We start from the raw sequence: 113,217 nt of genomic DNA on the forward strand, positions 1-113,217 counted from the left end.
TTTAGCTACAAATGGAGTATTTTCTAAAGCTTTTATTCCATTCCTGGTTGCAGTTCCTAATAAAGCATCTTTTATTTGGAAATAACTTACTATTTCAGTTACAAAGCACATACACTGGAGACTTTCAAATGTCTGCTCTACAAGGCAGCATTGCAGCACAGCTGAAAGAAAGGAATTTCCTTTCTTTTTTACAGAATAGAAGGAATTCTGTACAAAAGAAACAAAAAAGGTTAGTTTTGTGTCTGCACAAGTGGTTTTGATCAGCAAAACACAAAATGTTTTGGTCCAGGTTCTTTCCCTTAATTGCTCCATGTCACCTATCCTAGACAGCCCAGCTCCTGTGACACAGCAATAATACCTCCTTAGTCCTCCCTTCACCCATGGAATTAACCCTGCTAAGAAGCTGGAAATCTACCTGCCATGCAATTAGCTTGGGAAAGAGAGTGAAACGTGAGCATCTGGTGAGGGTGGTTGTACAAATGCTTGTTGTCAAGGTGTTACACTCATAAAAAGAGATCAGCTGAGGGAAACACTGTGAAAACATGGAACTTGATGGAAACAACCTCAAAACTAAAGGCAATCCAATCAAAGCATGTCAGCTGTAGCCAATGAAATCCAGCAACACTGACAAAAAGAACATTATATGGAGATGGTGCTGAGGTCATTACTATTATTTGACAGAAAATACACAAATTGCAATTAGTTGCAGTACATCATTGCCCACTATCGCAATCATATGCAATTTATAATTATGATAAGTCAAAATATTATATATCCAAATACATATGTATCAGTATGTATATGTAATATAATATTTATTAATATGCATTGATAAGAATCTATATAAATATGTATTAATATGCATAAAAGTTAAATGATCAATATGTATTAATATGTACATACATAATTCAAACAAATGCATAGTACTTCAGCCCATACTCCAAGTTTTGAGCTCACCCATCAAAATACATCTAGAAACCTGCTAGCATATTAACTGTGGAGCTAAATGATAATACTGAATGCTATACTTCCAAGACATGGATGTTCACTGTTATGTATGGTATTTGTAGACTTAATATTGTGAAGCAGTATTACAGAATGGTTACAGAGTGTTCCTAGACAGGACTACACAAACAGCCAAAACAGTTGGACTGCTATTGACATGCTTCTTGGCACAGTTAAATTCTGCCTCATGGACCAAATTCAATACCTACATAGTGTTATACCTCTTCTCTAGAATATGTCCCTTAAAAATTATTTGACTTTGGAAAAATGCAGACCAATGACTTCTATATGCTATCATTTACATGGATAACCTGTTAGACTGCCAATTCCAACATGAAATCAAATATCACAGTGAAGTACCTTTTATATGCTTCCTGTATTAAAAACACAGCAGTTGCATATGACTATTAAATAACTTTCATATCAGCTGTTGTATTTATTTAGTGTGCCAATAGTTCACCCAACTTCATTTATGATAGGCATACCCTAAAGAAGATCTTTGCCTCCAAAAGCCTGAATAAAATAATTTCTATCAGAACACAAAATTACCAATCAATAGAAATCACTCTAAAGTGCTTAAGCTTTAATATTAGTATTGAATTGGTTTCATTTTCTGGATCATCCAGATGAACACTAGGCAATATTGTGTTGTTTTTAAAAAGAACATACATAAGGATTGGATATATTCTTCTTTTAAATATATCAAAGTCTAGTAGGCTTTTAACCTACTGCCTCTTAATTTTTCCCCTCCTATTCCTTTACAGACAGTATGCTTAACTTCATTAGTTTTATACAACAATCACACTCAATCTTAGTGCAGGGGTTTTGCCTTTGAAACAGCAATAACTGTGTGTGTTATGTGTACAAATATATATGAATTTTAAAATCCGACTTTGGTCACAGAAAATGTTTGATGTCTTAATCACTAAAGTATAACATCAATGTAGCACTGGAATGAACTGCCATCACAATTATAGTCCATATTATGAAGTCGTGACTTTATAAGGTACTGGAATGATGAAGTATAATTCAGATCTCAGAAATTACACACACATTTACCAATTCATCTGCTATGCAGTCAAAATGGGCCTCTTAATCAGGTAAAACTTTCAGATATAAATTGTGTGTTTATGATGAATAAAAATTTTAAACTATCAGATTTACCAGAATGATCATAACAAACCTTTAAACATTCTCATCAGGTTAAAGTTAAGACTGTACTTTTAACTGTAGTTTTGTGCAGTGTGGAAAGATGTGTAATGCAGTACAGCACACATGTGGTAAGTACTAATTCAATAGCATAGCTTCCTCACAGAGACTCTTCTCCAGAATGCTATCCTTACTGGGAAACATTTCTTCAGACCAATGCAAATAGTCTAAATTTTTGCACTGAATTTTTTAAATATTATTCTTCATAAAAAGTGAAAAGCACACGTCTGTTAGGAGAAAGAGTCTAGCACTCCATCAGTCTTTGGAATAAAATTATTAATACAAGTTTCTCTAATAAAAGGAGAAACAAGTGTTAAAAGGTCCATCACACTTCTTGTTTAATTATTCACATAATATTATGTAAATATTATTATTGGACTTCATAATCTGATCAATGTGGCCAATCAAAGTAATACCAAATTAAGCAGAAATTACTACACACGCTATAAAAAAAATTTCTTTAATATGGCCATAAACATTTCAAAGTGATACTGAAGGAAAATAACCACACATTTCAATGGCAGAGTTCTTAACTTATGCCAAGAAATAGTAAGAGAAAAAAAAAAGTAAAAAAAAATAAAATAAAATAATCTGACTTTGCATTTTTGACGTCATCTTTCTTGGAACTGTTTTAAATCCAGTCAGATAACTGTGGTTTTGGTTGCCATTCAATTTGATTTAATTATCCATAGCTATCAAGTAAAATGTATTAATACTACTCAGAGAGATTTGTTTTAAAACTGTTTTATACACAATGGTCCTCTGAGAAAACTAGACATTTATCACAAGACTTGGTACCAATCATTGCATTTATCTTTTTGGAAGGTTTATCTTGCTAGTTCTTACACCTATCAAAACAACAAACCGAGACGAGTTACTCTCTACTGACCTCATAACACATCAGATTTGTAAGCACTGACAAGAAACCTCTAGAGATTGAGTGCCAGGTAGTTAAAACGAGACTCAACATGAATCCAGCCTCCACGACATTAAAGAAAAAGCTTTGCATTGCCCATCAGCACAACAAATTGTGCCCCGTGTTAATACATCTGCTAAGAGGAACTACCTGGCACATTGACAGTTTCTTCAAAATTGGCAGATGTTTTTTGAAAACGCAGTTAGCGACTGCTTTGTAAAACAACATGGCATTTACAAAACCTGAAATCTCACCTGTCATTCTGATGTCAAAGTACTGTTTCACAATAGTTATTGTAATTGCTTCAATATAGCATATATTCTTAAAAGATGAACTAAAACAGAAAAAACAAAAGATAACAGCATCAAGCAAATAAATAAAGAAATATACATAGCTCGTAAAAGGATAACTACAAAATATCTGAAAACAGGATATCTAAAATTAGCTTATTACAAACAAATATGCCCTAGAATTCAGACAGGAATACTTTTTATTTGGTTTTTTTGTTGTTGTTTTTGGTGTTTTTTTTCTAGAATGATCACCTACCTGCTATTTGCAAACTGGACAGGAGAAATCCCAGCAGCACAGTCCCTGAACTGCTATCAGATGTGAACTAGAATTATGAGCCATATCTATCATAGACCCACAGAATGGTTTAGGTTGAAAAAGACCTTTAAATATTACCTAATCAAAGCCCCCTGCCAAGGGCAGGCACATCTCTCAGAAGATCAGACTGCTTGAAGCCTCATCAAACCTGACTTGGAACATTTTTAGGAATGTGTTATGCACAGCATCCTCCAGCAACCTGTTCCAGTGCCTCTCCACCCTTATCATAAAAAATGCCTTCCTTATGCACAGTCTGAAGTCACTGAGGCTTTAAGCTGTGAAACCCACTGAGGCCTTGGTCCCTGAGAAGGCACCCTTTGCTGACCACCACCTTGCACCAATTGACAAAGATGGTGTCAGGCTTGGATTCATGGGGGGCTCTCCTCTTGTCCCCATTGCATGAACACCATCTTGAGTGCTCTAAGGTGGAGAAGTCATGAGGATGAGAAGGCACTCTCCTCTTGCTTCCTTCTCTACTCTCCCACCATCTGTGAGTAGCAAAGGACAGGAGCATCTCAGGGCAAAGCTGGCAGGGGAGAGCAGAACGGGGGCGAGTGTGTGATGTGCAAAAGGGCTTTGCCCACCCCTGTGGTGCACCATCCAAGTGCTGAAGCAGACCTGGATGGAAAGAATTACAGGTGCACACAGCAGCAGGTGCTGGAGGCAGCTCTTGGTGCATCCCTGAGGCTGAGCTCGAGTGGCCAGGAAGCAGCGGCTGAACATGCCTTGCACTCTGGCTGCAGAGACACCTTGACCCAGGCTGGGCTTGGGCAATCGACCACCCCTCCTGCTGTGCCAAGGTGCTGCTAGGCCCAGGGGCAGGAGTGGACATGCCAGGGGAGACAGCGCAGCTGCAGGTGAAGGCTCCCGCTGATACGAACACACACACGACATGAATGCAAATCAAAGACAAAACTGCACTTTTATTGAATAGAGGAACAGCTGAAAAGTGGCAGCCCCTTAGAGGTGCAGGCACACGGTGTGTCTGGGGCTGCAAGAAGAGCGGGCAGGCACCTTACCAACATGGCCCTGACTTCAGTGCAGCCAAGCAAAGCAAAACATGACTGGGGATCACAGCCAGTATCCCTGGGGGAAAAACTCCTCCTGACTGCAAACCCAGGGCTCCAGTGATGTCTTCAGGTCACAGAAGCAGCATCTAATTGCTGCGAGAGCAGCAGGAACTTGCCCAGAACAGCCCAGAGGAGCCCTGGCAGGAGATCCTGCTCAGTGCTACACAGGAAGGCAAAAAAACCCCAGGGACCTGTGCCAATCTGCCCTGGGGGAAAATTCCTTCCTGACCCCAATTTGGCAATCAGCTGTTCCATAAGCATGTGAGCAGGACCTGCCCCCTGGCCCCACAGGCTGGTCACACCTACCAGCGATACCACTACTGCCTGATCTCTTCACTCCTGCAACCTGCATTCACCTCAGGGGCATCCCAGAATGGCAAAAAAGCCCCTGCACAGATCAGCCTTAGGGACAAGAATCCTTCCTGTGCCCTGCAGGACAGCAGCGGGTGCTCCAAAGCACGGGGAAGGTGCTGGCTCTGATACAACAATATCCAGTGAAAAGGCAGCGTTGGGCACCTCCAGGTGTCCGTGTGCTTCTCATCTCCAGGAGCTTCTCTCTATTCCCTGAAGGAAAGTTGCAGCATCACTGCAACTGCCATGAGCTGAGATAGCAGCAGAGAACCTCCAGCAGCCCTGTCCAGCCCCGCGTCTCCCTCCTCAGCCCCTCCAGCTAATCCCAACAAAAAGAAAAATTAAGCATATGAGAACTGATTACGTCCTTAAAATCTGTTACTATCATTCATCCTGAAAACTTAATGTGAAAGATATGCTCAGAAAATACACTATTTAATTTGATAAAACAATCAATGAAGGTACAGTGTGGCTTAATTGTTGATTAATGATTCTGCAATGATGATTCTGCAACCTCACGTTTGAAATACCCTCCAAAAAAAGCTACTGAAACCTCATGAAAAACTACTGAAAAATACATGGTGGTGTACTTTTAAGCATTCAAATGTTAAAATTTGAAGTCTCAAAAAGAAAACTTCAGTTTGAATATAAAAAAAAAAATCCACCATGAACTTAAAAAATGTTTACCTGCAATAATTCTGTAGATTCGTAAAAGCTCAAGCAAATGAAAATATTTGCTTATGAACCAAAGTGCTAAGAGTCTTAACCAGAAGCCTAGCAAATGATTCTACATATTAACATTGTTTTCAAGTAAATATGCCTTTTTTATATCATATCAAATCATATAAACAAGCAACACTCTCTACGGAAAAAAAGGTTGTGATTGAAGAACTAATTACTAGTCTTCCTTTCATAGATACAGATACCTGGCAAAATTAAAGACACGTTTATTCCGTATGTCACAGTATCTGTAATGGTTTTTATTCTATCTGGCACAGACAGCATACACTTTAATCCACAGAGACCCTGAGTAGATTTCCTAGTTACAAACATGTGCACTGATGTCTCTTCACTCTATTGTCATCATTAGGTATATTAAATCGTATAACAATAACACCTGTTTACTAAGCAGACATAACAGTAATTTTGAGGTAGCATTCTGATTAACATGATTTTGAATTCCTTGATGTCCAAAAAGTTTAAAACTGTTCATAACAATTAACAGCTTCCATTATTTCATCCAAGATTTTAGGAAAGGGGGGAGAAAAGCAAGTTTTAAAAACCTATCTTTATTTTTCTGTCTTACATTTAAACAGATATGTATTTCATTTTTAGATACCCAGCCAATATTTACTTTATTAGAGACGAAAAAAAGGATATAATTGCAGATCATACTGGCATAACCTGAATATACCTGCATTAGTTCTGACTGCTTTACAAGAAGAAAACCTTCTTTAGCATTAAAATCAAGCACTTAAAAAAATATTGCTGAAAAGCAAGTGCCTAGGTACTAGTCATTTCCAAAAAAAAAAAAACAGCTTTCATGTATTCAAATATTTTAAGTTCATAATTCACACACTTTCTTATTATGTGGATGGGTTCAGATCATGCAAACACTGTACAGATCAAAACCCTCAAAACTAATTAAGTGGGTGAGAAAATTACAAATCAAATCTTACAAAGCAACAAATTTTGTCAAGTACTACAAAGAAGGATACGTTTTTGTATAATAATGGTCAAGTAACCTACCTTTTCAGCTCAAATAAAAACATAGAAATAATTTCATGATTTTGAGACAGTAACACAAACTGTTGGAGTGGAAACTTACAACCTGTTATACAGAATATTTTTGTTGGCCACATTCGGGTATTTTAAAGACAAAGTTCAGATCAAAACCAGTAATAATGACAATGATTAAAGTATACATACAAGCACTTAATCTAAATAATAAAGCACACTTTTGGCTGTTAAGGAAAAATAAATTACAAAATACAATTAAAATCCTTGTAAATGCAATAATGAATTCAAAGGCGTGCCCTAGCATTTAAAGCACACTTTAAATGCTACCACAAAACAGATTAAAAATAAATAATGTATGCCAAAAGGTATGAGTGGATTAAAACCAAAAAAACAGCTACTTAGTTCAAAGAATTATAAAAAATTGACATAATCTGAGTTTTCGTCAAAAAATGCAACTAGTCTCTTCTATCTTTCACACACCATCTTCAGTAACTGTGCTCTGGATTCAGCAGTAGCAGCCATTTTTCTGCTTCTTAGTAGCTGGTGCAGTGCTGTGGTTTTTGACTTTCAGCCTAGGAACAACGCTGATAACACCAATGGTTTTATTTGTTACTAAGTAATGTTTGCTCTGACCAAGGACTTTCTGAGTCTCATGCTCTGCCAGGGAGGAGGGGAAGCTGGGGGGAAGCAGAGACAGGACACCTGACCCAAACTAGCCAAAGAGGTATTCCATGCCACAGCACATCATGCCCAGTGTATAAACTGGGGGCAGTTACCCGGAAGGGCTAGATCACTGCTGGGATTGGGTATTGGTCAGCGGGTGGTGAGCGGTTGTATTCTCTTCCCTTGTTATTTCCCTTATCATTATTATTATCATTGGTGGTCGCAGCAGTGGTTTTGTGTTATACCTTAATTACTGGACTGTTCTTATGTCAACCTGTGGGAGTTATATTCTTTGCATTCTCCTCCCCATCCCTCTGGGAGCAGGGTGAGGAAGAAAGGGGAGGAGTGAGCAAGCGGTTTTGTGGTTCTGAATTACCATCTGGACTTAAACTACCACAAACTGGCTGCAAAACAAAAGCACATTTCTGTCATTATGGCTTTAGAAGAAGCACATATTTTCTGAAAAATAAGGAATGGGCTGCCTTGTCTACAGAATTGCTGCTTTGTTCATATTGCAGGTTCTTCATTGGACAGTGGGGAAGTACCTGACACAAGTTTTCCATCCTGCTACAGTAGTTCCATTACCTTGAAAGACAAGAAGTTTCCATGAAAAAAAATCTTGGGAAATTTTTGGTGCTATAGGCCAGTACTCAAAGGAAAAAAAATCAAATTCATTTCCATTGCCTTTGTTTTCTAAATTAAAGAGTAGAATAATTTTCAAACAGATGTCTAACATTACATGGCACATCCATATTTTAAAGATGTTGTCAATCATCAATCACCTTAGTGAACAAATAGGTTTTAATACTGATTCTACTTAAACCAGATTCATATTTCTTTCTTCTGTTAGAATTCCTCTGTAGATTTCTTATCAAGCTATTTCAATTTTGCTATTATTACTTGAAGAACAACTTAAATTATACAAACTTGTATTCTTTATATAAAAATTCTTGTTATTTGAGCTTTTCTGCAATTCCATTGTAGGCATAATGGCAGCAAGTTTTCAAACCCAGACACATACATTCTTTTCATTAGTTTCAATAGTATTTAGACATCTATCACCAGTTAAATCAGCCTTCTCAGTATCTTTAGACAGTGACTTCACCATGATATCACAGAGAGGGTTTAATGAAGATACAAATTGATTACTGTGTCACCAGTACTGTATAACTGGGACAAAAAGAAATCAATGCAGGTGCCAGAAAAGAAATCTTGAGTTTGTAGCAGCGTATCAAAAGCAAGTAACAGATTTATGACATCTGTCTTCAGCTAAGACATTGCTAGTACTTCCTAAGATAGGAGAAATACTTTTCAAGTTTAGTTTTGCTGAAGATACTGTTTATTTGTACCATTTCATTGGTCCATTTGTACCATTTCATTGGTCCATTTATTGATGGTCGAAGAAGCATTAATACTTGACAAAACCTTAAAGTTTTCAGAAAACTTGAATTAAAGAAACAAAAGATGGATGCAGGAGAACCAAATCAAAGCACATAGGCATGACATTGTTTCTAAGGGAGCCATTGGAAAACATGTGGTCATTACAAAGGTTTGGGAGGATCTTTTTGTTTTTAACATCACAAGACAGCAGTTGAACAAATAAACCAATTCCCATGTTCTGCCTGATTCTAGTCATTTGTAGCGCTGAATGGCTTTCCTTTTCCTCCGCTTGAAAAAACAGCAGCACCTGCAGATGTGACATGAATTACATGTGACATAAAAAGAAATCACAAAACTAAACTGTTTATTTCTTTCATTTGAAGTATGTGGTTCAGGTATAGCCAGCATAAGGAACACATTAAGCTCTATTATAGGTGATTGATTTATTAGTGAAAGATACTGAAGTATAAATATTTTTGACACATTTCACCTTCATTTGAAAAAAGTATCGCATAAAGAAAGCGATAATAGAAATGGATATTAGGTTTAGACAATTGTGTGAGGGTATCAAAAGCATGAGCATTATAGTCTGAATTAAAATTGTAAGAATAAGGAATCTTCTATTACCTCAGTACTCTCACATTAACCAGTAATACAACAAATTGAAGCCTGAGCTTCAGATTGTATCACCTGAACTGTGCACTTCTAACACTACTGTTGTTAATACAAGAAAACAATTTGACCTCCCTTCATCATCCAAAACTTGGGAAAACTTTCCTGAAGGTTATTCCCCAAAATAACTTAAAAGAAAATGTTCATAACAATATAATTAACATTCTGACTCAGTGCTGTGATGATACTACTGCAGTGAAAAATAACACCTTTAAGTATATTGAGATATACTGACATTATTTCTACTGCCTTACTGCATACTACATGAATGGAACTAAAATTGGCAAACTGCAAATTTCACTTAGTAAATAGAGGCAATTTGAAAGTAACTGAAAAAACAAAACAAAAGAAAACAAACCCACCCCACAACAAAAGGAAAAAGAATTAGTGGGAGTAAGAGATAGATAATACAGAGAAGGACTGCAGAAGTCCAGGAAGTGTTTTTGAAAATAAAGAGGAAAACAATAAATGCACAAAGAAAACTATTTCATTTACATGTTATTTTAGCCTTATAGAATCGCAGAATGGATTGAGCTGGAAGGGACCTTAAAGATCATGTAGTTCCAACCCCTCTGCCATGAGCAGGGATGCTTACACTCATCAGTCAGCACAAATCCCAAAGGAAAATATCTAAGCCCTTGGAGGAATATAACAGGGAATGAGACCTTAAATATTTCCCTTATTGCAGCAATTTGAACAAATCCACTGCTTTAGACCAGACAGATTTTTGCTATTTTTAATCTGCTATGAAATAACTTAGAAGTTACTGTGCAGCAACTGCCTCACAATTAGCTGGCCAGCTGCAGATCACTTGCTCATAGAATCATAGAATGGTTAAGGTTGGAAAGGACCTTAAGATCACCTAGTTCCAATCCGCCTGCCAGGTGCAGGGTTGCCTCACACTAGACTATGTTGTCCAAGACCCCACCCAACCTGGCCTTGAACACTGCCAGGGATGGAGATTTACCACTTCCTTGGGCAACCTGTTCCATTGCCTCACCAACTTCACAGTAAAGAACTTCTTCCTTATATATAACATGAACTTCCCCTGTTTAAGTTTGAACCCATACACCTGTGTTCGGTTGCTACAGTCCCTAATGAAGAGTCCCTCCCCAACATCCCTATAGGCCCCCTTCAAATATGGGAAGGCTAGTATGAGTTGCCCACGCAGCCTCCCTTCTCCAAGCTGAACAGCCCCAAACTTCTCAGCCTGTTTCCATGTGGGAGCTGCTCCAGTCCCCTGATCATCCTCATGCCCCTCCTCTGGACTTGTTCAAACAGCTCCATACACTTCGTACATTGAGAACACCAGAACTGCATGCAGTACTCCAAGTGATGTCTCACGAGGGTACAGCAGAGGGGCAGGATCACCTCCTTCGACCTGCTGGTCACACTCCTTTTGATGCAGCCCAAGATATGGTTGACTTTCTGGGCTGTGAGTAAACACTGAAGCTGGCTTGTGTTCAGTTTCTCATCAGTCAACATCCCCAAGTCCTTCTCTGCAGGGCTGCTCTGAATCTCTCCTCTGACCAACCTGTGGCTGTGCCTGGGCTTGCCCTGACCCAGGTGAAAAACCTCTCACTTGGCTTGGTTGAACTTCATGAGGTTGGCACTGGCCCACCTCTCAAGCATGTCAAAGTCCCTCTGGATCCCATTCCTTCCCTCCAGCATATCAACCGTGCAACACACCTTGGTGTCATTAGCAAACTTGATAAGGCTGCATCAATCCCACTGTCTATGTCACCAACAAAGGTGCTGAACAAGATCGCTCCGAACACTGACCACTGATGAGCACCACACTCTCCAGTTGGACATTGAGCTGGTGACCACAACTCTATGCGTGCTGCCATCCAGACAATTCTTTATCCACCAAGTGGTTCATCTATCACATTGATGTCTCTCCCTCCAGTTTAGAGAGCAGGATGTCATGGGGGACAGTGTCAAATGCTTTGCACAAGTCCGGGTAGATGATGTCAGCTGCTCTGCCCCTGTTCGTCATTTCTGTAGCCCCATCATAGTAAGGACACCAAATGGGTCAGACAGGATTTGTCCTTTGTGAAGCCATGTTGGTTATTATCAACCACCTCATTGTTTTTCGTGTGCCTTACTTAGCATGCTTTCCAGGAGAATTGGATCCAAGATTTTGCCAAGTAAAGAGGTAAGACGGACTGGTTTGTAGTTTCCCTGGTCTTCCATTTTCTCCTTCTTGAAAATGGGGCTATTTTTCCCATTTCCTAGTCGTCAGGAACTTCACTGACTGCCATGATTTTGCAAGTATGACAGTGATTTAGCAACTTTGTTCACCAGCTCCTTCAGGACTCGCAAATGGATTTCATCAGGTCCCATGGACTTGCGCACATTCAGGTTGCAAAGATGATCTCAAACCTAATTCTCTCCTACCACATGTTCTTAAGTCTTCATTGTCCCAGCCCCTGCATCTGCCTTCCAAGACTTGAGTGCTGTGGTCAGAGCATTTGCCAGTGAAGACTGAGGCAATGACATCATTGAGAAGCTCAGCCTTCTCCAAATCCAGCGTAGCCAGTTCTCCTGACAGCTTTCAAAGAGAGCCCACGTTATCTCTAATCTGTCTTTTGTGCGTTACATACTTAGAGAAGCCTTTCCTGTTATCTTTGACATCCTTTGCCAGACTCAGTTCTGACTGGGCCTTAGCTTTCGTGACCTGGTCCCTAGGTTCCCAGACAACGCCCCTGTATTCTTCTCAGGCTTCTTGTCCTCCTTTCCACTTTCTATATTCTTCAAGTTCTAAGTTTTCTCAGCAGCTCCTTATCCAGCCATGGAAGCTTCCTGACCTTCTTGCCCCATTTACTTATTTTGATGCAACACCCAGCTCCTGACCACCACCTTTAAGAACAGAAATTCCACTTGGGAAAGTATTCACAATTTTCAATCAAAAGTGGACATGCAAGCTGTCTACCTTCGGTTGCCCACTGGAGTTCTGTACTTTGGTTACCGAATTCTCACTTGCAAGCGCTATACACTCAAGTGCATTAAACATAATAAGCTATCTATACGTCCTTAAGTTCACCAGGCATTTTATGTCACTAAAATTCAAAAGTAATCCTGTTGATTTAGTTTGGAACACCGCAAATGGTGAAAGCATTTGAAAACGAGGGACAATAAGGGTCTGAAAATAAAGTTCTACGAGGGATGAGAACAACATCCAAAGTAATGGGACAGAGAAGTTACCTTCTCAAAACCTCCAAGGCACCCTGTTGCTCAGTCACTGAAAAAGTAGCAGTGGGCAGAAGCAGACCAGAGCTGCTCTGAGAGTTATATAACTTTCAGTAGGAAAAAAAAAAAAAAAAGTTTGGTTATTGCTGGAAAGGAAGCCCAAAATTAAAATTCAGTACAGAGAAATTACATTATTTTTCTTTTTTTACAGTTAGCAGAAATACACCATATTAACTTTAAGTACTTCTAAGACACTCATAACTGTTTTTCAAGACCACCAACTGCAACTGAAATATTACCCTAACTACTAAGCCTTTTTCCTAGCTTCTATCTACAGACACTATCACTTAAGCTTTGAATTTATATGCACGTGCATGGAGTCCAAATTAGTTTAATTCGTCTTTCAACTCAATCTTTTCCCAAGTATTTTGTGTATGTGTACATGACAAATATTTATATATATATATTTAAAAAAAATACAGTACCCCCTCCCTTTCAATGTGAATTATCCTGTGATCCCATAATGAGGAAATCCTACCTTGGACTGTGATGCTAAATCCCTTTTGTACCTATTTCAGATTAGCAAGCCTTAAAGAAAGCTTACAGAAAATTTTTGTCTTGATTCATAATTTTACTATATACAGAACACAGGTTACAAGTAAGTGCAGGGAGATGTGCAGACAGTTAATTTATATTCTAGAAAAATAATCCGGAATTTTAACTCTTCACTGTTTAACTGTATTTTGCTTATATGGAGCATGTCTCAAAGAATAGCAGATCACACTTTTTAAATGTTCAGGACTGAGTGGATTTGCTGTGTAATTCAAGGACAATTTTAGGTTTTCTTGCTTTCCTACCCAGAAAATTTTGATCCATCCCTGCTGCAAATCTGATACTCTCCCTTATTCTTCTCCATAGCCGGTTTAGTTTGCTGCTTCTCTGTCAACCAGAGAAGAAGGGCATCATGCAATGTGCAAATTCAAGAGTTCTATATTTAACCAACATAAATCACTGGTTTTTTTTTTCTCCTCATCTTCTAATGTTTGCATAATACTATAATTTCTAGTAAGAGTTGTGTCATCTTATTGGTTGGTGTTTTGTGGTGGTTTTTTTTTTTGTTGATTAGGTTTTTTTGTTTTGGTTTGGTTTTGTGGTTTCTTGCTTGTTTGGGGTTTTTCATTCGTTTGTGTGGTTTGTTTGTTTTTGTGTAACAACTACTCAACTGTATTCTAGTTCAGGGAATTCCGCTAAATGCTGAAGACTGTATTTGGTGTGAGAAAATAAACCCATTCTTAATATATATTATAGCTAAAAATTGTTGAAAGAATGCAAACTCCAAGAGCACTGCAAACCACAGGACTGGCTTGATCAAAAGTTTCAACCTAGAAATACTAGACCTGTCAAACCTTCCAAGGCCAAATAAATGTCACTTTAAAATATATACACATTAACACAGGAGTAAGACAGATCAGACTACAGTGCCTGATAATAAATTTTATGGAAGAGACGTAACCCTGATATTAGAGATCCATATGCATAATCTCTTGAAGAATATATAATAGAAATGCAGTCATGTTCCCAAGAATAGTGTCACTAGAGGGAGTGTCATTATCACTTTTAATACTCATTATACTGCTTGAAACCATATTTAAAACTACAGATAGAGGCATTATTAATGAGTATTAAAGCACAAATTTATCATATTATTCAATATGCATTCCAATTGCATAATGGATTTGATTTGAAAATTTCTGTTTCTAGGAAATGGTCTTTTATTTCTCTTTAAAGAAAGTATTTAATGACCACTCACCTCTTCCTCTATATGATATAAAACATTTTTATAGCAGGCAGTATAATACCAATTTATAAAACTCAAGAAACAACTTTTCAGGTAGAATCTAAAGTGACTTTTGAGATACTAGCTAAGGTAGCAATCTCAGTATTATTGTTATGAACATTTCCTACTACATTATCATACCTTTTTTTCTGTTAAATACCCTTCCCTCTACTACTTCATCAGTCCCTTGGCACAACAGGCTAAATAAACTTCAGTTCTCGTGTTTAGATAGCTGTGTTTTCATATTTGTCTCCTCAATGGGGCAGCACATTAAACAACTATCAATAATCATAGAATCATAGAATAGTTAGGGTTGGAAAGGACCTTAAGATCATCAAGTTCCAACACTCCTGCCATGGGCAGGGACACCTCACACTAAACCGTATCACCCAAGGCTTTGTCCAACCTGGCCTTGAACACTGCCAGGACTGCAGCATTCACAACCTGCCTGGGCAACCCATTCCAGTGCCTCACCACCCTAACAGGAAAGAATTTCCTCCTTATATTCAATCTAAACTTCCCCTGTTTAAGTTTTAACCCATTACTCCTTGTCCTGTCACTACACTCCCTAATGAAGAGTCCCTCCCCAGCATCCCTATATGCCCCCTTCAGATACTGGAAGGCTGCTATGAGGTCTCCATGCAGCCTTCTCTTCTCCAGGCTGAACAGCCCCAACTTTCTCAGCCTGTTTTCATGCAGGAGCTGCTCCAGTCATCAAATCACCCTCGTAGCCCTTCTCTGGACTTGTTCCAACAGTTCCATGTCCTTTTTATGTTGAGGACACCAGAACTGCACTCCAAATGAGGTCTCACGAGAGCAGAGCAGAGGGGCAGGATCACCTCCTTCGACCTGCTGGTCACACTCCTTTTGATGCAGCCCAGCATACGGTTGGCTTTCTGGGATACGAGTACACACTGCCAGCTCATGTTCCTTCTCTCATCAACCAGAACCCCCAAGTCCTTCTCAGCAGGGCTGCTCTGAATCTCTTCTCTGCCCAGCCTGCAGCTGTGCCTGGGATTGCTCCAACCCAGGTGTAGGACCTTGCACTTGGCATGGTTAAACTTCGTGAGGTTGGCATCAGCCCACCTCACAAGCGTGTCAGGGTCCCTCTGGATGGCATTCCTTCCCTCCAATGTATCAACTGAACCACACAGCTTGGTGAAATTGGCAAACTTGCTGAGGACGCACTCAATCCCACTGTCCATGTCAGCGATGAAGATGTTAAACAAGACCGGTCCCAACACCGATCCCTGAGGGACACCACTCGTTACTGGTCTTCAGTCGGACATTGAGCCATTGACCACAACTCTTTGCGTGCAGTCATCCAGCCAGTTCTTTATCCACCGAGTGATCCATCCATCAAATTGTTGTCTCTCCAATTTAGAGACAAGGATGTTATGTGGAACAGCGTCGAATGCTTTGCACAAGTCCAGGTAGATGACATCAACTGCTTTACCGCTGTCCATCAGTTCCGTAGCCCCATCATAGAAGGCCACCAAATTGGTCAGGCAGGATTTCCCCTTAGTGAAGCCATGCTGGCTGTCACCAAGAACCTTGTTGTTTTTCATGTGTTTTAGCACGCCTTCCAGGAGAATCTGCTCCAAGATCTTGCCAGGCACAGAGGTGAGACCGACTGGTCCGTAGTTCCCTGGGTCATCCATTTTCCCCTTCTTGAAAATGGGGTTTATATTTCCCTTCTTCCAGTCGTCTCGGACTTCACCTGACTGCCATGATTTTTCAAATATGAAGGCCAGCAGCTTAGCAACTTCATTCACCAGCTCCTTCAGGACCCGCGGATGAATTTCACCAGGTACCATGGACTTGTGCACGGTCAGGTTTTTAAGATGCTCTCAAACCAATTCCTCTCCTACAGTGAGCCCAAGGTCTTCATTCTCACAGTCCCTGCGTCTGCCTTCCAAGACTTGGGTGGTGCGGTCTGAGCCATTGCCAGTGAAGTCAGAGGTAGAGAAGTCATCCAGAACCTCAGCCTTCTCCAATCCTATGTAGCCAGTCCTCCCAAGAACTTCCAGAGGGGCCTACGTTGTCCCTAGTCTGTTTTTTATTTACTGTGTACCTGGAGAATCCCTTCCTGTTACCCTTAACATCCCTAGCCAAGTTTATTTCTAACTGGGCCTTAGCTTTCCTAACCTGGTCCTTCACTTCCCAGACAACATCCCTGTACTCTTCCCAGGCTGCCTGTCCTTGCTTCCACCTTTTATAAACTTCTTTTTTCATTTGAATTTTCCTCCGCAGCTCGTTATCCATCCAAAGAGGTCTCCTGGCCCTCCTGCTGCACTTCCTTCTGGTTGGGATGCTACACTCCTGAGCTTGTTGCAGGTGATCCTTGACTGTCAACCAAGAGTCTTGGGCCCCCCTGCCCTCTAGGGCTATATCCCATGGAACCTTACTACGCAGGTTCCTGAAGACGCCAAAGTCTGTTCTCTTGATGTCCAGGGCAGTGAGCTTGCTGCACGCTCTTCTCACTGTCCTGAGGATCTCGAATTCGACCCTCTTGTGATCGCTGCATCCAAGGCTGCGCTGCAGTGCCACATTTCCAACGAGCCCCTCCCTGTTGGTGAGCATGAGGTCAAGCATGGCACCTCTCCTTTTCGGCTCCTCTATTACTTGCTGAAGGAAGTTGTCTTCCACACAATCGAGGAACCTCCTGGATTGTTTGTGCCAGGCCGTACCGTCCCTCCAACAGATGTCAGGGTGGTTGAAGTCCCCCATGAGAACAAGGGCCTGTGAGTGTGAGGCTTTTCCTGTCTGTCTATAGAGTGCTTCATCCACAGATTCCTCTTGACCACGTGGTCTATAACAGATCCCCAAAGTAATGTCTCCCATCAGTGTTTTCCCTTTAACCCTGACCCACAAACTCTCTGTTAACTGATCACCTGTTCCCAGAGTTCGATACTCTCCAGCTTATCCCTGACAAAGAGCAACTCCCCCTCCGTGCCTGCCGGGCCTGTCTTTTCTAAAAAGTCTGTAACCTTCCATTCCAGCACTCCAGTCATAGGAGCCATCCCACCATGTTTCTGCAATGCCTATTATGTCATACCCCCATAGACGTTCACACAACTCTTGTTTGTTGCCCATGCTACAGGCGTTTGTATAGAGGCATCTGAGCCGAGCTCCAAATGAAGCCGGCTCATTGGCTGGAGCGGCTGGAATATATCTACATTGCTCCGAGCATTTATTATAGGTGCTGGCAACTGACTGGGTGTGTTGGGATGGAATGAAGCCCCCCTCCCGCAACACATCTAGTTTAAAGCCTCCTTGCCCAGTCTGGCAAGCCTCCTACCAAAACTGATCTTCCCCTTCTTTATCAGACCAGCTTCACCAGCCCCCACTAGAGCTTGCCTACAAACTTTGGTCCGTGTTCAAGACACCCAAATTTTAACCTTGCAGTAAAGTGGCAAAAAGAATGCAAAATGCAAAAAGGACAGATCAAACCACCTTTTCCTGTTTGACCTTCTGTGTCATCCCATGGCAGGGCCTTTTGTTTATCCCAATCACACATGCTTCATACAAGCAACAGTTCTGATGGCTAGCAAAGAGTTAAGGCTAGCAAAGAGTTAAGGAAGAAAGGCTAACTGATCAGTGATAACTGGAAGACCATCTGTAGAAGATTAAGGTCTACAAGTACCAGCTCATAACAGTGATAAGGTTAGTCTTCTCCCTACTTTACAACTCTAGTTGTTACACTCAGTGGTAACTGAAACAGGGACAAAAGCTACTGTTGACAAAAACAAGGCAACCCACCCCCCCCAAAAAAAAACCAAACAAAACCAACAAACCCCAAAACACACACACACCCAAAAACTCCCACAGTCCACTGAAAAACCCAATGCCCAACCCCCACTGTTAAGTCATGCTTGCTACTTATACACAGCAACAGCAAAGATGCATGAAGCGCAAGATTTAGAATATATACTGCATGTGAGTTCTTAAATACACATCAAACAGTGGAAGTGTTGGGTAAATGTCCCAAAATAATAAAATGATTACTGAAAAAAATTCCTTATCCTTTCTGATCTACAGCATCCTACTGAAATTGTAACATAAGATCTAGTATTCAGCTAAACAATATTTGTGTTCATAGTTAAAAATCACACAATAGGGCACCATTTCTTCAGGCTTTTAAATGAAGACATAGCCATGCTAAGCTTCTAAAACTATGAAAACATCTACAGCAAAGAATGAAATGTTTCTAAAACATTCATGCTCATCTCCTCCGAGTATGAGGAAAAGTTACAAATCAGGTATCAGCTAGAGATGCTAGTTTTGTTAATATTTTTCATATAGAGAAAAGATTATGGAAGAGGCACAAAGTGAGAGCCTTTTGATACAACAATGTCTTCTTATAAAGGAAATGTCTATATCACAGACATAAAAAATACTGATACTTGAATTTCCTCATACTCTTCAGCAGTGTAAGAGCTACAAATGGATGTTAAAATGTCTCACAATACTTTTTGATATCAAGCTTGTAACTGTAACATTAAATGTAAAATTACTTAAACCTTCTAAAGTACTATTCCTGATAAAAAGATGTATACTTATACATTGATATCTGATGCAATGCTGGGTGCGTTTCTTTAATTACTGCCAAAATAAAAAAACTAATCTAACCACAGAAAAAAAACAAAAAACCAACAAAATAGTGAATGAGGAAATTGCAGTTTAAATAGACACCACTGGAAAACTCATCTGTGTGTTTCATATTGAAAAATATTAAAGAGTAGGATACTGAAACTAGGTATTTGTAACAAAACCTGCAAAGACTATGCTATAAAGGACAGCATATTTGTCTATCAGTTATTCCTATCAGAGGAAATGAGCTTCTATGTTTTTAAACCAGTTGCAGCACCTTGGCTTCTGAGAATTCTCTTACTTTCTATGGATAACTAAGTATAAATTTAAATTGTGGTAAGCAGTACTCAGAACTTTAGAAATTCGATCTTTTCCTGTGTGTACATAAACCTGACAAAAGGAAGCTTATCATAGCATTTATCCAAAGGGAAGGGATAGGGGATTGGTCTATGTGCAGGCCATCAACATCCTTGCTTTTTGGGGTCTTTTTTTTTTTTTCTTTTTTTGCTTTAAATATATATAAATAAGAAAACTAAATTCTTGCCAGGATAATAATAATACAGTACTCTGAAGATGGCAGGTACAGAAGTGGTCTTAGCAGTTCGCACAGAAAGCTAGTGCACAAGTATGGCACAAGAGATACCTCCATTCACAATTTTTAACTACACATGCACATAAATCTTATATACAAAAACCAGAACCTGCAGAAAAATAACTTCAAGAAAAAAATTTACTTTGAGATATTTCCCTTTATCTAAAACTTAGGATAATAGCTCCTACAAAATTTATTGCTATTAACAAATGGTTACTGGACTGATATGCTAGCGATTCATCTCTCATACTTGCGTGCCTCTATTTTATGATAAACTAGATCCATGCATTTGTAAAATCCTATTCCAAGCAATATTATAGAAAAAAAATCTTGAAAGTTATATCGCCTTTAACTATGAAGAATATTTTGCAAGTCTGCCTTTAGCACTCAAACATATATACGTAAGTTGTCCATCCCACGTTAACAGACCTTAATATTTTCCCATTTTCATTACACTGTGACTTTAAGGAACCCTGAAGTTACGTTTTAGTAATTTACTAGCAGGTTGTCAAAGACTAATACTCTGGTAAATACTATGCTTCAGAGATAATGGGCAAATTTCAAGTATTTGCTAGCGTTTGTTACTTGCTTACATAAGTGAGTTATTGTCTAGATGTTAAAATACTAGTTGAATATTACAACATCTGGAAAGAATGTTTTTCCCTCTAAAACAGGATAGCAAGTAGGAAAACATTCTACTACTCACCTAAGAGTATTAAATAAAGTACACTACAGACTACACAACTTAAAAGCAAGGAAGATTTGAAGCAGGCAAAACAGGTCCTGAAGGTGTAACTGTAAAAATAGTTTTTTAATAAAACATATTATGTGATTTTCAAGTGGATTTTTTATTTTAAAGATTTCTGACATTAGTTTTAAACCAACTAACAAAAAACAAAGCCCCTAGGGTTATTTTTGCCTGCATGTGCTGTAGAACTCACCACATGTTCAACACTTTCTGGCAGCTATAGAGAAAGAGAGTAAGAGGAAAAAAAGAGAATCAGAAGGAACACAGAGGAAGAATTTTACATCTTTCATGTGTAATTTGATAGTCAGAAAACTATCTTAATTATTTCAAAATTAATTGAAATATCAAAAACACATGCACTTCTCTAGTGTAGAGATGTGTTACTGAGGGTTTAGCCTAAAAAGCACAAGTCAGAGAAAATTTATTATTTTATTTAAGTATTTAAAGCCAAAATTGAGTACAGCACTATAGTTTTGCCCCCTCACCGAGTGGCATTTTTAAAATATTTTTTAATTATTATACAATAAAAATTTTGAAGTAGGCGAGCACACAAGATCCTAAGAAAATGAAAAGATGGACATACTTAGTTTCATCCAGTACTTCTGCTTCTGCAGGAGCTGTGATGGGTGCATTTGAATGGCCTGCAGTTGGGTCATCTGTGTTCAGTTCTCCATTTGTTGAGCTTACTACCTGAAATCACCAGAAATACCTGAAATTATGCTAATGCCATAGATACATCTTCCAAAAAATGGTCACTTTTGTTTATTCCACAATTCTTTTTATTCCAGTAACAATATCTTTTCCACGTTTATTCCTGCATCCCTGCACTCCTGCCATTTTTCTTTCGTATCTACCAGTGGAACTGACAGCTACATGGCAGACTCAAAGTGAAAGAACCAAGCAAAGCAATTCTGTTTTCAGGTTTGCTCATCTCTCTCATGTCTCTTCAGAGCCTTAAGGGAAGGTACAAGCCTCTTTCCTGGTATCAGTTCAGTCAGTCTTGTCTTACCCTATCTCTGCTTCTTTAGTGCATTTAAGGTTCTTAGTTTTCTTTTCTGTGTGGCCTGTTTCAGCTGTACCTCAAAAGTACTCACCAAAGGAAGCGAAATATGAGACATTTTCTACACCTAAGAGTGTCAGTGGTGTTTGTTTTTCACTATCAGAGCACGAGCACACATACTGCTGTCAAAAAAAAAAAAATTAGATTCCTCTTAATTCCCATTCATTTATCCTCAAATTCCTTTGTAAATTCTTGAGCCATCAGGACAGGTCTGGTTCTCTGGGAATGTTTGTTTTGACTTTAAATTAAATGTAACCCAGCACTTTCTCTCAGCTTTTCTGGATGACGCTATTCCAGGGGCGTCTTGCTTATTCACCTCACAGAATCTGCCAGGAAGATGGTTAACTAGATACAGACAAGTGCAAATCTGGTCAGGGCAGCTGGCAGTGCTGACTGACTCATTAGAGTACCAAGAACTCTACTAGGCACAGAATATCAGCAAAATTATTGGCAAAGGAACATTACACAAAAATATTGTTCTGGTGAAGTAATATAAAAGCCTTCAGAAAACATCTGGAAAACATTATCACAGATTAAGATAGAAGAAAGCAAAGAGAAGGAAAGTCATCATCATCATAATGTTGCTATTCCCCTCACCCTTCCAAGCTCTCCTCCTAACGTGGAAGTTATGCCCCATCTATTTATAACCTGAGCTAACAGAGCCTTGTGTATTGGGATTTGCTTTGTGGTTCCTATTGCAACCAAGTACATAGCTTCAAAAGATTGCTGAACTTAAGCCATTTTTAATGCCACATGTCTACAACAGGCTGAGTTTTCTTTTTCTAGTTTCACTAATAAGAACCACTGCCAAAACCCCCATGCAGCCAGGTGATAAAGCAAAAGGAAATGTGAGATTTCAGGACCAGTTATTTGAATCCTGGACAATATAACTGAAGACTTCTGGGAGATTAGACTTCATTTCTATGACACAAGGTAAGTCAGTAGAGTTTCAATATGGTTTAAGCTTAGTTTCATATCACTGGGGATGGCAGAAGCACTAAACATTCAGTGTCAGAAATTGGTAGGAAAACTACTTTAGCAAACCATTTGTGGGAGAAGTCTTTCTTTTCAAGGCAGCATTTGCCCTAAGGTGTTTTCTTATTAATTTGACTGTTTTCTCTAAGAATCTTTGATACAAACTTCGTATAAATCTTTGAATCAGTGAGCAGAAGACTATCCTGCCTTGCCCTGGTTTGTCTCTGTCAAGGAGACAGAGATCAAGGAGTCTTCAGTCCTTGGAACACCAGACACTTCCACCAAATACACAACCAAATACAATCAAGTATAACTGCCTATTGTATGGATTAGTTTAGATAAAAGGAAATGATATCCATCCTTCTGGAAAGAATTGAGACCTCTGAAAGTGTAAATGAACCAAAGGGTATTATTTACTGGCAGTAGGAAAACCAGCATCAGTCATGCTTCTCCAGAATCACAAACGGCCTGGGTTTCAATCTAGTCTACTACTGCTGAAAAGAACTATAAGAATGGTCTCAGTAAGAAGCAGAGCCAAGAATTAATACATCTGCAACAGAGCAAAATATTTACACTATTTAAAAAACAACAAAGATTCATTCAAAAGCACAACAAGAGGCAGGCTGCACTGCTTTAGTTCCATAGCAGTAACGTTATTCAACTGTATAATCTTACAACTGAAAGTTCTGTAATTTGCTAAAATAACCTACAATGACAGAAGTTAATTCCCTGTGACATCAGTAAACTATTTTGCAATTTGACCAAAAAGTACATTTGGTAATAGACTGATAATGCACCGTAAACAAAGCAGTGACAACGCTTGTACACTTCTGAGCTTGGTGCACAGAGGCTTAAGTTAGACCAACCATTACATTTCTCTCTCTAACTACATGCCAATCATCTCAAAACTTATCATGACACAGGTGGAAAGATACGGGAATGTAACAAAACTGAATCAGAGTAAGTCACGTGGAAGAGTGTTTGCACTGAAGGTATGGTACACCAAATTCTGTAGCCAGGATGTACCATAAACAAGGTACAAACAAAATGCATCGTACTGGATCTACATAAAAAGCTGTAACTTTGGAAAAGGAGAAAGAAGAACCAATACACAAAACTAATACTGCTTAAACAAACTTTTAATTTCATTTCTCTATTCATGACTTGAGTTGGACTGGATTTCCTCAGCAGCCTAATAAAAGATGGGAGGCATAATTAATCTCTTAATAGATTCGTATACAGTTGAGAAAAATGTGGATATTGGAGCTACACTTCTGCACCTAAAAATTTGGCTAAAACTACATTAACATTTTTCAGTGAAAAGTCACCAAATTTCACATAATTCAGTTTCTGAAGACTAATGTTTCAAACTAAGTTGCAAATTAGAAGTGCTGCAATGCTGAAGATTAACTTAGGGTACTCAATTATACATAAATGGAAGATTAATCACTAAACTGAAAAATATGAAACAACTTTAAGCACTTCGATAACAGATCTTACAATGGTTTAAATTTAGTTTCTTCAAATTTAATCAGTTCTTTAAAACTTTAATTTGAAAAGCACATACAGGAAGAAGTACATGTATCATGTTTCTTGCTATCCTCTAGGCATGTGGCAAACAAAATACTAGCCCTGCTACCTAATAAGGAGACATATCAATTGCGGGAAAGGTTAGTTTCGTAAACATATGGTCCTTCAGAAGCCTGATAAGGGCCGCTTAAAAGACAACAGAGGCAAGCCTGAATACCAGTTCCCCAGACAGTAACAGTAAATCTAACTAGTCCCATGTTTTGTTTTGGATTAGTATGTAAACTGATCTTTTACTCGCTATATTGAAAAATAATTCAAAAAGTCTCTCATAAACCAAAATTTTGCCAGTTTTTATGCTTATAGTTACAATAAAAAATTGCAGTACTTTGAAAAAGACATAGATATAATCCTTTGTTTCATTACCCACCTCAGTCACTGAATTATCTACTCTTCAAATAATAAAGCCAGCCTTCAAGGCCAAGCAATTCCTTAGTGATACTACAGAATGCTGTATTTTACCTTCAAAAAGTTTACAGTTAAGACAAAAAGAATAATAAAAAATAAAAAAAAAAAACAGTCACACTAGAATTAACTTTTTTTAATTCACAAAAGCTTAGGGAAATTGATTTATTTCCTCTAATTCACAGCTATCTTGACTTCTTTAAGGAGATATGTCTTGCAGTTTATATCAAGTATCTAACCTTTCAAGCAGTTCGTAAGAACCTTTCAAGCTCTGTGGCACTGCACAGGGAACTCTTTAACCTGATCTTTTAATTTAACCTCCTTTTAAAGAATTTCCAAATGGGAAAACAGAAGGAGAAAGAATAAGAGAAAGGAGACCAGCTAGCAAGTCAGGGGGGAAAAAAGAACAGATTAGTACAGTCATTAGGAGTGCATAAGCAGTTTGTAGTTCATGCAGAGAAGGAAACAATTTGGTGTTGTGCAACGGACATTTTTGGGAACTGAGGCAAGTTTACTAGAAGACAGACACAGGAAGTAGCTGAATAAACTGCTGGTAGGTACAAGTTGTTTTCATTAATAAGGCTACACCAACCAGAAAAATGGGCTGCTATATACTACATGCATACCAACATTCAGTTCAATTAAATTTAAAATGTCACAGTGAAGAATCATAGAATGGTTTGAGTTAGAAGGGACCTTAAAGATCATCTAGCTCACACCCTGCTGCTACAAGCAGGGACACCTTCCACTAGACGAGGCTGCTCGAAGCCCCCTCCAATCTGGCCTTGAACACTTCCAGGGATGGGACAGCACAGCTTCCTCAGGCAACCTGTTGCAGTGACTCACTACCCTTATAGTTCTGACAAATTTCTTCCTTTTATCTAAATCTCCCCTGTTTCAGTTTAAAATCATTCCCCCTTGTCCTGTCCCTACATGCCCTTCCTTGTGAAAAGTCCCTCTCCAGGTTTCTTGTGGACCCTGTTTTGGTACTGGAAGATCTCCCTTGAGCTTTCTCTTCTCCAGGCTGAACAAGCCCAGCTCTCTCAGCCCACCTTCACAGCAGAGGTGCTTCAGCCCGCTGACCATCTTTTTGGTCCAACTCTGGACTTGCTCCAACAGGTTCATATCACTAACATATTTTAACAATCTTCTAAAAAAGTATCTTAGAGACAACACCAACAGCAGTATTGCAAATGACTAGTAGCAGAGACCTGAAAAACATTCTGTCACTTCCCAGTTACCTGCCAGGGTTTTTTTCTTCTCGCAGAGACATGGATAATTCAATGGATCTCAAAGATGAAAACTGACTCACTAATGTTACAGAAAAAAAAAAAATAAACAACACTTTAATTTCATACTTTAGACTCAACTTTCCTTTGAACAATTATGTGAGGCACTTTTAGAACTTGTCTTCCTGGGGGCAATTAGGAGTTCAGCTAACCTGGCCAGCTAATTCTCCTACTTAACAGCAGGATTCAGTTAGAACCACTACAACAAAGGGGTATTTGACAACAGTCAAGGGCTCAAACTTCAAAACAAAACTGAAGATACTATGTGGTTTTGTAAGTGCCTCTAATGAGGATGTATGACAGCTCCACAATTAAGATGTCCTGAAAATACACTTAATCTTCAAAGACAGACCAAGTGGCTGCACTTCTGAAAACTGCACTTTTTACATGGCAACTGCTTAGTCTTAGGTGATCTAAGGGATCTGATCTCAGAACACCCACATTCTTTGAGAATGAAAGGAGGAACATTATATTAACATAAAGGAATACTACTGGTATCTCCTAGAAAATATTTTCCCACTCCCAAAGAGTGTTTAGCACCTATTACAATGGAATAAATTCTCCTGCAATTGTTACATTGCACCTGAGAAAAAATAAAAGGTTTCTTAAAGTGCTCCAACTGCCAAAAGAGCAATATGTTATAAAATTTGGAAGTTCCAGTAACTGGAATTTAACAAGTTAAATATCTATTTTTCTAACCTAAAAATTAAAAAAATAAGAAATTTAATAATTTTGGAGGATACAATTTTGAATCTAGTTTTGATTCCACATTAATACACTTCTCAAAAGATAAATTACTACCTTTAAAACTAATGCTATTGAGGGAACTAATGAACTTCAAGTTAAATATCCAGGTAAACTTTAAAAAAAACTTAAGGCAAGCACAGAACAATTTTTAAATTTTTCCTGATACACAGTGATTAATTATTATCTGATAATTTTTTTGTATCACAGCAGTTTCTGAAGCAGCAAAGCTTAGAAACTGTAAAGTTTGAACTGGGTTTTAAAGAATTTAAAAAATATGGAATTATCACACTGATGAGACTACAGCACTGTTTTCTTTACCCCTGGATTTCTCGTTCTTTCTTCAAGCATTGTCAATTTTTATCCAAATTAAAACTTCATGAGAAACTTAGGTAACTTAGGATTGTCAGAATCAACAATGCAGCAGACAAAGAAAGTAATTTTTTTCCTGTCCTGGTTTCTTCTGCAATAGAGTTAATTCTGTCCCTAGTAACTAGTACAGTTCTGACTTTTGGCTTCAGTCTGAGAGCAATGCCAGTAACACATTGAAGTTTTAGTTGTTGCTCAGTAGCACCAACCCTGATCAAGGACTTTTCAGTCTCTCATGCTCTCTCAGTGAGGAGGGGCACAAGAAGCTGTGAGGAAGCAGAGACAGGGCACCAGACCCAAACTAGCCAAAGGGGTATTCCCTATCACAGCACATCATGGGAGGAGTTACCCAGAACACCCAGATTACTGGTCAGGCTGAGTATTGATCAGTGGGTGGTGAGCAATTGCACTGTGCATCACTGCTGTTTATTGGGGTTTTTTTTCCTTTTCTGTTTTAGTTTCATATTCCTCTCCTTGTTATTTCCCCTATCATTATTAGTATTATATTGCACTTTATTTCAATTATTAAGCTGTTCTTACCTCAACCATGAGTTTTACATTCTTTGGATTCTCCTCCTCATCCTACCCAAGAAGGGAGGAACGTGGTGTGAGAGAGTGGCTGCACGGTACTTGGCTGCCAGCTGGTTAAACCATGACATTTCCCCAGATAACACTTTACAAAGCTAAATTATTTTAATTTTGGAGTGAAAACCCAAAACTTCCTATAGACTTCACAGCTGGCATTTTGAATCCTTCCATAAAAAACTTCTATTTCTTGAAATATTATTTCAATCTTCTTACCCCTAAATATATTCAAAAAACAAGACACCAGATAATAAAATTAAGAGCAAAACAGGAAAAAAAAGCTCTTTAAAGATGAAAAACACTAATAACAAAGGAAAAATTGTTGTTTTCTATTCATTTTCCACTGGTAAATGTTAAGTATTGCCCTGTGAAACATTCCTCTAGTCAACTATTGTTTGAACAAAAGTAGCAGAGTTTAAGCAAAAATCACTACTCAACACTTTAATTTGAGGTTTGCTTAAAGAGTAAAAATCATAACCATAAATGGTTTCTGTTGGAAGATCATGGAGTTCCAACACCCTGCAATGGCAGGGGTGGGGGAAGGTTGGACAACATTGGATTCAGTCAACAGTGGTTTAGTGTGGAGACAGTGTTCTCACAGGAGAATGGATAATTGGTACGTAAATCCTGAAAGATACAGCAAGGCCATGACAGGCCCAAGGAAGCTTAAGCAAGCAAGATAAGAAGCTGGAATTCACCGAGTTAATGAGAACTGTGGACTGTTGGCAAACTTTCGAGGTAAAGTTCTCACATCTGTGCTTAACCAATTATATGTTAGTCACTAAGGGTCTTCAAGATATGTATCCAATCATAATATGCCAAATCACTGTAAGTGCATGTAAGAAATAGTATATAAGAGGTTAAGGCTTTGTAATAAATGGCAATTGCTTGATCACATTGATCGTCTCTGCGTTGTCCATGACTCCTGCGTCAACAGTTTAGTTGTTAATACAACCAAACAGCACTTCAAAAATCTAAACTTCAGTTGCTTGCACTGATCTAAATCCATATTCCTTCAAAAAGAGAAAGCTCTGCTGGTTTAGCTGTCACTAAGAAACACATAGCAGAAATTCCACATACATAAAAGATATACAGTTTTCTGCACCTGATTTTATTTCAGCTAGGCAACTGTGGAGTAGGGAATAATAGGAACATTCTGAACATTACTGTTCATTAATATGAAAATAGTAATCATGTCATGCACTACAGGAAACTAGTATTACATAATGGAAGATGACTGATTAAGTCATGCAAAGAAGAAGAAAAATACCTGTACTGAGCCACCATGTCTATCAGCTCCTAGATGAGCCCTCAAATGATGTGGATTGCCTTCCTGTGAGTCCCAAGCTGCTCTATGGTCTGTCGACTATCATTTTTCAATTTCAATGCATGAGGAGTATATGCAAAAAAAAAAGAAATAAAAATTCCAAAAATTAACGATTATACATGTATTAGTTTTAAAAAGCACAGAAACACTGTAATTCCTCTATACGCTGTACATCAAGATTTTATGCATACTTATGTATGCCTACACATGCATTTTCACACAGCAGTAAAGTAGCTGAAACTAAGAAACAAAGTCCAACACAACCCTTTTACTTAGCTTAGATAAATGGACACAGATCTAAATTCCTAATGCTTTTACCACCTTGGTCATTATCCTGGTTAAAAAAAAATAAAAAAATTAAAAAAAAAAAAATGAAAAGTGAAAATATTTTACATGCATGTTAGAACCTCAAGAGATGATATAGCATATAGGGAAGAGACGGTGACTAAAACTGAAAGAAGTATCAGTATGTTGTACCACAGCACCAAACAAGCAACCTTTCAGGACATTTTAAGGTCTAGAGATGTAGAAATACACTAAACCAAAGACAGAGAGTCAATTTTATTTTGGAGTTTTAACAAAAGCAACAATATACCATAAATCGTTAGGCAAAACAGAAAGCAACACTGATACTCTTATATGAGCACTTTACCTGATTTTTAGATTGTTGCATTTTATCTCTGTGTTGATATGCTCCTCTGTTTGAAGACAGTGCAGGGTCTGAATGTATTGAACCCACTGGAGTAGGCTACAAATATAAATAATACATAGCAAAAGGTAATTCTAAGTCTTACCAAAAGCTACTGGTTTGTAATTGAAATTAACGAAAACTGTCAAATTAAAGCAAAATCGTTACTACTTGCCAACACCAGTCAGAAAAAGAGGGCAAACCAAGACTTACATAATTTCAGAATTAACAATTTTGACTACATCAGACATTAATTCTCTGAAAGACTCTAGGCTGATTATTTTCTGCAGGTAGCCCTTACAACATTCTGGTAAAAGCCTGAAAGAAAGGCTTGAACTGATTTTTAATGCTAAACACCGAAAAAAGATTTAGCAATAAAATACTATGATGCTCTCAGAGAATTACACAAGAAACTTCAGGGTAAAATGTATAATCTGAAATTGTCGAACTTACACACGGAACTCCCTTCCCTTTTATTAAAAAAGAAATAAGGAAGAATTTGAGCTGCTGCAAAATTAATCTTTTACCCATAAACACAGCATTTTCTGTAACTTTAGATGCACTGTGATGGAGACCAATACTCTACATCATATTTGAATAAAACAACTCATATAGACAGTTTCTTCATAACAAACTGATAAATATCTGGAGTGTATATATACCTCAAGTGCAGAGAAGTGGTTGCTCTACATGTTGAGAACACTGGTAGCAAGGAAGTCCCCAAAGCAGGAAAATGCATGCAATAATGACAGTTACCTACAAAGTTTTAAACTCCTTTGTTTAAACTCCTTCAACACAGAAACCAGTCTGAGTTCCTATCACCTCATTTTGGACTGAACAGATATACTTTGATGTTAAAGAATATACATTTGAAAAGAGACTCAATATGAAACATCTCAAGCTGAATAATTATGTTTGAAAATGCCTCTGAAAACCGATTTGTCATAGCAGGTGTTCACATCTATAACAGCAGCCATGAGATGCACATGTATTCTGAAACTGAAGACTAACAATGTCTCAAAACTGGTCATACAAAAAAACCTCACATATTACTAGTACCTTATACTATACTCACCAACTGTTTGCCAATCCAGTCATATTCATAATCAAACATATAGCCTTTCCGATCAAGTAAGTCTGTGAAGAGCTTCCTTAAGTAGTCATAGTCTGGCTTTTCAAAAAAATCTAGCCTTCTTACATAACGTAGGTATGTAGCCATTTCCTCTACATAAATAAGAAATGTACATAATTGCCATACCTGTTTAAAAGGCACTCAAAAATCAGAAGCTACTACTACATTTTAAAGTAACTTCTATCTCTCACCATAATATCTGAACAGTTGTTCACCATGAATCTGTGACTTACCAGAAAGAAACGTTACTTAATAGTAATAGTATTCTTCAAAATAAATTTCCATATTCTAAACATATCTTACCAAGCAACCCCCACACTAATTTACCTGTCAAGATCTTCCATTCAACCTTCCAGTCCTGATGCACAGTGTGCCAAAAAGTGGAGAATCACCTCTACTTTTCAATTATATTTTTCTTTTCCAATTAATTTTACAAAGACAAGCCTAAGAAAAGGAAAGAAGGGGGTATACGAATCTACAAGGTAGTCTTGTGTCTCAACATCTGCTACTGGAATCTAACCATTCTTTCTTTAGAGGATCCACATATACCACAAGTGGGGAATGCCAATTTTCCTCACAAATAATTCAGTACAGGCTCTGTTGAGTTGTAACTGTATTATGACAATGGAAGGCTGAAACAGTGCTGAATGTTTCAGGCATCATACCATGTGAAGGTGTTGAGCAGAAATAGCAATTATCCTATACAGAAACACTGCAGGGAAATACTAAGGTTACCTGAGCTTTTGCAGAATAGTATCTGACCAGTTTATACCTGGTCAGATATAAATATCTGTCAGTTTAATGTGACTGTTTAAATACTATGTCAGCATACAAATAGAGATGCATTCGGGGAGATGTTACATGGATATTATAAGATATCTCCCAGTAGTGGAGATAACCAGGAAGATTCTGAAAGGGCCAGGACCTGTAAAGATAACAGGAAAGAACTTTCCTAGTCATTAAAGCAACAAAATACTGACTGCACACTAGCTGCCAGAACCTAATTAGGCTAGCTAAGACAGAAGTTCCTGCGCAAACTTCTTGGCAGGTTAGTAAAGCATACAGAAGTTCCATTCTTGAGAATGGGTTTAAGCCACGAAGGGCTTCTGAGAAAACAGCTATAAGGAACAAGCATCCTAATGGGCAGAATAATACAAGAATCCAAGGGCTGAAGGGGAGGACTCATGAATATCTGAAGCACAAGCTTCAAATCCCATACAGAAACTGCTCAGATATGTGACTATGTACAATACTATATGGCAAACGTACATTTTCAGTAACTCGTTCAGGAGTCAGTGAAATTAGGGGCATGTGGAAATACAAGTCTGAGAAAAGAGCAGATGGTAATAAGATATAAATGTTAATAAATTTTCACAAAAGACCAAGTTCTACAGGTCCTTCCACTGCAGAAGGCATTCACACTGTAGTGGTTTGGAACAGAGTACTGCAAAAGTTTCTCACAATCTGATATGGATCAGGTGAAGCACCTGACCTGAGCCCTGGGACATTATTTCCAGGTGGACAAGAGTGGGAAATCACCCACTGGCAAGCCATTCTGAGAAATGATAACTCATTCTCAAGTCAAAAAGGCTTTCACATGGTCCCAAAGTACATGAGAAGCCACCTGTCTGTGACAAGAAAGTCAAAAGACGAATGAGGTCAAAAGTAGATGCCACATGAACTCACTAATCCTATGAAAGAGGTATGTATTTCAGAAGCAGCCCAGTAGTATCACTGTACACTCACCCACATCACATTCCAGTAAATTTGGAGAACCTTACCTTTTTATGGTACAAACAAGGTGCTGTAAGAAACCCATCTTCCGACAGAAGATGGCTGAGAAGTGCATAGGCAGTGCTAAGATAGAGCTATTCTAAGTTTAACTTCTTCAGAGAGAGTGGGGTTGAAAGAGAGACAAGTGAAGGTTTCAGGCCAGCTTGATAATAAAAAGTTGTGAGGCAACATCATGTTGGTGCTGTCAAGAATGCACCTCAGGACCAGGGTGCCAAGAAAACCCAAATTACTTATTTCTGACAAAAACAGAGTATTAAGTGCAATTTTTTAGCAGATGGGAGCACTGGCTAGGAGGAATTCCGTGGCATCTAAGGCCTACTTCAGCATACAAGCAAAACTCTTCAGAAATTCTAGCCAAGGAAGTCAGCATTTCAAGAGGCAAGAAGAAATATTGAGACATTGCTAGGGACTTTAACCATACCTTCTCAATGTAAACTGGAAACAAAAGCATGCAAGGCATGTCTTCAGAGGAATGAAGGCTGGATCAGAGGCACTTAATTCAGTTGAATGTGTCACAGCTGGCTGACTCCAAAAATCAAATACCAACTTTATCATGCAATGGATGTAGAAACTCCAGAGTTTAAATCCTTGCTCATGTATTATATGAAGCTTTAAACAGAAGCAGTGTTGCACACTCAAAGACAGTACAATTCCACAAAACAAAGGATGAAAATGGTAGGTGTTTTACATGAGACAGAGACCAAATTATCTTTCACTGATGATAGTATTCTCTTGCTTTATGGACATAAATCGGCTATCTCAATCCACAGGCTGACTGAAAAGAATTGAAATTATTTTATGTTTTGAGTGACAAAGATGGATAGGAAAATATGGAAAATCCTGAGATATCTAACATGCAAAAACTTCCACATACAAGAACACATTTATTATAAAAATGAACATATGTGCTGTCAAAGAAGTTTATCTTTTGTGTTCTACAAGGTCAAATATCATTTCTCTGTTTCATTTTCAATCCTGTCAATAAGCATGTACTTGATTAAATTTGGTGGAAACAGTCACTAGATATATGGAGCTACTCATGCATTATTATTTCCACAAATTGCACCATATACACCTTAAATTACATATTTAAAGGATTCTAGCAACTAGGTAAAAATCAACATGTAAGACATGCATGCATTCCTGATGCAGGTGACTTACACTATAGAACAGACTTTTTCCCCTGCATTTAAACTTTCACTAATTCACCAAACATATGTTCAGACAGTTGCTCTAATTTCTGTAACCAAAGTCAATTTCACTTCATTATTTATTTTTATACACAGAAGAAAGTAAAATGAAAAACATAAGAAAAATTGATAGTGGACTCATTTTTACCACAGGGTTGAAAAGAATCTCAAAAGGTCATCAACTACACCACCCTATCCCACAGCCTTGTCTGTCTGGTTTGTTTTCACAAAGCCTAGTGAAAGAAGCTTCACAGTCTTCCTTGTAATGGCAATCCCTTCATGTTCACACTATACCTGAAACACAGGAGTTCAAATCTAAACTGTTTTGAATTACATCCATTACATTGTTGAGCTGCTGTAGACGCAGCACAGTGATCCCTTTCATGTTTGTAGCAGCCCAAAGTTACAGAAGAACTTCTTTCCCTCACAATCTTGACTAAAACAATCCTTACGTTTTCAAGTCTTTGTCGATAAGTCTAGCAAATATTGCACATAAGAACTGCCACTTCTCTGTGAGATACCCTTAAAATAAGACATATTTTCTTCAAGTAGAGTCCCCAGAACTGAACACACTTCTTTAGCTGATGCTTTGTGGAATCAAGTAGAGTGGAAATGGCAATTCATGTGTCTATCAGGCTATACCCTGTTCATATAATCTGATTTAGTATACAGTGTTTTTTTTTCTTTTTTTTTAATACAGAAGCATGATACTGTTCACTTGCACTTACTTTGGAACTGATTTTAAGTCATTACCTAAGTAATCATTCCACACCCAATAATTCTTAATTTTGATTCAATCTTACCTTCATATAGTACCTTGAATATGATTTACTGAATTGTACTTATATTTTTAAGGGTGTATTTGTAAACTGTCAGGATCCTTCAATTCTATCCCCACTGTAAAGCCTACAGATTTCAAACTTATCATACGTAAGCTTAACAGACATTCTCAATTACACAAAATTCTCAGATACTGAACAGATACAACATAGATGTCTATGCAATGCCATTTCATGTTTGAAATTCAGCAACAACGTACTTCATTTCAAAGTGGTTTACACTCTTCTTCCTATAGTAGATTCATCTTGATTACTTCTGAGGATATTTAAAAAGAGCATCAAAAACAAATGTTTAATGTCATGACATTAAACATCTGCCTCCTGTCCACAGGGCCCACTGTGAACAGGAATTCCTTCAACAAAAGGAAATCAAACCACCCAGAAGTATTCTCAGCAAATCCAAGGATATTCTCAGCCTATCAATGATATTGCAATTACTTTTCAGAGTGTTTATTTTGGAAAAATCATGTTGGTGTCATGTGCGTGTCAAGCTGGTTAGCCCAATCTTTTAAAAATGTCAAATTTGTTTCTCTCCAATTTTTCAATACCTCATCAATTCTTTGTGCACTTAAAAAGAATCAGAAGTGATAACTAAAACTACTTGCAAGTTACTTTAGATATTATTTCAAGCGGTTGCTAATGCAGCTTGTTTTAAAAATGGGTAAGCTATCAAATCTGAGATGCAAAATTTTACGTGTGAAGATACAAGTGTAGTCAAGTTGATCATTGTAAGTGTATGTATTTTTTTTTATGTTTCTTTTAGAAGAAACTATCTTTGAAGAACACCAGCATTAGCTTACTGCCACTTCAAAGAATTATTCCTGTATCTATTACCATAGCACATAATACACATATTTGGAAGCATTATTATATTTATTTTTAAAACCATACATTAAACAACTATCTATGCCAGTTCTGTTTTCTAAATCAATGTCATGACATTAACTTTCATTAACAGTGTGCATTACCTGGGAAGCCTTCACACAATACTTCTATAGGGGTTGCTCGTTTTGTGTCCCCAATTTTCTGGTAGCGTTCTTTTAATGTATCGGCCTATGACACAAGAACAAAAGAAGCTTCTGAAGCTATACAGTTTGCAGGCAAACTTTCAAAAAGAAAAAGATCCCAGTAAGAAAAGCTGATGATCTGAAAACAGGACAGAGGAAGATATCAAAAAAACACTACCTTTAAACCTTGCCATGGAAGGCTTCCTCTGAGGAAATACATAAACATATGACCTAAAGCCTCCAAATCATCTCTTCTACTTTGCTCTGAAACAAAATTCAAATCTTATTAGAACATTCAATCTGCATAGTTTTACATTATATTTAAAAAATCAGCTTCCACATTATGTAAAAATTATTGGGAGTGCGAAGTACTTGAAGTCAAACAGCACATGGGGGTCTTCTTGTGTACTAAGAACATAGCTAAAACAAAAAATAGCAGAGGCAGACTGCAGATATATTAATCTCAACAGTACTTGAAATGGATTATCTTGCTGAAATAAATTGTTTTATTTTAAACTGTATTTTGAACCTTTACATACACAATTGGGTTTTAATTCATATATTTTTTTTACCCATTGGCTGTGAAATTGAAACAATGTAGGACATCTTTAAATGAACTCATTTTTCCTCTATAAAATCATGAAAAAGATGGTCTGTTCCTCAGGGACACTTATGGAATTTCTGAGTAAGCTAAAGGTGGACTGAAAAAGGCTCATGAGTCTTATTATTTAATCAGAAAGCAACACAGAGAGAGGCATGTACATACAGCCTGCTCTCAATCCAGCTGAGTTAAAAGCTAAGTTACATAAGACAACATCTGGCATGGGCACAATTTTTCATCTGTAGTAGAGCAGCATTAGTCCATATGCTATCCTGATGCAATCACATAGATTAAGAAGAATGCAGGAATAAGCAGTAGAGTTCCGTGGCTCTCATGAACTGGAGTCAAGGAAACGTTGATTCTAATAGAGTACAAATCCTGTACTCTTTCTGGGATAGGCTGTATAGGAAGTGAGTATTTCATAAGCATTACTCACAATAAGTGTCTTATGCAATGCAATGTCTTTATATAAAAAATAAAAAAAAACAAAGCATACAAAAATGTAACTAGTGTGTAACATATGGCCCATCTATGGGCAACACTAAGGTATTGGACACAACACAAAAATGTATTGCAAAGTTCTATTTGGTCTTTCCTAAGGGGTAATAATTCCTCTCTTTTGCATTAACTTCTACAGGTTACACTGATAAAAATATTAGCCTCCTCTTCTTCAAAAAAAAAAAACCCACCACCAAACAAACCACCCCTTATTGAGGCAATTACTCCTTCACTGGGAGTCCTTTCTACAAAACGACAAACTCTCAATCTTTACCCTGAAATGATTTCTAATTAAGGAGATTTTTTAAATTCTTTTTCATAAGCTTTTGACCATTGAAGACACTTCTACAGGATGGTTTTGTGGGAAATACTTCTAGGATACATCACTGAATTCACAATGCTCTCAAGACTCCTCTATGTGAAAGAATTTTGTTGTTTGTTTTAATTTTGGGGAAAGGATATTGTTATTTAAACCCACTTGAGTTCTTCACTGATCAATTTGGAGCAATTAAAAAACAGGAATCAAATACCCGTTCCTAGGGATGGAATTATGGATTTCTTTAAGATAAACCTGAGAAACAATAAACCCAAAGATTATATTGCCATTGTGGGAAGCAGGGCCTCTGAAAAACAAAACAAAACAAAACAAAACAAAACAAAACAAAACAAACAAAAAAAAACCAAAAGAACCCCAGCAGTGGACTTGGTGAAACAGAAAAGGATCTCAAGAATCAGCTGGAGAAAGGGCTGCTGATGTTCGCTGAACCTAGTGCATCACAGTTCAATGAGACTGAGAGGTTCTGTTGCACAAGCAATCCATGAAGTTCCTTAATAGTGTGGAAGACAACTTCATCTACCTAGTAACAGATCTGCCGAAAAGCACAGGTGCCATGCTTGACCTTGTAGTCACTGACAGGGAGGGGCTGATAGGAATGTGATGCTCGAAGGCAGCCTTGGCTGCAGTGATCATGAGATCGTTGAGCTCCTGATTCTCAGGACAGTCAGAAGGAGATGCAGCAAGCTCATCACCCTCGACTTAAAGAGAGCAGACTTTCGCCTCTTCAGGAACCTACTTAGTAAGGTTCCATGGGATAAAGTCCTAGGGGGCAGGGGTGCCTAAGAATGCTGGTTGATATTCAAGGATTACCTGCTAAAAACTAAGAAGTGTTGCATCCCGACTAAAAGAAATAGGGCAAGAGGCCTCTATGGATGGATAAGGAGCTGCTGAAAAAAAATTAGAAGCAAAAAAGTTGATAAAAGGTGGAAGGGATGATAGGCAGCCTGGGAAGAATACAGGGCACTGTTCGGGAGCCTAGGGACTAGATCATGAAAGCTAAGGCCCAGTCAGAACTGAGTCTGGCAAAGGATGTCAAAGATAACAGGAAAGGCTTCTCTAAGTATGTAACAAACAAAAGACAGATTAGAGATAACGTGGGCTCTCTTTGAAAGCTGTCAGGAGAACTGGCTACGCTGGATTTGGAGAAGGCTGAGCTTCTCAATGATGTCATTGCCTCAGTCTTCACTGGCAAATGCTCTGACCACAGCACTCAAGTCTTGGAAGGCAGATGCAGGGGCTGGGACAATGAAGACTTAAGAACATGTGGTAGGAGAGAATTAGGTTTGAGATCATCTTTGCAATCTGAATGTGCACAAGTCCATGGGACCTGATGAAATCCATTTGCGGGTCCTGAAGGAGCTGGCAAATGAAGTTGCTAAATCACTGTCATATTTGCAAAATCATGGCAGTTAGTGAAGTTCCTGACGAATAGGGAATGGGAAAAATAGCCCCATTTTCAAGAAGGAGAAAATGGAAGACCAGGGAAACTACAAACCAGTCCGTCTTACCTCTTTACTTGGCAAAATCTTGGATCCAATTCTCCTGGAAAGCATGCTAAGTAAGGCACATGAAAAACAATGAGCTGGTTGATAATAACCAACGTGGCTTCATAAAGGGCAAATCCGGTCTGACCCATTTGGTGTCCTTACTATGATGGGGCTACAGAAATGACGAACAGGGGCAGAGCAGTTGACATCATCTACCCGGACTTGCGCAAAGCATTTGACACTGTCCCCCATGACATCCTGCTCTCTAAACTGGAGGGAGAGACATCAATGTGATAGATGAACCACTTGGTGGATAAAGAATTGTCTGGGTGGCTGCACACAAAGAGTTGGTCAAAATTTAGCAAAAATAAATTTGAAAGCTATCATCCAGAATTTGCAGTTTTATTAAAAATAATATGATTCCATACAATAATATAATTTGAGAGAAAGAACAGCACTCATTCCTGTCGTGGTTTAAGCCCAACCATAACTCAGAACCGCTCTCTCACTGCCCTCCTTCCTCCCACCCTGCTCCTGGAGGCATGGGGAAGAGAATCAAAACAATGTAACTCCCACAGGCTGAGGTAAGAACAGTCCAGTAACTAAGGTATAAAACAAACCACTGCTGCTATCACCAATAATAATAATGACAAGGGAAACAACAAGGGAAGAGAATACAACCGCTCACCACCCACCAACCGATACCCAGCCCAACTGAGCAGTGATCTAACCCTTCTGAGTAACTGCCCCCACTTTATACACTGGGCATGACATGCTGCAGTATGGAATATCTTTTTGGCTGGGTTAGGTCAGGTGTCCTGTCTCTACTTCCTCTCAGCTTCCCTTCCTCCCTGGCAGAGCATGAGACTCAGAAAGTCCTTGGTCAGAGCAAACATTACTGAGCAGCAACTAAAAACATCGGTGTTATCAGCGTTGTTTTCAGGCTGAGAAACAAAAATACAGCACTGCACCAGCTACTAAGGAGAAAAATGACTGCTACTGCTGAACCCAGGACACTTCCCAAATAAAATTAGGAACCCTGAAGCAAATGATTCAAATATAAAAATTAAGTTCTACACCCATTTTATTGTAAGGACACATCGTTTGCCATGTTGTTAAGAATAATGGGAAAAATAATAATTTGTATCCTAAATTAAGGAAGCAAAGATTTATTTAGCTCAGTTTGTATTAGAAGCATTGTTTCATGTGATTATTGATTTACAAGGTTAACTTACACAGAAAAAGGTATTTGTCTATGGCAGCTGAATTCCTGCCCCTCAGGTCCAGTGATAACTCTGCGGGTACAAGAAGGAGACTAGGGGACTTCCCATGGGGGTCCTAGATCTGGAAAAGTACTTCACTCTGCACTACTGGCTCAGTGACATGTAGAAATTGCTAGAACTCGTGGAGGCCTATCGCCACAAAGCATAGCCTGTACCTGCAAAAACACTGGTTTTCTCCAAGCTTCTGGAAAAACTCTGTGGTTTAGGCTAATACAATTCTAGGTCCAAATATTTATTTATAATAAAGCAGTGCATTAAAATTGAGCCAAGGTAGAATTACTTTTTGCTGGTTTAAGTTACAAAGAAGTCTGGCCCCTAGAAAACTGATGTTAAATCTAGATCATGACTGCTCTGATAACAGAGTAGATCTACTATAAAGCTAAGGCTGGGGTTCTTTTGATTTTGTACCAAAAGTACTCTTTAAAGTAATTGACTTCATTTGGCCTTTCAATAAGCATTAGAAGAGCTGAGTTGTTTCATTCCCAAGAGTCTCAGGGATCCACTGTAAAATAGCTAACATTTGTGCCTCAGCACCACAAAGAAAAGACCAATACAACCAAGGACAGTGGTTGCTACACAGACCCTTAGAGACAGCCATATTAAAGCAAATTCATGTGACTATACTTTCTGTAGCCAAGTATCTTAGACAACAATTCAGTACACTGTTTTTCTGGATTTAGAGAAATCCCCAAACTATCAACAACTTAGATTTCCAGTAAATACAGAAAATTGTAGAACTTTTACAGATGCATATTTTTGTCTTCCTTAAGCTTCCAGTCAGAGCCTACATTCTCTGGGATCCCTCTCTTCCTTCCTGAAGAGGCCCAACTAAAACACACGCAGCATGGGAAACTAAAAAGAGTTAGGCATGTGCACAGGCCTGCAGGGCTACAATCTTACTGGCATCACAGACGTGGTGACATGGCTCCTATGACTGGAACAAAAGGACGTAGGCTCTATAACGAAGGACAGGCTGGGGAGACAAGGAGCAGATGTCACCCTCTATGTCAATGACCAGTTGGAGTGCACAGAGCTCTGCCTGGGGATGAATAATGAGCCAGTCAAGAGCTTATGGGTCAGGATTAAAAGGAGGGCAGGGACAGGGGACATTACACTGGGGGTCTGCTACAGGCCACTCAACCAGGACGACTGATCAGATGAGGCCCTCTACAGGCAGACAGGAGCACCCTCACATTCACAAGCCCTGCCTTCATGGGGAAATTCAACCACTCCTGTATCTGTTGAAGGCACAAGGCAACAGGGCACAAGCAATCCAGGAGGTTCCTGGAATGCCTTGATGATAACATCCTTTTTCAAGTGAGAATCCAATTGTGAGAGGTCCTTGCTACCCTTGAGTTCAGGAGAACTGATTCTGGCCTCTTGAAGGATTGGCTTGGTAGAGTACCATTGGATAAAGCCCTGGAGAGAAAAGGGGCCCAAGAAAGCTTGTCAATATTCAAAGATCACCTTATCCAAACTCAAGAGTGATGCACGCTGACAAAGGCAAGTCAGGCAGGAACGTCAAGAGGCCTCTGTGGATGAACCAGGAGCTCCTGGACGAACTTCAGCATAAAAAAGGAGGCCTACAGAGGGTAGGAGTAAGGACAGGTAGGCTGGGAGGAATGCTGAGAAACAAAGCAGCCAGGAGTTAAAGCCCTGGCAGAATAAAATCTGGCCTAGGACATCAAGGGCAATAAGAAGAGCTTCTGTAGGTATATTGGTGATAAAAGGAAGGCTAGAGAAAATGTAGGCCCTCTCTAGAAAGAAATGGGTGATACACAGAAGGCAAGAGCAGGGACGGGGAAAATGAAGAACTACGTGCCGTAGGAGAAGATCAGGTTCAAATCATGCAAGGAATGTGAAAGTGCACAAGTCCCTGGGACCAGAAAAGTTCCTGCTGACTGGAAAAGGTAGAATTTAACACCCTTTTTTAAAAGGGGAAAAAAGGAAGATGCAGGGTACAACAAGCCAATCAGTCTCACCTCAGTGCCTTGCAAGGTTATGGAGCAGATCCTCTTGGAAACCATGCTGAGGCACTTGGAAAATAAGGGGGACACTGGTGACAGCCAACATGGCTTCACTAAGGGCAAATCATGCCTGACAAATGTGGTGGCCTTCTATTATGGAGCTACAGCATTGGTGGATATGGGAAGAGTGACTGATGTCATCTACCAGTACTTGTGCAAAGCATTCAACACTGTCCCACATGACAACCTTGTCTCTAAATTGGAGAACTATGGATCTGATGGATGAACCACTCAGTAGATAAGGAATTGGCTTGACTCAAGAAGCTGCAGTCAAAAGCTCGCTGTTCAAGTGGAGACCGGTGACGCTCCTCAGGGGTCGGTGTTCATATCAGTGCTGTGCCTTTCTGAAATCTTTACAAGTGATGTCGGTAAACTATGCAGAGAAGCATGACCTCATGTAATGATTCTGCTTCAGTTCAGATTCAGATCAGTGGTTCCTGACCTGGTTATTCTGCAGGCATTTCTTGGGTGACAACTCATCATCAAGATCTCTGAGGTCTAACAAACACTGAGGTCTAACAAACACTGAACACTATGAATGGGAGCTCTTAACTTTCATGGCCTCTCCTTCATATGGAGTTTGGTTTTGCTGTATGTTTGTGACTCCCCACTCAAAAAGTAATATTTCTTTAATTTCTGAAGCAGGACATATAGACACCATCAAAACTTGCACAAAATTGCCAAGGTCCACTCTTCTGAGGGGTATATAGAAGGTGACACAGTTACTGAACTTTGTCTAGACAATAAATTCAATAATCTTTTCTTTCCGAAACTGACTTCTAATCAAGGGTTTCTGGTTGTTTTGTGCCAAGCTGGAAACTGTATCTGAAATAATTTTACGTGAAAAATAATGTGGCTTTATTCAGATCACTGTTTGAAGGAAATACAAATATTCTGCAGCCCTTAGCATGTGACTGGTGTCCTTGCTTCTATAAGGTAATTTCTCTCAGAGACAAAATTTCTCCACACTTCATAGAATCATAAAATGGTTTGGGTAAGAATGGACCTTAAAAGATCGTCTAATTCCAACCCCTCTGCGATGGGCAGGGTTTCCCAAAGACACGTCTAACCTGGTCTTGAAAACTTGCAGGGAGGGGGCAGTCACAGCTTCTCAGGGCAATCTCACCACCCTCACAGTAAAAAACTTCCAAGCTCTAACCTAAATTTCCCCTCTGTCACCTTAAAGCCATTTCCCCTCATCCTATCACTACACACCCTTGTAAAAAGTCTCTCTCCAGCTTTCATGCAGACTTCAGCTACTGAAAGACCACAGTAAGGTATCCCCTGAGACTTCTCTTCTCCAGGTTGGAGAAGCCCAGCTCTCTCAGCCTGTCTTCACAGGAGAGGTGCTCCAGCCCTCTCAATGATTTAAGTGGCCTTACTCTGGACTCCCTCTAACAGGCCCACATCCCTCTTCTGTTGGGGGCCCCAAAGCTGAATGCAGGGTGTCATGAGAGTGGAGAAGAGGGACAGGATCTCCTCCCTTGACCTGCTCGCCACGCTCCTTTTGATGCAGCCCAGCAGACAGCTGTTTTCAGGGCTGCAAGCGCACATTGCCAGCTCATGTTTTGTTTCTCATCAACCAACACCCCATGTCTTTTTTGTGGGTACACAGTTGAAAGCAAAGACAGCTGTCAGCTCTGAAGTAGCCAGTATCTAACAGAATCAACTTTTGGAGGCTACTGGTCCCTGATTATGGAAGACGAGTATCAGGTGTTTTGATACTGAGTTCGGCCTTCCTGAAATTGCAACAGAAGAGCAAACTGGGTAATTGTTTCTCAGCTGCTCCATGGCTATAAATCCACTTACTATGCTTAGCAAAGCAAGCTGCATTCCAGAAAGCTCTGTTGCATTCCACAAGACCTGGTTAAATACTAGATATTAAATGTGTTTCTTTGACAAAAATATTGTTTAAATTTTAGTATTCCTCACCTATAAGTAAAATAATAAACACCAATGCTTCATATACTTATCAGAAGCTCTCTCAAACACCCATTACTTTAATTAATTCTATAATTTCCACTGAAGTAACTCTAAAAAACTGGGGGGGGGGGGTGGGGGGTTTGTTAGTCTGCAGAAAAGAAGGCTCAGAGGAGACCTTATCGCTCTCTATAGCTACCTGAAAGGAGATGGAGCGAGGTGGGTGTTGGTCTCTTCCTCAAGTAACAAGAGATAGGACAAGACATAATGGCCTCAAACTGGACCAACTGAGATTTAGATTGGCTATAAGGAAAACATTCTTCACCAAAAGGGTGTCAAGCACTGGAACAGGCTGCCCAGGGAAGTGGTGGAGTCACCATCCCTGGAGATAGTTGAAAGACATGTAGATGTGGCACTGAGGGACATGGTTTAATGGTGGACTTGGCAGTGCTAGTGTAAAGGGTGGCTAGTTAGCAGTTGGGTATTTTCCAACGTAAACAATTCTATGTTTCTGCATGTTAACATCAGTTCACCAGCTACAGCTGCTAACCACAAACTACCACAGTCTGACTTTACTGATAAAGCACCTTATTACTATTTAGAAAATGTGAATGGTTTCTCATTTGCCATATTAATACAAAGTAACTGTGAGAGCAACCTAATTAGTGGTTACCATGCAATGCTAACCAACTTGTTTACATAAATTCAAAGGTGTCAAACCTGTTTTCACTAGAAAACCTCTATATAACTGGAACAAACAAACCTAAAAAAGACTGCTTTGAGTGCTCAAACATTATTATTCAATAATAACAACTTCTCTATATATACCTCCTGCCATTTCTTTCGTGCATCATATTTACAACACTAGTGTAACTTTTAACTAGTCTGACAAAACCTCATTAACAGTATAAACATTAAAAACCACTAAGAAAATCGAGAAAGCATCATAAAATATAAACTACTTTTATTCCACTACCTGGTGCATTTCAAAGGGCTCAAAACAGGCACGGTAGAATTGAAAACATGTTCTTGCAATCTTTTCACTTTGGTATCTTTAATAAGCATATCTACCTGCCACACACCCAACCTGCTACGATATGTTTCTAATGTGAAGATGGTATGATACAGAAAGATACACATCATCTTTCTTTTACGGATATCTGACAAAAATAACTATTGTTTGCTGAGACATAAACATGACGATTAGCAACTCAGAACACCATACTCCCATAAACAGTATTTCTGCAAGGACAAACTGTAATTTTGCATGGTACACAAAACTTGCAGTTATGACTATACACTGAGAAAAATTACAACTTGAAAACATGATGATTTCTGACAAATGACAGCTGTTGCATTCTTTCTGCACTTAAAAAAGCATACATACCTTTTCCTAAATGTGTATTTATACTCATGTATCTAGCTGTTCCTGTAAGGCTCTTGTGTTCCCGATACGGTATGTGCTTCCTTGTTTCTGGATCTATATACTCCTTTGCTAAACCAAAATCTATAATATGAATGATTTGTTGTGTTTTGTTTCCAGGTCGTCCTATTAAGAAGTTCTCAGGTTTTACATCTCTGTATATCAAGTTCTTTGAATGGATATATTCCATACGAGAAATCTAATAAAAGAAAGAACCGATAGTTTAGTTTAAGCTTTTGGCTGCTACCTTAAGTTGTGGTAGAAGCTAAATAACTTACATAGACCTTATATTTAGAGGAAATCTCCCTTCACATTACCTGAAAACCTAACAGCTATTGCTCTTAACATGGTATATCCCATTTAAAGTCAATGAAAATTGTGCACATCCTTTAAGAAGACACAGTACATGGTATACTTGAAACTTTCATACTGGACATGAGACACAAATGAAGTATAAAAGAGAAGTTATCTTCTTTAAGAACAGCTGGTACCAAGCATATTTTGTGCACATTGAAACATAAATCAAAAACTATGCCATCAAGTAGTGAGCAGCAAAGTTCCATTTGGATCTATTACATGTTAAAGGTATAAACAAGAGAAGCAATGGTAGCTCACCAGTATGCATATAACCTCAATTCTAGCCTGATCATTTTCTACAAAAATGTGTATATTCAGGAAGAACAGCAAGTACTGAATAAAGATGATCTGTGATAATCTGAGCATTTTAAAAAAATGAACTTTGCCATTCTGGCTGTAAATAAGCTGAATGTGTCTATAGTTTCAGGCCTGTTATACAATTACAGTCATGTTTTAAACAGCTATTTTTACCCTGCCTGGTAAAAACACTACCTATTTAGGGAAGTGGAGGTTCAGTATCATTATTTTTTCATAAGAACTTATTTAAAACACATTCTATCAAAGTAAACAATGCAAGCCTTATTTCCCTTTTTCTCTCTTTCCAGATCCACCTATCATCAGAAGGGAATCAAATCAGAAAAAAAAAAAATCAGAAAAAAAAAAATTGTTTAATAATACTATTCTATTTTAGATGGGTTTGGGGATTTGATTTTTTGTTTGCTTGATTTCTTTCTGAGAATAACCAGGAAAAATATTTATGCTACTTTAGGAGTCCCATCATCCAACTCCTTTTGTGAATTAAAACTATTTTTATTTCAGAAAGATTTGGGATTTATTTTTTTTTCTAATTGAGTACATTAAGCTAAAATTCATTATTTCAGATTGTGATTATGACAAATTGGAAGACACAATAGAACTACATTCATGCAACGGCTCTTGAACAAAGTAACTAGAACAAAGTAACTGAAAGTGACATGACAGTCTTCCTACTAAAACTTTATTTTAAACATGGGCAGTGCAAGTCTCTTAAATGAAATAAGCATTTAATCCATTTAAGACTGACTTAGTTATTCTAATGAAAACTCAAATTAATTTCTATTCTACTTACCAACTGTATGGCTATCATAAGAACGGTTTTAAGAGAAAATGTCCTACCACACAAGTCAAATAAATCTTCTAGACTAGGTCCGAGTAGTTCTAGCACCATAGCATTATATTTGCCACATGGGCCAAAATAGTGAACCTGAGGTATTCCATCTGTAAAATAAAGATAGGAAGTAACTGTAAGGGATTAAATAAGATCAGTGAACTTACCAATAAAATTCCTACCTGATTTCAAGCTGGTCTGAAGCTAAAAATACATTTTTCACACAAAAGCAACAATAAAACCTCATAAAAAACTACAGGTAAAAGATAAAACGGGAATAATGAAAGTAGTACCAGTTTCATTAAATATTTTATGAGTATTACATTTGACTTGTGAAAGACTTAAAAAATTAAACTCAGAAGGTTTTAGGTTAACTGTAAATTGAAGCAGAATTTTAAAAAGGTATGAAGAGAGGTTTAAATAAGCTCCTTCCTAAAAAAAAAAAAACCCACAAAAAAAACCCACAAAACCTCAAAAATACCGCATTTAAACTTTTTAAATTAAGGCTACAACAGATGCACATTCAGGAATAAAACTACCATATCTATAGAAATAATATAAAAATCAAAAAAAGATTATTGAATCCTCAAGCTTAAGGAAACATTAAGTTTGGACTTTATAGCTTTATATTATCACTCACCTTTCGAAACCAGGTAATCTCAAAGTTCAAAAGTATCAATATTCAAAGACTTATGATCCAGTTTCACTTTTGCCTTTTTGTACATATGGATTGTGTGGCTATATAATTCAAAATAACTTGATATCATTGCCTCTATTGATCTTGCACTTCCTCATACGCACAGGACCTCTTCCTCATTCAGTAGAATAAATTTTCTTCACTTGAAGCTGGTTAGTTGAGATTTATTTTTTTTTCCTCTTCAGTATACATCCTCTGTGCCTCATTTACTCTAAATATCCAATTCTCTGAAACGCATTTTTCCTCCAATGTGAGGTTTTTTATGGTGCTCATTGTTATAATACTGTACTACACAGAACGACAAAATCTATTTTGAGAATACCCCCTAATGAAGCACTGGATTTCACTTTCCTTCTCTGTAGATCAGGTCCGAGTTTAAAACTAAAATCATCCCTAACTCTGGGTGGTTTCTGAGGTACAAAAATAGTCCCAAGTTTTTCATACCTTATTACAGTACTACTTACACTCAGGGCACAGATTTATAATTGTGTCCACAATAGCTCTGGGTTAAAGAAACAACAACAACACCAAAAACCACACCAGAAAAACCCAAACCCGAACTGTTTTAGCAAACTAAAAGCAAATTAACACAGCATTTTTGAGGGCATTTTCACTAGTCTCTTTTCCTAGAATTGAGAATAATGAAAACATAACCCCTAAAAATCCAGTTTAATTGTTCAATTATCTGCAGAGTAGAGCTTCCATTTATTTTTAAACTATGTATAATCATACCCATATATATAATTAACGCACACAATCATAACCATTTCAGAAAGACTGCACAAACCACTTAAGCATATAAAGAGAAATAAAACACTGGGAATTTGGAAGGAGGTGTAATGCCCTGAGACATATTCTGAGAATATCTATTCCTGCATTTGCACATTTAAAGACATTAACTTCAAATCATTCTCAAGAGACATCAGTTTCCTCTATTACAACTGCATCTGCTCTGTGCTTCTTTGTAACATTTTAAAGTACTAAACACACTTCAAAAATACAAATGCCAGAAGACTGTTGTTACCAGCTTCCACAAGGCAGCTACAGAGTACTATGTCTAAAGTTCCCCATGTTTATAAAATAATTTCATATTAAGAGTTCAAAGTACTAGAGGTTTGTGATGTTGGTTTTTAATCAAAATAGTCTTACTGCTTTTGCTTAAAAACAATAATCTAAGATCCTTCTGTTATTTGCATTTTTTTCTTCCTATCCTTAGATCGTCAGAAGAAAAGTCAGAACGTAACGTTAGGAAAAGCGTATCTAAGGTATTTTTTTCCAACAGCAGACATGCAAATGTAAGCTTTTTTATACAAGTCTTTAAGAAAAATGGGTTAAATAAGAAAAACAAGGAAATGAAGAACTCTTTTATTGACAGGATATTGCAATACTTATCACCAATTAAAAGAATGTATTTTATTTCCATATTTAATTAGCCTGGCTTCAACAGTGAAGCCCTCTGGTGTAAGAATATACTAAGGGAATACTGGGAACTTGTAACACACATTCCAGCCTTCCTTTTGTGAAATTACAGAAGTTGGTGTTCTTACATATCTTGCTCAAAACAGGTTTTTTTAAAAAGAGGTACCTAAATTATGTGCAGAATTCAGTACTTGTCACATTGATGCCACTACAAAGTTATAAGTAACCTCCTTTCACCAATGAAGAAACTTACCTGTGGCCAAAAAACAGTGTCACATACTCGACTTCATTACGAACACCTAATTCCTTTCTATGTTTACAACTCAATACAGTGTCCTTACTTCCAGATTTGAGTCACATCTGCCTATCTCAAGATACTTACACTAGCTCACAAGTAAAACATTTTAATTTTAATGGACTCAATTTACTAAAGCCATTTACAATGTTTTATGTGTGTATAAGTTACCCTATTAAGATTAAAAAACCTGCATAACAAGTTAAAAAATATTATCAAAATAGAAAATCATTATGAAAATACAAAATAAGGGCCTCCAGTTAGTAATTTGGTCCATAACTCTATACTTTGCAGTCCCTCTGGTATTTTAATTAGTAAGTCAGACTTTTGTTTTACATTCAGAAAGTAGAAACAGAAAACAAGTGTTGTTCTCTTTTCTCCTGTTTTCAGCTTAGCAGGTAGTAATGAGCAGCTGAATGGAACCACCTCTGTCATCTGTCAAGACGAATTTATCACTCAAATGCTTTAGTCCACCATGTTTACATACATGATGTCCAGAAAGTTTTTAAAGCTGACAGGGCTGACTTCCTCTATAAATGATGACAAGATATAAACATTAGAATAAAGAAAACATTATTAGCCATATATGGTTTTTGACTTGACCTGAAAAAGCATACACAAAACCAAGCTTACAAAAAAACAAAGCAGCATACACAGAAAGCCATATAATCTCCAGAAATATAGCACTTTATGGCTACTGAAACCATGATGATTCATGGCAATGTAAAACTCTAAACATGGAATAAGATGTCATGTAAGAAGTACGACTTCAGCACTGCTAAAATGCCATGCTCGAGGCATATGCACAACACTTACACTATATTTCTTATTTACAAATATAGGAATAAGTTTGCAAAAAATAGAAAACAGCAATGTAAGATTTTTCTAGTACAATACATTTAATATAACTGGTTATTTAAATTACTAAAACAGAATTAGACATACATTTTTATTGTAAATTTTATTAAATCAAATACCCATCTAACATTGTGGCCCATGAGCCATACAATAGAGCCTCCTTCAAAATTACAGCTACCTATTATACTTTATACAAAAAACACTGAGTGAACTCTGAAATCTGTATGTGATGTCACTTTCAAAAATTAGTACAAATGTTTGCATTCTGCCAGACCTATGGCCAATGATTATTGTTTCTCAGAAACATTAACATGCACCTATATAAGCTACATCTGAATTTAAGCATCTACCATTCTTACCAGATCCCTTTCAGTTACTATAGGGAAAAAAAAAAGTACTTTAAATATAAATCGAGAAAAATCTTTACATTTCCTTAAGCCAAATGCTAGAAAGCACTGGCATAAAAAAAGAGAGACTGCCAGCAACATTTCTTCTAGCTTTTGTTGGAATACACTTAAAAAAAAAAAAAAAATAAAATTTGAGCTATCATCGTCACCCACTTAGAAATAAATATTATCACTTTCATATTGAGCAGCTTAACTTTCCTGTTAAAAATGTGTCAGTAGCTGACTCAGCTTTTTTCCCAAACAACTCACCACAAAACCACAGCAATCATCAGTACAGAGTAACAATGCATGTGAACAGATACCTCTTCAGTCAAGAGATTCATACTTATTTAACAGAGATCAAAAAATATTTCAACTAACTGCTTATTGCTTATTCTCCTACATAACTCCAGTCAAAGTAGAACAAAAAAAAAGTAGGATAGCATTACTAAAAAAATAAAATTAAAAAAACAGTTTTCCATTTAAAAGCAAACTCTCAGTTACTTATGTAAGAGCATAGCTTAAAACAACATTCATGTGAAATTACAAAAAAAAAAAATATAAATTCACTCTGCATTTATACTGACTGACTGTTAACAAGATATATGGACAGATTACCAAGAAGTGAGAGAACTGAGACACACAAATAAGAACTCATAAAACATTGTTTACATATGGAAAACTAAGATTACCCTGAACTGAGTTACTTGCTAACTCTGCAGTTAACAGCATTTTGTCTTCAACTTTCATTATTACTGACTGTTAGACACATAATGCAATTGATTTAGAAATTATATTCTAAAATCTGAAATTCTACTGAATTATTACTGAAGTATATTTAATATACTGAAGTATATTTAATTATATATTGGGAGCATTCAATTAATTAATATGTTCACACATGTATCACAATCTTCTTTTCAAACTCACTTCAAACACTGGTAACTTTCCTAATTTTAATCCTACAACAGCAGCAAGTACAAGATGCCAATCCCAAAATATTTCAAAAAATGTAAAATGACATCAGTTACTTTACATTGTTTCTATAAGACCCAAGAACAAAAACCATCAGTTGTCACATTAATCTAGCTACAACTTCTAGCACTACAATCAAGCAGAATTGTTATTAATGTGCTTCCTCATGATATTGTAAAAATCAATCCAGTAAATAAATTACAATCTATCAACTGAAAAAAGAATTAAAAAATCATAATAAAATGATGATAATTTTATCTTGGAAAGAGTTATATCAGAACAGATGCTGATAACTGCAATGAAAATATGCTGTGCTACATTTTTTTTCACAGGCTGAAGTGGAAGGCAGAGGATGAGCTAGAGATGATCTCAATAGCAATCTGAAATCCTACTGGCTTCTCCCACACAAAAGTAGCATTTTTAGTGGTTCACGGTGAAAGATTTAAAAAATAATTAAATAAATAAAATCACCTACCTCTATCTTAAACATGAGATACTTTCTTCGACACAGAAAACAAGGGAAAAAAAAACCATGAACTATGTTACTTTTATACACAGTCAACACAAAAGTGTGTATAATACGTCGCATAACAAATCAGAAATTCAAAGTATTTCAAACTGGCTTGACTAGATTCCCAACAAAACCCACCAATCTGGAGAATCTTAACATGCTCAAAATGCTTAATTACCAAAATAGTGATCTGACTCTACTCTTCTATAACAGCACTTGACCACCACGCACAAATGTTTAAACTTATCAAGATTACATACAGACTTGTTCTTATACCAACAGCCTTTACTACTGATATTACCCAAGTATCTGGTAACAATTTTTGTACCTTCTAACCCAACAGTTACTTCTCTCCCACTGTCTAACTAGTATCATTCTGTTGTGTCTAAGGCAGGCCCTCATGAACATAAAAAGGAACAATTTATTTTAGACAGCAATGCAGAGTACATTTACCATGCAACTGATAGTACCAAACCACGGAGATTCTCATGTAGAGAATGTAATACTTAGTATTCATTTCACACTGGCCATAACCTTTTAAAATCAACACCTTTCTCCATAGTGCGCTAATACATAACTTATACATACACTGGCTAATAGTTACCCTGTGAGAAAAAAGTTTGACTTCCAGTTTTAAAACTGGAAGTTTTAACTAGACTTCAGCTAAAAAACCAGAGGCACAAAAGAAATTAGAGAGCATTAACAATACTGAACGTCTGCCTTCTTTGAAACGTTAATGCAGCAGTTTCAGAAGTCAGATAATCCACAGCTGAACAGATCTTTTGTTTCTTTCAAAAAATTACCTCAAATGAAAAAATAAACTCTGACAATATATACCCCTTGTTGCTATAGACATGTATTATAGTAACAGCCTGTTCTTAGCAAAACAGCAGCATTTCAGACACACTGCCTGCCATTCTTTTGTTCTGCTTTCCAGATGGGCAAGTACAAGAGTCTTCATTCACTTGTAAAGACTTCCATACATTATTATTAATGACCTACAGAGTTATTGAGAGATATTAGAAAAATCAGACCATAAAAGTTAAATAGTTCTTAGTCTTCAACAAGAACAATACATAACTTCTTTAATGTCTACACAGACACCTTATTGCAAAAGGCAGCTGAACCATACTGTAAATACCTGCCTGTCAAAGAAATACAGTACTTTAGAAGGTTTCACTAGTAAGGTTTTTAAATTTGAAAAATTAAAAAAAAAAAAAAAAATTACTGAGCTTTACTGTTCAATACTCGAGCCAGCAGCTACGAATTCCCCACCCCACCAGTCCTTCCTTACTACCTAGTAGGAAAGCACGCAGAACATAGGTGCAGTTAAATTATAGGCACTTTGTATCAAATACATTCACAGCTCATCTTCTTACCATGACAAAGACTGATAGCATAAAAGATGAACAAGAAAAAAAAATCAATAAAAAATATAAAACTGGTTTCTACTAATTTCAGAAGTCTTGGAGCAATTTCTGGTAAGAATTTAGACACAGTTTAATTCGAAATACTGCACTTATGATAATGTATTGGTTTTTCTTACAATTAGTACGTGGATGTTAAGAAAATACACTTCCAACTAAAATTTTATTAGAACTACAGTCATTTAAAAATCTATTTGTAGGTTGCTCATTCAGCTGAGTAGAAATTTCTGCGTATGTCTAAATGATCTCAAACTTCATGAGGAGAGCATGCTCACAGTTACTGAGTAACAAAATTATGGCAGAAAAGACAGCAATATGCATAAAAATCTATTGATATATTAAACAAAACCTTAAACGAAAGCTAAATAATGACAAGACTAAACTAAGTGACATATTTGAACTAATTTAAGAACCCTTATTAACAGGTTTTGGACCCATTCCCCTGAATAATTTAAAATGTTTCAAGAAAGCCTCAGAAGTACATAAAATGTTTTTTCCTTGTTTAAGATTCCTCCCTTTTTTTTTTTCCTACCACCTACATGTTACTACACATTCACAGGCATGTTCACTAAAAAGCATATTAGAGAGTAAAGTTACAGATCACAAACCTGCTTTAAGAGTAGATTCTCCCCAAAGGAACAGTTTTGAAATGTTAACGTGTCCTCATACAAGTCAAAAAGTACTTTTTATTAAATACAAAGAATTAATACTCTTAGCTCAAAAGTCCTGTGTATAGAAATTGCACATCTATCACATTTCATGTATTTTCCCCTTTTTATTTCAGGCAGCACAACCATTAAAAGATCCCCTAATTTTTTTTTCACTTAAGAATGTCTTCCATCTTCCTGTCATTCAAGATGCAGAATAACAAGACTCTTATAGCAGAAATTAATTTCAAATAAAAAAAGGAAAAAAAAGGAAAAAAAAAATCTAAGTCACAGTATCATTAGAAAATAAGAAAAACAGACATTGTAAGTAAGTAAGTAAACTTGTAGTAGGCAAATACTTTGTAGCAGACAAATGCCTCCTTGCTCCATCAAGGGTACTCAAAAGATCAGAGTAAGAACTAAGATGATCTGTTAAAAACATTTAGAAGGTAAGATAATGTGCTGCTCAATAAATTTACTTGCTGTCAGGAAGATATTTTGGAAAAATAACCTTATTTTCTTCTAGAACTATTCAGTCACATGTTAATGCCTCTGCCTCCTCCCCATGCCACCCCCAAATAAACTGGTATTTCACAGGGGCTAGAGGTGTTTCATTCATTTGGCTTCAGGTTATTTCACACTAAGCATGAATAGTAGCATAAATTGTGGAATTAACAGTTCTTATTTGTGAAAAATGAAGTTCTGCTTCTATAAAATAATGGCTCTGCTTAGAAATCAGTGAAATAAAAGGGGGTACTATTTTCTTTTCACAAGTTGCTTCTGAAACCATTTTTTAATAGTTACTTGCTACACATATATGCATATATACATGTATGCATATATCCACGAGAAGACTAACTGGGAAGGCTATTTAATATAATTAAGTCCACACTTAACTATAAAACCATCAGTCAAAATACAGTAAATCTTGTGTGAATAAACAAAAAACAGCTAAGGAAAAGACTACTTCACCATGATAAAGAAAGCCTACAAATGTAGATTTCTGTAAGCCTGGAAGCTAAAAGGCTCCAGACAACTGGAACTGCTAGTACAGCGAGTAACTATTTATCAGAGAAACCTATCTGCTCACAATAACATACTTCAAATTTCTTCCACCATCAATAGCTGTTTTACACCTCCTACAATGGACCCTTCTGCCACCTGCACAATGTGCAGGTAAACACTTAGAAGGTAAGATAACGTGCTGCTCAATAAATTTTCTTTACTTGCTGTCATGAAGATATTTCTTTTTTATAAACTTTCTCCAGTTTATCCTCTTACAAAAGTACAACCACTGCCTATAAAGCAACACTGTCTATATGGGCAGATCTGCATTTAGAATCTCCTGTTCTATATAGGAAGTGTTAGCTGCTCCCTGAATTTATCACTTTTCCCTACTATGTCTTTTGCTATTTTATATGGTTACATTTGGTTTTCACAGCTGGGTAATGTCCCTAACTTGTGGGTTGCTATCTCTCATTAGTTAAGCAGTTAAGATCTCTGCTTTACACTTACTGGTTATTTCACAATGCTAGTCTATAGTATGCTGACTTTGTATAACTATTTACTAAAACCAGACATTATATATACCCTGATGACCTTCTCCAATTAGCAAGCATATAAGACTCAACAGTCATTCTGCAACTTGATTTTCCATCCGGGAACAGGAATAAACAATGTTATGTCTTGCAAAGAGTATCTCTAAAGACTCCCCGCTGCAGAGCATTCCTACTAAATCATCCAAAAAAAAAAAAAAAAAAAGTCTATATGAATCCAGAGTATTGGAAAGTATGCTTCCCTAAAAAGAAGAGTACAAAATTTTGAAAGCTACCTAGGGAAACATTATCCGGTCTGTCATCAATTAATATATGATCCTGAATTTTAAGTAAAAAAAGGTAGTATTTAAAAAGTATAAAAATTCATTCTAACACTCACTTTCAAGGCAACAAAATGAAAGTGGTACAGACATGCTCATTTTGTATTTCCCGGCTTTCAGAGATGACTTTTCAGCTTAAACAATATTTTATTTTAAGTTTAAGCATAACTTTAAAATCACTGTTAAAAAATCCACGTTGCCTTTGATAATAAAAAAAAAAATAGAAGTGTGGATAGAGAAATCAACTATTAGTACTCCATTTTATATGATCAATTTCTACATTATTAAAAAATGGAAAAAAAGTAAGTAACTACATGAACTATGAAAAACTATTCCAGGAATCAAAGCAACACTTTCAAGGAAAGTATGCAAGATTTTTTTTTTCCCTAGGATATAACTGTTTCAGGGAAGATTTGTACTTATTTTCATAGTTTAAGAGGCTTCATATCCTGCTAACTGACGGCACACAATTTTGTGAAAGGTACAAAAATATGTGAGAAGTTTTAGATATAGCTCACATGTAAAAGCAAAAGGTGATAAAAGGATTAAGGCAACGAATACTTCTGGGTGTAAAAGCACCAGGGGGAGTGAAATGAGAAATTAAAAACTTACACTGCATTTAAACTTTTTAGAAAAGTATTAAGATGCTTAAAATTAGTAATCAGCAACATATACTGTATGTAAATACTGGAAGTAAATAAAACTGGGACTGAAGGAGTTCAAGTATCATAGCACTTTAAACAAAAATGTGATTAGTAGTTTAGCAGTTTGATCATTTATAGTGCTTATTCAAGGAGATCACACTGGGAATAGTCTAAGACTGCTTAGTTTTAGGTATACCCATATGCACACACATCCTGTGATATTTAAGCTTATTTAATAAGCCTTAGGATTTCACAGACACACTTTAAAGAGTAGAACAAAGATTCGTACAATATTAGAAAACTATATACATTATCCACTGACTCACGGGGCTTTCTTCTGCTTTATGTGGAACATGTTGCCCAGAGAAGCTGTGGCTGCCCCATCCTTGGCATTGTTCAAGGCCAGGCCAGATGGGGCTTGGAGCAACCTAGTCTAGTGGAAAGTGCCCCTGCCCATGGCAGAGGGGTTGCAACTAGATGAGCTTTAAGGTTCCTTCCAATCCAAACTGTTCTACGATATTATTAAATAGACTTATCCCCCTAAATCAGAAAACCATCAAAAACTGATCCTGGAATACATCACAGTAAAAGGCATGATACTGCTTTTTACCTCCAGATCCTAGCTGCTTGTAGAATCTGTACTCCAAATGTAGCTGTGGCGCTCTCGACTTCATTGGCTCCTGATTTAAAAACAAAAACATCATTTAAAACAAAGCCCCTCTGCCAAAGCCTGAAAACTAATACAGTTACCTCCTACCAGCCAAACTAACCCTAAGGCTTCCAAGTTACATGAAAAGGTTGAACGTTTCTTCCAAAATGACTGGAAATTAAGCAAGTAAAAAACCTAAACCTCAGTCAGGTGAGACCAGAGCATATAGGGGCACTTACATCTCGTATTGCTCCACAGACCTGGGGTCCAACATGCAAACCCAATCATAGGCCCACAATGGAATAGTTAAACAATAATCTATCTCTCCAAATCATATGGGTAATGTGTCATGCAGCTTTCAAAAGGTGACACTGATAAGCAGCTTAACAGATCAAAAATACTCTCCATAAACCTAGTATACATAATAGCTAAATCTTAATAAAAAAAAGTTTTGCCCTAGGATCTTGGGGGGAGGGGGAGATGGCCACACACAACAACACAAATCTTTCCACCAAAGAGTAATAGTTTAGCAGAAATCAAGTAGCATTATTGTACGCTGTAAATCCAAACCAACAAAAAATGTGTCAGAATAAGTTTTTAAAGCTTTCTTCTCCCCACATAATTTAGGTAAATTAATGAAATCTTAGTTCTGTGTTCTACATACAGATGTAACAGTCTCACAGAATAAAGTGACTGAGATCAAGCACACTAACACACAAACAGCCTAAATGAACGCACTCACTTCTCGAGTATTTCCCTTAGCAGCGTAAAGATACTTATCACAAGATTCTTAAAACAGTTTCCTACATCATCTTTTAGAATATATGCCCAGTTTCTTGCAACAGGTAACATCTTCCAATGCATCCGTATAATCCGGGCATTAACAGCATATTATTGAGTAAGGTGCTCTTTTATGTTATACTACCTTTTTTGTTATACCCTCTTCTCTAGAAACCAACAGCTCATTGCCTGGTGTTGTTTCCCAGTGGCACATCTAGGCCATAGAAAGCATAGGACAATGTGCAACCATGAGAAACTTACTCCTCCTTCTCAACCCATCTCCTTCCAACATGCAGGTGTTTAAAACTGCACTACTATTACAGCCAAGCAGTACAAGTAGTACAAGTAGTCCCTGCTGCTGTACATTTATGCATTTGATTTTGTCAGGATGCCAAAGGTTGTGGCCTAGAAGTAGAGAGGCTCAGTGTAACAGTTTCTAAGATAGATAGATAGAGTAAATAAATAAATAAAATGCAACATATGCTTTTTGTGCTCCAGTGCATTCATTCTAGCTGCACACTGGAATTCTTTGCAAAAAAGGAGCAAGAACTTTTTAAAACAAAGAGGTGCTGATCCTTCACAAACTGAATTACTAAGGCAAGACTAACTGAGCCACCAAAAGCTTGAAGTTTATAACAACACATTTACGGCCAGGTATTAAAGACAGATATCTCTTAACAAAATGCTTCACTGAAAACGTGGGCCTGATCAAATCAGCATAACTATCAACCTTTAGTACTCAGCTTTCAGCGGTGTAAGTAAATCCACTATGAAGCATGCTACTGAAACGTTTTAACCTACTCCAAAACCACACAAGCGTAATTACAAGTTTGTCTTGAGTATTACACAAGCCTGTATACCACTCTCTACACAGTTTCTAAATAAAGCTTGTAATTCTGCCTGCTAAGAAAAAAATATTTTAGTTCATAAAACTGTCTGCTGCATGTCTGCTGAATATAGTAAGACAAGACACTGGCTCATCAGCAGTTTGATTTTGTTCAATTGTACAGTTTTGCCTTCAAGTGATAGTACATTAATAACTTAATTGCTGCTCAATGTTACAAGATGGTCTCACTAGAAGGGTGAAAAATAGCTTGTAGATATTAAACCTATTTAAATAGAAAAAAAAAATCCTAGCGAAAGGAAGCAGCTTCCAATTTTTGACATACACATCTACACATTTTCAAACCAATGCCACCTATTCCAGTCATCAGCAGGGAACAGTTCTGATAAGGCTCCAGAAGGCAAATGTTCTAAAATAGTTAAACAAGTTTACTTGACAAGTGCACACCAGCCAAAGGCTGAAGTTAAACCCTGTCTAGCAGAGAGACAATACTTCTACTCCCTCCAGTAATGGTGAAAAAATGTGGTAATGTGTACTTGTAGTCCATTTACTGGTTAAAAGTCTTCTGGAATTACCTTATTTTTGTAAGGAGGCTTACGTGTCTTCCTTACTGTTGAGTAACTGCAAACATACTAAGGAAATACCTTACTTTCAACACAACTGTAAGCTCTTCACATAAAATTTGTTTTGTTCCTGTACATCTGACTTTGCAGTATTGCGGTGAACTACTTATAAATAAGAAAAGACAGATGGATAAGGATAAATCAAGACAAAGTAAGTTAAATCTTCCACCATAAGAGTGAAGAATACACCACCGTAACTAAACTTTTATGAGTAAGTCTAAAAAGCGACTGAAGAATTAGAATAATGGCAAACAATGGATCTTTTCATTTTTATTAGTATTTTAGCATCTAAAAATAAGTTTGTGAACACATAACTGCTCAAACATCATGTTAATCCCAGAGGACTCAGAAGCCAACTCTTGCTGATACCAAAATAAATTCATGTATTTTGTTTACTTAAAAAAAAACTCAAGTCTTCTTACTGAAATAACCAGAAAGAACTGTTCCAGGATTTTTGTAATGTTCTGTACACGACTTCCACTACGCTACTTTTACATTCAAGTCTAATAACTTCAAAGTTTCTATATTAAAAAAAATAGCTTCTTTTGTCCCAGCAAAACAGCATTTCTCTCTCTCAATGAGGGACTGAGGGTTCTGCTGCCTTCAAAGAACTGATACATAATTTACTAAGCACCAGCTACTTAAGCAGCAGAAACAAAAAAATCCTCAGTTCCTCAGAAAGGTTCTTTTGAACCCAGTGTTTTCTATGCTTTTTTTTCTTTTGTAGGATGCATTCAAACAAAAGGGTAAAGACACCTGAAATGTGAAATCTGTTCTAAGTTCATAATGTGTGGCAGTTTTCTGCAGTTATTTTTGTGCCCAATACAAGGCGCAAACTACTATACAGTTTTCAAGACATGCCACTTCCTTGCTGAAGGGCTCTAAGAAAAGAGGCAGTTTACTTACTCTGACCTTAGGGTTAGAAATTTTCAAGAGCTCTAGCATTAACCCAAAGCACAATATAAACACAGTTAATACTTACTTTTTGTGCTATTAGTAATCCAATGAGAACTCAGTATCTCTCTCTACTTCATACTTTCTTAAGCAACAGGAAACAAAAGCTATTTCCAGGAAAAATACCTTTAAGAGACAGGGCTCTTGTTACAGGAACAGATCAGTTTAATAAACAGAGTTCCACTTGATTTAGATTTACTACAGCCTGCAAGAGAGGTTCTGAAATGGCATCAATCTAGACTGCAATGATTTTGTTGCAACAAAAAAGGATTAAGTAAAACATTAAAAAAAAAAGCCACCACAAAAGCATTCCAGCCTTGGAAACAACCACTATCTTCTTTCCACACCCTCCACTTAGAATTTTAAGGACTAAAATTTTAACAGTTACATAATTAATGAATCAATGAGTTCAAGATTACAAATTAATGAGCAGTACCTCATGCTTGCTATCTTTCACATTAAGACAGAAAGAAAAATAGACCTATTTCCAGAAGCAGATCAAGCAGAATTTCTTTATTTAGTATTTCTGTAGTAGCTAAGCATCCTGCAGAGGAGGTAAGTCTGGGCTATGTAGAAAGTTGTCAAAGGGAAAGGCAAAAAGAATGAGGGAGAGGGAAGAGCTGAATATAGAATAGGAGGTTTAAGTGAAGTAGAGGATTATATAATAGAGGAAGCAAATTTAATAATGAAGAGTGGAGGAAAGGTATAATTCACGTATATCAAACCCTTGCTGAAGAACTACCTGATCACAAGAAACCAATCTGTATATTAATAGACCAGCAGAAACATACAAACACCACTAGACAGTGCACAGCTGATAAAGTCCAGGTCTTAAGGGTTTCATTCCAGTTCTTTAAAAAGTCTATTCCAATCTTTCAAAGCTGAGTATCTGCCCAGACCATGATGAAAGAGCCAGATTAAGAGTAAGATCCTGGGACTGTACCCATTTTACCAGAATAGATATATGCCTTTACATAGAAACTTCATATATTAAAATGCATACATTGTATGACCCTCAGGCCTCACACAAAAAAACTGATTCAACAATTTCCTTAAACCAGTAGGTCATGAAGTTGCCATAAGCATCATAAACAGGAACACACAGGTATAATTTTGTCCATAGGGGAAATATTAACAGAATGTAAAGTTTAAGTCAAAAAAGTAGTTATAAAATCCATTTACATTTAACATCAGAAGCACTCCTGCAAGCTGCTGTATAAATGCAGTCATGCTCTTGAGAGAAACCTATACAATCCTCCCGCACTAGAGTACACTGTTACTGTTTATACACAAAACATCTGGCATAGGTAATGTCTTGCTGCTCAGAAGAAAACAGTAAGTCAGCAACGGAATGCTACCATGATGAATATTATTTTAAGATGCTGCAGGACAGATATTACCACAGCCATACATGCCAAGGATAACTGCGCAAGCTAGAATACATACATAATTCAAGTAACCCATTCAAGTGGGCCAAACCTGAACTATAGAGGTACAAAGCAGAGGAAATTAAGAGTGACTCATTTAGAATAACAAATACTTAACATAGGCCTAACTGCTCTCAAAGCACAAAGGGAATAAACCCAGGGTTACATTTTAAAAGGGAGAGGACTGTACATCACAAGCAAATGCAACCTACCTAGCTGTTAGTAAAAAGTCTTGGCACTGTCTCCAATAGGAGAAAAAAGAAAAAGGAAAAAAAAAGCAAAATTCAACTAAATCCTACTGTTTGATGCAGCTGCCTTTAACAGACTGAACCTTGTAGAGATGAAAGATACAAGAGAAAGAAAAAAAAAAGAGGAAGAACCATATTAAAAGAACCTGCTAGTTCTACCTGATAGCAAATGTATTTTTACCTTACAATGATGATGCAAGCTCCAGTGCTGATTTTCACTGTGATCCCTTCCATCTGTTGTTTATTGCAAAGACACTACAGTTTTTCATACCACTAATGTAAAGAGGATAACTCAAAAAATTAACTACATATTCAGAGTTCAAGCACTAGTACTAAATTACAGACCTACTTTACTACACTGGTCCTCTAGTGACTTTGAAGTAAATTATTCAATAATGATGCATCAAGCTTTTTCTGCAGTTCTAAGATTGAGTAGTCTGGAAACAAAGTAAAAGCTGAAAAGCATCTTTTAATGTTTAAAGGGGCTGAAATAATAGCCGAGTTTATTAATAGTTACATATATAATGAAATGGTTTCACCTAAACCCACTGATCAGATTAAAAAGTTCTCTTGCTCCACATCATGAGGTAATTAGTGATTAAATAAAAATCACTACCTTGCAAACTATGCCTGAATGTGCTTCATAGTAAACAGCCTTTAACTAGAAGAATTTTCAGACCACTTTCAAGTTTTACTAAACATACAGAATAAGTTCAAGATATTTTAAAGCAAAATTAATTTAAATCTGGTGTAACACACACATACACATCCTCAAAACTGCATCCACTGTTTCTCCTTCGAACTGTAAGCTTGAATGCTTTGAAATCTGTTAACTATTTTTGAAATAAAAACTGATATTGCTACACTTGCTTAGAAAAGTATTTACAAATATTTTTCAGGAGTTTGTGGTATGTATTTGTAACACTTTTCAGATTCCCCATCTAAAGCCATGTATTTCTATTTCCATAGTTTACCTTTCACTTTATGGAACCAGAAATTCACCATACTATTCTATGCAAAATTTTCTGTTCTATTGCAGCAAAAGCAAACTAATGGGAGTCCTAAAATTCATTCTATAACAGAAAGACAACAACTGAATTTCACCTTGAAATATACTGGTTACAAAAAAAAGTCATTTACCAAGACGTTAAAAAGTATCCAGGAGCAAAACATGAAGTAAACTGAGTAGTAGGTTGGATGAAAGCATCAGAATTAAAAGAACAATGATGTATTAACAAAGTATCCATATTTACCATGCTTTTAAGTGAAGGAAGCATTTTACACATCATTGCAAATAAAACATGTCTACCAAAACAGATGTACAATTCCAATAATTACAAATTAAAAATATTTTGGGGCAGGAATAAGAGTGTGAAAATAACAGGCAGTCTGCGGAACTTCCAGAGCTTCTCTGTAGTTACCTGAAGTTAGTTAGATTCATGTTAAATTTGGTGTTCCTCTACTTGTTGCATAGAAAAGTAATCTACTAAGATGCCTGCTGAGCTTATCCTTGATGCAGCAGTTAATCATCAACTTCACAAATACAGACATAGCTGTGAGAACAGTGACAATTAACACTGGTTTTATTCAATGTGGACCAAGAATATAATTACTACCATTAACTGCTTTCATCTAGTCAACTGAAAACATACAAGACTATTAAGGATTTCAATTAAGGAAATCAAACCACTATATATGAAAGGAAAAATATGATTAGTTTCTTATCCCAAATACTTAAAAAATTACTTACCATTTTAATTGCCACATATTCATTTGTGTATAGATTTTTTCCTTGAAAAAAAGAATAAAAAATAAAAATGTGAGACACTGGCTTTCCTTTTTAAGTAAAATGCCACTAAAACCTTGAGAAAGCCTTTGAAATATTTTTTGATTGAAGATACTAGGTATCCTAGTAGTGTTAAAAAAAAAAAAAAGTGGCTTTCTTAGCCAGATACCATACTTTGAAGAGAACTTTATTCATAAATAGTAAAAAGTGGCAGTTTCAGCTATTTCGTAATGTTCGCAAAATTTTTATACACTAGAAGAGTTGAAAATTGGTAAACTACTGTAAGTAGAATGTGATTCTATATTTCCATATTTATTGCTGAAAACTGTTCAACATTTATTTTTAAATTATCATATGGGTTTGGAACACCAGACACTGATTAAAGTTAGAATTAACTAGGATTCTTTTTTCCCCCTCAATTCTGTTATTTACTAAGCTTAAAGTTATGACAAACAGGACAAGGATATTAATGAGTTAAATGCTTATACCATTTGGAAAATGAATCTTTTGCTTTTAAAGTGATTTTGTAAGTGGATAAGCATATTTCAACAAGCATTACTTCAAATTGTATGCACTAAGTATCACACAAGCTTTACAGGTGCGGAATTAATAAATAGCAGGCAAAGAAAAAGTAAGTTGTCACTTGTAACACTTTTCAATTATCTACAGTCTTCAAATGACTTTTGTGCACATTATTTTTACTGAGGACCCTTTCTCTTTTCTTGGTACTGTTATTCAGATCTGAATATCCCATGTTTAGCTCAGTTTTGTTAAAGAAAACAGGGAGAAGATCTGGACCAAGGCAAAATGGTTCCTTGTGAAGGCAGTTACATTTACAGCCAAAGACTATGATCTCAGCTCTAACATTTGTGAAATACTTTCACAAAGCTGAAAAACAAATGCATTAAAATCAAATGACTCTTAAGGAATCAACTTTACAAGCACAAAGTTACCTGAGGACTCTACAATACTAAACATAGTATCAGCAGAGGCAGCATGCCCTAATCTGGCCACTGAAAGCATGGATAATTCCAAGACCTACCCATGGACTCAAGCTGAAATCCAGACATCTTCAGCTATTTCTTATAGTCACTTGAGTTATGTTTTCAACAAAAAGTGTGCTTTGTTTGAAGCACAACTTCACTGCTTTAACAACTTGATTCCTCATTTAAGTTTTTAAGATTCAACCCTAAGATACATGCTCAAAACATATTCCTGTTTGCAGTACATAAAACAAAGTGCTTGTGTACATCTCTGTAGGAAGGATGCCCACTTTAAGTTACTTGCTACTGTTATGTAAATGCAAAAATAAATTTAAATCAGAATCTGTAATACCACTTTTAACTCCTGCTTTCATAAACTTACATTTAAAACATTTTGCCCCACAAGTAACAACAGTACATATTTGAAATATCTGCTATATATGCAAATAAAGCAGACATTGAAAAAAAAGAAAGGCTGCACTTGTCCTGGTGGCTGATGCAGGACAGTACACTACACTATTAGTTTCCTCCTCTTTCTTTTACTTATTTGTCTTATTCTATTTCAGGACTGTCAGACTTTAAGTCTTAACTACTTCAATATTGTATTTAGAATTAAATAGATTATTTCACTGTATCTGCTGCAAGCAAATAAGTTAATTTGATATTGATCTGAAATAGTCAACTCTGTACATTGTGACCAAGATAACAGACAGGAAAAAAATTAATTTCATTATTTTACAGTTGCCTTCAGTAGTAAATGTGACATTACTGGTTGATTTAGTCCATGGAGTGGTTTAAAAGAAAAATTAATAATTCAAAGCCAGTTTAGAAAAGTTTAGGGAAAGCTGAAGGCAGTTTCAGCTTGACTTGTGACCCGCAGTGGCACATAACACTGTAAAGGTCAAAATATATCTATCTTGTTTAACTATTAATAGGAGTAACAAGAGTACCACTTATTGAGATTGTGTTAAATTCACTATCCTCAGTCAGAGCTCCAGCAATGTTATCTTTCATGTCTCTACAGTATTAATAAGCTAAACTTGTTTACATTCTGAGTCAGACTTGATAAGGCCCCCAGAAAGCACTATACTAAAAACATGTTACATTTTATGCAAGCACTATACTAAAAACGTCTGAAGGACAATGAGTAGTAGTTCTACCAGAGGCAGAAAATCAACAGAAACACAAAAGCTACACAGCCCTCCACCCTATTTTCTAATCCATCTCTCTTTAAAGCTTGAAGCAGTGCACTAACTCAAGACTTCCAGCAATACTGGAATAAAATTATGTCAAGTTACATTTACTAACACATCCAGAATCCCAGCTCTTGAAAACCCTGACTAATCATACTATCATATGTAAATTCAAGCCCCCCAAACTAAATATATATTCTTCCAAAAGCACACACCCACCATGTAGTCTCTATTTTATCAATCAGTGGGGAACTAAATGCCTGAATTACCTATCTCCCAGATTCTCTCTACAGATTCTCAGAACCCCCTGTGTAACAGCAGCTCACTCTGCAGCCTCACTACAGTGTGGCTGATGGAAAGCAAATCAAGAAATCCACGTGCTTGCTCCTATTAAAAACACTGGAGCAGCTCCTACATGAGACCTCCAAACCACAGTTCTGTAAGCTCCTACAGCAGGGGATGCGTTTCACATACACCTAGCTCCAACTACACCTAAACAAACTGCTTCAGGAGCCAGGAAAGGTAGTAAGATACACTAACCATGAAGTAATTTCCAGCATCTTGAAAAAAGCAACTGACTGAATTTAGAATAGCATAGCACATATTTACAGAAAATTTTTAGTCCCAGAAATGCTACTGCTACAGAGATTCTTATGTGATAGAACTTGCCCTTGCCAAGGTCAAGTCAGAAAAGACCTGCAAGGCAAATTTAATCTATCTGAAGCCTGAAAGTAGCTTGAAGAGCTATACTGTGTATTCATGTAGACATTTTCATGCCTGGACTGCATAAAATGGTCTCAAATAACATAAACTGAAATAATAAAAAAAGAAACTTACCTAACCGTAGTTCTCCAAAATTACCACATCCAATTTTTTTACCAACTCTGAAGTTTGGGCCAACCATTAGCACTCCAGAATTCGAAGAACCAGTTCCACGTGGATTATGGCCTGATCTCCCACTAGGCCGTGCCATTCTTTCATCTGGCTTGTCCTTGTCTTTCTTTTTATTGTCCATGCCAAGTTTATGGTACTCCACCTTGATTTCTTCTTCCTTTTAAAAATCAGCATAAGCAAATTCCAGTTGGACAATGTGAGGACGAAAACATGACTAGTGAAGTGCCCAGCTGATTACTGGCAGTAAGCAGTCAACAGCAGTGTGTTCATCCCATTCACAAAACTTTGGTAGTATCTGTAGTAAAAACATATCTCCAGAATGCACACCACCAGCAATATTTACTAGTTTTTAGAGGAATTCTGTTAAAAGAAAAACACAGTTGTTCAGTACAGTAAAAATCTTGTACAAATCCACCTCCCTTCAACTAGTCATACAATTGAGCTATAACTCATTATATTTGCTTTACCTTCATGAAAAGCATGAAGATCCTTCATGAAAAGCACTATTGTAAGGTTAAAGTCTCTGATTGTAGCCTTCATCTTTCTAGCAAGAGATACTAGCATAACTGAAGAGAGCTAAAAATTCTCAAGGTTTAATGAAACAGTTGAAAAAAATAAAACACAAACAAAGAAAGAAAACCCCATGATAAAACACAAGCCCTACAAAACTACTTCCTGAGTAGGTAAACACACTTAAAATTTACATTTAGACACTCATCACATCTTATGCCAGCTCTGCAAAAGAAAGCATTTTATCTCTTGTTCCTCCCCCTGACCAAGTAATATCTGTTGATCTAAGGAAATGCTCAAGCTGCACAGCTATTGAAGATACAGAAAGATACTCTAACTTCAAACAATTCCACTATCTTTTCTGAATTATAACTTTGGAGATGCACAATTTATGAATGCATGACAGGGACATTTCAGTTCTTTCAGTAACTCCTACAGTCCTTTGCCCCACTTAATTCATATATTTGCTTCCCCACTCCCCTTGTCCACCATTTGGCATTATTATCTAGACACTAATTCCAATACAGATTTCAGCAAAAGCATAGTAGTAAGCTGATACAATAAAGAATGCCAAAAAATCCCAAGAAACCTTTTATTTTTGTGTTATCCAAAACTATAGCAGATATTGTTTTCTATTTGCCAACAGTGGTTTAAAACCCCAAAATTAAGAAGACAGTTGGCTACTAGATGGGAAAAATTTCAGGGTAAGTTAAATATCTGTTCATAACTATTTTGCTACATTTGCTTCAATGCCAAGAATACACTGCAGTAAAAAAAAAACAACAAACCTCTAAAAAGAATGTAATTTGTGTGCTGCCTATTTTAAAGATAGTAATCAGCAGCATATTTTAAACCCTTTGATCTTAAGACCCCTTAATTTCTTAAATCCATTTCTCATAAAGTCATTACTCCCATCATAGCTTATTACAACATTTAAAAAAAAAATCAAAGAGCCAGTAAAGATACCAAAGAATATGAACAACCATAAAAATAATAGCATCTTCTGAATCATGAATATTCACAGCAGGGTCGTAACTAGGCAATATTTTAAAACCACTAAATCAACAGCTGACCAACATATAACCTGTACAATTAAAACTTGGTTTGAAAACAACCGAAAAACATAATTACAGGCTCCAGCCCAAGCAGACTTAATCCAAAGGAAAGGATTTCAGCAGTGAGTCATGAATGCAGTGGTGTGGTATGGAATACACAGAGGCATTTAAGATAAAAACACAAGCATGTTTGGCTACAATATAATCCTGACAGTTCAAGCACCACTACTAGATACCCTAAAATCCCTTTCCAAACCACTGATCTTAGAGGAATATACTCGGGGGGGGGGGGGGGTAATAGGCAAATTTTTTCTCATTCACTATGCTACAAAATCTAAGGAAAAAATAGGAAAACTAGAAATGGAGTGTGTTAAGGTAGAACTTCAAGAGCACCATTTAGTACTTAGAAAGAAGGCCAGTACATTTAATGCATCAGAATGCATAAAATACCAAAGAAAACAGACTTATGTTCTGTATCTCACTGGCTCTCCAGGAAGAAATAACAAGGTACACAACCCTAGCATCTTTAGTGCCAATACAAAGGTTTCATGGCAGATACAAGAAATTCACCTAAACACAGCATATTAGTGTAATCACCAAAGAGTAAAAAAAAAAGCAGAGTTACTAACACAATGCTTTGGTAACCTCAGGAGCAGTCGAACCCAAACTGTCACTATTTTCCACATACCAAAATCCAAACAACGAAAGACACATTGGAACAGCGAAAGGTTCTAAGAGCTCATACTAACGGGCTCCACAAGAGAACACAAGGACTACAGAGGGGACTGGGTGAGCAGGCAAGCCAGGAGAAATCCAAATCCAATTTCAGAGCTAATAGGATTCTTAGCTTTTAAGTTTTCCTTAGCTTACCTGAAAGCACATATATAATATCACATGTCAAACAAATTTTAAACTGTTCTTCTATCACATAACAACTTCATCGTAGAAGCATAACACAGTCCTCGTTTTCTCATTTATTTCAGATTTTCCCTTTTGGTCTTTGTATTTAAATATCACCTGAGCATAGCATGTAGCTCATTGAGCAGAAAACTTTGCTATAACAGGCTGGGTGCTGAGAAGTCATCAGCAACATGGACTAGCAAACAGGCAACATGAGGACAAAGGGTATGAGAAATCCAGTAGCAGCACTAAGGCAGTAGTGATCTCTTAAAGCAGTTGTAAACCAAAGAGAGTCTATTATCACTGGAAAAGCTTCCAGTCTCACACTGTTTCAGCTCATGTCGCCAAGCTGGAAACTCAAAGCCAGATTATTTAGTATTTGTCCAAAGCATTATTAGCTGCTCCAAATGCATGCTTGTCCAGAAGAACCCTAGCAGTCAAGAAGACACTGAAGCTTTGCCAGTAAGATATTAATTTGCACAATACAAGTTTTTTTACCGATCTATAATCATAGAAAGAGCTTTACTTTCTAAAGTATGAACGATAACCAAGCCACCCCTTAATAGTTGCCAGATGAAGACTTGAAATATATTTAGAATCTTCATTTTAAAAATATCTTACGTGCACACCCAAATACCTTTTTCCACAATACAACAATTTGTAAGATAATTTATTAATTGAAACAGCCAATTTGGAACAGAATGCTGTCTAAGAAACTATTGCCAGTATTTTTTAATTCCAGTCTTCATTCTGAAACAGAAGTTACAGTAGGGAAGTTTTAGTTTCAAAAACTGAGTTCAGTTATGACAAATCTCTTTTTGCACTTCCCCCCCGTTTTGTTTAATCTTTATCTTTAGTGAGGCGTCCATCCAGATATTCTCTCACAGAATCACAGAATCCCAAGGGTTGGAAGGGACCTCAAGAGATCATCTGGTCCAACCCCCCTGCAAGAGCAGGGTAACCTAGAGTACATCACACAGGAACTTGTCCAGGCGGCCCTTGAATATCTCCAATGTGGGAGACTCCACAACCCCCCTGGGCAACCTGTTCCAGTGCTCTGTCACTCTCACAGTAAAGAAGTTCTTCCTGATGTTAACGTGGAACCTTCTATGCTCCAGTTTACACCCACTGCCCCTTGTCCTATCACTGGATATCACTGAAAAAAGCCTAGCTCCATCATCCTGACACCCACCCGTTACATATTTGTAAACACTGATGAGGTCACCCCTCAGTCTCCTCTTCTCCAAGCTGAAGAGACCCAGCTCCTTCAGCCTCTCCTCATAAGGGAGGTGTTCCACTCCCTTAATCATCTTTGTGGCTCTGCGCTGGACTCTTTCAAGCAGTTCCCTGTCCTTCTTGAACTGAGGGGCCCAGAACTGGATGCAGTATTCCAGATGCGGCCTAACCAAGGCAGAATAGAGGGGGAGGAGAACCTCTCTTGACCTACTAACCACACCCTTTCTAATGCACCCCAGGATGCCATTTGCCCTCTTGGCCACAAGGGCACATTGCTGGCTCATGGTCATCCTCCTATCCACCAGGACCCCCAGGTCCCTTTCCCCTTCGCTACTTTCCAGCAGGTCAGTCCCCAGCCTGTACTGGTACATGGGGTTGTTCTTCCCCAGATGCAAGACTCTACACTTGCCCTTGTTGAATTTCATCAAATTTCTCCCCACCCAACTCTCCAGCCTGTCCAGGTCTCGCTGAATGGCAGCACAGCCTTCTGGTGTGTCAGCCATTCCTCCCAGTTTAGTGTCATCAGCGAACTTGCTGAGAGTACACTCGGTTCCCTCATCCAGGTCGTTGATGAAAATATTAAACAGCACTGGTCCCAGCACCGACCCCTGAGGCACTCCACTAGTCACAGACCTCCAGCTAGATTCTGCACCATTGACCACAACTCTCTGCCTTCTTCCTTCCAACCAGCTCTTGATCCACCTCACCACCTGATCGTCAAGCCCACACTTCCTTAGCTTATCTATGAGAATGCTGTGGGAGACAGTATCAAATGCCTTACTGAAATCAAGAAAAACCACATCTACTGCTCTACCATCATCCCTCCACCTAGTCACTTCTCATAGAAGGCTATAAGGTTGGTCAAACATGACTTCCCCCTCATAAAACCACTCCCCCTTCTCACTGGAGAACCAGTAAGATACTCCCCCTCCTCAAAAGGAGAAGAAAATAAGATGAAAGAGCTCATGGTCAAGATCAGGACAGGGAGATCACCCACCAATTACAGTCACAGGCAAAACAGACTAAACTTGGGTAAGATTTATTGCCAATTAAAATCGGGTAAGATAGTAAGAAACAAAAACGAAGGTTTGAAAGCACCTTTCCCCCACACCCCTTCTTCCCTGGCTCAACTTCATTCCTTTATTTCCCACTCCTCTACACCCCATCCCCTTCTATAAGTAGCAGAGGGGACAGGAAATGGGGGGTTATAGTCAGTCCATAACAGCACCTCTCTGCTGCTCCTTCCTCCTCCTGCTCCTGTTCCCCTGCACCAGCTTGGGGTCCCTCCACAGGAGACAGCCCTTCAAGAATTGCTTCAGCATGGGTCCTCACCATGCAGCACAATTCCTGCCAGAAAACCTGCTCAGTGTGGGCTCTTCACAAGCCATCGCTCCTGCCAGGAGGCTGCTGTGGCATGGACTCTCCATGCGCTGCAGCTTCCTTCAGGATCTATCCACCTGTTCTGGTGTGGGGTCCTCCATGGGCTGCAGTGTGAATATCTGCTCCACTGTGGAACACCATGGGCTTTAGGGACACAGACTGCTTCACCATAGTATGCACCATGGGCTGCAGGAGAATCTCTTCTCTCATGCCTGGAGCACCTCTTCCTCTCCTTCTGCACTGGCCTTAGCGTCTGCAGGACTGTTTCTCTCACAGCTGCTGTGAAGCCTTTTTTATCCTTTCTTGAATGTTTTTCTGCAGATGCCATCATCTTCACTGTTGGGCTTAGCTGTGCCCTGCAGCATGTCCAGCACAGGACAGCCCTGGCCTCTCCTCACAGATGCCACTGCAACCCCCCTACCAGCACCTCAGTGCAGACACCCAATGGATTTACAAACTCACAACTTGCACCTTTCAAATTTGTAAAGTTTCAGAACCTGTAACTGCTTTTTGAAAGCCACAAGTGCTTTCCTTAGAATAGCCTACCACACACTTTTCAGTTTAAGTATCCAGTGCTTCCAGAACATTTGTGTCTGCACTCAGACCCATCACAAGCTGCTTGCCAAGTGGCACTTTAAAAACTGAGAATGCATTAATAGGAAAGATAAGCTATAATGCATTCAAGGGATAAACATAAGCATTAGCTTCAGTATTCACTAAGTAGCTTAGTTTTGCAAATAATACTATCATTTTGAGAGCAAATCACAAAGCAGAAAAAAACACCCTAATAAAACCCAATAGAATACTTTAGAGTAAGTAGTAAATAAACTGAGTACTGAATTCTTTAAAAAAAAAAACCTCATGTTTAAGTACCACTTTATTGACTGCTTCACTTATATTTAAGACAATACTGCATGAAACCAAATACCTTAAAAATGTACACTTCAGTTTCCAAAAATGCACCTATTACATGGACAAATCTGCTTACGGTAACCTACGCCTCCCCACTTCTGCTGATGAATCAACAGATATATCAATTACCCTACAGGTATGCTTTCTTATATGGACTGAACTTAGCACCTTCTATCACATTCCTGCTAAACAAACACTGTAAGCACACAGACTCAATTTGAAGTTCTAGAAAGCAGGCATTCTTTATTGCAGCGCTGGGCACTCACACAAATCATTTTGAAAAGGTGAGCACGCCTGGAGTCTACAAGCGGCATCCATATATCCAATGAACTTACGCATACTTACAACCTTTCTGGGAAATGCTTTATATATTCACCAGATTTCCTGGAACTAATTTTAATGTGCATGTGCATTTTAACTACACATGTGCTTTCTTGCTGAGTGGTGGTATTGAAGGGTCTTTGGTGGTTGCTGATAGTCTTCCTCACTGCGTCCACTGACTGTCCTCTGTGTTTATGCATGTGGAAAAGACTCTTGTGAATTACTTAACATCTGTGTCTGCATTTTAGGTCAGTTTTTTCCAATTTGCTTCTTATTTCTTTATCTTAAGGAACTGGCCCCATCTGTCTTAGTCATTCCTTTCTTATTTTCACACCCACTTACTACAGGGGGTGGATCTGGCCCCATTTGTATTGGTTACTCCTTCCTTACCTTCAAAGGCTACCCTTGTTTTATGCATACCCCAAGGCTGCACCAGCTAATCTTGCTCTCAGTAGAGCAGTCCCAGTTTACAACCTATCATCTTGCTCTCATCAACAGAGCTGTCCCAATTTACAACCTAACATCTTAGCTTACAATTAACAGAGAGGTTTTCATTTGCAATTTAGCATTTTAGCTTACAAGAGCACATAAGACTGTCTTCATATTCCTGTACGGCTCCTGTACAATATTTTATGAAGTATTTACCTTAGAAATACCAAAGGCATTCATGGTTTTATTTATTTACACTGCACTTACCTATGACAGAGTTACACTGTTGATGGCAGTGTCTTTTCACCATAATGGTCACATTCTAGGGGAAAATCAGGCTATTGGATTACATAGCCAGAAAAGTAATTAGATCTTAATTAGAAATTAGATCTACAACCCATATAGGTTGAGGATAAAAGATGAAACAGACTAGAAGAGCCACAAGGAAGCACTGAGAGTAACTGAGATGCAAAAATCAACAGCAGCTAATAGAGGTGTTATTTATTTGATGGAACTTAATAGATTTTTTTAACCACTGTAGAGAGACTAGATGAAAAGCAAGGAGAGGACCAGTGAAGACAAGCAAGAGTGAAGACATTAGCTAGACACGTTTCAGTTGACTTACAGCAGCTACACACCTAACACCTGCTCAGTTTTAGAAACATAAATGAAAATCAATTGCAAAAGACAGCCAGGCTACTGGTTCATGTCAAAACATGACTTAAATACAGAACATATAGCCAAATTAACCAAAAAAATACAATCTTATCCACAGGACTATACTAATACCATCCCAAAACAAATTCCCAATTTGCAATGAAGAAGTACGTGAGGACAACTGCATTTGTTGGGCCCATACAGAATTAACTATTGCTGCCAGTACTGGCTTTACCACATTTGATGTAAGAAGTCAAAGGCAAAACTTATCAGCTTGGATTCACCAACACATTAGTGTAACTGAACTGCTAACTCTGGAAATACAGTAGTTACTCCTAGCTCAGCAGGATTTGCTCAGTTCTCTACTCCATTAAATGAACATGCTATAATTAACCTACAAGCATTACCCCTTTCAAACTTTTGTACACTTGACCTCACAACTTCATTAATGTTCATTCTGGATTGCAATCGGTGATTAAATACTTCTTCAACAAAGCCAAGGCAAGAACTTAAGGGATCATTCCCTTAAGACTGTATAATGGTTTGATAAGCAATTTAGTGATATTTGAAGACAGACAGACAGCTACTTCTTTGAAGGGACATTTTTACAGAATAGGTTTTACATATCAGTGATTTGCACACAAAGCTTGCCTTCTTAATAGATGAGGAGATTCCAACTTGGAAAATCCAGCCTGTTTGAAATGCCTGTTTTGCACTCTCTCTGCTGCATAAAATTCTACATGACGAATGAGTTTTAACAGAACTATACAGGTGTGTAAACAAAAAAAAATCTTTCAATTCACCACCACACTCTATTTTTTGTGTAAACTGATGTTGTGCAGTTGTATAATTCTAAAGAACTCAGAACTCTGAAAACTCTGTAATAATACACACAGAACTAAACATACAGAAATTAAGTAAATATCTCTCTTCCAAATGAATTCACTGTAGGAAAAATTAAGGGTTTTTTTCCTCTAGCAAATAGATTATGATCTCTGAATGATTTATACTTGAAGAATATTTACTTAAATAACTAAGGAAAACTGCCTGAAGGAACTAACAAAAACAATGTAATATTACATACACGGTGAATAAATGGGTGAGAAAAACATATTCAGGTTCTATTCTGTTTTCTGTTCTATTATACACTCATACATTCAACAGCTTTGTTGCTATTGCTCCAAATTCACACATCACCCAAAAGAAAAAATTATATATTTAGGAAACATATACTGCTATAGAAAATCCATGAAGCAAAACTATCTTTACCTAAACTGACACTGGATAAATTTTCCATTAAATCTTCTTAATCTTTTCCTCCTTGATTCAGTATTCAAAACCTAACAGAGCAGTGCAACACCAACTATAAGAAAATAGGGTAATTACAAAAAGTCCCAAAAGTTCCACCAAATTTTCTAATCATATTTGTATTAAAGTTCTCGTTTTTCAAGTGCCCTGGTAACAACTGCCAGTTCTTTAGGTTGCATCACTACCAAAGATCATAATCATCCACTCAAACTGTCACACCTGCTGGTGAAAAAAAAAGAAAAAAAGCCCCATTTGGTCTGGCAATTTTAAAGCACTGTTTACTTTTATCATCACACAAGTATCTCATATTTCTTGCACAGCCACACTCATGTACAAACATTCCCTTCAAAGTTTCCTTTACAGTCAAAGTCAGGTTACTGCCAGAAAAAGGCAGGCTGCAAAAATTCAGATTCTCATTTTGGCACACAGGAAGCCGCACCACCTAGGTAACATTTTGGACATCTCTAGAATACAAAGATATCTTTCTACACTTCTCTCTGGATATCAGCTGAAAACATCCCAATTAACACTACTAGATCATATGCCATACAAGCACCCTACTCTGCTGATGTGTGATGAAAATTTTCTAGAACCCAATATAAGTAAGGATAAAATACTAACTCATTTAACCACCTTATTAATACAACTCTGAAATGATTGAGCCTGCAGCAGCACCACCACTGTAATTAATTGCAAGTTTGTATATTCTGACATTAACATTCTAATGTGCAAGTCACCTCTGAAATAAAAACTTAGTAGCTACTTCATTCCTCTTTCATGTTCCAGATTTACTTTTAAATAAAACTATTAAGACAATATTAAATGTGCTAAATAAAATATTCCACTGTCCAGAAGTGATAAAGCTAAATGAAACATGCAACTGTAACTGCTCCCTTAAGTATCAGTCACACTAACTACAAATAGTAGCCTGGGGAACATAAAGGACTACAGAGCCCTGGGAGAGGTGGCTAACAGCGCTGGAGCTCAGTATTCTCATCTATTCTCCAGGATACAGGGGAGGAATTAAAAAAAAAAACTAAGAGGATTAGCCAGGTTAATAAATGGTTAAAAGGGTGGTGTCACAGTCAGGGGTTTGGGTGTCTTGAACACTGGACCCAAGTTTGTAGGCCAGGTCTAGCGGGGGCTAGTGGAGCTGGTCTGATAAAGAAGGGCAGTTTTGGAAGGAGGCTTGCCAGACTGGTTAAGGAGGCTTTAAACTAGATGTGTTGGGGGAGGGGGGCATCATTCCATCCCAGCACACCCAGTCAGTTGCAGCACCTACAATGAATTCTCAGAGCAATGCAGAGATATTCCGGCTGCTCCAGGCAATGAGCCGGCTTCATTTGGAGCTCAGCTCAGATGCCTCTATACAAATGCCCGTAGCATGGGGAACAAACAAGAGGAATTAGATGTATGCTCGTCTACGGGGGTATGACATTATAGGCATCACAGAAACATGGTGGGATGGCTCCTATAGGTGGAGTGTTCGAATGGAAGGTTACAGACTCTTTAGAAAAGACAGGCCTGGCCGGCGCGGAGGGGGAGTTGCCCTTTATGTTAGGGATACGCTGGAGAGTATGGAACTCTGTCTGGGGACAGGTGAGCAGATAACAGAGAGCTTGTGGGTGAGGGTTAAAGGGAAAACAGCGATGGGAGACATTACTGTGGGGATCTGTTACAGACCGCCTCATCAAGAGGAATCTGCGGATGAAGCACTCTATAGGCAGATAGGAAAAGCCTCACGCTCACAGACCCTGGTTCTCATGGGTGACTTCAACCACCCTGACATCTGTTGGAATGACGGTATGGCCCAGCACAAGCAATCCAGGAGGTTCCTCGATTGTGTGGAAGACAACTTCCTTCTGCAAGTAATAGAGGAACCGACAAGGAGAGGTGCCATGCTTGACCTCGTGCTCACCAACAGGGAAGGGCTCGTTGGAAATGTGGCACTCCAGGGCAGCCTTGGATGCAGCGACCACGAGATGGTTGAATTTGAGATCCTTAGGACAGTGAGAAGAGCGTGCAGCAAGCTCACTGCCCTAGACTTCAAAAAAGCAGACTTCGGCATCTTCAGGAACTGCTTAGTAAGGTTCCATGGGATATAGCCCTAGAGGGCAGGGGGGCCCAAGACTCTTGGTTGATATTCAAGGATCACCTGCTACAAGCTCAGGAGTGTTGCATCCCAACTAGAAGGAAGTGCAGCAGGAGGGCCAGGAGACCTCCTTGGATGGATAAGGAGCTGCTGAGGAAAATTCAAATGAAAAAAGAGTTTTATAGAAAGTGGAAGCAAGGACAGGCAGCCTGGGAAGAGTACAGGGATGTTGTCTGGGAAGCGAAGGACCAGGTTAGGAAAGCTAAGGCCCAGTTAGAATTAAACTTGGCTAAGGATATCAAGGATAACAGGAAGGGATTCTACAGGTACATAGCAAATAAAAAACAGACTATGGAGAATGTAGGCCCCCTCAGGAAGCTCTCAGGTGAACTAGCTACACAGGATTTGGAGAAGGCTGAGGTTCTGAATGATTTCTTTGCTTCGGTCTTCTCTAGCAAAGGCTCTGACTGCACCACCCATGTCTTGGAAAGCAGACACAGGGATTGTGAGAATGAAGACCTTGGGCCCACTGTAGGAGAGGAATTGGTTCGAGACCATCTCAAAAATCTGAACGTGCACAAGTCCATGGGGCCTGATGAAATCCATCCGCGGTCCTAAAGGAGCTGGCAAATGCAGTTGCTAAGCCGCTGGCCATCATATTTGAAAAATCATGGCAGTCAGGTGAAGTTCCTGACGACTGGAAAAAGGGAAATATAACCCCCATTTTCAAGAAGGGGAAAATGGATGACCCAGGGAATTACAGACCAGTCAGTCTCACCTCTGTGCCTGGCAAAATCTTGGAGCAGATTCTCCTGGAAGGCATACTAAGGCATATGAAAACAACAAGGCGCTTGGTGACAGCAGCATGGCTTCACTAAGGGGAAATCCTGCCTGACCAATTTGGTGGCCTTCTATGATGGGGCTACAGAACTGATGGACAGGGGTAGAGCAGTTGATGTCATCTACCTGGACTTGTGTAAAGCGTTCGACACTGTCCCACATGACATTCTTGTCTCTAAATTGGAGAGACATCAATTTGATGAATGGACCACTCAATGGATAAAGAAGTGGCTGGATGGCCGCACACAAAGAGTTGTGGTCAATGTCGCAATGTCCAGCTGGAGATCTGTAACGAGTGGTGCCCCTCAGGGATCGGTGTTCGGACCGGTCTTGTTCAACATCTTCATCGCTGACATGGACAGTGGGATTGAGTGCGTCCTCAGCAAGTTTGCCGATTTCACCAAGCTGTGTGGTTCGGTTGATATGCTGGAGGGAAGGAATGCCATCCAGAGGGACCCTGACACGCTTGTGAGGTGGGCTGATGCCAACCTCATGAAGTTTAACCATGACAAGTGCAAGGTCCTACACCTGGGTCGGAGTAATCCCAGGCACAGCTACAGGCTGGGCAGAGAAGAGATTCAGAGCTGCCTGTGGAGAAGGACTTGGGGGTGCTGGTCAATGAGAAAATGAACATGAGCTGGCAGTGTGCGCTTGCAGCCCAGAAAGCCAACTGTATCTTGGGCTGCATCAAAAGGAGTGTGACCAGCAGGTCGAAGGAGGTGATCCTGCCCCTCTATTCTGTTCTCGTGAGACCTCACTTGGAGTACTGTGTGCAGTTCTGGTGTCCTCAACATAAAAAGGACATGGAACTGTTGGAACAAGTCCAGAGGAGGGCCACAAGAATGATCAGGGGACTGGAACACCTCCCATATGAAGACAGGCTGAGAAAGTTGGGGCTGTTCAGCCTGGAGAAGAGAAGGCTGCGTGGAGACCTCATAGCAGCCTTCCAGTATCTGAAGGGGGCATACAGCGATGCTGGGGAGGCACTCTTCATTAGGGACTGTAGTGACAGGACAAGGGGTAATGGGTTAAAACTTAAAACAGGGGAAGTTTAGATTGGATATAAGGAAGAAATTCTTTCCTGTTAGGGTGGTGAGGCACTGGAATAGGTTGTCCAGGGAGGTTGTGAATGCTTCATCCCTGGCAGTGTTCAAGGCCAGGTTGGATGAGGCCTTGGGTGATACGGTTTAGTGCGAGGTGTCCCTGCCCATGGCAGGGGGGTTGGAACTCGATGATCTTAAGGTCCTTTCCAACCCTAACTGTTCTATGATTCTAAGATCCCGTATCACTGCTAGTATCAGTATACTAACATTTATCTCTAGTTTTAGAAAAAGCATACAGTAGCACAAGAAAAGTAAGGAAAAGAAAAGATTCATGAAACAAAAGGGAAGATGGTAAAGAAACACCTCTGGTTTAAGCACAAAGCATTTTTTAAAAAATCACCCAGGCTCCTACCACTTTCATACATAGTCAGGATTTTATCACCCCTCAAGCCTTCTATAATATTAACCCATTTTAGGTTAACAGAACAGTTTTGCAAAGCAAAAGAACAGAATTCATTAATTTGGGCATACAAATGAGATTATCAGCATTCCTGAAAATGATCAATTTATTTTAAAAATCTATTTGTTCACTTTTACAGATTTGAAAAATTCTCCCCATACAACATTAAGTTTCATGCATTGAATGAAATTCTACATACACACAGCCTCAGTCCACATAAACACGTAAATGAGAGTTCACACAAAAAAGCAGCATAATTGAAAAGGTAAATTCAAACAATTTATTCATGAATGAAAATTTACACAAGCAAGCCTTCTAAAAAGTCAGGTTTTCCTGTCAAGTTGTGTATATATTAAAAAAATCCAAAATTACATTTCTCTTTTACAGTATCAACTGCCATAATTATTTTCAATGTCCAAAATTAGTTTCAGATTCTAGAATAAACTTTTAAATTTGCACATATATAGCTATTTCCCTCAAGAAAGTTCATTAGCAATGATATGAGCACATATAATCCTTCTTTACTACACAACATCGAGCAGAACACCTTTACTGACACATTTAAAAAACTATCCCACACTATAAAAACTAACCAAGATACATCTTATCTTTATTGAAACTTGTTTTAAAAGTCCATTCTAGTTAAGGTATTGTAATTTTTCCTTGCACCAAGTTTAAAGTCACATGAAGAAATTTGAGAGCTATGAATATCCGAACTTTAGCATCTGATCTGTACATTTAATTTTGTCACTCAAAATACTACTACCTAAACAACAGTAATGCAGCCTTCTCCACAGCCCAGCTGCTAGTTCTGGTGAAAATACTGTCACATCATTAAGATATGTACAGCACTCAGGTCACCCTACCTCAATACAATTCTTCCCCAAATGACAGACCAAACTAACAAAGTAACAACTCAGATCCCTGAACATCTCTACAAATGTAAGTATTATCAACGGAAGACCCTGAATAATTTCTTCATCTCTACAAATGTAAGTATTATCAACTGAAGACTCCTATTTTCTGTTCAGTACATAAGCATTCATATTTTCTCATGAACCTAGAAGAAAAGTTTGGCCGTAATCCACAAATCACACTTCATTATACGCTTTCAACACAAAATCCCACCAACTTCAATTTAGGACTCCATGCAAGAGAATGCGCTTACTTGGTTCAAATTTTTGTGCACGCATTCTTCTCACACGATCACATAATCATCACTTCAGAGTACAGTTGAATGTTAGTTTTCAGAAAGGCATGGTATAACACAAGGAATAATTTTTTATAAATCTAATAATGACAGCATTAAAGCTTAATTACTATAGATCAGAGAAAGGAGGTTACTGATGATTAAGCAGCATTCCAGTAATTTTTTTCACTTCTCCGACACCACCCCCCACACACTGAAATGGCTATGCTGTCCACAGCTGCCAGAAAGCTAATGCTGAGCTAGCTAATGCTACATAATGGATGCTTCAATTTTCTACATTAAGCATTGTACCATCAGCACTCAACTGTTATAGCACAACAACTGAAAGGTACAGATCAGCTTAAAGCTAGGCCAAAGAAACTCTAAAGCTGAACACATCTGAAAGTTAAGAAAACAAAGCAAGGATGGCATGACATTCCATCTAACACCGTAATTACATTTGAAGACAAAATTAAGCACAATAGTGAAGCATTCCAGCACTGTATGGTAGAAAAAATTAAAAAAAAATAATCTAAAAGTGCAAAAGGCATTAATTCTGTTTTCAGGTTAGAATTTAGACAGGATAAGGTATATTGTGTGCTTCAGCATTCCACAGTGATTGTAAACGGCAGTTTTCAAAATTAAAAGTATATTTAATTCACTGAGACAAATTCTTTCTCACCTTTATCTTTAAACACATGGTCACATCCTATGGTAAGAATTTAGAGAAGTGACAAATTCAAGTTAACTCTGGAATCTTTCAACTTGCAACTTCAATCATGAAGTTTAACCATGACAAGTGCAAGCAATCCCAGGCACAGTTACAGGCTGGGCAGAGAAGAGATTCAGAGCTGCCCTGCAGAGAAGGACTTGGGGGTGCTAGTCAATGAGAAACTAGTGTGTATTCGTAGCCCAGAAAGCCAAACGTATCCTGGGCTGCACCAAAAGGAGTGTGACCAGCAGGTCGAAGGAGGTGATCCTGCCCCTCTACTCTGCTCTTGTGACGTATTGTGTACAGTTCTAGTGTCCTCAGCATAAAAAAGACATGGAACTGTTGGAACAAGTCCAGAGAAGGGCCACGAGGATGATCAGGGGACTGGAGCACCTCCTGTATGAAGCCAGGCTGAGAAAGTTGGGGCTGTTCAGCCTGGAGAAGAGAAGGCTGCGTGGAGACCTCGTAGCAGCCTTCTAGTATCTGAAGGGGACCTATAAGAATGCTGGGAAGGGACTCTTCGTTAGGGAGTATAGTGATAGAACAAGGGGTAAGAGGTTAAAACATAAACAGGGGAAGATCAGATTGGATATAAGGAGGAAGATCTTTACTGTGAGGGTGGTGAGGCACTGGAATGGGTTGCCCAGAGAAGTTGTGAATGCTCCAGTCCTGGCAGTGTTCAAGGCCAGGTTAGACAGAGCCCTGGATGACATGGTTTAGTGCAAGGTGTCCCTCCTGCACACAGCAGGGGGTGGGAACTAGATGATCTTAAGGTCCTTTCTAACTCTGACTATTCTATGGTTCTATGAAAGTGTCATGGCAATACCAGCAGTACTGAATATTATTCATTTTTATGAGACCAGACCTCCAGAGGCATATACTGAAATTTCACAGGCTTTGACAACACAGAACTACTGAAAATATGTTTTTGTACCTCTGCTTTTCCTCATCCTGATCTTATCAAAACCTACTAGCCCTCTCAACTGTTCCTAAATGCTCCTGAATCACTTCCTACAAAATCCGGGGGGGGGGGGGGGGAGGGAAGAAGTTTAGCAAAGCCTTCTACAAAAAACAAATACTGAACATGAAAATATCTGGTGTAAATTAAAAGTTCCAAGAATAAAATAACCTGTATTCTACCAATACCAGTTTTGCCAGGGTCTGATGGAAATTAGCTAGTTACACCAATTTTAATTTAAAACAAAATTTCCATGCACTAAAATGATAAAATGTCTGTGCCTTGATGAGGGCACTATGTAGTTAAACTCTTAATTTACTACTCAGGGAGACTGAAACAGAAGAGTAAGGAAATTGTTCCTCAAAAGCAACTATGTTAGCACAGCTTACCTCTCCACAGATCAGTGTTCATCACCCACAGAGCTTCACTGCAGTAACTTCAGCCTGTTGCGTATCTTCCATGTTTCCACAGAATTCCCAGGCCTCCCTGTGTTACATCTTGACCTTTATTTGTTGTAAAACCCCTCTTTTTTGCTCAGAATAAAATTCTTACTTTCACTTTCAGCAGAGATATGTACTATAGTTTGCCCAGTATCACAAGATGGAAGCTGAACAGCTGTCAAGCTACTAACCCACAGAACAGGTAACGTCCATCCTTCAGTGTGGATAGTTGACAAGGATCTACTACTACCTAAATTGGGTTTTATGAAGCTTATAGTAACATATTTTCAGAGGCATTAAAATCTAAGCTTGGTTAAAACTGCCCAGTATGTTCCACATTTGTATAGGCAGCAAATGAGAGAACTGCAGATAAAAAAAACTATTTCCCTAAAAAACACCTTTTTCCTTCCTTCCCCCCACAGAAAATTCCACGCATGATGAACAGATTTTACACAGAACTTAAAATCAGAAAATTAAAAGCAAACATTAAAAGCATTTCTGGAAGGCAAAGACAGTTACTTCTCAGTCCTTCAGCCATTCTGTTTTCCTGCTGGTAAAATTTTTCTCTGCCTGTTTACCTATAGGTTCTAGCTTCATCACTCCCTGATTTAGAGATGCCTCATCCTACTGGCAGCAAATGTTAAACAGAAGTAAAAATTTTCATAACCTGATGCATTAAGCAACCTGCTCCTGGAATGCTTTAAGAAATTAATGAGTAGCAATTGTTTGAGGCAATCTTCCACAGAAAGAGATCAGAAGAACACTTACACTGAACTTCATTTTCAAAAGCCAGTGTTAGCAACACACAAGTAAGATAATACCAGTGGTCGAATTTAGAGTGAAAAATATCTCCCATGTCCTTAAAGCAACCCTTTCCCTGACTGAAACCTCTATAATATTACTTCTTCCCAAGATTACTCCAGAATTTAAGGGATTTGTATTTAAATGGACATTATCTAAATTTAATGGTACATCAACAATGCATGAAATTAATTACTTGTTTTTAAGATAGTGGAACTCCTCTAAATCAACACTGATTACCCTTATAGGATTGTCCCGTATCATTAAAAATATAAAAATAAAAAAAAAATCTGTTTAAACATGAAAAGTTTTTCACATTCAAATATAACAATCTAATTTGAAAAATGTTTAGCTCCTTAAATATAGAAAGGTACTCAAGATTTTCCTATACGTAAGAATACAATTTTAAAATTGTAAAAAATGTAAAAGGTACTTTCTTCTACGCTGCAAGGGTGTGTCCTACCCTGGAATAAATCACAAGTTCCAGCATCACAGAGGTGCCTTGCTAAGAATCCCATACTTCTGAAGCATATGAAATACAACAATATTTTTCTACAAAAATACAGCCCATTCAGCCCTCCAAACATAAGGGATGAACATTTACTGGGCCATTAGCACCTGAAACCCAAAGATAAACTGAACCAGAAGAACAGTTTTAAGGCTACAATATGATCTAAGTCTGAAATTTTGTTTTGAAAAATCATAAAATGTTTAGGGCTGGAAAGAACCTTAAGATCATCTAGTTCCACCCCCCTCCAACCAGACAATATAATGGGGTCAGCATTATGGCTCTCTGCTGCTGCATCTGGCCATAGGTACCTGCTGCTCTATTTCAGACCAGCCTCAGTGCTCAAACACATCTACAGAGAAATGAGACTCCCTAACCTAGTAGAACATTCACATGCTCAATAGTAACTTGCTTCTGAACAGAAGCTGAATTAGCTCAGTGGAAGATACACAAAACACATGTAGAGCAGGAACGGAGGCACAAAACTGAACAGCCAGGAATAAGGTAGGGGTAGAAATAACTGTTAGTAGTGAGGACACCCTTCTCAACAGCCTGCAATGTCATTTCAATTATTGCTGTTTCACAATAGGTTTAGTGCATCCCTGAAAAGACAGCACTTGCTCACAATGACCTCCATAGCCTAACTGCCACCAACATCAACATTAACTACACCTCTGTTTGAAACTGCTCCATTTACTTTCTCTTATTGTACATGGTTTACTGAATGAAGAACATGGCAGCTCAGTGAATAAATACAGAGACTACAAGAAAGTGTGACAAATCACACACTTTAAACTGGAACCCAGACCCTGCTTGTCACAAAACATCTCTGTATTTTCATACTACTGAGGAGGACATTAACCTCACTGTTCTAGCCCACATCCTGTCTTAATCAAAAATAATTCAGCATGTGGTTGATGAAGAATATAAATTCCCACACAGGCAATTACATCTATTCAATCTGGAAAAAAAATTCCTTCTAGAAAAATTGCATTAAATTACTAACAGATTTTAGCTAAGTAGGATAGTTAAAGTCTTGTTATGTTAAAAGTTAAAACCCGCCAGTAAGCTTACATGGAAGATCATAAAATATAGGAAAGCACTGTTGTAATTACATTAGTGATGTTTTACATGAAGTGAGATTAAGTAATAAACCTGATATAAGGAAAGCAAGTGCCTGGAAAACGAACGGTTAAAATACTTTTAACTTAACTTAGGTCTAAGATAGAGAACAATGTTTTGTGTTGTAAGCCTGCGGTGTGTTAACAGAATTTAGTAGTCTTACTGACAAGAGTGAACTATTTCTTTCCATCCTTCTAATGAGTGAATTATTTCTTACCATCCTTCTAATTAACAGCTAGTTTGGAGACAGTGACTCCCAAACATCTGTTAGCTTAGGATACGCCTTGTCTGCCCATCCTGCTCTGCTTGCGCTAAATTTTGTACGAAGGTCACATTGCTCTAAATCTTTGCCATCTATCAGAAACTTGCAGATACGGTTGGTTTCAGCTAATATGTGGGAAGACTACTTATTTCATCTAGAAGACCCCTGCCTACAACCATCGGAGGACAGTGCGCAAGCGCCAAAAGGGAGAAGACTTACCTAAGCTAATTGTAATATCCCCATCGATCTCTCAGGAACCTAATGAATATGCATGTTTGTGTGTAATAAATACCTGCTTGCTTAACTCCTCAGTGTGCAAGTTCGGAGGAGCAATCCCCCTTGCATCTGGCGCTGCAATAAACATACCTGCTTTATAACTCTCTTTGAGTTGTAGAGTCTGATTCTGTGCTTCAAACCTACCTGAAATATGTAAATCCTATTTGTGTGTCTGTTATGGTCTTCTACAGTTATCTGAGTAAATGCTTTTTGCAAAGAGAGTTCTAACTGATCAATATGCCTTCTCCCATTCCTATCTACACTGCACAAGGCAGCAATAAGATACTAGGCACACAAACAGCAAAAACCTAAATAAATAAAAATTGTCATCTTTCCATACTTATAGGGTACACAAATTTTGAATAAAATACCCCTCTCTGAACAGCCAAAAAGCCAAAAGTGGATATTACCTTGTATTAAAAAGGTTGTATCTTGTATTAAAAAGGTTTCCTAAACTGCATGCTGAGCTTTTTTTTCACATGTAGATACACTCAAAAACAGCTAAAGGAATAAACGAGACAAGAGTGGATGAAAGGTAAATGTGAAATGGGAACCATGTACCATGAAATGTGTTCAAATGTGTCACTTTGTGCAACAGATAAAGGACGATACAGTTCAGTAAGTACATTAGGAGAATGCACAAATAAACACATATCTGTAATATTCTGAAAGTGTTGCATATATAATATTCACAAATATTCTCTGCATCTCTTCTTAGAAACACTCCACCTACTCATTCATTTAAAGTAATGAACATATCTATTGAACCCTAGAACTAAATACACAGGTGAGCTAAATCTGATCAAAATAAATTAACCTATTTTTTTTTAACAAAGCTGAGTATTACTTACTAAGAGTTTCAGAATTTCCTTTGAAAGTACTGCTTTGAAAATCTCTCTAAGTAACCAAAGTGCAAACCAATTCTACAGCATAGACTGGTGTGTAATGTTTCCTCTTCCACATTCTCCATGTGCAGAAGAGGAGACATGAAATTATAAATGGCTTACCTAAGGTCACGGGGGGGGACAGATGCTCCAGTCACTGTCTTATCTGTGATCATCAGCCTCACTTGCAACTACTTTCTTCCTAATGTGCTTTCACTTATAACTGCTTAGCTTAAATACACACATGCACTATTTCAGCTGTGGCCCCATAAAACCCTAGAGCCCCAGTGGCAATGTCTAGGAGGCCTCACAGAACTACACTCGGAAGAGAAGCTCAACAGCAGCAGGCTTAATTTCACTGCAGTGGTTCTACAGCAGCATTGAGGAAGCATTAAAATGTCTGCATTAAATAAAAAAAAATCATCAAATTAAGGATTGCCAGAAAGTATATGACAATTAGATGAGTTACTTTTTTTACTTTTTAATAGATCAGATAAAATAATTATATAGAAGTCTCAAAACATTTTTGAAAGAACGTTAAAGGTCCTGAAGCAAAGCAAACATGTAATTCTTACACTTTCGCCAACTCTTACAAGGTACATTAGTTGATCCTTGGGAGTGTATCATCCCATTTTCATTGACAAATAACCTCAGTTTAAGATCACCTAACCATAGTCTCCTCATGAAAAGCATTATCCCACTCTTCCCCTAAGCACAGTGACAGCTCTTTTGCTCAAACACCTGCAGGTGGGGTACACAAGACTGACTGAAAATTCTTGCTATTAGTTTCCAGTTGAATCAGTGAAACTGTAAATCAGCAGCAACCCAAACTTGTTTACAACTCCTTTCCTCCTGTGTTTTCTGTGTGCCTTTAACTGCATTATTATTTTTGTGTATGCCATTCCAAAGCAATCAGTTAAAATAAAAAGGAAAAACCTAAGGAACAAGAAGTAGCTATGTGTTTCATCTGCAACAGAGTGAAAAATACTGATTAGCTGGTATGAGTTATTAAAAAGAAAAAACAAAAAACAAAACAACTTAGTTAATACAACTATCAGTACCCTGTTCTTCAGATAGTTAATTTTTATGTAACTACAAGATACTGGAAAAAAAGGAACTACTGACACTTCCCTATTCTTCATATTTAATAATATCATTTAGTTATGACTTTGATATGACACCAGGAGACTCCCTATAATTTTATTAAAATACAATTTTAAGACAAAAGTAAAGATGTTACAAATATATGTAACTTTGATACTTCTAATCACAGAAACAGTATAGTTACAACTGAAGCATAAACAATCCTATCACAGGGGGCACTCTGCAGATGCAACTGAGACACTAACTTGGATACACTGCATCAGCTTTAAAAATGTATTTAATCTAGTTACAAGACCATTAAAAAGTGAAAAATTACCACAAGAAGTAAATTCAATCTTGTTAGTTGTGCATGACTAGGTTAGATGAGGAAACATTGCTTGCAGGTTCAGTGACTTTTAAGAGAATAACATCTTCAAAAAAATATTAATACATGGCCTACAGGTCTGCCAAACAGGTTGAATCTAACTAACCTTGAATACCTTTATCTTGATCACACAAAAAAGCGCTACAGGATACATGATGTATCTGGCATTCTAGATTCTGGAATTAATTTACATTTTATAAGCATTTGCTTATAACAGTACAGTACAAGACAAAAAGATTCATTTCATTAGCTGAAAGTCATTCTCAGCTGATGAATTTGTCTGCTGTTGGCCAAATAATTCCTCTACTTCAGGCCAGCACGATAAAATACCTCTTACTTCCACTGCAAATACTGTTTCACTTGTTGAAACTTCTCCATTCAAAAGAAACTGACAAAAGGATGTTTAGGTCACCAGAAGGCTTCTCCTGAAATGCAGTTAACAAAGAAACCTCAATCTCATCTTTTCCTTCTGAAAGGAAAAATCACATCCCAGCACTGTTCAGGATGAAATATGCCTGCCAGGCATTTATTAGTGTTCAGAAAAGGTGTGAGTGTACAGGCCAGATAAACTGTTTATCCCTGCAAGTAGTCACAATGCAGGTAGCAACACCTAAGACACTTAACAGTGTGCATCACTTCTGATCACACTTAAGAACATGCAAAATAATGGATAATTTTGCACAGTGTACATTTCTAACCAAATACGTATTTACAAAAGATCTTACATGCACAATGCGTATAAGAAAAAAAAACACACTTCGATTATATTTCAGCTCCCTTTACAAACAGCACGTTACTTTAAGAGCCATTAAGGGTTTGCCAGGGAAGCCTGAAAACAAGCTTTCTAAAACTGTCATTGCAAACCACCTGAAACAACACTCTTGAGATTTTTAATGAATTAAACTTAAAACCAACATATACTCAGAATGCGTTTGTAAAAAACAGATAAATAGGTACTGGAAGCTTAGCTTGCCTCTAATCCGCTAATCAAGCCAGTACAAATGAACTCCAGCAACCTGCTTCTGCAGAACGGTGAAATGAACTTAACTTTGCTCCTACACCACAACTAACTGCTCGGTGGAACTAACCACCGCCAGCAGCGGCGAAATCGGCGTTCAGCCAAAAAAAAGAACCCGCCGCTATCAACGCGCCTTCAGGGGAGGGCAGCCGAAGCCTCCAGCGACAGCTTTTGCCACCCAGAAGAGAAGAGACAGGAACGCGGGGAGCCGTTCCACCGCCCGCAGCGAGCTGTCACCCTGCTCCGCGCCGCCAGTCAAGGCCCACGCTGAGGCGATGCCCCCGGCCGCCTCACCTGGTACCCTCCCGCCTAGAGGAGTGGGCACACCGAGGACTCGCGCTGGCTCCGGGACAGCCGGCACCGCTCCATCCACCTCACCAGTCCTTCCGACTGCCACCTGCGAACCCGCACACACGGGGCTCTGCCCCACAGCTATCGGAGCGAGGGAAAGGGATCCAGTTAAAAGGCTGAAGGGGGTTCTGCGGCTGCCGCAATCAAAACCCCTCCGAAAGGCGGCCCAGGACAGCTACCTACCGCGAACTCCTGTGGCGGAGCGAGGGGCCCGGCTTCACCGTGCGGCCGGGAAGAGGTTTGGCGGCCTCTGTGTCCGGCCAGCAGAGTGGGCACCGCTCCCTGCCCTAATGTCAGAGCTCATAGACAGGTCCTGCCCGATAAGGCACACTCGAAGCACTGCGCCGAGGCAGGGGGCAAGAGAGGCTACAGCCCGGATGCTGAGGGGCGCGTGTGGGCGGGGCCTTCCTGAGAGAGAGCCGAGAGCCACAGGCGCCTCCAGCCCTTCTCGCGAGAGATTGACAGGGCATTCTGGCCAATCGGAAGGCGAGAAGCGCAAGCCGGGACCCGAGAGAGGGCAGAGCTTGCTTGTGGGCAGAGGAGGTAACCAATGAGAGAGGGGTCGGGCGTGGCGGTGTGGGTGGTGAGTGACGCTTTAGCGCGGAGAGACGGTTAGCGGTCGCTCTGCGCCCGGAGTGGTCTGTAGTGGGGACGGAGCTGGGGTGCTCCAGCCGATTCGCCGGTCTCTCAGAACTGCGAGGTCCGTTTCCAGAGGAGGCGCGAGGTGAGTCTTCCCGCCGCAGGTGCTCGTCTCCCTTTCCTTAAGCATCGGTGGGCTGCTGCACTTTGCCGCTCTCCTCAGCAGGGGCAAAGGTAGCTGGTTAAAGTGAGAACGGCTTATAGAGTCTGCCCTGTGCCCGGACGCGGCGGGGTCCCTTATAGAGAAAAGGCGGGCGCGTCTGGAAACAGTCCTCTGATGTCCTCTCCAGTAGTCTTTAGAACGCCAGTACCTTTCTGTGCCGGAATGCTTACGTTTGGTAGTTTCTCAGCAATGCTATTACACATCTTGTAGTTTTCTGGGGAAGCGTAGCATTTAATATACTGAGGATCTAAGGTTTAAGGGTGGTTTGTTGCGTTTTTTCAATACGAAAACTTAAAAATGTTTTTAAAAGTTTATTAACAGCCTTTTTTTTTTTTGTCTTTGTTTCTACAGTGATTATAAATACAGAGGAGAGGATGAAAATAGTAACATGGAGCTTCTGACAGATTTAAGTATTGATTATCCAAATAATTTTTTAAGGAAAGTTTGCATCTTTCCAGAACTTTCTGGAAATCTTTCCAGGATAAAGAATTAATATAGCCACAAAAGACTTTACAGAAGTCATTCACTCAGTTTTCTTTTCCTACATGTATTTCCTAGTCTCAGTTGAAATTTAATTACTTTTGCCATAAAATCTCCACGGGCAACGTGTGCCACGATACTCCCATTAAAAAAAGATATGCTTATGTTTAAAGGTAATCTTGTTACTTAAACCTACTGATAATTGCCTTGAGGCAATCGTAAGGGTCTTTTCCGATCTAAATGATTCTGTGGTTCTGTAAACAGGATGAGCAGAGCAGGGATGACTGCAAGGACATCATGGCATTGTAGAATGGTTAGGGTTGGAAAGGACCTTAAGATCGTGGGCAGATCTCCCACTAGACCAGGTTGCTCAAGGCCCTGTTCAACCTGGCCTTGTACACTGCCAAGGCTTTAGCTGACGTCCTCTGCCCACAGGAGTCCTTGGGGTGGAGCATGGCTTGCAGGAGTGTCTGAGCCCTGGCTGCGGGGGCCTCTCTCGGCCATAGGGGGAAAGGGCTCTGCTGGACTCCCCCAGGCTGAGCACAGGCAGCGCTGCCCTCAGCTGACCAGTCCCTGGCTGCTCATTGTACGGAAGGAGAAGCCCCTGCCAGGGTCAGGCTGCGACCGGACTCTCGGTCCTGCTGAGGTGCTGCCAGCAGCCTGTTGCAGAGTGTCATAGGAGGGAGCCCTGCAGGCTGTGCCCAGGGCATGGGCACCAAAGCAGGAACACCTCCCACTTGACCAGGTTGCTGAAAGCCCTATCCAACCTGGCCTTGTACAGTTCCAGGGATGGGGTAGCCACATGTTCCCTGGGCAACCTGTGCCATTGCCTCACCACCCTCAGAGTAAAGAATTCTTCCTTATACCTAACCTAAGACTCCCGTTTTTTAATTTTAACCCATTGCCTCTTGTCCTGTTGCTGCAGTCCCTGATGAAGGGGCCCTCTCTGACATCCCTATAGGCCCCCTTCATGTACTGGAATTCCACTTTGTGTTTTCCACGCAGCCTTCTCTTCTCCAGGCTGAACAGCCCCAACTTTCTCATCCTTTCTTCATACAGGAGGTGCTCCAGTCCCTGATCATCCTCATGGTCCTCCTCTGGACTTGTTCCAGCAGCTCCATGTCCTCCTTATGTTGAAGACACCAGAACTGTACAAAATACTGCAAGTGGGGTCTCATGAAAGCAAATCAGAGGGGCAGGATCAACTTCTTTGATCTGCTGGTCACACTCCTTTTGATGCAGCCCTGCACATGGAATCTTAGAATAGTTAGCGTTGGAAAGGACCTTAGATCATCAAGTTCCAACCCCCCTGCCATGGGCAGGGACATGTTTGATACCTGAGCTGTGACCGTGCACTGAAACCGAGTCATGTTATGTTTCTCATCAACCAACATCCCCAAGTCCTCAGAGAACCAGAGCCGCTCCGAAGCACTTCTCTGCCCAACCTGTAGCTGTGCTTGGGATTGCCCCAACCCAGTTGTAGGACCCTGTGGGAAGCTGTAGGAGCAATGCAGACAGGTTTGTATTGTTTTTTGCATTAATTGTTTGTATTGTTTTGCATTAAAGTTTTCTCTCTGTAATGGGAGGTTTCATCAAAGAGTAAGCATATAATTAATTCCAATTAGTACTGCAGTATCCTGTGAGACACCTAAGCAATCCACCTTTACAAGCAATTAAGCAGAGAGAAAAACAAGTCTTGAATTACTACAATTCCAGATTTGTGGAATCTGTTGACAAATTTTCTGTCAACTTTAATCAGAAATGGACTGTTTCTCAATAATATTCATATGCTTTCCTCAACCTTTTCTAAACAGGCAGTTGTAATATAATAACAAGTGGAAACTTATTTTTATATAAAAGCTGGAGGGTTTTTTTTCCAGTTAAGTTATGGTTTCTGACTTTTTTTTTTTAATTCAATTCCTTGGCCTTTAGTTCAGCTCAACAGATTATTTAATAACCTGTAATTCTAGGATTTAGGTAAAGAACATAAGGCACAATTGAAAGATTTCTTCCAAATCTCAGGATTTTAAAGAAAAAGTGCATCTCTGAGGTGCTGAGAAGGCTGCAGTGGTGAAGAAAGTGGGTGACTGCTACATGTAAAATGTGTTTCTACTCTTAATCATTACAAACAACACAGATAAGCAATGTTGTATGTCAGGTACATAAAACAAGAAATCAGTGTGGTGGCTTTGATTTTATAATGTTGTGGTTTAACCCCAGCTGGCAGCTAAGGCCCACAGAGTGCTCCCCTAGCCCACCTCCTAATGGGATGGGGAAGAGAATCAGAAAAGTGAGAAAACTTGAGGATCAGTAAGTGAAGCAGAAAAGCCGTGCACACAATCAAAGCAAAACCAGGAATTCATTCACCACTTTCCATGGGCAGGAAGGTGTTTAGCCATCTCCAGGAAAGTGGTGCTCCGTCATGTGATAATGGTGACTTGGGTAGACAAACATTACTTTGAATACCTGCGTTCCTTCTTCCTCCCTCTGCTTTATATGCTGAGCAGGACACCATATGGTGTGGGGTCAGCTGTTGTGGCTGTGTCCACCCCCAGCTTCCTGTGCACCTCCAGCCTGCTCGCTGGTAGGGGTGTGAGAATCATGGAATAGAATCATAGAATAGTTAGGGTTGGAAAGGACCTTAAGACCATCAAGTTCCAACCCCCTTGTCATGGGCAGGGACACCTCGCTCTAAACCTTATCACCATATCAAGGCCTCGTCCAACCTGGCCTTGAACACTGCCAGGGATGGAGCATTCACAACCTCCCTGGACAACCTATTCCAGTGCCTCACCACCCTAACAGGAAAGAATTTCCTCCTTATATCCAATCTAAAACTTCCCCAGTGTAAGTTTTAGCCTGTTACCCCTTGACCTATCACTACAGTCCCTAATGAAGAGTCCACCCCCAGCATCCCTATATGCCCCCTTCAGATACTGGAAGACTGCTATGAGGTCTCCACGCAGCCTTTTCCAGGCTGAACAGCCCCAGCTTTCTCAGCCTATCTTCATATGGGAGGTGCTCCAGTCCCCTGATCATCCTCATGGCCCTCCTCTGGACTTGTTCTAACAGTTCCATGTCCTTTTTATGTTGAGGACACCAGAACAGCACACAATACTCCCAAGTGCGGTCTCACGAGAGCAGAGTAAAGGGGCAGGATCACCTCCTTCGACCTGCTGGTCACACTCCTTTTGATGCAGCCCAGCATACGGTTGGCTTTCTGGGCTGCAAGCGCACACTGCCAGCTCATGTTTATTTTCTCATCAACCAGCACCCCCAAGTCCTTCTCCTCAGGGCTGCTCTGAATCTCTTCTCCGCCCAGCCTGTAGCTGTGTCTGGGATTGCCCCGACCCAGGTGTAGGACCTTGAATTTGTCATGGTTAAATTTCATGAGGTTTGCATCAGCCCAGCTCACAAGCGTATCAAGGTCCCTCTGGATGGCATTCCTTCCCTCCAGCGTATCAACCGAACCACACAGCTTGGTGTCATCGGCAAACTTTCTGAGGGTTCACTCAATCCCACTGTCCATGTCAGCGACAAAGATGTTAAACAAGACCAGTCCCAACACCGATCCTTGAGGGACACCACTCATTACTGGTCTCCAGCCGGACATTGAGCCATTGACCACAACTCTTTGTGTGCAGCCATCCAGCCAGTTCTTTATCCACCGAGTGATTCATTCATCAAATTGATGTCTCTCCAATTTAGAGACAAGAATGTCATGTGGGACAGTGTCGAACGCTTTACACAAATCCAAGTAGATGACATCAGCTGCTCTACCGCTGTCCATCAGTTCTGCAGCTGAAGTACACTAAGTAAGCACTACTTAGCAATAACAAAAACACCCCTGTGTTATCAACACTGTTTTCAGCAGAAATATGTAACAGCTACTATGAAGAAAATTAACTCCACCCCAGCCAAAACCAGCACCGATGTAATGTACCCTGCAGTGTACATGCATGAATGCTGTTCCAAATGGAGGAAAAAGTACTTTGAATGTTTCATCCTAGACTGAGCATTATAGCCTTCATGGACTCCTTTGAAAATTCCTGCACATGCAGCAAAATAACAGCTTGCTAGATACCATGCCTGTTAACTTTTCAAAGCTCTTTATTTTTAGGAAGCACTTTCTCATAGCATTGACAAGATATTTCGTTTCCTGTGAAATTACAACTTTCATTTTAATATTCATTTTGCACTGAGATTTCAAAAGCTGTTTACAGAAGCCTATGCATTTTCATTTATGCAGTGTTTCCCCATGAACTCATTCCTCCATGCCATATTAATATATTTAATTACTAGATACTAGTAAATTAAGAACTTGCACTAAAACCCCCCACGGGCATAACTTCTGCTTTTTATGTTTTACAGTTCAGATTTCCCTTAAAAACGTCTTCCAGTTTGTTAAGATCTTTGTTCTTTTTGCACATGTGGAAGAAACAATCATAATATTCCTCCTTACATGAGATGTTTTAAACTCATATTCAGTTCTAGATATTGGTCTTTTTTCCACTGTCATATGACTTAAGCCAGTCAAGCGCATTTATAATGATTGCTCTCACCGTGGTATCTTGAGCACAGTCCTTTCAGATTTCTGCCATTCAGAATCCTGCAGGTTAATCCACATACCTAAGAAGATCTCAACACCTAAAAATAGAGCTAAACAGGCAATAATATAAGCTGCTGCAGTAAATTCTTTCTTCTGGATCACCCAAATTAATTTTGACTACCTTAATATTTTTGTTCTAGACCAAGAGTTCCCAGTGTATGATACAAAAATTACTGCAGAATACTGAACCATAAAGATACTGAATCATAATCCAGCACTTAGCAAACTTTCAGCCCTATGTGGAGACGCAGTGGAGAGAGTGTATTCCTGGCTACCTTAAATGTGTGCCTACAGACAGAGAAAACAAACAACACTGGTTATTTTTCATTTGTTCTAAAGTTCATGCAGCTTGGCAACACATACTGTTTGTGAAGGAGAAAGCCTTACTTGGCTGCACTTTGCAGATTGCAGATTGGGGTTGAGGTACACTTGTAGGTTGCAGAATTTCAGGACCACAAGGAGGCTTTCATAGATCTCTTCTGAATGTAGAGAGTGCAGCAAGGAACCTGGACTTGTTAAGACTATGAGGGAGAAAGGTGGGGATTGTCTTCTGCTGTGCTTGACTGGGGCCCAGCAAAGAATCAGGAACTTGTGTGATTGCATGTGTAGTACTCATTTCTATCGTGATAGCAAAAACCCTGCCCAGTTTGAGAATCCCTGTGATACATCATCCTTACACATCATAAAACTTCAGGAAGTTGGCAAACTCTCATTACTTTAAATACAAAAGCAAATACAGACATTGGCTGTTTACGTGATCTTACCCACATACAAATATACTACTTTGTTTCCTTAATCCAAAATTGTCAGTTGAGCTGACTTCTCACCAATCTCCTCAGAACTGCTTATAATCTGAGAGGAATACTGTTATGCCAGCAAGAGATGTGAAAAAATGCTGTGATCAGGCTGATCTCTTCTACGCTAATGGACAATATGGAGTTTTTAAAAGCTGGTGGAAATCAGTTGCACAAAAAAAAAAGCAGAAAGAGGACATGTAGATCTTAACTGGTGCCTTGTCTGAACTGCATTAAAATCTATTTTAGTACAGCTGAGGAAATAACCCATTAAATCGTATAATTAAACCATTACAAGTCATAGAATCATAGAGTCATAGAATGGTTTCAGTTGGAAGGGACCTTAAAGATCATCTAGCTCCAGCCCCCGCTGCCATTTGACCAGGTAGCTCAAAGCTCCATCCAACCTGTCCTTGAACACTTGCATGTATGGGGTATCCATGACTTCTCTGGACAACATGTTCCAATGCCTCACCACCCTCATAGTAATGAACTTTTTCATAAGATCTCATCTAAATTTACCCCTGTCCATTCTCTTTTGTCTGACTACCACATACCCTTGTAAAAAGTCCCACTGCAGCCTTCATGCAGACACCCTTTAGGTACTGAAAGTCTGTGTCCTGTGTTCAGCAGTAGCAGTCATTTTTCTGCTTCTTAGTAGCTGGTGCAGTGCTGTTTTTCACTTTCAGCCTGGGAACAACGCTGATAACACTGATGTTTTTAGTTGTTGCTAAGTAATGTTTATTCTGACCAAGGACTTTCTTAGTCTCATGCTCTGCCGGGGAGGAGGGGAAGCTGGGAGGAAGCAGAGACAGGACACCTGACCCAAACTAACCAAAGGGGTATTCCATACCACAGCACGTCATGCCCAGAATATAAACTGGGGGAAGTTACCCAGAAGGGTTAGATGACTGCTCAGGTCAAGCTGGGTATTGGTCAGCAGGTGGTGAGTGGTTGTATTCTCTCCCCTTGTTATGTCCCTTATCATTATTGTTATTGGTGGTAGCAGTGGTGGGTTTGTGTTATACCTTAGTTACTGGACTGTTCTTATCTCAAGCTGTGGGAGTTACATTCTTTCAGTTCTCCTCCCCATCCCTCTGGGAGCAGGGGGAGGAAGGAAGGAGGAGTGAGTGAGCAGCTGCATGGTTCTGAGTTATGGGCTCGGCTTAAAACATGGCAGCCTGCTCTAAGGTCTCCCCTGAGTCTTCTCCAGCCTCTCTCAGCCTCTCAGCCTCTCTTCATAGCTGAGGTGCTCCAGCCCCTGGTCATCTTCGTGGCCCTCCTCTGGACTCATTTCAATAGGCCCACATCCTTCTGATATTAGGGGCCCCAGAGCTGAACACAGTACTCCAGAGAGGACTAGAAAAGGGGAATCACCTCCATTGACCTGCTGGCCATGTTCCTGTTGATGCAGCCGAGCATACTGTTGACTTTCTGGGCTGCAATCACACACTGACTTTCTGGGCTGCAAGCACACACTGAAGCTGGCTTATATTGAGCTTCTCATTAATCAACACCCCAAGTCCTTCTCCTCAGAGTTGCTCTCAATCCAATTGTGCTTGGGATTGAACCAACCTAGGTGCAGGACCTTGCGCTTCTCTTTGTTGAACTTGTGGTTGGCGTTGGCCCACATGTCAAGTGTGTCAAAGACCCTCTGGATCCCATCCCTTCCCTCCAGCTTGTCAACCACACTACACAGGTTGGTGTTACCAGCAAACTTGATAAGAGTGCATTAGTCCCACCATCCACATAACCAACAAAGATGTTGAGCAGCACCTCTCACATTACTGACCCTGGGGGAGCACAACTCATCACTTGTCTCCACTTGAATGTTCAGCCATGGACCACAACTCTTTCAGTGTGACCATCCAGCCAATTCCTTATCCATTGAGTGGTCCATCCATCAAATTCATGCCTCGCCAGTTTAGAAAAAAAGATGTCATGTGGGACAGTGTCAAATGCCCTGCACAATTCCAGATGACATCAGTCACTCTTCACTTATCCACTAAGGCTGCAACCCCGTTATAGAAGGATGCAAATTTGTCATGCATGATTTGCCCTTAGTGAAGCCATGTTGGCTATCACCAATCACCTCCTTATTGCACATGTGCCTTAGCATATTTTCCAGGAGGATCTGCCCCATGATCTTGGCTGGCACCAAACTGAAACTGGCATGTATTTTTCTAGGTGTTCCCTTTTTAAAAAAGGGTGTTATGTTTCTCCTTTCCCAGTCAGTGGGAACTTCACCATCTGCCATGTCTTCTCAAATATGATGGGCAGTGGCTTGGCAACTTCATCTGCCAGTTCCCTCAGGACCTGCAGATGCAGCTCATCAGGTCCCATGGACTTCTGCATTTTCAGGTTCCTTAGATGTTCTTGAATTTGATCTCCTGCAGCAGGCAGTTCCTCTTTCTCCCAGTCCTTGCCTTTACCTTCTGCAACTTGGGCAGTGTGGCTGGAGAACTTGCCAATGAAGACAAAGGCAAAGAAGTCATTGAGTACCTTGACCTTCTCCATGTCCTTGGTGTCCATGTCACCCATTTCCTTCCAGAGAGTGACCACATTTTCCCTTGCCTCTTTCTTATCACCAATGTACCTATAGAAGCTTTTCTTCTTGTCTTTCATGTCCCTGGCCAGACTCAATCCTGCCGAGCTTTAGCTTTCCTAACCTGATCACTGGCTTATCATGTCAAGTGAAAGGACTGAAAAGGCCACACATGTGAGACTCACGTGATGAGGTAGAGAACACAGGCACTTTGCCAAAATGCTAGAATTATCAAGTTTGAGATAGTGAAGAGTGATCTCATTCTTTACGTAAGGCTGCTTCATGTACAGAGAGTATTTGTTTATTTTAAGCATTTAGTCAAAGACCCACTTCAGTTCAATGGCAATCACTTCGTCGTTTATCCAAAAGCTTGAATAGAAGTTACATAATTTTTCATTTAAGTTAAAGTGATAGTCACAGCTCAAAGTTTAGGGAAAAGAAAAATGGATAGAAAAATTCTGCAAAATTTTTAAGGGGTATTTGAAAATATTTTCTGCCCCATTAGCACTTCCGCAGCTAAGCTTCCCAGTAATTCTTGAAAATAAAAATAGATCCTTGTGTTATAATATTTAGAAATAAATGTATTGATTTTATTATAAGATATTTCTTTAATTCTATGATTCCAGTAAAATTAATTTAATTAAAGCTGATACAGACTTTTAAAAATGGATCCTTCTTTTATTAATATAGATTTTTTTAGAGTAACTTTTTCTTTCAGTAGGGTAAACTTCCTTATATTCTCTTTACTCTATTTTCAATGTTTTAGAAATGAAATCCATAACTCTCCAAGTTCAGTTTAAAAAAAAACCCAACAAACAAACAAGAAAACAACAGAATAAATACTTCTATGATGTAAACATCTTTCATATTTTTCTTGCACTACATCTTTGTGTTTATTTTTCTCTCTTAATGTGGGAGTACAAATGAACTATTTATGTGTTTCAAGTTGTTCTGCGATATTCCTGCTTCCTTTTATAACAGCAATTAGTCAAGTTCTAGGGTTTTTAAAATGCTGCATTTGAATACACTATAAATTGTACTTGGTTTTTATGCCAGCTGCTAAATGATTCACAATGTGGCTTCACCAGTATTTGTAGTTCTTCCTAATCCTTTACTTGATGAGGAGCAATGAATGGTCCTTTGCCTGAATGTAGATTCTTACCCATCTTACCCCCAATATCTGCCCTCAAATCATATTCTCTGGTTTATAAATTGTTTGAATTCTGTCTTAGAAGATCAACAGTGAATTAGTGACAAATCACTAATTCTTAGTGCACAGAGAGTACAAAGAAACTCTTCTGCAATGCAAAATTTACATTTTCCAACCATTGTTCTAACTGCTGTTCCTCGTTAACTGACTCTTCCCCCTAATCATTTCCAGACAAGTTTTGTGGACAACAAAGCAAACAAAAAAATTTATTAGAAGCAGCTGGTAAAAGAACAGAATAAACTTTTTTTTCTTTTTTTTTTTTTTGTCTGTAGACATTTCTTCTTTTCCAAAGGAAATTTCACCACTGTCTTTATTCTGTCTGCTTCCCATGGAACTCACTCTGAGAGATCAGACAAAATATTTCATAATAGTACTAAGTTATCTTGTTAATTAGGTCAAAGGTCACAAAATGCAGTAGAAGATCATTTAAATAGGAAGTATCTGGGGGAACAGACATGTACTCAGATAAGGGGACTTTTTTTTTTTTTTTTTTTTTTTTTTTTGGTGAATTGCTCCAGCTCTTTCCCAAAGGCACTTACTTTTCTTTCAGTGTCATATAACATTATCAAGAACATCCTGTTACTTATTAGAAGGTCACATATTCTGAAATATCTGTAAACCAGATTTCAACATTGATTTATGTTTTCAACAGTAATTCACTTCAATAGTGACTTCATTTCAATACAAAAGACTCCTGTGCACCACCTTTACTTAGGAATCCTTTGGAGTCTGTATCTGCTGTGAATTCTGTGTATTCTGTACCTTTAACTATCCAAAATCGCAAAGGTTCCTTTAGAACTTTACCCTTACATACCAAAACCTATGCCATTTGTGTTTCTTATTTAGATTTCAGGAGTCATTTTTCCAGCCTTGTTCTCCAAACTGTGAGTAAATTTCCATTTCCAGCTTTATATAAAACTAGTTATATTTATGGAAAAAATAATGGCAAATTATCAAGTCTGTCACTGTACTGAGCAAGCAGAACAGATTCTGCAGGTTTTCCATCTTCTGCTTTCTGGCTTTCTAATTCTCCATCCAATGAATAGCATTGCTCCGATTCACACTAAAAATTTTTCCTTAACATGAGGAATTGATCATAAACAGAGCTACATAGCAAAATTCTGGCTGTGCTACCTAGACTAAGTGGGTTTCATATAGTGGGAGCTAGAGAATTCACTGAAGATTTGTATCCCATTATACTTACAGAAATTGATGGGAATGAATATTTCTCATGAAAATGTTAAAGAGAAGCAAATCATAGCTGTCATCACCTAATCTTGTTTTCCTGTTGGAAATAACTAGTTTTATAGTAGTAAAAATCATACTCAGATTTGTATTGCATTTGTTTGGTTTTCCAGATATAAATATTGCACTGGATTGATCACTAAATTTATACTTTCTCTGAATGTTGAGATCAATGAACTATATTGCACAAACAGAGATCAAGGCAGAACTTGGCCTTAAAAAACAACTTTGCTGATAACTTGCATTCAAAAGGAGATTCTCTTGGCTTTATTTATGTTTCTATCTATGATGTGCATTTCTTAAAAGTTTCTTCCACAAATTATGAATTAGAATGTTTTCAGCTTTAATTTGACAATTAGCCCTAAAGATGCCTTATGTATCTTTTAAAGATAAGACTATTATATTACTGGACATTTCATTCATATGGATTTGGAGGGCAAAGTAAGATTTACTGCTCCATCCAGAAATAGAAACCATTTATACCATTAGGTGGAACATACAGGGCAAAGTACTAATTGCTTGGCTTCCTTAATATCATTGCCTTTTCTTTAATTCAATAGAAGTCTGATTTTAAGGGTTCCTTATGCACTCTGTGTTAATGCTATTATATAATTTATTATATAATTTTCTCCTGAAACTCAGTAATGATGTGCTGAAAACGTAGTTATTTCGACAGAACTTACCTTCTTTATTCATGAAAAGTAATAGTATAGTCAGTAAAATGGTAAGTTCAGGGGATGATGATTCCCATGACAAGATCACGGACATTTCTAGGAACTGCATTTCTGTGAAAATCCTTGCATTTGTAATCTACAAATTCTGGAAGCTGCTACATAATAAAACTGGATTGCATGGGAGGGGTAGAGAGATAAATACAATGTGAGGGGGGTTTTATACAAATAGGTTGCTATACTTATATTATCAGACATTCATTTTTGTGGGGGTTTGGGTTTTTTTGGTTTTGGCTTTTTTTGTTTGTTTTTGGTTTTGTTTTGTTTTGTTTTGTTTTGTTTTGTTTTCAGCAGAGAGAGTGTCCCAGGAATTTAGATATTACTTTAATCAATTAAATTGAAGAAATTATTTTTTTGTCAATCCAAAATCATATAAGCAAATTTTTAGTTTTACAGATTACACTTTATCCTTAGTTACTGCTTATCTTTAAAGATTGCAAATGTTAAACATATTCTGATTTATATTCCTATGTAAGCAAACGAGGCGCTGGAATATAGCTATCTTGAACCAGCTAGCAGATCTCTGAATTGTCTATCTCATATGTTATTATCTTTTCCCTCCTTTGCTTTCTGAAGACAAAGATGTATCACTGCCCAGAAGTATCAAGGCGTACTTTCCATTTTCATGTGAAGAAAAGTTCACTTCCCTACTCTGTTAGGAAGATTACTTTGAAAGGATACATTGCTGCTACTTTGTATTCATTGCAATCCCATCTGAAGAAACATTAAGGACACACTGTCTTGGAGCTCATCCGGCGTTTCAATTGCTGTGTGATTCGGTCTTGTGTTGTCCAGGAAGGTTTACCATTAGAGCATCTGAAAAATCAGTGGTACACATTTCTGTGATATGTTTAAAATGTAAATCGGGCTTGGATCTGTATAGCTTTTGTTTTTAATAAGCGAAGTGGCATTATAAGGTGAAGAATGGTGACATTTATCTAAAGAAAATTGGAAATTCCTTCATCTTAAGCCAATGTACCACTGAAGATTCATCTCTGTGTATCATCTAACTCAAAATTAATTTACTCTTCTCAAAGAGTAAGCAATTTACTCCTTTCAAAACACTGCATTTAAGGTTTTAGGGTTTGGTTGTGGGATTGGTTTGGTTTTTTTAATTCAAACTGGGCATAAGTCCATATCTTTATTTCTCCTTGTGGCAAAAGAATATTGTAGTTTTGGATAGAGTCCACACTGCATAAAGGCATTTAATCCCAGTTGCACTATATAATTTATGTTGCAAACAAAAGTAAGAACGTCCACTCCTTTGACAGTAGGACATAGAAGCTATCTAGCAGGATGTGGCTCTCTGAGGTTTTTGAAGGTGTGGAAATTGAGAAATAATGACAATAAGTGTTAGGACAAAGGACGGGAAATATATTCTGCTGGGAGAAGAGAGGGAAGGAGGATATGCCTTAAGGGGTCTGGACCAACATACTTGTGAGAAAAGCATATCTCATCTATTCTTAGTGTAGTTAATAAAAGCTCTGGCAGTATGAAATGTATGCATTCTAATTCTTTCCCTCTGAATGAGAAATGCCAAAAGGAAAAAAGTATAAGGATCTGGGTTACCAAAGCATCACTAAAGTTCACAAAATATAAGCAAGGAACTGTATGATTAACCACACAGGCTAGACTGAATACTTTATGCTCCTGAATTAAAGATAATGAACTATCCTGGTGCCTGGAACAATCCCTCCAGACTCTAGAAGAAAGGTAATGAAGAAAAAGGCTTGGATTCTACCAGGAGATATTGGTAGCTGAAAATAGATGTCAAAAGAGTGGAATAACCTTAAAGGACCACTCCAAGCCTTGAAAAGGTTTTAGAAATAACATCCCTCTCTATTAGTATTTTCTAATCTTTACAAGTATCTGTTTGTGTGATTCTGCCCTGGGGTGTGACATCATCCAAATTTTATGATCTGATCCATTTTACATCTGTTTATTCCTAACACAAATCGTGCAGAAATAATTTCACGTTTTTCTTCCAGTTGTAGTTTTAGGAACATTTATAATTATCTGTCAATAATGCTGTATTTTTCAGCAATATGAATTTAGATGTGCTGAGTTATCTTTCCATTGTAAATTCTCTACTGCAATTTCTATTACAGTAATCTCATGGACTAGAGCCTTGTAGAGATATAATTTGGAATCTATGTAAAATTCATTACACGTTCCTATCAAGTCATAGGCTGTAGCACTGCTTGTGGTATATGCTATATTGTATACTGATAAATGTACATTTTACATTTATTGTGATAGCTTTATTTCTGCTGTAATTATTCAAATTATATAAACTTTCATATACTCCACAAAAGTTCTCTTTACATAGAGTGATTTCTCAATTATTTCACTAGTTACGTGCCTTTTATTTTTTGTCTGGCAAAGCTAATGTAAGTGGAACCATAAGAATTTGTAGAAATTATGAAGTCTTTTCTTCATGCTATTCAAGAGCTGTTCAGCTGATACCCTATCCATTCTCAGACAGCACTATAAAAATTATTATAGCAACTCTTACTAGGCTAATTTCTCAGTCATTTAGACCATTGTGACAAACACACAAACAACAAACAAAACCAAACCAAAATCCAGCTAAGCTATTACAGCAAGGTGAAATACTTTCTTGTGCGTACACACAATATTGCCAGAATTAAATAGTGTTGCTTACCCAGTTTATTTTTAACATTCAGCCAAAGGACATAAGAACAGAACATTCTTTTACTCTCTATCTGAACAAAGTTACTACTATGCAAAATAACCATTCACCCCCTCAGCTTTATAGCCTTTCTAGAAAACTATACAATTATTTTATCCAACATTGCCTAACACAGCTTTTTCACTTTTGACTATTTATTCCTTATTTTTGTGACTGCACTCCTGTAATTTCTTGAAATCATAAACTAACTAAATCTTGAAATTATCAATTTTAAACTTGTTGATGCACATAATACAGGTATTAGACAATTAGACACTGTTAAATTAAAAACTAATTATCTAAGAGGCCCTTAGAGATCATAATTTTCAATTCCCTTTCCAAAATATACCTACATTAATTCAAGACAACACTTGTCTAATCTTTGCCTAGAAGATTTCCAGTGACTATTTAATTGGGAACATAGGCCAAAAGTCACTATTACCTTTAGTACTATTCACAGAATCACAGAATCCCAAGGGTTGGAAGGGACCTCAAGAGATCAGCTAGTCCAATCACTCTATAAGCTCTATACTACTGAAAAATTAGGGATCCTGAATATAAGGCCTCATTTTCTTTATGGTGATAATATTTATATTATGATGTTGCCTCCCAACTCTGCCAGAAAAGGATAGGCCTATAAGTTAAGATAAGCTAAAATATATATTCAAGAGTTGCAGCTGAATTTCTACATTAAAAAAAGCACAAACCAAACCAAAACAAAACAAAAAAACAGGAAAACTGAACTGAGTAATTTAATACTTAAGTAGCTTCACCTGAAAGAAATTATTCAATGTCCCAATCTAAAACCCTTTTAAAGGCAATGGAAAAACTATTGAAAGTTGAAATGTTATCAAGCACTGGAGTGCAGGGAAACTTAATTTATTAGAGTTATTTTATGTTTAGATGTAAGCACCCAAAATATATGGTTGTGAAGGCCTAATTACAAATACACATACAATTAAAAATGTTCCAAACCAGTAGGTAGCAGAACCACACAGGTAAGTGTAAACTGAGCAATCCAGGAAAAAAAAAAGGACTAAACAAGACAAACTGCTGCAAATCAACTTCTTTTAACCTTTGCACAGCATTACATTAAAAAATCAAAAATGTATGTATGTTAAACAGTCGTAAAGTATTACATTAAAAAAATTCATGGTGTATACAGGGTTAACCTCCAGGCATATTATGAAAAAAACAATTACGTTCACTCACTTCTCCAATAATTTAATGCACGTTTTACTTGATTTTTTTTTTCATTCATGTAAAATTATTTTTCTCCGGGATTTTTTTTTTTTTTCGTGATGTATTTATTTATTTTTGTCATGGAATGAAAATGTGAAGTAGTCATCAGGTGTAATTTCCTCCCTCAGTATAGCAGGTTTTGAGATCTGGAGGACATACACTTCTCTACTGAGTAGAACGGCTGCAAGCATTCAATTTTACAATCGCAAAGTTATATGCACTCTCACTATTGAGAAGAAGCCATGCAAAAAAATTTAAGACCTAAACACTCCCAAACATATGAATAGCTTTTCTTTCACATGGATTATCCTGTTTGCTTCACTAGGACTGCTTATATTTTTCAGGCTCAGCAAAATGAGGATTATTGGTTTCATCAATTAAAGAATCAGTTGATAAGATAAAACCAAGGCAGAAATTCCTTAGTGTTTAAAAATACAAAAATTTGTTAAATTATCCCTAGAATACAATAAAGTGAAGACTCATTGAAAATAAAGCAGATACAAATATGCAGGTATCCTGTAAAATGAGACATTTTAAGTGGCTGCTTTTTCAGCTTTAGCTTGACTGGATAAGTCAACATTATCCAGTGTATCTTTTGTTGCCAAAGTATGATTCTTACTAACATCCTTTGGCCTGAAGACTTCACGTCATCTTCATCCTTCATGTAATCTTGCATAATGCCTCAGGTGGAGTCCACCACCTATCAGAGCCAACGGGAATTGTATCCTTGCTTTAAGTCCCAGAAATTCCTATTTGCACCCTGGTTACATGCACGTAATATGCAAATCATTCTATTCTAGACATCTGTTCTCAATGTGACACGATTTTACATTTTAAAGCAGATAAATCAACAGTACATGGTCCTCATACCCCATGAAGAGCTTGCTTTTACTGATAATACACAGCATAAGACAGACAATTTTTATCACATTCTTTGGATGAATAAACTCTGAAAAAACAAATCAATCTGCAAAATTCCTGCATTTAAACAAATATTTCTAGCACCATTTCAATATTTTCAGTGGATTGCTGTAACCCTAAAACTGCAAATTGGGAAGAAAAAATATAAATTGTTTTTAAGAACCCCTGGAAAAATATCTGCTTCTATGATTTAACAATCTCTCATTTCAGCAATGCAAGTAGCGTTTTCAGTCCCTTTGGAACATGCTTTTAGATATTATTTTAATTTACATTGCTGTATCATTCACTTAACATTTTACCATTAAAATCTTATCCAAGAAAATGACAAGTACCAGAATATCCCAGAAATCCTATTCTGAATGAATAGAAGCTCCTAGAATTCAAAATAAATCTATTAAATTCTTAGATACTTTTTTTTTTTTTTCCAGACACTGAGGTCTTATTGATTTATTGCAGAGAAATTTTTGGAGGTTGGAAATATTAACATACAGCAGAAGGGTTATTCACAAGTATTAACTTGCAAATTCATACAGTATATTTATTCACCCCAGAGGTGGAATGATACGGAAGTCATCTTCTTACCACTTTGCATTTTACTAAAAATGTATGTCTTTAGAGCAGTGGCCTTTGCAATCTAGTTATTCTGGTTGCATTCCAGTATAACTGACTCTTTCTATTTTCAGGGTTATTCAGATGATGCAAAATTAAAAATACAGGCACTGCTAAATTTTGCTTAGCTGGCACTGTAAGAGAATATTACTGATCTTTGCACATCACTTTTAAAGCCTAATAGCATTTAGACTGAAGGCAGTGGCAAAACCAAGATTTTTTATGTCAGTAGTGTACCAAACATGTAGAAAAAAAGGTAAAATATTCCAAAATAAATTATATCTTGTTTAGTCTTTGGATACTGCCCAGTTTAAGGAATTATTTAAGACTTTAAAAATGTTTCTCTGAAAATGCTATGCAGACAAGTTTAGAATGGAAGAATCTAGGCTTGATCACTTTAAAACCATTAGAAGGGGCAAGCAAGACAAGTTTTCAGGTATAAATTCCTCGAAGTGGGAAAAATATGCAACATACAGGACATTCAGTAATATATTCTATAACGCAAAATTAGGCACTGTCATTTGTATTGTCTCCAGCACTTACGCTAGGCTTACAGTTAAGTGAGGACTGTTGTCAGAAGTGTGCTATGCCCACAGGAAAATTGATAATTGATTTGCTTTGGTAGTGAAGAAGCAAACGAGATTTTTTTATTTTTTCTTTTCTCTTTAATACACGTCATCATTTTGTACAAAGAAGTCTTGATCCTTATTTGGAGCATCTAGGAATAAATACCAAAAAAAACACCCAGCTATGGTTGATTTACAATACCTCTGTAAGTAGCTCTGAGTCTGTGCATTCTCATGCTGTTCAACACTGTAAATATTTAAATAGTCAATATCCATGGCCATTTTATCATGAAAAATAATTACAATGGCCATATTTTATACTTGCATGAAGAACACTGAAAATACAGAGCTGTGTGTTTACATGATTTTGTTTCAGTTTCCTGTAATACTTCTTGAAAAGTTAATGGATTATGAGCTTCTAATAACTAATACAGGAAATAATACTAAAAAAAAAAAAAAGTAAAAAGTAAATATAAGCTCCTTTGTTTAGCTCTGAGAAGTACTGTAATCCACTGTCAGAAATCCTAGGGACAACTGAAAAGCTTTTCATAGAGAAGACTACTGAGCATAACTCCAGAAGCATCAAAGCAGGTAGCACAGTTGTCTAAGCCAAATTTATAGCTCCTAGCCCATGAGGGACTGCTATGATTTTTTCTCACCTTTTTTTTTCACCCTTGTGAAAAATAATAGAATCACAGAATGGTTAGGGTTGGAAAGAATCTCAAGATCATCTAGAAATCAACTGGGATTTGATTTATTTTTTTTTAACAAGGCTAGGAAACAAAATCAGTAATTCTGTCCACATCTTCTGCTGTCTGCAGTTCTTTTTGTTAACCATTTTAAATATGGGTAGCACCTCTGGCACTGTCAGGCTGGTAAACTTTCCAGCATAAAAAGAATATATGCTTGCATCCAATGCACAAACCAATTTTCAGTCAGCTTTGGGTACTTGACAAAAAGCTGATCATGCGATGCACCAAATAATTTGGCCTTTTCTGCATTTCATTTTTACACACTGCAGAACACCTCAGAAGCAATTCAGCTTCTTGAAAAGAAGACAGTTGTTTCACTCCTGTATGAAGTTGCATTTTGACCCTTCTTCCAATCCACACCAATATTGTAGGGAGCGTTTGAGAGATGTCGAAGTAAGCAACTGAGTCAAGCGTCTGGTTTCTCAGGAACAACAATTTTCCTTTCCTTTTTCCTTTCCTTCCCTTTCCTTTCCCTTTCCCTTTCCTTCCTCCCTCCCTCCCTCCTTCCTTCCTTCCCTCCTTCCTCCCTCCCTCCCACCCTCTCTCCCTTCCCTTCCCTCCCTCCCTCCCTTCCCTCCTTCCCAGCCTGCCTGCCTCCCACCACCCTCCTTCCTTCCCTCCCTCCCTCCCACTCCTTCCCTGCCTGCCTGCCTCCCGCCACCCTCCTTCCTTCCTTCCCTCCCTCTCCTTCCCTGCCTGCCTGCCTCCCTCAAATCACCCTCCTTCCTTCCTTCCCTCCCTCCCTTCCTTTCCTCCTTCTTTCCTGCCTGCCTTCCTTCCTCCCCCACTCCCTCCCGCCCTCCCTCCTTCCTTCCTCCCCTCCCTCCCTCCATGTCCATCAGTAGAGTGAGAGCCTTTGATGCTGCCTTACTGGTGAGGAATGATGTGCCACATAGAACTGTTTTAAGTCTCAGGCAGGATCATATTGCCAGATTTTTTTAAACATGTCAGGAAAAAATGCAAATACAAAATGATATATCAATGGTTATTCATTATGTAGTATACCCTCTGAATCAGTTACAACTACTGCTGTAATGCAACACCATACACGGTGATAGTAAGAACAATTCCTACAAATTTATCTAAAGTTGGACCATAATTTTAGAAACCTTCTCTTAAGACTGATGGGAAGAAATCCTTCCAGCCATATCATAGATGTAGTGTAAGACAGCATAATATAAAATATGAAAATGAGAAATCCAAGAAGGCACTAGGAGCAACTACAATACCAAACACGTGAAAAATAATATCTCCTAGTAAATTTATGCACAATTGCCTGTACAATGGGAATAATTACCTAACTCTGTTTCCTTTTTTAAAGGTGAGGCAATTCAGGCATGTATTTTCAAAAGTTTTTGGGTTATGGATAGTTGAATAATATCAGCTGGAATCAGTGATAGCTGTAAGCTTGCAATACTACTGAAAATCATGAATAATTTATTTTAAACTAGATATCCAGAGAGCAAAATGCACTAAATACGCTATTTACAAAAAGGTGTCCATATATAATACAAGCTGTGCTCCCAAATGTTTAGCCTTAAAACTGGAGCTAAAAACCAGTTTCAACTTAATACACTACAGTCTGTACTGATGGCATTAATAGAAATAAGTACTGGGTTCCTGCAGTTTTATCTCACAGACGCTGAATTGCTGTGATACTATGGTACCATGTACATTTCCTGTGGGCTATTTTTCTATGCTTTCAATATTCTAAAATGTTGTAAAAATAAACAGCCATTTCTCCATTACTTCTCAAATGATGACAAAATCCTTATTCTTCTGTAATATGGTGATGTCGTGGGTTAAACTTGGTTGGCTGACAGATGCCCACCCAGCTTCTCTCTCACTCCCCCTCCTCACCAGGCCAGGGAGAAAAAGTAAGACAGAAAAGCTCATAAGTTGAGATAAAGACAGGTCAATCATTTATCAATTACCATCATAGTGAAAATAGACTTGACTTAGGGAAAATGGAACAGATCCTCCTGGATCTCTTTGTGAGGGCATATGGATAACAGGGAGGTGATGACAGAGAGCTAGGATGGCTTCACCAAGAGCATATTATGCCTAATAATCTAGTGGCCTTCTATGATGGAGTCACTGCACTAGTAAATAACAGAAGAGCAACTGATGCCATCTGCCTTGACTTCTGTGAGGCCTTTGACACAGTCCTACAAAACGTCTTTGTCACTAATTTGGCAAGACACATTTTTGATAAATGGACTATGCAATGGATAAGGTTCCATCTTTTGCAGGGGGAGAAGCACTAAATACTATGTGACTGTTTTGAGGTGCTTCTGTGGTTCCTAACACTTCAACAACCCCTGGCATCTTTGCAGCTGCATGTATTTCTATCCTCTATTCCACTTTCATGGTTAGTATAGGGGCATTGCAAATGTGCCTCTGTTTCCTCAGCACATCATGGAGGAGACCAAAGGACTTCCCTAACATGCCCTCGCTCCAACATCAGTGTGTTGCCTACAGACCTATCCCTAGTGAACCAGGTTTTATCCCTTTCTCCCTTGTGGAGCTCTGTGCTAAGCGGAGGAGGTCCTCTATCCAGGGCTTACCTCATGCATGTGTGCTCTCTGCTGCCGTGGATCCTGGCACAAGAACAGGGCACACAGCCTGGCACAACAGCCTGCAGCCTGGCACCCAGGTAGGGTGAAAAACAACTAGGCAAGACTATGAAAGCATAGTAAAAAAACAGTCTTTGATGGTGATTTAAAAAAGTCTTTACTGGAAAAGATTAATGGTGGTGAGATTCTTGGCACAGTTAATACCTGTAACATGAAGCTGAAAGTCAGGCTAAGGCCAGGAGAGAATGTCTGAGAATAAAGATGCATGGCCTCATTTAATGACTTGCTGAAGCGAAAAGGGGAGATCCCACATGCCAGAAATCACTACTGGCTTTTATTCCTGGAATAAGCAATTTACTTATTTATATCTTTATTTACTGATACAGTAGTTTATTCTGGTTACAAACTGCAGCACTCTGATATGGAATGAACTCATGGAAGTCACCACAAAACATTACCTTAAGGAATCCCACCAAGAGAAATAAATTTTCAAATAAAAAAAGTTTCCAGGTAAATTGTACATTTTTGTCACCTGTGATCATGTTCCCTTCCTAGCCAAAATGACCCATTTTTCAGAGGCCTGTCTCCAAGTCTTCTCTTAAGAGTGTCTTATTTTAAAAGTAACTACAGCCAGGTCTGTAGAAGTTGACAGTTACAGAAATTTAAGAACTGAACTGCAAACATGCAGAGTTACCATGCCAAATGCAGTGTTACACAGTAGAAGATGCCACAGCAGAAGCTAGGACTGAACTCAGGCAGATTCAACTCAGAAATGAGAAAATTCATTTAACAGTGTATTGGAATCAGAATGAAATCCTCCAAAAGAAAAGGGGCTCTACCTCTCCCGATGTTTGCAAATCACAACTCAGTATCTTCCTGGAAAATGTGCGTTACTAACAGAGAAGATGTTTATGTCAGTGCAACGTTTTTGCCAGGCTATCTAATAAATTAGAAACTAGGACTTGGAACTAGACAGCAGCCTTCCAATACCTAAAGGGGTCTATATGAAACCTGGAGAGGGACTTTTTACAAGGGCCTGTAGTGACAGGACAAGGGGGAATGGCTTTACACTGATAGAGGGTAGATTTAGACCGGATATTGGGAAGATATTCTTTACTGCAAGAGTCATATTACACTGGCACAGGTTACCCTGAGAAGATATGCCTGCCCCATCCCTGGCAGTGTTCAAGTCCAGGTTGGATGGGGCTTGGAGCAGCCTGGTCTAGTGGGAGGTGTCCCTGCCTGTGGCAAGGGGTTGGAGCTGGGTGACATTAAGGTCCTTTCCAATCCCAACCATTCTGTAATTCTATGAAACAGAGGATTGTAAACATAAAAATGGTTTCTTTTGCCTCACAGTCACATCATACATGTCATCTAGGATGCCAGGGGGCACACTGATACCTGGTATTATTGCTTAACTGGTTGTTACCTCATCGGAAGATAGACTATCTTAAGAAATGATCTGAGCACTACAAAACTGCATTTCTCAGGAGCCAGGTGCAGTATCCTCCCCTCCTCCCCTGCCACGCATCACAGGGAGAGAAACATAA

At 38.4% G+C, this 113,217-nt stretch overlaps 1 protein-coding gene across 7 annotated transcripts; it reads right to left on the reverse strand.

Annotated features, from left to right (window-relative positions):
• Nucleotides 1-8,925: 8,925 nt before the first annotated feature.
• CSNK1G3 (casein kinase 1 gamma 3) lies at nt 8,926-67,117 on the reverse strand. Of its 7 annotated transcripts, none has more exons than XM_061346025.1 (13): nt 66,705-67,117; nt 63,656-63,696; nt 56,991-57,060; nt 46,607-46,755; nt 45,106-45,340; nt 35,744-35,829; nt 35,527-35,611; nt 30,679-30,827; nt 29,568-29,663; nt 28,859-28,954; nt 21,158-21,264; nt 20,768-20,791; nt 8,926-9,247 (listed from the first exon to the last, which is right to left on the reverse strand). In XM_061346025.1, exons 1-13 carry the CDS (start codon nt 66,880-66,882, stop codon nt 9,193-9,195), a joined length of 1,371 nt encoding a protein of 456 aa, XP_061202009.1. In that variant the 5' UTR covers nt 66,883-67,117; the 3' UTR covers nt 8,926-9,192. The 7 variants fall into 7 exon arrangements, with proteins under 7 accessions (XP_061202009.1, XP_061202012.1, XP_061202010.1 ...); XM_061346032.1 differs by lacking the exon at nt 8,926-9,247 and adding an exon at nt 12,399-12,911; XM_061346028.1 differs by lacking the exon at nt 28,859-28,954.
• Nucleotides 67,118-113,217: the final 46,100 nt, after the last annotated feature.

The sequence above is a fragment of the Neopsephotus bourkii genome, unplaced genomic scaffold (genome assembly GCF_033783945.1).
Source record: "Neopsephotus bourkii isolate Nb327-2 ecotype Australia unplaced genomic scaffold, CSIRO-AGI_Nbou_v1 NB_256, whole genome shotgun sequence".
NCBI classification, from domain to species: Eukaryota; Metazoa; Chordata; class Aves; order Psittaciformes; family Psittacidae; genus Neopsephotus; species Neopsephotus bourkii.

What these genes read in the sequence shown, in the direction of transcription:
- CSNK1G3 (XM_061346032.1), bottom strand. Translation starts at nt 66,882, where the DNA reads ATGGACAATAAAAAGAAAGACAAGGACAAGCCAGATGAAAGAATGGCA. An exon ending in AATATGTGGCAATTAAAATG is followed by an intron (nt 57,061 to 63,655) that starts GTAAGTAATTTT and finishes TTTTTAAATCAG; the next exon opens with GAGCCAATGAAGTCGAGAGC. An exon ending in TTATGATAGCCATACAGTTG is followed by an intron (nt 45,341 to 46,606) that starts GTAAGTAGAATA and finishes TTCTTTTATTAG; the next exon opens with ATTTCTCGTATGGAATATAT.